Source organism: Hyla sarda, chromosome 10, assembly GCF_029499605.1.
Source record: "Hyla sarda isolate aHylSar1 chromosome 10, aHylSar1.hap1, whole genome shotgun sequence".
In the NCBI taxonomy this organism is placed as follows: Eukaryota; Metazoa; Chordata; class Amphibia; order Anura; family Hylidae; genus Hyla; species Hyla sarda.
In genome coordinates, this window is record NC_079198.1 from 136,415,654 (window position 1) to 136,559,832 (window position 144,179).

The 144,179-nt window shown below is 44.8% G+C and overlaps 4 protein-coding genes and 1 pseudogene across 9 annotated transcripts; 2 read left to right on the forward strand and 3 right to left on the reverse strand.

Annotated features, from left to right (window-relative positions):
- Positions 1 to 23,871: 23,871 nt before the first annotated feature.
- LOC130294513 (heat shock protein 30C-like) lies at positions 23,872 to 26,315 on the reverse strand (annotated as a pseudogene).
- A 216-nt stretch (positions 26,316 to 26,531) lies between these two features.
- LOC130294511 (heat shock protein 30C-like) lies at positions 26,532 to 27,879 on the forward strand. The gene has a single exon (XM_056544429.1). It carries the CDS (start codon positions 27,076 to 27,078, stop codon positions 27,865 to 27,867), a length of 792 nt encoding a protein of 263 aa, XP_056400404.1. The 5' UTR covers positions 26,532 to 27,075; the 3' UTR covers positions 27,868 to 27,879.
- Positions 27,880 to 40,021: 12,142 nt separating this feature from the next.
- On the forward strand, positions 40,022 to 98,446 carry LOC130294516 (nicotinamide N-methyltransferase-like). Of its 5 annotated transcripts, none has more exons than XM_056544439.1 (3): positions 40,022 to 40,190; positions 41,149 to 41,542; positions 97,867 to 98,446. In XM_056544439.1, the coding sequence occupies exons 2-3, from the start codon at positions 41,520 to 41,522 to the stop codon at positions 98,288 to 98,290; spliced, it is 447 nt and encodes a 148-aa protein (XP_056400414.1). In that variant the 5' UTR covers positions 40,022 to 40,190; positions 41,149 to 41,519; the 3' UTR covers positions 98,291 to 98,446. The 5 variants fall into 5 exon arrangements, with proteins under 5 accessions (XP_056400414.1, XP_056400415.1, XP_056400412.1 ...); XM_056544440.1 differs by having other exon boundaries at positions 40,022 to 40,186; XM_056544435.1 differs by lacking the exons at positions 40,022 to 40,190; positions 41,149 to 41,542 and adding exons at positions 59,199 to 59,331; positions 93,609 to 93,732.
- On the reverse strand, positions 59,009 to 62,731 carry LOC130294515 (indolethylamine N-methyltransferase-like). Its single transcript, XM_056544434.1, has 2 exons — positions 62,539 to 62,731; positions 59,009 to 59,432 (listed from the first exon to the last, which is right to left on the reverse strand). Exons 1-2 carry the CDS (start codon positions 62,625 to 62,627, stop codon positions 59,009 to 59,011), a joined length of 513 nt encoding a protein of 170 aa, XP_056400409.1. The 5' UTR covers positions 62,628 to 62,731.
- A 14,368-nt stretch (positions 98,447 to 112,814) lies between the features above and the next one.
- LOC130294512 (nicotinamide N-methyltransferase-like) lies at positions 112,815 to 121,836 on the reverse strand. Of its 2 annotated transcripts, none has more exons than XM_056544431.1 (3): positions 121,686 to 121,836; positions 119,597 to 119,804; positions 112,815 to 113,335 (listed from the first exon to the last, which is right to left on the reverse strand). In XM_056544431.1, exons 1-3 carry the CDS (start codon positions 121,834 to 121,836, stop codon positions 112,921 to 112,923), a joined length of 774 nt encoding a protein of 257 aa, XP_056400406.1. In that variant the 3' UTR covers positions 112,815 to 112,920. The 2 variants fall into 2 exon arrangements, with proteins under 2 accessions (XP_056400406.1, XP_056400407.1); XM_056544432.1 differs by lacking the exon at positions 121,686 to 121,836 and adding an exon at positions 120,954 to 121,062.
- Positions 121,837 to 144,179: the final 22,343 nt, after the last annotated feature.

Genomic DNA, 144,179 nt, shown 5'->3' on the forward strand with positions numbered 1-144,179 from the left:
ATATACACCGCAGGAGAAATGCTAGCACAGGCTTCCAGTATCCGTATACACTGCTATATACTACTATATACACCGCAGGAGAAATGCTAGCGCAGGCTTCCAGTATACACTGCTATATACTACTGTATACACCGCAGGAGAAATGCTAGCACAGGCTTCCAGTATCCGTATACACTGCTATATACTACTATATACACCGCAGGAGAAATGCTAACACAGGCTTCCAGTATCCGTATACACTGCTATATACTACTATGTACACCGCAGGAGAAATGCTAGCACAGGCTTCCAGTATCCGTATGCACTGCTATATGCTACTATATACACCGCAGGAGAAATGCTAGCACAGGCTTCTAGTATCTGTATACACTGCTATATACTACTATATACACCGCAGGAGAAATGCTAGCACAGGCTTCCAGTATCTGTATACACTGCTATATACTACTATATACACCGCAGGAGAAATGCTAGCACAGGCTTCCAGTATCTGTATACACTGCTATATACTACTATATACACCGCAGGAGAAATGCTAGCACAGGCTTCCAGTATCCGTATACACTGCTATATACTACTATATACACCGCAGGAGAAATGCTAGCACAGGCTTCCAGTATCCGTATACACTGCTATATACTACTATATACACCGCAGGAGAAATGCTAGCACAGGCTTCCAGTATCCGTATACACTGCTATATACTACTATATACACCGCAGGAGAAATGCTAGCACAGGCTTCCAGTATCTGTATACACTGCTATATACTACTATATACACCGCAGGAGAAATGCTAGCACAGGCTTCCAGTATCCGTATACACTGCTATATACTACTATATACACCACAGGAGAAATGCTAGCACAGGCTTCCAGTATCCGTATACACTGCTATATACTACTATATACACCGCAGGAGAAATGCTGGCACAGGCTTCCAGTATCCGTAGTTTCAGGTGCTGCACATCTCGTATCTTCACAGCAGAGACAATTGCCTTCAGATGACCCCAAAGATAAAAGTCTAAGGGGGTCAGATCGGGAGACCTTGGGGGACATTCAACTGGCCCACGACAACCAATCCACTTTCCAGGAAACTGTTCATCTAGTAATGCTCGGACCTGACACCCATAATGTGGTGGTCACCATCTTGCTGGAAAAACTCAGGGAACGTTCCAGCTTCAGTGCATAAAGAGGGAAACATCATCATGGAGCAATGTCACATATCCAGCGGCCTTGAGGTTTCCATTGATGAAGAATGGCCCCACTATCTTTGTACCCCATATACCACACCAGACCATCAATGTTCGTGTTCCAACAGTCTTGGAGGGATCTATCCAATGTGGGTTAGTGTCCGACCAATAGCGCTGGTTTTGTTTGTTAACTTCACCATTCACATAAAAGTTTCCTCATCACTGAACAAAATCTTCTGTGTAAACGAAGGGTCCTGTTCACATTTTAGTTTTGCCCATTCTGCAGATTTAGTGCCGATCTGGGTCATCCTCGTTAAGATGCTGCAGTAGTTGGAGTTTGTAAGGCGCCATTTGTGAGTAGCTAATATCCTTATATCCGCCGAAGGGATGTCCGACTAATGCCGCTCTCCAGTGACATGCGGCGAGTGCTACGCTGTGGGCTCTTGCGGAATGAAGCGAGGACAGCCACTGATGTTTCTTCACTAGTGACAGATTTCATGCGTCCACATTTTGGCGAATCCAACACTGAACCAGTTTCATGAAACTTAGCAAGTAGTTTACTAACTGTAGCATGGGAGATGGGTGGTCTCGTAGGGGGTCTTGCATTGAAATCTGCTGCAATGACCCGGTTACTGCGTTCACCAGACATCAACACAATTTCTATCCGCTCCTCAAGTGTTAACCTCAACAACATGTCAATGGCTGTAAACAAAGAGAAACTTGTAAATAACTCATGAAAGAATAACGTTACGTTAAAACCAAGCACATTATTGTTTTTCCTGTGAAATTCCCAATAAGTTTGATGTGTCACATGACCCTCTTCCTATTGAAAAAACAAAAGTTGGATTCAAAATGGCCGACTTCAAAATGGCCACCATGGTCACCAGCCATCTTGAAAAGTTCCCCCCCCCCCCCCCTCACATATACTAATGGGCCACAAACAGGAAGTTAATATCGCCAACCATTCCCATTTTATTAAGGTGTATCCGTATAGATGGAGCCCCCTATAGTATACTAAACCATTATATTTTATTATACTATGTTTTATCTTACAGTATATTAGATGAATACTTTTATGTAATACACAGGCAGTTGTGGGACGCAAGGGCCCTGCGATTCCACACAAGCTAAAACGCTACTGATGTTATATTACATGTTATCTTAATACATTTTAAATACATAACCTAGAGGACTGGAATATTATTTTTATTATCAGGAAGTATTACTTTACTGAGAGAGTAGTGGATGCGTGGAATAGCCTTCCTGCAGAAGTGGTTGCTGCAAATACAGTGATGGAGTTTAAGCATGTATGGGATAGGTATAAGGCTATCCTTCATATAAGATAGAGATAGGTATAAGGCTATCCTTCATATAAGATAGGGATAGGTATAAGGCTATCCTTCATATAAGATAGGGATAGGTATAAGGCTATCCTTCATATAAGATAGGGATAGGTATAAGGCTATCCTTCATATAAGATAGGGATAGGTATAAGGCTATCCTTCATATAAGATAGAGATAGGTATAAGGCTATCCTTCATATAAGATAGAGATAGGTGTAAGGCTATCCTTCATATAAGATAGAGATAGGCATAAGGCTATCCTTCATATAAGATAGGGATAGGCATAAGGCTATCCTTCATATAAGATAATGATAGGCATAAGGCTATCCTTCATATAAGATAGGGATAAGTATAAGGCTATCCTTCATATAAGATAGAGATAGGTATAAGGCTATCCTCCATATAAGATAGAGATAGGTATAAGGCTATCCTTCATATAAGATAGAGATAGGTATAAGGCTATCCTTCATATAAGATAATGATAGGCATAAGGCTATCCTTCGTATAAGATAGAGATAGGTATAAGGCTATCCTTCATATAAGATAGAGATAGGTATAAGGTTATCCTTCATATAAGATAGAGATAGGTATAAGGCTATCCTTCATATAAGATAGAGATAGGTATAAGTCTATCCTTCATATAAGATAGGGATAGGTATAAGGCTATCCTTCATATAAGATAGAGATAGGTATAAGGCTATCCTTCATATAAGATAGAGATAGGCATAAGGATATCCTTCATATAAGATAGGGATAGGTATAAGGTTATACTTCATATAAGATAGAGATAGGCATAAGGCTATCCTTCATATAAGATAGGAATAGGCATAAGGCTATCCTTCATATAAGATAGGGATAGGAATAAGGTTATCCTTCATATAAGATAGAGATAGGCATAAGGCTATCCTTCATATAAGATAGGGATAGGTATAAGGTTATACTGCATATAAGATAGGGATAGGCATAAGGCTATCCTTCATATAAAATAGGAATAGGTATAAGGTTATACTTCATATAAGATAGAGATAAGGCTATCCTTCATATAAGATAGGGATAGGTATGAGGTTATACTGCATATAAGATAGGGATAGGCATAAGGCTATCTTTCATATAAGATAGAGATAGGCATTAGGCTATCCTTTATATAAGATAGGGATATGCATAAGGCTACCCTTCATATAAGATAGAGATAGGTAGAAGGATATCCTTCATATAAGATAGGGATAGACATAAGACTATCCTTAATATAAGATAGGGATAGGCATAAGGTTATCCTTCACATAAGATAGGGATAGCCATAAGGTTATCCTAAATATAAGATAGGTATAGGTATAAGGCTATCCCTTATATAAGATAGGGATAGGCATAAGGTTATCCTTCATATAAGATAGGTTTAGTTATAAGGCTATCCTTCATATAAGATAGAGATAGGTATAAGGCTATCCTTCATATAAGATAGGGATAGGTATAAGGTTATCATTCATATAAGATAGAGATAGGTATAAGGCTATCCTTCATATAAGATAGGGATAGGTATAAGGTTATCATTCATATAAGATAGAGATAGGTACAAGGCTATCCTTCATATAAGATAGGGATAGGTATAAGGCTATCCTTCATATAAGATAGGGATAGGTATAAGGCTATCCTGCATATAAGATAGGGGTAGGTATAAGGCTATCCTTCATATAAGATAGGGATAGACATAAGGCTATCCTTCATATAAGATAGGGATAGGTATAAGGCTATCCTTCATATAAGATAGGGATAGGTATAAGGCTATCCTTCATATAAGATAGGGATAGACATAAGGCTATCCTTCATATAAGATAGGGATAGACATAAGGCTATCCTTCATATAAGATAGGGACAAGGACTATTCATAGTATTCAGGATATTGGGCAGACTAGATGGACCAATTGGCTCTTATCTGCCGACACTTTCTATGTTTCTGTGTTTCTATCTTAATGAGCAGTAAGAAAGGTGCCCCAATAACAGTTACAAACTCAGTGCCCCCCCCCAGTACAATGACAACCAGAGTGTCCCCATAAGCCCCAAACAGTCCTGAAAACCAATGCATGGGCACATTAATGCTGATTTGCCAGAACAAGGGGTAATTCTCTGGCAACCACAATACCCCATCGTAGGGAAACACATTCCACTTCATAATAGTGGCAGCCACAGTACCCCCATAATAGGGACACACTCTCTACTTCATAATAGTGGCAACCACAATACCCCATCGTAGGGACACACATTCTACTTCATAATAGTAGCAGCCACAGTACCCCCATAATAGGGACAATCACAGTACTCCATAATAATGGCAGCCACAGTACCCGCATAATAGGGACAATCACAGTACTCCATAATAGTAGCAGCCACAGTACGCCCATAATAGGGACAATCACAGTACTCCATAATAATGGCAGCCACAGTACCCGCATAATAGGGACAATCACAGTACTCCATAATAATGGCAGCCACAGTACCCGCATAATAGGGACAATCACAGTACTCCATAATAGTAGCAGCCACAGTACGCCCATAATAGGGACAATCACAGTACTCCATAATAATGGCAGCCACAGTACCCGCATAATAGGGACAATCACAGTACTCCATAATAATGGCAGCCACAGTACCCGCATAATAGGGACAATCACAGTACTCCATAATAATGGCAGCCACAGTACCCCCATAATAGGGACAATCACAGTACTCCATAATAGTAGCAGCCACAGTACGCCCATAATAGGGACAATCACAGTACTCCATAATAGTAGCAGCCACAGTACCCCCATAATAGGGACAATCACAGTACTCCATAATAATGGCAGCCACAGTACCCGCATAATAGGGACAATCACAGTACTCCATAATAATGGCAGCCACAGTACCCCCATAATAGGGACAATCACAGTACTCCATAATAATGGCAGCCACAGTACCCCCATAATAGGGACAATCACAGTACTCCATAATAGTAGCAGCCACAGTACCCCCATAATAGGGACAATCACAGTACTCCATAATAATGGCAGGCACAGTACCCCCATAATAGGGACAATCACAGTACTCCATAATAATGGCAGCCACAGTACCCGCATAATAGGGACAATCACAGTACTCCATAATAATGGCAGCCACAGTACCCCCATAATAGGGACAATCACAGTACTCCATAATAATGGCAGGCACAGTACCCCCATAATAGGGACAATCACAGTACTCCATAATAATGGCAGGCACAGTACCCCCATAATAGGGACAATCACAGTACTCCATAATAATGGCAGGCACAGTACCCCCATAATAGGGACAATCACAGTACTCCATAATAATGGCAGGCACAGTACCCCCATAATAGGGACAATCACAGTACTCCATAATAATGACAGGCCCAATACTCTACAATAGGAAAAACCACAATACTGCTTAATAATGGCAGCCACAGCATTGTATAACGGGAAAAACTTGTGGTCCCCATAACAATGGTCGCACTTGTTTATTGGAATATACAAAGGGTTCCTTACAGCCAAAGTATTTGCCCCCCCCCCCCCCCTTACCAAAAGATATAAATACTTGTTATAAAGCCCAAAATACTTGTTGACTTGCAGGCCAAAATACAGCCCAGCATAACGCACAAATCCATACACACATATACACATACATTTACAGTATATATACATACGCATACAGTATACACACACATATACACATACATTTACAGTATATATACATACGCATACAGTATACACACATATACACATACATTTACAGTATATATACATACGCATACAGTATACACACACATATACACATACATTTACAGTATATATACATACGCATACAGTATACACACACATATACACATGCATTTACAGTATATATACATGCACATACAGTATACACACACATATACACATACATTTACAGTATATATACATACGCATACAGTATACACACACATATACACATACATTTACAGTGTATATACATACGCATACAGTATACACACACATATACACATACATTTACAGTATATATACATACGCATACAGTATACACACACATATACACATACATTTACAGTATATATACACACGCATACAGTATACACACACATATACACATACATTTACAGTATATATACATACGCATACAGTATACACACACATATACACATACATTTACAGTATATATACATACGCATACAGTATACACACACATATACACATACATTTGCAATAAATACATGCGCATACTAAAAAGAGGGAGTCCAGCGCCGCAATTTCAAGCAGATGTGCGATTTATTACAACTTGCATACAGCACACACGACAGGCATGGTGGTGACGCGTTTTGGCCGGTGGGACCCGGCATTACTCATACAAGTTTGTTTGTATGAGTAACGAGTCAACGCTGGGTGAGCTGACTCCACCTTCTCTTGCTGCATACATGCACATACTGTATACACACACACAAATACATTTACAGTATATATATATATATATATACATATATACGCATACAGTATACACACACAGACATTTATAGTATATATACATACATGCGCATACTGCATACACACACACAAATACATTTACAGTATATATATACATATATACGCATACAGTATACACACACATACATTTATAGTATATATACATACATGTGCATACAGTACACAAACACACACATGCATTTACAGTATATATACATACGCATACAGTATACACACACATATACACATACATTTACAGTATATATACATACGCATACAGTATACACACATATACACATACATTTACAGTATATATACATACGCATGCAGTATACACACACATATACACATACATTTACAGTATATATACATACGCATACAGTATACACACATATACACATACATTTACAGTATATATACATACGCATACAGTATACACACACTTATACACATACATTTACAGTAAATATACATACGCATACAGTATACACACACATATATACATACATTTACAGTATATATACATACGCATACAGTATACACACACATATACACATACATTTACAGTATATATACATACGCATACAGTATACACACATATACACATACATTTACAGTATATATACATACGCATACAGTATACACACACATATACACATACATTTACAGTATATATACATACGCATACAGTATACACACATATACACATACATTTACAGTATATATACATACGCATACAGTATACACACACATATACACATACATTTACAGTGTATATACATACGCATACAGTATACACACACATATACACATACATTTACAGTATATATACATACGCATACAGTATACACACACATATACACATACATTTACAGTATATATACACACGCATACAGTATACACACACATATACACATACATTTACAGTGTATATACATACGCATACAGTATACACACACTTATACACATACATTTACAGTATATATACACACGCATACAGTATACACACACTTATACACATACATTTACAGTATATATACACACGCATACAGTATACACACACATATACACATACATTTACAGTATATATACATACGCATACAGTATACACACACATATACACATACATTTACAGTATATATACACACGCATACAGTATACACACACATATACACATACATTTACAGTATATATACATACGCATACAGTATACACACACATATACACATACATTTACAGTATATATACATACGCATACAGTATACACACACATATACACATACATTTGCAATAAATACATGCGCATACTAAAAAGAGGGAGTCCAGCGCCGCAATTTCAAGCAGATGTGCGATTTATTACAACTTGCATACAGCACACACGACAGGCATGGTGGTGACGCGTTTTGGCCGGTGGGACCCGGCATTACTCATACAAGTTTGTTTGTATGAGTAACGAGTCAACGCTGGGTGAGCTGACTCCACCTTCTCTTGCTGCATACATGCACATACTGTATACACACACACAAATACATTTACAGTATATATATATATATACATATATACGCATACAGTATACACACACAGACATTTATAGTATATATACATACATGCGCATACTGCATACACACACACAAATACATTTACAGTATATATATACATATATACGCATACAGTATACACACACATACATTTATAGTATATATACATACATGTGCATACAGTACACAAACACACACATGCATTTACAGTATATATACATACGCATACAGTATACACACACATATACACATACATTTACAGTATATATACATACGCATACAGTATACACACATATACACATACATTTACAGTATATATACATACGCATGCAGTATACACACACATATACACATACATTTACAGTATATATACATACGCATACAGTATACACACATATACACATACATTTACAGTATATATACATACGCATACAGTATACACACACTTATACACATACATTTACAGTAAATATACATACGCATACAGTATACACACACATATATACATACATTTACAGTATATATACATACGCATACAGTATACACACACATATACACATACATTTACAGTATATATACATACGCATACAGTATACACACATATACACATACATTTACAGTATATATACATACGCATACAGTATACACACACATATACACATACATTTACAGTATATATACATACGCATACAGTATACACACATATATACACATACATTTACAGTATATATACATACGCATACAGTATACACACACATATACACATACATTTACAGTATATATACATACGCATACAGTATACACACACATATACACATACATTTACAGTATATATACATACGCATACAGTATACACACACATATACACATACATTTACAGTATATATACCTACGCATACAGTATACACACACATATACACATACATTTACAGTAAATATACATACGCATACAGTATACACACACATATACACATACATTTAGAGTATATATACATACGCATACAGTATACACACACATATACACATACATTTACAGTATATATACATACGCATACAGTATACACACACATATACACATACATTTACATACGCATACAGTATACACACATATACACATACATTTACAGTATATATACATACGCATTCAGTATACACACACATATACACATACATTTACAGTATATATACATACGCATACAGTATACACACATATACACATACATTTACAGTATATATACATACGCATTCAGTATACACACACATATACACATACATTTACAGTATATATACATACGCATACAGTATACACACACATATACACATACATTTACAGTATATATACATACGCATACAGTATACACACATATATACACATACATTTACAGTATATATACATACGCATACAGTATACACACACATATACACATACATTTACAGTATATATACATACGCATACAGTATACACACACATATACACATACATTTACAGTATATATACATACGCATACAGTATACACACACATATACACATACATTTACAGTATATATACCTACGCATACAGTATACACACACATATACACATACATTTACAGTAAATATACATACGCATACAGTATACACACACATATACACATACATTTACAGTATATATACATACGCATACAGTATACACACACATATACACATACATTTACAGTATATATACATACGCATACAGTATACACACACATATACACATACATTTACAGTATATATACATGCGCATACAGTATACACACATATACACATACATTTACAGTATATATACATACGCATACAGTATACACACACATATACACATACATTTACAGTATATATACATACGCATACAGTATACACACACATATACACATACATTTACAGTATATATACATACGCATACAGTATACACACACATATACACATACATTTACAGTATATATACCTACGCATACAGTATACACACACATATACACATACATTTACAGTAAATATACATACGCATACAGTATACACACACATATACACATACATTTAGAGTATATATACATACGCATACAGTATACACACACATATACACATACATTTACAGTATATATACATACGCATACAGTATACACACACATATACACATACATTTACATACGCATACAGTATACACACATATACACATACATTTACAGTATATATACATACGCATTCAGTATACACACACATATACACATACATTTACAGTATATATACATACGCATACAGTATACACACATATACACATACATTTACAGTATATATACATACGCATTCAGTATACACACACATATACACATACATTTACAGTATATATACATACGCATACAGTATACACACACATATACACATACATTTACAGTATATATACATACGCATACAGTATACACACATATATACACATACATTTACAGTATATATACATACGCATACAGTATACACACACATATACACATACATTTACAGTATATATACATACGCATACAGTATACACACACATATACACATACATTTACAGTATATATACATACGCATACAGTATACACACACATATACACATACATTTACAGTATATATACCTACGCATACAGTATACACACACATATACACATACATTTACAGTAAATATACATACGCATACAGTATACACACACATATACACATACATTTACAGTATATATACATACGCATACAGTATACACACACATATACACATACATTTACAGTATATATACATACGCATACAGTATACACACACATATACACATACATTTACAGTATATATACATGCGCATACAGTATACACACATATACACATACATTTACAGTATATATACATGCGCATACAGTATACACACATATATACACATACATTTACAGTATATATACATACATACGCATACAGTATACACACACATATACACATACATTTACAGTATATATACATGCGCATACAGTATACACACACATATACACATACATTTACATACGCATACAGTATACACACACATATACACATACATTTACAGTATATATACATACGCATTCAGTATACACACACATATACACATACATTTACAGTATATATACATACGCATACAGTATACACACACATATACACATACATTTACAGTATATATACATACGCATACAGTATACACACACATATACACATACATTTACAGTATATATACATGCGCATACAGTATACACACACATATACACATACATTTACAGTATATTTACATGCGCATACAGTATACACACACATATACACATACATTTACAGTAAATATACATACGCATACAGCATACACACATATATACACATACATTTACAGTATATATACATACGAATACAGTATACACACATATACACATACATTTACAGTAAATATACATACGCATACAGTATACACACATATATACACATACATTAACAGTATATATACATGCGCATACAGTATACACACACATATACACATACATTTACAGTATATATACATACGCATACAGTATACACACACATATACACATAGATTTACAGTATATATACATACGCATTCAGTATACACACACATATACACATACATTTACAGTATATATACATACGCATACAGTATACACACACATATACACATACATTTACAGTATATATACACGCGCATACAGTATACACACACATATACACATACATTTACAGTAAATATACATACGCATACAGTATACACACATATATACACATACATTTACAGTATATATACATACGCATACAGTATACACACACATATACACATACATTTACAGTATATATACATGCGCATACAGTATACACACACATATACACATACATTTACAGTATATATACATACGCATGCAGTATACACACACATATACACATACATTTACAGTATATATACATACGCATACAGTATACACACACATATACACATACATTTACAGTATATATACATACGCATACAGTATACACACACATATACACATACATTTACAGTATATAAACATACGCATACAGTATACACACACATATACACATACATTTACAGTATATATACATACGCATGAAGTATACACACACATATACACATACATTTACAGTATATATACATACGCATACAGTATACACACACATATACACATACATTTACAGTATAAATACATACAGAAACTAAAAGAGTAGGTTGGGCACCGTGTTGGGACTTATAGTCCAATTGAGGATTTGTCATCCAAAGAGGTGTTCTGCTTCAGGACCAGACCCACCGTCCAGAGACTTGGTACAGACACAAGGGGGAAGCAGCACTCCACACGTCCAAATCAGGAACGTGTACTCTATTTACTCATCAGTTACAGAATGCTACGTTTCGGCTCCACTATAGAATGCTTGAGAAGTGCTCTATTGTGGAGCCAAAATGTAGCTTTCTCTCACTGATGGGGGAATAAAGTAGACGTTCCTGATTTGAACGTGTGGAGTGCTGCTTCCTCCTTGTGTACACATACACATACAGGTAGTAGTAAACTATATAAATAGAGTAGCACTCCTGCAGTCACAACGTCCATGCTGTCTCTAGGCTCCCATTGTAGACTTCCCACGGATGGGGGTCCTGTGACCTTCTTTTTGCACTAGTGAAGAGTAGAGATGAGCAGCAGGGGCCATATTGGAATTTGCGATATTTCGCGAATATATTGATGATTATTCGTCCTCTGTTTGCGAAATTCGCATATTCGCTTTGTTCATTCACTTTTTTTTCTATGCGAAAATTTGCATGGGAAATTTGCATAAAAATTAGCATGTAAAAAAAATGTGATAGACCCTCTATTTGCATAAAAAATTTGCACGTGAAAAAAAAAACCAAAAAACACGAATATTCGGCATTACGAATATATAGCACAGCGGTCTTCAAACTGTGGCCCTCCAGATGTTGCAAAACTACAACTCCCAGCATGCCCGGACAGCCAAAGGCTGTCCGGGCATGCTGGGAATTGTAGTTTTGCAACATCTGGAGGGCCACAGTTTGAAGACCCCTGATATAGCACTATATTCTAAATATTTGCGAAATCGTGAAGTGTCGATATTCGCGACTGAACTCGACTTGTCAGCCATATTGGCGTATCCTATGGATATCTAGGCCCCAATTCACAGGTCACAGGGTCCACTCGGACACCTTGAAATGACCATTTGGGAGCATGGACACCTGATACCTTTATATTACATCCATATATGTCCTAATAGAAAGAGGAGAGGACGACTTCTGCTTTGTACATTGATTTGGTCCCGAAAGCTTCACCTCGGGTCCCGCCATTGTATGGAGGACGGTTATATAAGGATCATCTGATCTCATCCTGTAATTATACCCGGTGCCTCCTGTATGATGAGGATGGGTGATGGGTGCGCCCCGGCCGCTGCTTGCACAATCCTATTCTTAGAAGAGAACAGTTTACAGAAAATAAAGATGAATACGATAAATCTGGGTGTGAGACTGAGTTACAGCAGTTGCATCCATGCTGGACAGGAAGAACTGTCATAGGAGACAGATAAAACTGATGCTTCTGAGAGATAGGAAATCATTCCCTCCATTATAATGTGTAAGAGGATCCAAGCTGTGCCGTAAGGTAAATCAAGGCTTCCCTCTTATATCTAATCACACAAAAATTATATACAGCTGTCCCTTGTGTAAATGCTTGAGTTCCTACTACAGCAGTGTTTTCCAATCCGTGTGTCTCCAGCTGTTTAAAAACTACAACTCCCAACATGCCCAGACAACCTGAAAGGTAAATCAAAGCTTCCCTCTTATCCCTAATCTCTCTCTCTCTCACACACACACACACATTATAAATAGCTGCCCCTTGTTTAAATACTTGAGTTCCTACTACAGCAGTGTTTCCTAAACAGTGTGCCTCCAGCTGTTGAAAAAAATACAACTACCAACATGCCTGGACAGCCTGAAAGGTAAATAAAGGCTTCCCTCTTATCTATGATCACACGCTATTTATGGGCAGCTGTCTCTTGTGAAAATACTTGAGTTCATACTCCAGCAGTGTTTTCCAACCAGGGTGCCTCCCGCTGTTGAAAAACTACAACTCCCAACATGCCTGGACAACCTGAAAGATAATTGAAAACTTCCGTCTTATCTCTGATCACGCACATTATGGGCAGCTGTCCCTTGTGTACATACTTGAGTTATTACTACCGCATTGGTTTTCCTTTAGCTGTCCGGGCATGCTGAGAGTTGTGGTTTTGCAGGATACACATAGGTTGAGAAACACTGTACTACAGCATGTACACAGTGCTGCCTCTTGAATCAAATCCTTTCCTTTAGTCAGCAGGTTTGTCATTATAGTCATCAGCAGAAGCAGCAGCAGTTCAGTGCTTAGTGCAGTGATTCCCAATTGGGGTTCCCCAGAACCTTGGAGTTCCGTCGAGAACTGCTGGGGGTTCCGTGGGCTCCAGCAGGAATTTTTTTTAATAAAAAAAAAAAATCGCCCGGCCCGGCCTGCGCACCTGTGAATCACAGCGCAGGGGGGAATGGAAGCCTGCGTGAGCATTGGGTGTATGTGCGCACTGCGCACACAGCGTCCCCCTCCCCCTGCGGCTTCGTGAGTGAGTCACAGTCGCGCAGCCCGGGAAGGGGATGAATGCAATGGGGATAGTGCGCCGGATTGTTGCCGGCCCGCCTGATTCTACCCGGCGCCCCGCAGAAGGACGGCTCAGCTCAGCTTTATTAAGGTAGTGCACCCTCTCCCCTCTGTCACCCATGTATACCCCTCTGTCACCCATGTACACTCCTCTACACCCCCAAAACCCCTCTGTCACCCATGTACACCCCTCTGTCACCCATGTACACTCTTCTACAACCATCTGTCACCCATGTACACTCCTCTACACCCCCAAAACCCCTTTGTCACCCATGTATACCCCTCTGTCACCCATGTACACTCCTCTACACCCCTCTGTCACCCATGTATACCCCTCTGTCACCCATGTATACCCCTCTGTCACCCATGTACACTCCTCTACACCCCTCTGTCACCCATGTACACCCCTGTCCCCCATGTACACTCCTCTACACCCCTCTGTCACCCATGTACACCCCTCTACACCCCTGTACACTCCTTTACACCCCTGTCACTCATGTACACTCCTCTACACCCCTCTGTCACCCATGTACACCCCTCTACACCCCTGTACACTCCTTTACACCCCTGTCACTCATGTACACTCCTCTACACCCCTGTCACCCATGTACACTCCTCTACACCCCTGTCACCCATGTACAATCCTTTACACCCCTGTCACCCATGTACACTCCTTTACACCCCTGTCACCCATGTACACTCCTCTACACCCCTGTCACCCATGTACAATCCTTTACACCCCTGTCACCCATGTACACTCCTCTACACCCCTGTCACCCATGTACAATCCTTTACACCCCTGTCACCCATGTACACTCCGTATACCCCTCTGTCACCCATGTACACTCCTCTACACCCCTCTGTCACCCATGTACACCCCTGTCCCCCATGTACACTCCTCTACACCCCTCTGTCACCCATGTACACCCCTCTGTCACCCATGTACACTCCTTTACACCCCTGTCACCCATGTACACTCCTTTACACCCCTGTCACTCATGTACACTCCTCTACACCCCTGTCACCCATGTACAATCCTTTACACCCTCTGTCACCCATGTACAATCCTTTACACCTCTGTCACCCATGTACAATCCTTTACACCCCTGTCACTCATGTACACTCCTTTATACCCCTGTCACTCATGTACACTCCTCTACACCCCTCTGTCACCCATGTACAATCCTTTACACCCCTGTCACCCATGTACACTCCTTTACACCCCTGTCACCCATGTACACTCCTCTACACCCCTCTGTCACCCATGTACACCCCTCTACACCCCTGTCACCCATGTACACTCCTCTACACCCCTCTGTCACCCATGTACACTCCTCTACACCCCTCTGTCACCCATGTACACCCCTCTACACCCCTGTCACCCATGTACACTCCTCTACACCCCTCTGTCACCCATGTACACTCCTCTACACCCCTCTGTCACCCATGTACACTCCTCTACACCCCTCTGTCACCCATGTACACCCCTCTACACCCCTGTCACCCATGTACACTCCTCTACACCCCTCTGTCACCCATGTACACTCCTCTACACCCCTCTGTCACCCATGTACACCCCTCTACACCCCTGTCACCCATGTACACTCCTCTACACCCCTCTGTCACCCATGTACACTCCTTTACACCCCTGTCACCCATGTACACTCCTTTACACCCCACCCATGTACACCCCTCTGTCACCCATGTACACTCCTTTACACCCCTGTCACCCATGTACACTCCTTTACACCCCACCCATGTACACCCCTCTGTCACCCATGTACACTCCTTTACACCCCTGTCACCCATGTACACTCCTTTACACCCCACCCATGTACACTCCTCTACACCTCTGTCACCCATGTACACTCCTCTACACCCCTTTACACCTATACGCCCCTGTATTCCTCCTCACTTCTAAAAGGGGAATCTGGAGGCTGATGCTTTAATCGTGCGGAGCCTAATAGGTGAAGGAATCGTCATGATGGCGCGGACCAGAGGGAGAAGAGAGGGAACGACGCTGATTAGAGAAGATGTCACTTGTGAGCAGCCGTATAAAGCTGCACCGTAATCTACATACCCACTGATAAATTAATATTGTGCATTGCGGCTGTTCCCCGAAAAAAGGTTGGGAAACACTGACAGTGTAACCCTTTCCTTGCTATGCAGCTGCTGTTTGTTTTCTTTCTGCTTGTATAGCACAGTTTTTTTTTCAAACAGGGAGTCTCCAGCTGTTGCAAAACTACAACTCTAACACCAACTCCTGGGCCGAAGCTCGGAGAAATAACACCCCTAAATAGTGCACCCCCCTATGTAAAATACAACTTTTATTCTTTCAGATAAAACCCAAATAGCAGTGAGTTAAAACAGTCTGTGATAGCACTGTAGGGACAGTATAGTATTTGTTTTGGGATATACCCTTTATCCTTTTGGTTTAGCAATGGTGCTGCAGACACCTTATACTTGTGCTGTTTAAAAGTTGAGCACCTTGAGGTGTTTTATATAGGGGGGTGCACTATTTATTGGTGTTACTTCTCCAGGCTTCGGCCCAGGAGTTGGTGCTATTGTTATCGATGACCCCTTACCCTCTTTTGGGTGTTTTTTGGTTTCCTTAAAACTACAGCTCCCAGCATGCTGGGAGTTTTAGTTTTGCAACAGCTGGAGACGCATTATTTGGAAAACACTGACATAGCACCTTGCAAACCTAGTAACTCCCTTATACTGCAAATCATCCCCCAGCACAATGCTGCCTGTTCAGCTATTTTTGCTGTAACCAAAAAAGTCTCAAAATTTTTTTTACTTTTTTTCGACAGAATAATAAAAAAAGGTTAAAAAAAATGCCCTAAAAAAGTACCAAAAATCAAAAAAGCCAAAGAACTAAACAAAACTCTGAAGTCATAAGATAAGTGAAGTGCCACCTAGTGGCTATATTTGTCTACGTGATTAGGAAAATGCGATTTAAGGCTTTGTTCAGACATATATTTTATATTGTGTGTTTTTTTTTTTGTTTTTTTTTATCCCCACAATTGTATGTCTGAGTTTATACTTTTTTTTTTTTTTTTCAAATGTGCATACATTTACTCGTGGCATTTTCTATGCATTTTGTTCAATGTGAGATTTATAGGAGGAAAAAAAATTTATACAAACTACATGAAAAAAACTGATGGGTTACGGAAATACTAAAACTGATCAAAAAAATGTCATCAACCAGAAAACCTGTGTTTTAAATTTCACTAGTGACTCCCAGCTCACATCTGATGCTGCAATTTTATTTTTTAGCAAAAAATGGTATGATGTATTTTCTGGGGAATTTCTTATTTTATTTTTTTTTTTGGTGTATGTTGTTTTTATTTTTTTATTTTATTTTATTTATTTTTTAAATACCTTAAAGTTCTAAAATTCTTGTTCCAAATGTAAAAGTATTAACATTATAGAGCATTATCTGTTTTGTCATCCTCCATGCTGGTTTGCAGGGTTTGAAAGATTTTGCGCGGGATCCTCTGGAGTCTGTACGCGGTTTTACGTTTTGCTAAATAATGTGTATAATGTATTACTGTGGATATAGATTGAACTAGACTGAAGTAAATACATGGAGCTCCCTCTAGTGAGGAAACTGGGAGTTGCACTTAATGAAAAACAATGACAAAAACAATAAGTAATGCGCCAATAAGGAGATGTTGGAATAGGACGACACTTTCTATGTGACTGTAGTGATGATCTATGGTTCTAATATCCTGTTGGCGCCTCTAGTCCACATACAAGATGAGATACAGTTGGGATACATGGAGGCTCTAGTACCATGTTGGTGCCTCTAGCCTAGATACAAAATTAAATACAGTTAGGAATTTCTGGGCAGAATTTCTGCCGGAGATTGATCAGGCGGCACTAGGACCGCGCGGACTACATTGCCGTCCCCATAGATGGCAATGCATTTCTGAGCAGATCTCCCAAAAGATCCACCCAGAAATGCATTGCAGTCTATGGGGGCAGCAATGCAGTCTGCTCGGTCCTAGTGCCGCCGGCTCGATTTCTGGCCGAAATTCTGCCCAGAAATTCCACACTGTGAACCCAGCCTTAGGATTAGGGTTGTCACCAGGCCGGTATTTTAGCCACCCTGACAGTACTTATCCAACCAATCCTCCAACTCCCAGAATGCTGCACCATAACCGATAACAGTGTTTCCCAACCAGAGCGCCTCCAGCTGTTGCAAAACTGCAACTCCAAGCATGCCCGGACAGCCAACGGCTGTCCGGGCATGCTGGGAGTTGTAGTTTTCCAACAGCTGGAGGCACCCCTAGTTGGGAAACACTGACCTATACTGTATACTACTATATAGTCCAACATGCTGGGAGTTGTAGTTTTGCAACAGCTGGAGGCACCCCTGGTTGGGAAACACTGACCTATATTGTATACTACTATATAGTCCAACATGCTGGGAGCTGTAGTTTTGCAACAGCTGGAGGCACCCCTGGTTGGGAAACACTGACCTATACTATATACTACTATATCGTCCAACATGCTGGGAGTTGTAGTTTTGCAACAGCTGGAGGCACCCCTGGTTGGGAAACACTGACCTATACTGTATACTACTATATGGTCCAACATGCTGGGAGTTGTAGTTTTGCAACAGCTGGAGGCACCCCTGGTTGGGAAACACTGACCTATATTGTATACTACTATATAGTCCAACATGCTGGGAGCTGTAGTTTTGCAACAGCTGGAGGCACCCCTGGTTGGGAAACACTGACCTATACTATATACTACTATATCGTCCAACATGCTGGGAGTTGTAGTTTTGCAACAGCTGGAGGCACCCCTGGTTGGGAAACACTGACCTATACTGTATACTACTATATGGTCCAACATGCTGGGAGTTGTAGTTTTGCAACAGCTGGAGGCTCCCCTGGTTGGGAAACACTGACCTATATTATATACTACTATATCGTCCAACATGCTAGGAGTTGTAGTTTTGCAACAGCTGGAGGCACCCTGGTTGGAAAACACTGACCTATACTATATACTACTATATAGTCCAACATGCTGGGAGTCATAGTTTTGCAACAGCTGGAGCCACCCCTGGTTGGGAAACACTGACCTATACTATATACTATTATATAGTCCAACATGCTGGGAGTTGTAGTTTTCGTTTGGGGCTGCTGAGCCACAGGTTGTATCAGGGCAGTGATGAAAAAGTCCCATCAAAACAAAAATGGAAATGTTAAAAACTACAGATCGGGGCGCAAAAAATGACCCTCATACAGGCCCCGTATACGGAGAAATAAAAAAGTTATAGGGGTCAGAATAGGACAAAATTTCCCCCGCATATGTGTATCCTGTGATGTTGCTCATATATAATTAATTATGCAAATTAGCATGGCCGGCAACCCCAGTTGGGATACATTAAGGCTCAATTACATTTTTTTACATATCAACTGGCTCCAGAAAGTTAAACAGATTTGTAAATTACTTCTATTAAAAAATCTTAATCCTTTCAGTACTTATGAGCTGCTGAAGTTGAGTTTTTCTTTTCTGTCTAAGTGCTCTCTGATGACACCTGTCTCGGGAACTGTCCAGAGTAGAAGCAAATCCCCATAGCAAACCTATTCTACTCTGTGCAGTTCCCGAGACAAGCAGAGATGTCAGCAGAGAGCACTGTTGACAGACAGAAAAGAACAACTCAACTTTAGCAGCTGATAATTATTGGCAGGATTAAGATTTTTTTATAGAAGTAATTTACAAATCTGTTTAGCTTTCTGGATCCAGTTGATATATATATATATATATATATATATATATATATATATATATATATATATATGTAGTTTTTCCCTCAAATACCCCTTTAATGTGGCCCTGGGCAAAATTGAAAGTGGGGCCCCAAAAGCCGAACAAGTCAGTCACTTTTAGTTAATTCAGGATGTAGCATGCCAAGAGTGTTGCAAGTTTATTAATCTCTTAAGGACACAGGGCATACCTGTATGCCCTGCGCCCACCCCTCTGCGGGCTATCAGCTGCCAGGACCCATGTCTAATGCCGTACATCACCAATCGCGGTGATGCCCAGTATTAACCCCTTAGACGTCGTGATCAAAGTTGATTGCTGCGTCTAACATGAAAGTAAAATGTTCCCGGCAGCTCAGTCGGGCTGTTCTAGACCGCTGCGGTGAAATCGGCTTGATCAGCAGAGCGCCGATAACACTGATCTATGCTTTGGCATAGCATTGAATAGTGTATGCTATCAGAAGATTGCATGTAATAGTCCACTATGGGGACTAAAAAATGGTGAGAAAAAAGTTTTTAAAAAAAAGTTAATAAATGTGATTTAACCCTTCCTAACCAAAGTTTAAATTGCCCCCTTTTCCCATAAAAAAATTGCAAACAAAATTAAACATATGTGGTACTGCCTCGTGCGTAAATGTCCGAACTATGAAAATATAATGAAGAAAGGATAAATCCAGCACAGTCCTCGTGCGATTTCAAGAATTTATTCAAGCACCAACAGTAACAGGATAAAAGTCACGCGTTTCAGCCAGGTAACATACTTGTATGAGTAAGGCTAGGTTACCTGGCTGAAACGCGTGACTTTTATCCTGTTACTGTTGGTGCTTGAATAAAGTCTTGGACAGGGGATAAGTTTCAAATTGCGGGGGGGGGGGGATTGCGGGGTCAGACCGCTGATCCCCCCCCCCCCACGCGATCTCCTGTACGGGGCCTCTGTATTTTGCTTCTATTAAAACAATCTTTACCCTTCCAGTACTTAATAGCTGTATGCTACAGAGGAAATTCTTTTCTCGGGGAATTTCTTTTTTGTCTTGTCCACAGTGCTCTCTGCTGACACCTGATGCCCGGTTCAGGAACTGTCCAGAGCAGGATAAAATCCCCATAGTAAACCTATGCTGTTCTGGACAGTTCCTGACACAGACAGAGGTGTCAACAGAGAGCACTGAGGACAAGACAAAAATGAAATTCAAAAAGAATAGAATTTCCTCTATAGCAGACAGCTGCTAATAAGTACTGAAAGGATTAAGATTTTTTATTAGAAGTAATTTACAAATCTGTTTAACTTTCTGGCACAGTTCTTAAAAAAAAAAAAAAAATGTTTTCCACTGGAGTACCCCTGTACCCTGTAGTCCACACTTACTCAATCCTCTGCCTACCACAATTGGTATTGCAGCTCAGTTCCATATAAGTGAATGGATCCGATCTGTAGTACTGTTGAGATTGATTAAAATGATTCTGATTGTTGATCAATATATTAATACTTATATGCCATTGCTAATGCTACAGAAAGATATTTGTTATCCTTAACCTATATATCAGCTTGCTATTTGCTCGTAACTAAGATGGAGACCTTGGGATGAGGCCAAAAAATGCAAGATAAAGAAGAAGTTGGAAGTCAGAGACAAAACAACTGAAGAAATATAGACTGTGCAGAAGGACGAATACATCCAAAATTTTCTGGTAGAATAGGGAAATGGCAACATAAGTGACCTATGGCTAAGAAAGAAATGAATGCTTAAAGGGGTACTCCGCCCCTAGACATCTTATGCCTTTTCGAAAGGATAGGGGATAAGATGTCAGATTGCGGGGGTCCTGCCACTGGAGACCCCGGGATCTCAGCTGCAGCACCCACCTGTTGCGGCTTCCGGCAGCGCTGGAGGCTCTCATCCTAACACCCCACGACCACGGTGACGGGAGATCGTGACGTCACAACTCCTCCCCGTGTGACGTCATGCCCCGCCCCCTCAATGCAAGTCTATGGGAGGGGGCATGATGGCTGTCATGCCCCCTCTCATATACTTGCATTGAGGGGCGGGGTGAGATGTCACACGGGGGTGGAGTCGTGACGTCACAATATCACGTCACCATGGTCGGGACCCCCGCAATCTGACATCTTATCCACTATGCTTTGGATAGGGGATAAGATGTCTAGGGGTGGAGTACCCCTTTAATATGCTAATATATACCAACGCAATACTCAAATAACCAAACAAAATATAACATGATGATTTTGACGTGATAACTAACCTCCCCTTTTTGTCAAATGTAAAAACCAATGTACTTCTGTATAATAAACAGAACTCCTTGGGACAGCTCCTTAGCCAAAATGCTGAGAAGGATATATATACCAACATTTTGTCTGGTGTTTATTTCTTGTGTCGACACTCAGTAGTATACAGCGGCAGTCACTCACATTTTAAGGCCTAACCAGCAGCCAACCTTAACAGTACCACATACAACCTGTAGACAGGGGTGCAGTTGGTTTTGAATGAAAGCAGCCATGTCTTTTTTAATTCTGAATAACACATTGTAAACCTTTGGCTGAGAGATAGTTGCAATATTAATACTGTAGTCACCTAATTTTCCAAGAAACCGAACTGAGAAAAAAACATGGTGTGGAAAACATTATATTTTTAAACATTGTTTTTGCTATTTAACCTTATTATTATTAAAAAAAAGCATACACAGAAAATAAGGTATATAATATAGTTTATTGTAAACAATTTAATACTGAAAAAGATATATTAAACTTATTCATAAAAAATGTATAAACTTTACTATAAACATCTCAAAAGACTTATATTATAAGGGAAGTACAAGGAGGAGTCCAGTAACTTGGTGAAGGACACTATTATGTCCATGAATATGTGGTAGCTCTTGGGGGGTGTATGGTAGGGATGGTATGATGTTGGTATATGAGGGGTTAATATTAACCCAGTCACTCGTGACGCCAGGGTGAGGGCTGGTATGCTGAATTTATGTTCCGGCCTATCGCCGCCCTTCCCAGAAGCGATAGGTGCAATGAAATGACTGAAGGTCCACAAGTAGATTTAACTTGAACTTGAATAACTTTACTGCAGTGCTTGCAATATCTAATACGTAGTAACAGTCTCATATAACAGTTCTTAGGTTGCTTAGCGACTGGCAGAAGTTGCGGACCTTGCATGAAACTTATAGTCTCTGAATTTAGGGAATGATGTGCAGATCCGTCCGTATTTAGGGGAAATATTGGGTCCGGTGATACTGCAGAGTGCTTAGGGGATGACACACTCTATAATTTAGATCATTCAGCTGTTGCCGCAAGGCTCAGGCCTAACTCACTGCGATTACTGAGATATAGGTCTTCTCTCATCCAGAGCCAGGAGAAAGAGAGCGATACGATGGCCGCCGCTCCCTTATATGGGCAGGGGGCGTGGCGATTTTGATTGGTCCGAACATCTACCATTCACTTTACATGGTATTATGGGATTGCTTAACATCACAGGATCTATATACATTGCAAAATCCAAAATGAGGCTAGAGATACCAAAGTGAGGCCTGGAACGCATCCAGAATGAGGCTTGGAGCACATCACATGACCCGAAGGCCCTGCGACACCATGGAAACCAGTAATTAACCATTTATATACACAAATAATACTATTTACGTTATTCTATGAATAAATTAGGAATCTATACACTATAATAGAGGCAACTAGGGGCGGACTGACTAACAGATATTACTGAGTCCTAGGGACTCTGGCTACGGGGACCCATAGATAAATAAGTACCGAATGAAATGCGGTACTGGGATACCACAAATAAGTCATAGTCCATCATCTTCACAGGTAGAACTTAGACCTTCCTCGTGTTCTCCATGAGGTTGGCTGTTTCGGATCTCCGAGGGTTCTGTTGTCCATGAGGTTGGCTGTTCTGGATCTCCGGGGGGTTCTGTTCCCCATTATATTCACTGTTCTGGATCTCCGGGGGGTTCTGTTTTCCATGAGGTGGGCTGTTCTGGATCTCCAGGGGGTTCTGTTCTCCATGAGGTTGGCTGTTCTGGGTCTCTGGGGGTTCCGTTCTCCATGAGGTTGGCTGTTCTGTATCTTTGGGGTTCTGTACTCCATTACATTAGCTCTTCTCGATCTCCGGGGGGTTCTATTCTCCATGAGGTTGGCTGTTCTGGATCTCCGGGAGGTTCTGCTCTCCATTACATTAGCTGTTCTGGATCTCCGAGGGGTTCTGGTCTTCATGAGGTTGGCTGTTCTGGATCTCTGGGGGGTTCCGTTCTCCATGAGGTTGGCTGTTCTGTATCTTTGGGGTTCTGTACTCCATTACATTAGCTGTTCTGGATCTCCGGGGGGTTCTATTCTCCATGAGGTTGGCTGTTCTGGATCTCCGGGAGGTTCTGCTCTCCATTACATTAGCTGTTCTGGATCTCCGGGGGTTCTGGTCTCCATGAGGTTGGCTGTTCTGGATCTCCGGGAGGTTCTGCTCTCCATTACATTAGCTGTTCTGGATCTCCGGGGGGTTCTGTTCTCCATGAGGTTGGCTGTTCTGGAAAATCTCCGGGGGGTTCTGTTCTCCATTATGTTGGTTGTTCTGGATCTCCGGGGGGTTCTGTTGCCCCTCTACAGTGATGGGTATCGGCCTCTCTGGGGCAGGTGGCAGCGCCCCGGCGAGGACCCTGGAAGTGGAGGCGTCCATCCTTGGACAGGGAGCAGAGCAGGTCCTCAGGATTCACGTCCTCCCGGGAGCTCGGCTTCTCTCCTCCACTCTCTGTACTCATGGAAGTAGCCGCCATGCTCATCCTCCTTCTTCTTGTCACGTTTCCCGGACACAATCAGTCTCCTGCCTTCTGTCTTCACCGTCAACTCCTCAGGAGAAAAGCCCCCGATGTCCAGGGTGAGCTCATAGTTTCTCCTTCCCTTCCTTCCTCACAGAGGAGGATTCGCCCTCAGGACGTGGGGCTCAGGGCGGCTCTTCTTCTCATGTCCATGCCAGGAGCTGATATGCCTGGTTGACCTGCTGCATTCTCCTCTCCAGGTCGTTCCTCATATTCCTCATGTCGTCTTCCAGCTGCCCGAAGATGATGTGTGAGGCTGCCGGCCAGAGGGGGAGGGGAGGCTGGACACACAGAGGACTGTGCGAGGACTGGAGGAGGCTGAGAGGAGACATCTCCTGCTGCTTTCTCTTCTGCTCTGGGTTATGCTGTGGACAATGTCCCTGGTTGTCAGTGTCCTTCTCTCTGACTGCTCGGTGCTGCAGGACGTCCCGGCTCCTGTCTCTTATATATTCACTGCTGACTGTTCTGGCAGCTTCCAGACACTTCCACGTGTTCTCTGTATATGACATGTAGGGGCGGAGACTGTATGTAAACACTGAATAATACATGAGGGGCGGAGACTGTATGTAAACACTGAATAATACATGAGGGGCGGGCAGAGGCGGAGATAGAGACTTCCAGCACAGACTGGAGAGCGACACATTGGGGGGGGGGGGTGACTGCTCGAGATCGCCGGATTATTCCTCTGATTTCCTCCCAGTGATATTACATAAAATGTATCCAGAGAATGATCTTCACTGAGGACAGGAGGAACAGAAATGGTTAATAATTCTGTGTGATACATCTCTTTTTGGAAAGCTGTGTGACGTCCATACAGAAGCCATTATGGGGATTATACACAACTTCACAGAGTGTGAAGAATAGATGTGACTAGTTATAGAGCGATACAATGACTGATCCTGGGTTAATGTATTAGAAGACAGATCCGACTCCAGACTAGAATTCTCCAGTGATCTCCAGCCCATTCCTCAGCCCGGCCCATTGTCTGCTCCGGCCTCCTACAAGCTGCAGAGTCTCATGAACTCATCATTCTCTCCTCCAGAAACTTCAGGAAATATCCAGAAAGTGGATGAGTGAATATATAAGAGACAGGAGCCGGGACGTCCTGCAGCACCGAGCAGTCAGAGAGAAGACACTGACAACCAGGGACATTGTCCTCAGCATAACCCAGAGCAGAAGAGAAAGCAGCAGGAGATGTTTCCTCTCAGCCTCCTCCAGTCCTCGCACAGTCCTCTGTGTGTCCAGCCTCCCCTCCCCCTCTGGCCGGCAGCCTCACACATCATCTTCGCACAGCTGGAAGACGACATGAGGAATATGAGGAACGACCTGGAGAGGAGAATGCAGCAGGTCAACCAGGCATATCAGGTCCTGGACATGGACATGAGAAGAAGAGCCGCCCAGAGCCCACGTCCTGAGGGCGAATCCTCCTCTGTGAGGAAGGAAGGGAAGGAGAACTATGAGCTCACCCTGGACATCGGGGGCTTTTCTCCTGAGGAGCTGACGGTGAAGACAGAAGGCAGGAGACTGATTGTGTCCGGGAAACATGACAAGAAGAAGGAGGATGAGCATGGCGGCTACTTCCATGAGTACAGAGAGTGGAGGAGAGAAGCCGAGCTCCCGGAGGACGTCAATCCTGAGGACCTGCTCTGCTCCCTGTCCAAGGACGGACGCCTCCACTTCCAGGGTCCTCGCCGGGCGCTGCCACCTGCCCCAGAGAGGCCGATACCCATCACTGTAGAGGGGCAACAGAACCCCCCGGAGATCCAGAACAGCCAACATAATGGAGAACAGAACCCCCCGGAGATCCAAAACAGCCAACCTTATGGGGAACAGAACCCCCTGGAGATCCAGAACAGCCAACCTTATGGGGAACAGAACCCCCTGGAGATCCAGAACAGCCAACCTCATGGAGAACAGAACCCCCCAGAGATCCAGAACAACCAACGTAATGGAGAACAGAACCCCCCGGAGATCCAGAACAGCTAATGTGATGGGGAACAGAACCCCCCCCCCCAGAGATCCAGAACAGCCAACCTCATGAAGAACAGAACCCCCCAAAGATCCAGAACAGCCAACCTCATGGAGAACAGAACCCCCCCCCCCCCCCCCCCCCCCCGGATATCCAGAACAACCAGCCTCATGGAGAATAAAACCACCCCGAGATCCAGAACAGCCAACCTCATGGAGAACAGAACCCCCTGGAGATCCAGAACAGCCAACCTTATGGAGCACAGCACCCCCTGGAGATCCAGAACACCTAATATAATGGAGAACAGAACCTCCCGAAGAACCTATATAATGGAGAACAAAAGGAAGGTCCAAGTTCTTCATAAGAAGATGATGGACTAGGACTTATTCATGGACTCTCTTTAAAGGAAATCTGTCATCAGAATCACCCGCACTAAACCTGTTACACGGGCTTGTAGTGCGGGTGATCCTGATTAAAACGCTTCTTACCTGGTTAAAAATGGTTCAGCGGTTCTTCAGATATCTATATTTTTCTGTTATTCCCTGGCTTGGGACTCAGTGGGAGGTGTTATTATCTGGGACTCGGCCACACGTCATTATAGCTGGGCGGAGCTGCCGCCCGGCTCATGAATATTCATGAACTTATCCTCGTGGTCTAACTCCTTTTTCTAGGTCTGGTGCATGAGGATAAGTTCATGAATATTCATGAGCCGGGCGGCAGCTCCGCCCAGCTATAATGACGTGTGGCCGAGTCCCAGATAATAACACCTCCCACTGAGTCCCAAGCCAGGGAATAACAGAAAAATATAGATATCTGAAGAACCGCTGAACCATTTTTAACCAGGTAAGAAGCGTTTTAATCAGGATCACCCGCACTACAAGCCCGTGTAACAGGTTTAGTGCGGGTGATTCTGATGACAGATTTCCTTTAATGTACAACATAATATTGTCCTTTACTAAGTTACTAGGCGCCTCCTGGTACTTCCATTGTACACAGATATTGTAATTTGCCTCTTTTAATGTGTTTTCGTTTTTTTTATGGATCTGTGCAATATTATATTTTTCAATAATACTTTTTGTTTCTGTGTTTGTTTTCTGATAGACATTCAGAGATTCAAAAGTTTTAATTAAGGGTTTTTATTTGTGCCAAATTTTAATTGGGTTAATATTCCAATTGTGGTGCAGGGTGACAGTTCAGAGAGGAAACCAAGAAGTGTTTAGATCAATGGGGGAGAAGAACAATACAGGGAAGATGGTGATTTTACCTAAATCGGTACAGTTGTCCTCCTTTACATAGCCGGACCCTGGGCACCTTCCTTGTGGCCAGTGGGTGTCTGCACATGTTGGATCATCTGTGATCCCGAGGCACTCATATAATGGTGGTCTCTTGGTACAATTGGGCCTATGGTGTTAGCAAAATACTGTACCAGAGGCACAACTGCTCCCAGACACCAACATTAAAAGACTTCCCCCGGGTCAGAGACTATCCCATACCTGCAGACCCCCATTAGCCCTTAGAGCAGTCTTTCCCAAACAGGGAGCCTTCAGCTGTTGCAAAACTACAAATCCCAGCATACCCAGACAGCCGATGGCTGGCCAGGCATGCTGGGAATTATAGTTCTGCAACAGCTGGAGGCACCTTGATTGGGAAACACTGTCCTAAAGTATCAATGTAGTGTACAACTAAGAATGCAGAGGTTTTGGACTTAAAGGAGAACTCCAACCAAATTAAATTACCTTTATATAGCTGTACATGATAAAGTTATAATACTTTGCAATGTGAAGTGTAATCTTTGCTGAGCACATACCCTGTTTCTCTTCAGGCAGGAAGTCCAGTAGATCTTATCACACTGATGACTAGCATCTACCCTAGATGACACTTTACACTTCCTCCTCCTCAGTGAGCTGACAGCTTCAGTGTGCCATGTTTGAGTGTCACTGATTGGCTGGAGGGCAACACCCCCCCCCCCCTTCCTGCTCACTATTACAGCAACCTGCAGCTCACACAGGAAACAAGCCCAGTGTGTGGAGTTTTAAAGGATTTTCAAAGGCTGTTTATGGGGGCTTTGGGGGTCTGATATTTAAAGATTAGCTCCCACCATCCTTTTTTTTCTGTCCCTGCCTATTGCCCATCTATCCCTGCCTTAAAATTTTTAACTATATTAAAAAATGCCTTTTTGTCTGCCTGGTAGTGTGCTCACTTATCAGGCAAACTTCCCCAGCAGGCGTGACGTCACTGATGCCTGCTGGGGGGCCTACTTCTGCCCTTAGTTCACCTATACTGGGTGCATCCAGCTGTTTCACCACTACAACTCCCAGCTTGCCCTGAAATCTATTGGCTGTCAGGGCATGCTGGGAGTTGTAGTGGGGAAACAACTGGAGGCACCCTGTGGTGAAAACAGTACGTGTGTCACTGCGATGGTCGCAGCTGCCGCACATCCCGCTCCCCCAAACCCCGCCCTGCAACCCACTCCCCCCTCCCTTTGCCTGCCCGAAAAAAGACTAAAGTGCAGGGTTAATTCTACCTCACACCGGGAGCCGGGACCGGCGTGCGAGGCCAAGGAGCCTGCGCGCATCCTCATAGTTCAAAGCACTCGTTCCCGCCTGTCTGGCAGGGAGTGAGCGCAGCCTGACTGAATTCGGACCGATGCCCGGCCGGAATCGGTCCGAATTCAGCTCGCCACTAGGAGGGAGACCCCTAGTGTCCGGATTTAAAAATTAAAATAAAGTATTTTAATTACAAAAAAAATAATTAAAGTATATTAGAAATATGTTGTAGTGCATCAGTACTACAACATATAAAAAAAAGTTCATGATAGTGCCCATTTAAGCTGTTTTTAGGCTGGATATCTCCTTTTAAAGCTTTACATGGCTCTGACTAAACTCAATGTCAACCATCTGCTAAGAAGGAGACTGTTACGCCGAGCGCTCCGGGTCCCCGCTCCTCCCCGGAGCGCTCGCTTCACTCCCTCCGCTGCAGCGCTCCGGTCACGTCCTCTGACCCGGGGCGCTGCGATCCTGCTGCCAGCCGGGATGCGATTCGCGATGCGGGTAGCGCCCGCTCGCGATGCGCACCCCGGCTCCCCTACCTGACTCGCTCCCCGTCTGTTCTGTCCCGGCGCGCGCGGCCCCGCTCCCTAGGGCGCGCGCGCGCCGGGTCTCTGCGATTTAAAGGGCCACTGCGCCGCTGATTGGCGCAGTGGTTCCAATTAGGGTTTTCACCTGTGCACTTCCCTATATTACCTCACTTCCCTTGCACTCCCTTGCCGGATCTTGTTGCCTTAGTGCCAGTGAAAGCGTTCCTTGTGTGTTCCTTGCCTGTGTTTCCAGACCTTCTGCCGTTGCCCCTGACTACGATCCTTGCTGCCTGCCCCGACCTTCTGCTACGTCCGACCTTGCTTCTGCCTACTCCCTTGTACCGCGCCTATCTTCAGCAGCCAGAGAGGTGAGCCGTTGCTAGTGGATACGACCTGGTCACTACCGCCGCAGCAAGACCATCCCGCTTTGCGGCGGGCTCTGGTGAAAACCAGTAGTGGCTTAGAACCGGTCCACTAGCACGGTCCACGCCAATCCCTCTCTGGCACAGAGGGTCCACTACCTGCCAGCCGGCATCGTGACAGTAGATCCGGCCATGGATCCCGCTGAAGTTCCTCTGCCAGTTGTCGCTGACCTCACCACGGTGGTCGCCCAGCAGTCACAACAGATAGCGCAACAAGGCCAACAGCTGTCTCAACTGACCGTTATGCTACAACAGTTGCTACCACAGCTTCAGCAGTCATCTCCTCCGCCAGCTCCTGCACCTCCTCCGCAGCGAGTGGCCGCTCCTGGGATACGCTTATCCTTGCCGGATAAATTTGATGGGGACTCTAAGTTTTGCCGTGGCTTTCTTTCCCAATGTTCCCTGCATCTGGAGATGATGTCGGACCTGTTTCCCACTGAAAGGTCTAAGGTGGCTTTCGTAGTCAGTCTTCTGTCCGGAAAAGCCCTGTCATGGGCCACACCGCTCTGGGACCGCAATGACCCCGTCACTGCCTCTGTACACTCCTTCTTCTCGGAAATCCGAAGTGTCTTTGAGGAACCTGCCCGAGCCTCTTCTGCTGAGACTGCCCTGTTGAACCTGGTCCAGGGTAATTCTTCCGTTGGCGAGTATGCCGTACAATTCCGTACACTTGCTTCAGAATTGTCCTGGAATAATGAGGCCCTCTGCGCGACCTTCAAAAAAGGCCTATCCAGCAACATTAAAGATGTTCTGGCCGCACGAGAAATTCCTGCTAATCTACATGAACTTATTCACCTAGCCACTCGCATTGACATGCGTTTTTCTGAAAGGCGTCAGGAACTCCGCCAAGATATGGACTCTGTTCGCACGAGGCGTTTCGTCTCCTCGGCTCCTCTCTCCTCTGGTTCCCTGCAATCTGTTCCTGTGCCTCCCGCCGTGGAGGCTATGCAGGTCGACCGGTCTCGCCTGACACCTCAAGAGAGGACACGACGCCGTATGGAGAACCTCTGCCTGTACTGTGCTAGTACCGAACACTTCCTGAGGGATTGTCCTATCCGTCCTCCCCGCCTGGAAAGACGTACGCTGACTCCGCACAAAGGTGAGACAGTCCTTGATGTCTACTCTGCTTCTCCACGTCTTACTGTGCCTGTGCGGATGTCTGCCTCTGCCTTCTCCTTCTCTACAGTGGCCTTCTTGGACTCTGGATCTGCAGGAAATTTTATTTTGGCCTCCCTCGTCAACAGGTTCAACATCCCAGTGACCAGTCTCGCCAGACCCCTCTACATCAATTGTGTAAATAATGAAAGATTGGACTGTACCATACGTTTCCGCACGGAGCCCCTTCTTATGAGCATCGGATCTCATCATGAGAGGATTGAACTTTTGGTCCTCCCCAATTGCACCTCGGAGATTCTCCTTGGACTTCCCTGGCTTCAACTTCATTCCCCAACCCTGGATTGGTCCACTGGGGAGATCAAGAGTTGGGGGTCCTCTTGTTCCAAGAACTGTCTAAAACCGGTTCCCAGTAACCCTTGCCGTAACTCTGTGGTTCCTCCAGTAACCGGTCTCCCTAAGGCCTATATGGACTTCGCGGATGTTTTCTGCAAAAAACAAGCTGAGACTCTACCTCCTCACAGGCCTTATGATTGCCCTATCGACCTCCTCCCGGGTACTACTCCACCCCGGGGCAGAATTTATCCTCTCTCTGCCCCAGAGACTCTTGCCATGTCCGAATACGTCCAGGAGAATCTAAAAAAGGGCTTTATCCGTAAATCCTCCTCTCCTGCCGGAGCCGGATTTTTCTTTGTGTCCAAAAAAGATGGCTCCCTACGTCCTTGCATTGACTACCGCGGTCTTAATAAAATCACGGTTAAGAACCGCTACCCCTTACCCCTCATCTCTGAACTCTTTGATCGCCTCCAAGGTGCCCACATCTTCACTAAATTGGACTTAAGAGGCGCCTATAACCTCATCCGCATCAGAGAGGGGGACGAGTGGAAAACGGCATTTAACACCAGAGATGGACACTTTGAGTATCTGGTCATGCCCTTTGGACTGTGCAATGCCCCTGCCGTCTTCCAAGACTTTGTCAATGAAATTTTTCGTGATCTGTTATACTCCTGTGTTGTGGTATATCTGGACGATATCCTAATTTTTTCTGCCAATCTAGAAGAACACCGCCAGCATGTCCGTATGGTTCTTCAGAGACTTCGTGACAACCAACTCTATGCCAAAATTGAGAAATGTCTGTTTGAATGCCAATCTCTTCCTTTTCTAGGATATTTGGTCTCTGGCCAGGGACTACAGATGGATCCAGACAAACTCTCTGCCGTCTTAAATTGGCCACGCCCCTCCGGACTCCGTGCTATCCAACGCTTTTTGGGGTTCGCCAATTATTACAGGCAATTTATTCCACATTTTTCTACCATTGTGGCTCCTATCGTGGCTTTAACCAAGAAAAATGCTGATCCCAAGTCCTGGCCTCCTCAAGCAGAAGACTCCTTTAAACGACTCAAGTCTGCCTTTTCTTCGGCTCCCGTGCTCTCCAGACCTGACCCTTCCAAACCCTTCCTATTGGAGGTTGATGCCTCCTCAGTAGGAGCTGGAGCTGTTCTTCTACAAAAAAATCCTTCCGGGCATGCTGTCACTTGTGGTTTTTTCTCTAGGACCTTCTCTCCAGCGGAGAGGAACTACTCCATCGGGGATCGAGAGCTTCTAGCCATTAAATTAGCACTTGAGGAATGGAGGCATCTGCTGGAGGGATCAAGATTTCCTGTTATTATCTACACCGACCACAAGAACCTCTCCTACCTCCAGTCGGCCCAACGGCTGAATCCTCGCCAGGCCCGGTGGTCTCTGTTCTTTGCCCGATTTAATTTTGAGATTCACTTTCGTCCTGCCGATAAGAACATTAGGGCCGATGCTCTCTCTCGTTCCTCGGATGCCTCAGAAGTTGATCTCCCTCCGCAACACATCATTCCACCTGACTGCCTGATCTCCACTTCTCCTGCCTCCATCAGGCAGACTCCTCCAGGAAAGACCTTTGTTTCTCCACGCCAACGCCTCGGAATCCTCAAATGGGGTCACTCCTCCCATCTCGCAGGTCATGCGGGCATCAAGAAATCTGTGCAACTCATCTCCCGCTTCTATTGGTGGCCGACTCTGGAGACGGATGTTGGGGACTTTGTGCGAGCCTGCACTATCTGTGCCCGGGATAAGACTCCTCGCCAGAAGCCCGCTGGTTTTCTTCATCCTCTGCCTGTCCCCGAACAGCCTTGGTCTCTGATTGGTATGGATTTTATTACTGATTTACCCCCTTCCCGTGGCAACACCGTTATTTGGGTGGTCGTTGATCGATTCTCCAAAATGGCACATTTCATCCCTCTTCCTGGTCTTCCTTCTGCGCCTCAGTTGGCTAAACAATTTTTTGTACACATTTTTCGTCTTCACGGGTTGCCTACGCAGATTGTCTCGGATAGAGGGGTCCAATTCGTGTCTAAATTCTGGAGGGCTCTCTGTAAACAACTCAAGATTAAATTAAATTTTTCCTCTGCATATCATCCCCAGTCCAATGGACAAGTAGAAAGAATTAACCAGATCCTGGGTGATTATTTGCGACATTTTGTTTCCTCCCGCCAGGATGACTGGGCAGATCTCCTTCCATGGGCCGAATTCTCGTATAACTTCAGGGTCTCTGAATCTTCCTCCAAATCCCCATTTTTCGTGGTGTACGGCCGTCACCCTCTTCCCCCCCTCCCTACCCCCTTGCCCTCTGGTCTGCCCGCTGTGGATGAAATTTCTCGTGACCTTTCCATTATATGGAGAGAGACCCAAAATTCTCTCTTACAGGCTTCTTCACGCATGAAGAGGTTCGCGGATAAGAAAAGAAGAGCTCCCCCCGTTTTTTCCCCTGGAGACAAGGTATGGCTCTCCGCTAAATATGTCCGCTTCCGTGTCCCTAGCTACAAGTTGGGACCACGCTATCTTGGTCCTTTCAAAATTTTGTGTCAAATTAATCCTGTCTCTTATAAACTTCTTCTTCCTCCTTCTCTTCGTATCCCTAATGCCTTTCACGTCTCTCTTCTCAAACCACTCATCCTCAACCGTTTTTCTCCCAAATCTGTTCCTCCCACTCCTGTTTCCGGCTCCTCGGACGTCTTCTCGGTCAAGGAAATTTTGGCTGCCAAAAAGGTCAGAGGGAAAAATTTTTTTTTTAGTAGACTGGGAGGGTTGTGGTCCTGAAGAGAGATCCTGGGAACCTGAGGACAACATCCTTGACAAAAGTCTGCTCCTCAGGTTCTCAGGCTCCAAGAAGAGGGGGAGACCCAAGGGGGGGGGTACTGTTACGCCGAGCGCTCCGGGTCCCCGCTCCTCCCCGGAGCGCTCGCTTCACTCCCTCCGCTGCAGCGCTCCGGTCACGTCCTCTGACCCGGGGCGCTGCGATCCTGCTGCCAGCCGGGATGCGATTCGCGATGCGGGTAGCGCCCGCTCGCGATGCGCACCCCGGCTCCCCTACCTGACTCGCTCCCCGTCTGTTCTGTCCCGGCGCGCGCGGCCCCGCTCCCTAGGGCGCGCGCGCGCCGGGTCTCTGCGATTTAAAGGGCCACTGCGCCGCTGATTGGCGCAGTGGTTCCAATTAGGGTTTTCACCTGTGCACTTCCCTATATTACCTCACTTCCCTTGCACTCCCTTGCCGGATCTTGTTGCCTTAGTGCCAGTGAAAGCGTTCCTTGTGTGTTCCTTGCCTGTGTTTCCAGACCTTCTGCCGTTGCCCCTGACTACGATCCTTGCTGCCTGCCCCGACCTTCTGCTACGTCCGACCTTGCTTCTGCCTACTCCCTTGTACCGCGCCTATCTTCAGCAGCCAGAGAGGTGAGCCGTTGCTAGTGGATACGACCTGGTCACTACCGCCGCAGCAAGACCATCCCGCTTTGCGGCGGGCTCTGGTGAAAACCAGTAGTGGCTTAGAACCGGTCCACTAGCACGGTCCACGCCAATCCCTCTCTGGCACAGAGGGTCCACTACCTGCCAGCCGGCATCGTGACAGAGACATCACCCACAGGTTCTATAAGTTCTACCTAAATAGAATAGACTAATTAAAGGGGTACATTTATTTATTTATTTTTTTATATCTGGGCCAAAAAAACTTTTTTCTTACTATTGAACACAATAGTAAAACATACCACAATTTTTTTTTTCACAACCCGAATTGTTACAGCTGTAAATCAACCTATTTTCCAATAACCAAAGTGACACACAGTATAGGAAATGGCTATGCATCCCACACATAATATAACCCTTTAGGCCTCAAATGACAGACAGTACTAAAATGATAGAAAGTGTAATCAGGGACACGCCAGAGATTTTGGGGGGACAGGGGCTGATCTGGAAAAAAACGGGCATTTCCCAGAATTATTTATATAAATGTCCACATAATGGTGGCAGATGGCCCAGCACGGTCATGGGCACTTTTTGGAGTAACGCCAAAAGGGCAGGGGCTCAAGACCCTTTCTAGCCAACCTGTGCACGTCCCTGCGTGTGATAGTACTAAACTATAGAACACAGGCTAGAACAATCCAAACGTACAAACAAAGTAAGCCATGGAGCACAGTGCATACCGCTAACGCTACAATCTGCCGAGGAGCCACGGGAACACCAGCCCCAACATAGGTTTTGGTAAATATGACCTTCGTCCAATACATATGTTGGGGCAGGGGCTCCCGTGGCTCTTCGGCAGATTTTACTCTTAAGGAAAGGGTCACACGTCAAATACGCCGCGGATCCACCATATGCCGGACCCTACATCTGTGCCTGCTCGCTCATATCGGCAATACGCCACTACAAGCAGACAAACAGTGGTCTGCGAGTCGTCGCGTGAATGCGCAGTGTACTTGCAGACATTGCGGCCGCTCCCCCTTTTCCCTGAGCTCGGCCGAGAGCAGCTGCGATGTGTACGAGTACATGGCGCATTCATGCAGCGACCCGCAGAACAATGTGTGTCTGCTCATAGAAGTCGATTGCCACTACGAGCAGGCACAGCTGGAGGCACACTGTAGGGTCCGTCATCAGCGAATCTATAGCGCCAAATGCGCTGCGGATCCGTTCCGTGTGATCCTACCCTAAAACTGGGTTAATTTATGAGATTCATTCTTATCACTCGCAGGGAATGCACTTATATATCAACATATAAGCACATCCTTTGCGGAAGGAAGGTTCGCACACGGCTGTTATATAAAGGGGTGATCCAGGAATAGAAAGACACAGCTAATTTCTTTCAAAAACAGCTCCCCGTCTGTCTCCAGATTGGGTGTGGTTTTACAACTTGGCTCCATTTACTTCAATGGAACTGAGCTGCAGAACCACACCCAACCCGGAGACAGACAGGGAGCTGTTTTTGAAAGAAAGTAGCTGTGTTTTTCTATTCCTGGAAAATCCCTTTAAGTTAATAAACTGACTGCATCTTACAGAGACCAGTGATCTGTCACCATCTGTTCATAGACAATTATGTTATTATCGAAATCGCAATCGAGAGTCACAAGAAATTCTATGACAATGCTGTTATCTAGTGTTGAGCACGAATATTTGTAATGTGAATTTCTTAATATTTAGAATACAGTGCTATATATTCGTAATGACGAATATTTTTTTTGTTTGTTTGTTTTTCACATGCAAATTTTTCATGCTAATTTTTCATGCTAATTTTCACATGGAAAAAAAGTGAACGAACATAGCGAATATGCAAATTTCGCAAACATAGGACGAATAATCGTCAATATATTCGCCAAATATCAAGAATTCAAATATGGCCGCTGCCGCTCGTCACTACTGTTATCTGCCAGAGCCTTCCTAAGAAAGTGTGCATCAAAAGACAAAGGCGGAGAGTTATCAAAACCTGTGTAGGTGTGGGACCACCCATGTCCTTCTGGAGAAAGACCCCGCCCCAAAAAACTAAAAATAGTAGACCCCTTTATTTATGAAAGACAATAACTTTCTGATGTTTTTACAGACGTCTTTAGCTATATGTGGACCGGATCCGGAAATCGGGTGCTCCGGTATCCCAGTCGGACCCGGACCCCCTCTCATTCACTGAATGAGCCAACCGGAGTCAAACAGTGACTCCGGTCGGCTCATTTTTGCCCCGTATTTGGCTTTCTGACCGGACTGAAAACAGCGGCATGCCGCGGTTTTCAGTCCGGTCAGAAAGCCAGATACGGGGCAAAAATGAGCCGACCGGAGTCACTGTTTGACCTCACCCACAGGTTCTATAAGTTCTACCTAAATAGAATAGACTAATTAAAGGGGTACATTTTTTTTTATACATATATATATCTGGGCCAAAACAATTTTTTTTTTTTTACTATTGAACACAATAGTAAAACATGCCCCAAATTTTTTTTTTTCACAACCCAAATTGTTACAGCTGTAAATCAACCTATTTTCCAATAACCAAAGTGACACACAGTATACGAAATGGCTATGCATCCCACACATAATATAACCCTTTAGGCCTCAAATGACAGACAAAGTTCTGTCCCCATGTAGCAATAGCAAACACCCAAATCTGAAAAACAAAGTTTACACGGGACCACATTATTCATAAAAATGTAACTGATGATGAGAGCCTACGTGGTAGTCTCGGGAAGTATAAACATTACATTAGTATCCAAAAATGAATGAAGCAAAAGGCTATGTATAAAAACCCCATGAAAGTACTAAAATGATAGAAAGTGTAATCAGGGACACGTCAGACATTTTTTGGGGGGGGGCAGGGGCTGATCTGGAAAAAAAAGGGCATCTCCCAGAATTATTTATATAAATGTCCACATAATGGTGGCAGATGGCCCAGCACGGTCCAGGTCACTTTTTGGAGTAACGCCAAAAGGGCAGGGGCTCAAGACCCTTTCTAGCCAACCTGTGCACGTCCCTGCGTGTGATAGTACTAAACTATAGAACACAGGCTAGAACAATCCAAAAGTACAAACAAAGTAAGCCATGGAGCACAGTGCATACCGCTAACGCTACAATCTGCCGTGGAGCCACGGGAACACCAGCCCCAACATAGGTTTTGGTAAATATGACCTTCGTCCAATACATATGTTGGGGCAGGGGCTCCCGTGGCTCTTCGGCAGATTTTACTCTTAAGGAAAGGGTCACACGTCAAATACGCCGCGGATCCACCATATAACGGACCCTACATCTGTGCCTGCTCGCTCATATCGGCAATACACCACTACGAGCAGACAAACAGTGATCTGCGAGTCGTCGCGTGAATGCGCAGTGTACTTGCAGACATTGCGGCCGCTCCTCCTTTCCCCTGAGCTCGGCCGAGAGCAGCTGCGATGTGTACGAGTACATGGCGCATTCAGGCGGCGACCCGCAGAACAACGTGTGTCTGCTCATAGAGGTGGATTGCCACTACGAGCAGGCACAGCTGGAGGCGCACTGTAGGGTCCGTCATCAGCGAATCTATAGCGCCAAATGCGCTGCGGATCCGCTCCGTGTGATCCTACCCTATAAAATTTGTAATGTGAATTTCTTAATATTTAGAATACAGTGCTATATATTCGTAATGACGAATATTTTTTTTGTTTGTTTGTTTTTCACATGCAAATTTTTAATGCTAATTTTTAATGCTAATTTTCACATGGAAAAAAAGTGAACGAACATAGCGAATATGCAAATTTCGCAAACATAGGACGAAAAATCGTCAATATATTCGCCAAATATCAAGAATTCAAATATGGCCGCTGCCGCTCGTCACTACTGTTATCTGCCAGAGCCTTCCTAAGAAAGTGTGCATCAAAACAAAGACAAAGGCGGAGAGTTATCAAAACCTGTGTAGGTGTGGGACCACCCTTGTCCTCCTGGAGAAAGACCCCTCCAAAAAACTAAAAATAGTAGACCCCTTTATTTATGAAAGACAATAACTTTCTGATGTTTTTACAGACGTCTTTAGCTATATGTGGACCGGATCCAGTAATCGAGTGCTCCGGTATCCCAGTCTTACGCGGCCCCCTTCTCATTCACTGAATGAGCCAACTGGAGTCAAACAGTGACTCCGGTCGGCTCATTTTTGCCCCGTATCTGGCTTTCTGACCGGACTAAAAACCGCGGCATGCCGCGGTTTTCAGTCCGGTCAGAAAGCCAGATACAGGACAAAAATGAGCCGACCGGAGTCACTGTTTGACTCCGGTTGGCTCATTCAGTGAATGAGAAGGGGGTCGGCTGGGACACGGGAGAGGCCAGTTTCCCCTCCCTTAGCTGGATCTGGTCCCTATATATCTAAAATGTGGTGTGAACTCACCCTTAAAGGCGTACTCTAGTCCAGAGTATTCCTGCTCCGTTCTGCCCGGGCTGCAAAATAAATGAAAATGATCCATCACTCACCTCCCTGGGTTCCCGCGGAGCGCCACTACAGCTGTTCGGTCCTCCGGTCCATCCTCTTCATACTTCCGCATGTAACGAAGCGTCACATGGCGCTCAGCCTATCGCCTGCCGAGGCTGAACATCGCGGTGGCCGGCGATAGGCTGAGCGCCATGTGACGCTTCGTTACACCCGGAAGTATGAAGAGGATGGACCGGAGGACCGAACAGCTGTAGTGGCGCTCCGCGGGAACCCAGGGAGGTGAGTGAGGGTTCATTTTCATTTATTTTGCAGCCCGGGCCGGACGGAGCAGGAATACTCTGCACTAGAGTACTCCTTTAAATGACGTAAAACCGTACAGAACCTACCTGAAGTTACCAGCCGCTGAAAAGTCTTCACTGTGATATGTTCTCAAATATTGTTTTATCAAAACCAGGAGCATAAAAAGAAGAAAGAGGACAATTTGGATCAAAGTCATCTGAATGGTAGAACTTGCAGGAGTCGGGGTTCTTCTTCTATCCACCAACTGGTTTATGTTCTTGTGACCTTAATATAAATCAGCAACGTGAGTCTCTGCGTGATCTTCAATGCAAATATTGATCTTATTGTCTTCAAGCCACATGATGTCTTATGTCATCTTCTTACCCGCAAATATGAATAAAAATAAAGTGAACCTTGTCAGCTTGGGAAAACATGAGAAAATGCCTGCCTACGCAGGAAACAGCTGTCACTGAGTTTTTACTCCTATCTCTGTCTCCTGTCTGTCGCTCCCTGCTGCATGTTTGTACACTCTGAATATTGAATAAAATGGATGAACATTGCCACAAGGGGTGAGTACCATTTTTTTTTATTTTACTTTTCATACTCAAAGGGGTACTCCAGTGGAAAATATATATATTTTTTTTACATCAACTGGTGCCAGAAAGTTAAACAGATTTCTAAATGACTTCTATATAAACATCTTAATCCTTCTAGTACTTATTAGCTGCTGTATGCTCCACAGGAAGTTCTTTTCTTTTTTGAATTTCTTTTCTGTCTGACCACAGTGCTCTCTGCTGACACCTCTGTCTATGTCAGGAACTGTCAAGAGTAGGAGCAAATCCCCATAGCAAACCTCTCCTGCTCTGGACAGTTCCTGACATGGACAGTGGTGTCAGCAGAGAACACTGGGGTCAGACAGAAAGGAAATTCAAAAAGAAAAGAACTTCCTGTGGAGCATACAGCAGCTGATAAGTACTGGAAGGGTTAAGATTTTTAAATAGAAGTTTAACTTTCCGGCACCAGTTGTTTTGAAAAAAATTATATATATATAAATACATGATGAGTATTTATCTCAGGGCGAGTTCACCACTCCTGGTGTGACGGAGCTTTCAAGGGCCACTAAGCACTCTGCAGGCATTCTGGGTAGGAGAATGTGCAAATCAGCTTATTACATCACCTTCTCAGGCGATGTTCCCTGGTATCAGCTTAGCTCCAGTTACGGAATATAAAAAGCTTATCGGGATTAATGCCAAGCCAGAACTCTCTCTCCAGAAGGAAAGAGGACCCATCTGCATTAATCCCAATTAGCTTTTTATATTCCGTAACTGCAGCTAAGCTGATACCAGGGAACATCGCCTGAGAAGGTGATGTAATGAGCTGATTTGCATATTCCCCTATATATATATATATATATATATATATATATGTATATTTATTTATTATTATTTTTATTTTTTTTCCCCCACTGGAGTACCCCTTCAAGTCTAGATTTCCTGTGTATCACTATTGATACGGTTTTGATGAAATTCAGATTACCTCTTGATAATTTACTCAGACTTTCGTTTATGTTGGACCAGTTTTTGTTGAAGGAAACTGCAGTCACTTTTGGGCTTGCTTATTTTTACTACTCGTGTCATCCCTATGGGGCCAATAGACGTCAAGACATTTGTACATGACTGCTAGAGGTCTTAAGTATCCATTTTGTCATATATCTATATGACATGCTACTTAATAGTGCAGCGACCACTTTAGAACAGTGAGTCCGCAGCCGGCCTGGGTCTGATGAGGAACGTCGCGCAAAGTGATGTTCCTTCTCAGACCCGCTCAGAAGGACGTCAGTGATGCAACTCGTCAGGCCGCCACCGGAGAGAAGAAGCGCTGCACAGGCCAAGTGAATGAGTCTGTGTGTGTGTGCTTTGTTACCTATTGTAGGAAAACTGCTACCTAATGTGGGGAATCCATGCTACCTAATGTGGGGAAAGTATGCTACCTAATGTGGGGAAAGTATGCTACCTAATGTGGGGAACATATGCTACCTAATGTGGGGAAACTATGCTACCTAATGTGGGGAAACTATGCTACCTAATGTGGGGAATCTATGCTACCTAATGTGGGGAAGTATGCTACCTAATGTGGGGAAACTATGCTACCTAATGTGGGGAAACTATGCTAGCTAATGTTGGGAAACTATGCTACCTAATGTGGGGAAACTAAACTATGCTACCTAATGTGGGGAACCTATGCTACCTAATATGAGGAAACTGCTCCCTTATGTGGAGAAACTATGCTACCTAATTTGGTGAAACTATGCTACCTAATATGGGGAAACTGCTACTTAATGTGGGGAAACTATGCTGCCTAATGTCCGGAAACTGCTACTTAATGTGGGGAAACTATGCTGCCTAATGTGGGGAAACTATGCTGCCTATTTAATGTGGGGAAACTATGCTGCCTATCTAGTGTGGGGAGACTATGCTGCTTACCTAATGTGGGGGAACGATGCTGCCTATCTAATGTGGGGAAACTATTCTGCTTACCTAATGTGGGGGAATTGCTGGCTACCTAATGTGGGGGAACTATGCTGCCTACCTAATGCTGCAGATTAATGTGAGCTGCATTTCTGTGGAGCTCTTGAATATGCAGCGCAAGCTTATGGCATTGTGTTTTTTTTTTTTTGGAGGGGGGGGGGGGTTTGGGGAAATTAAACAAGAAAAGAACTTCCTGTGCAGCATACAGCAGCTGATAAGTACTGGAAGGATTAAGATTTTTTATAGAAGTAATTTACAAATCTGTTTAACTTTCTGTCATCAGTTGATTTAAAAAAAAAATTCCAGTGGAGTACCCCTTTATTGAGTATTGCTGTGTACCAAGAGACACAGTAAAGTTGTCAAGCTGCTGACCTGAATTATTTACCTTTTCACCCACGTGCATTCACCCCCTGTCATGAACCCTACATGGCACATGCCCCTTTATACATGTGTCATTTGGTTTGAGAGAACAAATTGCATCTTAGGAGTTAACTTTTATATGGTAAACATCAAAGTATTGTGCATTTTATACAGTAATTTGTACTGAAAGGCAGGAGGCTTCATATCTATATCTCCATTTATATATGTTAAGTATAAATCATTATGACTTGTTTGATATAAGCCACAAGGGTCCGGATGACGGTCATGTGCCGTATGCTGCATAGACGCGCATGGATCGTGTGACCGCTGCTATTGGTGAGAAGATAAGATCAAGTTACTAATCCTTTATAGCTACATGTAATGCAACCGAGCCGCTAGTACAGTGGTCTCCAACCTGCGGACCTCCAGATGTTGCAAAACTACAACTCCCAGCATGCCCAAACAGCCGTTGGCTGTGCCGGTAAGTTTGCATGGCCGGTATTTTTCATTTACTGTCATCACACTAACCTAAAAAAAAAAAACTACTGCTCTGTTTGGTGCCGGTGCCGCTGAGCGGGGATGCGGGCCGCACGCCCGCACCATGCCGCTCAGCACAGCACCCTGTCTGACTCTGAGGCTGTCCCTGTCTCCCAGTCCCAGTCTAAAACTTTACCTGGCACTGTGCAATGCTGTGCGGCCGGGCGGCTGGATCTGCGGAGGGACGTTGCGGAAGTGACGTCACTCCGCAGACCCGCGCACGACGTCACGTCACTCGCCGAGACTGAGGAGACTGGAGAGGTGCTGCGGTAGTAGGTAAGTGTGTCTGTTACTATGTGTGTGTCAGTGTTTGTGTGTCTGTCGGCCAGTGTGTGTGTGTGTCTCTGAATTCCACCCCACCCACCCCAATTCCCCTGTGGCAATTCCCCCCCCCACCCACCCCAATTCCATGGGGAAGAGAGAGGGGGGGGGTAACTGCCTACACCTATGGTGAAGAGAGGGGGGGGTAACTGCCTATACCTATGGGTAAGAGAGAGGGGGGGGTAACTGCCCATACCTATGGTGAAGAGAGAGGGGGGGGGGGGGTAACTGCCTATACCTATGGTGAAGAGGGGGGGGGGGGTAACTGCCTATACCTATGGTGAAGAGAGAGGGGGGGGGGGTAACTGCCTATACCTATGGTGAAGAGGGGGGGGTAACTGCCTATACCTATGGGGAAGAGAGGGGGGGGGGTAACTGCCTATACCTATGGGGAAGAGGGGGGGGGTAACTGCCTATTCCAATGGGGAAGAAAGGGGGGTGGGGGTAACTGCCTATACCTATGGAGAAGAGAGGGGGGGTAACTGCCTATACCTATGGAGAAGAGAGGGGGGGGGTAACTGCCTATACCAATCGGGAAGAGAGGGGGGGGGGGTAACTGCCTATACCTATGGGGAAGAGAGGGGACGTAACTGCCTATACCTATGGGGAAGAGAGGGGGGGTAACTGCCTATACCTATGGAGAAGAGAGGGGGGGGGTAACTGCCTATACCTATGGAGAAGAGAGGGGGGGGTTAACTGCCTATACCTATGGAGAAGAGAGGGGGGGTAACTGCCTATACCTATGGGGAAGAGAGGGGGGGTAACTGCCTATACCTATGGAGAAGAGAGGGGGGGGGGTAACTGCCTATACCTATGGAGAAGAGAGGGGGGGGGTTAACTGCCTATACCTATGGAGAAGAGAGGGGGGGTAACTGCCTATACCTATGGTGAAGAGGGGGGGGGGTAACTGCCTATACCTATGGGGAAGAGAGGGGGGGGGGTAACTGCCTATACCTATGGGAAAGAGGGGGGGGTAACTGCCTATACCTATGGTAAAGAGGGGGGGGGGTAACTGCCTATACCTATGGGGAAGAGAGGGAGGGGGGTAACTGCCTATACCTATGGGGAAGAGAGGGGGTGACTCTGCCTATAGGGAACGGGGGGGGGGGGTGTAACTGCCTATACTTATTGGGGGGGCTACCTAACTTTATACCTGGATGCCTAACTACTTACCTACATACCAGGCTATCTAACTATGTACCTGGCCTTCATACATGGCTGCCTAACTACCTAGCTAGCCCCCTACCTACCTGGCTTGTCACCTACCTACATATCTGGTTACCTGTTTACCTGACTACCTACCTACCTGCCCTTTTACTGTGCAGGACACCAAGGAGGGAATTATTACAGTTTGTGGGCCTATAGATGGAAAGATTGTGTAGAGGAGGGCACTGAATATATGCAGAGTCTGACATGTTTTTCCTGCAGATGTTAAGAGACCCACATAGCGGTCTTATCCGGACGGAGAAGAAAAGGAAAGAGGCCGCCGCTGATCAGAAAAGACGTAATTGTGAGTCCCAAAATTTAACTGTAATCACTTATATGGTATACAGATCCTGTGTACAGCTGTTATCTACGGCCATATGGTCCTGTATCAGGGGCGGACATATCACTTGTTCAGCCGGTTCTGCTGCACAGGGGCCCAGCGTGTTAGGGGGCCCACCTAGTAGCCCAGGTCACAGCCTGGGCCTCACAGACTGGGCCCCTGCAGGGCCCCCTGCCAGTACTTCATACTCTATGCTGCAGCAACAGGTCCCGGACCTGCCGCTGACAGCAGTAATTTACCTCGGCCGGAAGAGACGGACAGGCCAGGGGCTGATGGGAACAGACGTGCAGGGGCTGATGGGAACAGATGTGCCCCGCGCAGACACGCACGTCTGTTCCAAGCCCCTGATGTCACGTGTCATGGCCTCTGACCCCGGCAGAAGCGACAGGAGCAGCAAACCCTCCCGCCTCACACGGCCGCATCGCTGAGCAGATAAGGTGAGGAGAGCGATGGTCGGGTGCAGGGCGGTGGGGGGTGGGGGGAGGGGATTGTAATGATGATGAAGAGGACAGGACGGGTGTTGAAGAGGTTGGTGGTGTAATGATAAGGAGTATTGGGGGTCTGGGAGAGCGTAGTGTTGATAAGGAGGACCAGAGGGGGGGGGGGGGGGGTCAGGGGTGTAGTGATTAGGGGGTTTAATGTTGATGAGAAGGACTGGGGGGTGTCAGCTGTGTAATATTGATGAGGTGCTTAAGGTATATGAGGTGATGAGGAGACTGAGGATGGAGTGCATGGGGTGTATGGGGTGAAGAGGATGGAGTGCATGGGGTGTATGGGGTGAAGAGGATGGAGTGCATGGGGTGTATGGGGTGAAGAGGATGGAGTGCATGGGGTGTATGGGGTGAAGAGGATGGAGTGCATGGGGTGTATGGGGTGAAGAGGATGGAGTGCATGGGGTGTATGGGGTGAAGAGGATGGAGTGCATGGGGTGTATGGGGTGAAGAGGAGACTGAGGATGGAGTGCATGGGGTGATGAGGAGACTGAGGATGGAGTGCATGGGGTGAAGAGGATGGAGTGCATGGGGTGTATGGGGTGAAGAGGATGGAGTGCATGGGGTGTATGGGGTGAAGAGGAGACTGAGGATGGAGTGCATGGGGTGATGAGGAGACTGAGGATGGAGTGCATGGGGTGTATGGGGTGAAGAGGATGGAGTGCATGGGGTGTATGGGGTGAAGAGGATGGAGTGCATGGGGTGCATGGGGTGATGAGGAGACTGAGGATGGAGTGCATGGGGTGTATGGGGTGAAGAGGATGGAGTGCATGGGGTGTATGGGGTGAAGAGGATGGAGTGCATGGGGTGTATGGGGTGAAGAGGATGGAGTGCATGGGGTGAATGGGGTGAAGAGGATGGAGTGCATGGGGTGTATGGGGTGAAGAGGATGGAGTGCATGGGGTGTATGGGGTGAAGAGGATGGAGTGCATGGGGTGTATGGGGTGAAGAGGAGACTGAGGATGGAGTGCATGGGGTGATGAGGAGACTGAGGATGGAGTGCATGGGGTGAAGAGGATGGAGTGCATGGGGTGTATGGGGTGAAGAGGATGGAGTGCATGGGGTGTATGGGGTGAAGAGGAGACTGAGGATGGAGTGCATGGGGTGATGAGGAGACTGAGGATGGAGTGCATGGGGTGTATGGGGTGAAGAGGATGGAGTGCATGGGGTGTATGGGGTGAAGAGGATGGAGTGCATGGGGTGCATGGGGTGATGAGGAGACTGAGGATGGAGTGCATGGGGTGTATGGGGTGATGAGGATGGAGTGCATGGGGTGATGAGGAGACTGAGGATGGAGTGCATGGGGTGATGAGGAGACTGAGGATGGAGTGCATGGGGTGTATGTGGTGATTAGGAGACTGAGGATGGAGTGCGTGGGGTGTATGGGGTGATTAGGAGACTGAGGATGGAGTGCATGGGGTGATGAGGAGACTGAGGATGGAGTGCATGGGGTGATGAGGAGACTGAGGATGGAGTGCATGGGGTGATGAGGAGACTGAGGATGGAGTGCGTGGGGTGATGAGGAGACTGAGGATGGAGTGCGTGGGGTGTATGGGGTGATGAGGAGACTGAGGATGGAGTGCGTGGGGTGTATGGGGTGATGAGGAGACTGAGGATGGAGTGCGTGGGGTGATGAGGAGACTGAGGATGGAGTGCGTGGGGTGATGAGGAGACTGAGGATGGAGTGCTTGGGGTGTATGGGGTGATGAGGAGACTGAGGATGGAGTGCATGGGGTGATGAGGAGACTGAGGATGGAGTGCATGGATTGTATGGGGTGATGAGGATGGAGTGCATGGGGTGTATGGGGTGATGAGGAGACTGAGGGTGGAATGCATGGGGTGATGAGGAGATGAGGAGACTGAGGATGGAGTGCATGGGGTGATGAGGAGACTGAGGATGGAGTGCATGGGGTGATGAGGAGACTGAGGATGGAGTGCGTGGGGTGATGAGGAGACTGAGGATGGAGTGCGTGGGGTGTATGGGGTGATGAGGAGACTGAGGATGGAGTGCGTGGGGTGTATGGGGTGATGAGGAGACTGAGGATGGAGTGCGTGGGGTGATGAGGAGACTGAGGATGGAGTGCGTGGGGTGATGAGGAGACTGAGGATGGAGTGCATGGGGTGTATGGGGTGATGAGGAGACTGAGGATGGGGTGCATGGGGTGTATGTGGTGATGAGGAGACTGAGGATGGAGTGCATGGGGTGTGTGGGGTGATGAGGATGGAGTGCATGGGGTGATGAGGAGACTGAGGATGGAGTGTATGGGGTGATGAGGAGACTGAGGATGGAGTGCATGGGGTGTATGTGGTGATGAGGAGACTGAGGATGGGGTGCGTGGGGTGTATGGGGTGATGAGGAGACTGAAGATGGGGTGTGTGGGGTGTATGGGGTGATGAGGAGACAGAGGATGGGTTGTGTGGGGTGTATGGGGTGATGAGGAGACTGAAGATGGGGTGTGTGGGGTGAATGGGGTGATGAGACTGAAGATGGGGTGTGTGGGGTGTATGGGGTGATGAGGAGACTGAAGATGGGGTGTGTGGGGTGTATGGTGTGATGAGACTGAGGATGGGGTGCGTGGGGTGTATGGGGTGATGAGGAGACTGAGTATGGGGTATATGGGGGTGATGAGGAGACTGAGGATAGAGTGCATGGGGTGATGAGGAGACCGAGGATGGAGTGTGTGGGGTGTATGGGGTGATGAGACTGAGGATGGGGTGCGTGGGGTGTATGGGGGTGATGATTAGACTGAGGATGGGTTGTGTGGGGTGTATGGGGGGATGAGACTGAGGATGGGGTGCGTGGGGTGTATGGGGTGATGAGGAGACTGAGGATGGAGTGCGTGGGGTGTATGGGGTGATTCAGTGGTGTATAGTGGTTGGCAGTATTATATTAATAGAGTACAGTGGTTGGCAGTATTATATTCAGGGGTACAGTATTTGTCAGTATTATATTCGGGGGTACAGTGGTCGGCAGTATTATATTCAGGGGTACAGTGGTTGGCAGTATTATATTCAGGGGTACAGTGGTTGGCAGTATTATATTCAGGGGTACAGTGGTTGGCAGTATTATATTCAGGGTACAGTGGTTGGCAGTATCATATTCAGGGGTACAGTGGTTGGCAGTATTATATTCAGGGTACAGTGGTTGGCAGTATTATATTCAGGGTACAGTGGTTGGCAGTATTATATTCAGGGGTACAGTGGTTGGCAGTATTATATTCAGGGGTACAGTGGTTGGCAGTATTATATTCAGGGTACAGTGGTTGGCAGTATTATATTAATAGAGTACAGTGGTTGGCAGTATTATATTCAGGGTACAGTGGTTGGCAGTATTATATTCAGGGTACAGTGGTTGGCAGTATTATATTCAGGGTACAGTGGTTGGCAGTATTATATTCAGGGTACAGTGGTTGGCAGTATTATATTCAGGGGTACAGTATTTGGCAGTACTATATTCGGGGGTACAGTGGTTGGCAGTATTATATTCAGGGGTACAGTGGTTGGCAGTATTATATTCAGGGGGTACAGTGGTTGGCAGTATTATATTCAGGGGGTACAGTATTTGGCAAGGTTATAATGATTATTGTCATCATACAGAGGATGAGGATCTACTGACAAATTAAGGAACCAATGATGTCCAGGTGTCAGACTCTGCAGAGAAGATGGAAGAAATCCTGGTGTCTGGACCAGATGAAGAAGAAAAGTAAAGACAACAGAGAAGACGTCACTCAGGTCAGTGATATCATTGTGTATTTTCCTAACTGTCCCATCAGAGCTGTAGTCACTGATATCATTGTGTATTTTCCTAACTGTCCCATCAGAGCTGTAGTCACTTCAGACATGATGGGAGTTGCAGCTTTCCAACATCTGGGGAGCCACTTGAACCAAGGTGATTGGTGGGGTCCCATGAGTCAGACCCCCACCATAAAAATGGGCTGTTTATTTTAAAATGCCTTGGCCTATTTTTGGTCCCAGTCTGGCCCTGCCTGTAAGTCACTTCTATCACTAAGGATAAGAAGCCAAGGAACCAGGGGGTGCCAAGGGGTGTCGTGCTAAGTCCAGGGGTGTGAATGTAAAGGGGAGCACTGCCCTCTGCCTCCCAGCTAGATACGGGTCAGGCTGACCCATGGGAGTACTCACTTTGCCGCACACTGAGAGGGACAGGGGCCACCCGGAGCCCACCTCAGGAGCCGTTCCATCCACCTGTGGTGGAATTGGCAAGTGGCGACACTACACGCGCGGGGTAAGTGGAGGCCCTCCGGTGGGGTCTAGGTACATGAGGGGGCACAGTGCTGGGGGGGGGGGGGGGCCCAGGCACACTCTTTGCACAGGGGCCCTCTGCTGTCTGTGTCCGCCCCTGTCCTGTATATAATCACCTATACAGATCCTTTATAGTATACTGGTCTGTGTATAGGGGTTTTATTCAGTATAACATTTTCAGTTTTCCACCTACAGAGCTATATGAGGGCCATTTCTTTACCCCCCACCCATCCCCCATGCCATTTCTTAAACCCCTGATCCCTCGTCCTCTGTGCAATCGGCCCCTCCCCTTTTTTTTAGCTCCACCCCCACATAGCCACACCCACGACCGGTATTTTTCTGAGGGAAAGGTGGCAACCCTACCCATAAGAGACCAGGATTTTAATTGGCATATGGGGCCCTGTTGCAGATTTACCATTGGGGCCCAGAAGCTACAAGCAGGGCCAGTATTAGACCCTGGGCAAAATAAAAAATGGGGCCCCTGAATTGCATGACCATAGATTTTCCTGGTTTCCTCTGTTGTGAGATAGAGATTACACAGCACTAGGTTACTGATCACGCACCATGTGATTACAGCGGTCCCTCAACATACGATGGTAATCCGTTCCAAATGGACCATCGTTTGTTGAAACCATCGCATGTTGAGGGATCCGTGCAATGTAAAGTATAGGACAGTGGTCTACAACCTGCGGACCTCCAGATGTTGCAAAACTACAGCACACAGCATGCCCGGACAGCCAACGGCTGTCCGGGCATGCTGGGAGTTGTAGTTTTGCAACATCTGGAGGTCAGCAGGTTGAAGACCATTGTTATTGGAGGTTATACTCACCTGTCCCCGCCGCTCCGGACCATCACCGCTCGTCACCGCTGCCCTGGATGTCACCTTCCATTGCTGTCGCCGCGTCCCCGGGGTGTCCCCGACGCTCCAGCAAGGCCTCTGCTTCCCCGGCATCCTCGCTCTCCGTCGCCGCCATCACATCGCTCCTATTGGATGACGGGACGGCGTGCGCAGCGACATGATGATGATGATGGAGAGCGCGGACGATGCAGGGGATCCCGAAGAGGACGCGCCGGAGCCCCGAGGACAGGTAAGTGATCGTCAGTGGACCACACGGGGCACCGTAAACAGCTATCCGGTGGCAGCTGAAGCAGTCTGTGCTGGAGGATAGCCGTTTATGCGATGGCCCCGACATACAAAAGCATCGTATGTTGATGCTGCCTCTGAGAGGCCATCGTATGTTGAAATGATCGTAGGTCGGGGGTCACTGTACGGCCTGAGATCCCAATGAGGGGAAAAGCATGAAAGGCCATAAAACAAACGTATCAGGGTCCAAATATAAGATCTATAGTAAATATTTTCTGTGCTTAAGAGAACGTTCACACGTTTGTAAACAGTAGTAGGTTTCCACTGCGAGTTACGCTACCAGGCACTTGTTTGGGTATACGGACAGTCCACAATAGTGGCAGATTTGTTTGGGTATACGGACAGTCCACAATAGTGGCAGATTTGTTTGGGTATACGGACAGTCCACAATAGTGGCAGATTTGTTTGGGTATACGGACAGTCCACAATAGTGGCAGATTTGTTTGGGTATACGGACAGTCCACAATAGTGGCAGATTTGTTTGGGTATACGGACAGTCCACAATAGTGGCAGATTTGTTTGGGTATACGGACAGTCCACAATAGTGGCAGATTTGTTTGGGTATACGGACAGTCCACAATAGTGGCAGATTTGTTTGGGTATACGGACAGTCCACAATAGTGGCAGATTTGTTTGGGTATACGGACAGTCCACAATAGTGGCAGATTTGTTTGGGTATACGGACAGTCCACAATAGTGGCAGATTTGTTTGGGTATACGGACAGTCCACAATAGTGGCAGATTTGTTTGGGTATACGGACAGTCCACAATAGTGGCAGATTTGTTTGGGTATACGGACAGTCCACAATAGTGGCAGATTTGTTTGGGTATACGGACAGTCCACAATAGTGGCAGATTTGTTTGGGTATACGGACAGTCCACAATAGTGGCAGATTTGTTTGGGTATACGGACAGTCCACAATAGTGGCAGATTTGTTTGGGTATACGGACAGTCCACAATAGTGGCAGATTTGTTTGGGTATACGGACAGTCCACAATAGTGGCAGATTTGTTTGGGTATACGGACAGTCCACAATAGTGGCAGATTTGTTTGGGTATACGGACAGTCCACAATAGTGGCAGATTTGTTTGGGTATACGGACAGTCCACAATAGTGGCAGATTTGTTTGGGTATACGGACAGTCCACAATAGTGGCAGATTTGTTTGGGTATACGGACAGTCCACAATAGTGGCAGATTTGTTTGGGTATACGGACAGTCCACAATAGTGGCAGATTTGTTTGGGTATACGGACAGTCCACAATAGTGGCAGATTTGTTTGGGTATACGGACAGTCCACAATAGTGGCAGATTTGTTTGGGTATACGGACAGTCCACAATAGTGGCAGATTTGTTTGGGTATACGGACAGTCCACAATAGTGGCAGATTTGTTTGGGTATACGGACAGTCCACAATAGTGGCAGATTTGTTTGGGTATACGGACAGTCCACAATAGTGGCAGATTTGTTTGGGTATACGGACAGTCCACAATAGTGGCAGATTTGTTTGGGTATACAGACAGTCCACAATAGTGGCAGATTTGTTTGGGTATACGGACAGTCCACAATAGTGGCAGATTTGTTTGGGTATATGGACAGTCCACAATAGTGGCAGATTTGTTTGGGTATACGGACAGTCCACAATAGTGGCAGATTTGTTTGGGTATACAGACAGTCCACAATAGTGGCAGATTTGTTTGGGTATATGGACAGTCCACAATAGTGGCAGATTTGTAGACCCATTGAAATGAATGGTAGCGTAACCCGCAGCGTTTTCTCTGCAGTTGGAAACCGGCTGCTAGTTACGAACGTGTGAACGTACCCTGAAGAAAGAACATCAGTAAGGGTACGTTCACAAGCGCGGATTTTTTAGCGGATTTTCTGCTGCGTATTTGAAAGTGGGTGGGCTCTTCTCGGCTGTCCGCAGCTGATTTTCCGCCGCGGAATGTACACTGTGGAAAATCCGCCGCATGCCCCATTGAAGTCAGTAGGGACTGTGGCGGATTTTCCGCAGTGTAAATTCCGCCACGGAAAATCTGCTGCGGACAGCCGAGAAGAGCCCGCCCTCTTTCAAATACGCAGCAAAAAAATCTGCGCGTGGGAGCGTACCCTAAAAAAATGTATCCACTATGTCCGGGCTGCCAGAATAAAAATAATACATTTTAACTAACCTTTCACCGCCCCCCTGGTGCCGCCAATATCGCAGTTCCGTCCCCCGGCCCCGGTCTTCCTCTGGCTTTTGGTGCCCGATTAAACAATATATAATGTTAATGATCCCGTACAGTGAACAGCGAATACGTAGAGAAACAACCTCAAATTGCTGCTTTTTGGTTACATGATTTATTTCAGAAAATGAAATAAAAATGTATCAAAAAGTCACACAAAAGTCAAACCAATAAAAACTATAGATAAATAGTGCAAAAAAACAACCCTCATACATCTTCATATATGGAAATGTTATAAAGTTATAGAGGGCAGAATAGGGCAATCTTACATACTGATTTTGTTAAAAAGTCAGAGTTTTTTTTAAAACCAGTCGAATAATAGTAAAGCATGTACCCACGGGGATCATTTTAATCGTATTGACCTACAGAATGAAGAAAATATGGACTTTTTAACATAAAGTATACTGCTTAAAAATTATACCGCCCAAAACTGCAAAATTGTGGGTTTTTTTTTATTTCCCCACAACATAAAAAAATTTTGGGTTCGCTTTACAGTTTATGGTAAAATGAGTGATGTCATTACAAAGTACAATTGGTCACACAAAAAATCAAGTCTCATATGGGTCTGTGGATGAAAATATAAGAGTTATGAGGAAAAAACGAAAATACAAAAATAAAACCTGGCTGTGTCCTTAAATCACACTATTGGCCTGCTATATATATATTTCTAAGGTGTAAATATACACGGCTCCCTATGGCACCCCCTTCCCCTCCCATCCTTTCCCCTTTTACTCTCCTATGTTTGTTAAGCCCATAGAAAGCAAACACAGACTTAGTATGTATCTTCCAAGATCTGGGATGACTCCTATTGGCTTGTAGTCCTGATGATAGTCCTAGAAGATCAAAAGGAAGTGCAGCCCCGACAGCTTTTGGGCTATATTCTCACCAGTGGCATTGCTGGGATCGGTGTCACCCGGGGCGGTAGAAAATGGTGTCGCCCCCTCCTCCAAAACTGTGAGCACAATTACAACCTAAAAGTAAAAAAAGAAGTGATATCTCTCTCGATCCCCCACAGCTGCTGTGCTGACCCTCCTATTTTGTTTTACGTGTGGATTTTCATCCATAATCTGAAAAAAAATCAGGCGCAAAAAAAATAAAAAAAGTGAGTCTGTTTTTTTTTTTGCAGATTATAGCCAATAATCCGTGCATAAAATACGTTGGCTAATTTTCCTATGTATGAATCCAGTCAGTGTGTAAAAAGAAATTTATTTTAGGGGGTTTGGGTATTTATTTATTTTTTTAATTATTATTACTTTAATATTTATTTTAGCAGAACACCAGGTTCCCTGACACACATGGCAGTCCTGAGGGCCTTCACAAGGCCCCTTGCTGCCAAATTCTAGCCTGCCATGTTTTCATAGGGCAGCACAGTCACCCACTGTAACTACCAGAAGCCGGAAAATCAGTCTTCCTCCGCTCCTGCTAGATTAACCCCTTACATAAAGGAAATTTATGTGGACCATTCATCAGCTTCCTGGCAACATGATCACCAGCGCTGATGGGTGTCATCAGCGCTGGTGATCATGTTGCCAGGAAGCTGATGAATGGTCCACATAAATTTCCTTTATGTAAGGGGTTAATCTAGCAGGAGCGGAGGAAGACTGATTTTCCGGCTTCTGGTAGTTACAGTGGGTGACTGTGCTGCCCTATGAAAACATGGCAGGCTAGAATTTGTACCCTTTATGACCTGCTTAAAAAGGTGTATTGGTGGTCATTAACCCCTTAAGGACCCAGGGCGTACCTGTACATCCGTGGGAATTCCGGTCCCCTCCGTATGCCGTGCGGGGACCAGACCGGGAGGCCTGCTGAAATCATTCAGCAAGCACCCCATGTAAACCCCTGGGGGGGGGGGGGGATCCTGAGGGTAAATCCAGATCGGCGATTTGCGGCGATTCCGGGTCAATTCATGGACCGGGGTCCCAGAAAATAGGGTGAAAGGTGCCATCCGACACGGCACCTATCACTCTTTAGCAGCAGGAGTGAGGTGGCATGCCTGCTGTGGGGGTGAAAATGAAAAATTCGATTTTTTTTCACTAAAATGCTGGTGTTACCCCAAATTTTTCATTTTCACTAGGGGTAATAGGAAAAAAGACCCACAAAATTTGTAACACCATTTCTTCTGAGTATATAAATGCCCCATATGTGGATGTAAAGTGTTCTGGGGGCGCACTACAATGCTCAGAAGAGAAGGAGCGACATTGGACTTTTAGAGAGAAAATTTGTTTGTAACGGAAGTCGGGGGCCATGTGCGTTTACAAAGCCCCCATGGTGCCAGAACAGAGGACCCCCACATGTGACCCCATTTTGGAAACTACACTCCTCAAGAAATGTAACAAGGGGTGTAGTGAGCATTTACGCCCCACAGGTGTCTGACAGATTTTTTTTGGAACAGTGGTACATGAAAATGAAAAATTAGATTTTTCATTTGCACAGCCCACTGTTCCAAAGATCTGTCATACGCCAGTGGGATGTAAATACTCACTGCACCCCTTATTAAATTCTGTGAGGGGTTTAGTTTCCGAAATAGGGTCACATGTGGGAGGGTCCACTGTTCTGGCACCATGGGGGCTTTGTAAACGCACATGGCCCCCGACTTGCAAACAAATTCTCTCTCCAAATGCCCAATGGCGCTCTTTCTCTTCTGAGCATTGTAGTTCGCCCGCAGAACACTTTACACCCACATATGGGGTATTTGCATACTCAGAAGAAATGGGGTTAAACATTTTGGGAGGCTTTTTCTCCTATTACCCCTTGTGAAAATGAAAAATTTGGGGTAACACCAGCATTTTAGTGAAAAAAAAATAAAATTTTTCATTTTCACGTCCAACTTTAGCAGAAATTTGTCAAACATCTATGGGGTGTAAAGGCTCACTGTACGCCTTGTTACATTCCTTGACGGGTGTTGTTTTCCAAATAGTGTGCCATGTTGGGCTTTTTTTTTTATTTATTTTTTGCTGTTCTGGCACCACAGGGGCTTTCTAAATACGACATGCCCCCCAAAAACAATTTCAGCAAAATTTTCTTTAAAAAAAGTGCACTTGGAAACAGTCCGGTGCCACGAGATTGTTCCACTGAATTTACCAGCTGTACTATGTTTGCTTTTACTGAATAAAGTTCTTCAAGCAAGTTATTTACGGGTGAGTGCAATCTATTCATCTTCTAGAGTTCGCGTCCAGTTCTATTACAATTGGGCATCAAACTGATGACAAACTAAGATACCGCAGCTTCTTCATGGATGAATCCAGGACTAGCCTTTGTTCATATCTTGTTTGGGGTATATGTAGAAGATACAAATTGGAAGGGTTCCTGCATTTATACCTACAACATATACCTTCAATGTATACCACTCGATGACCATGCAGTGACATACTCCAGACATTGTCCAATGGTCAGAATGACATATACCAGGTGACATACAATTTATTGCAGAACCCACTGTAAAGGAAAGCGCAACCCTCTGCCTATATACCATGCCAATGGATGCCAAAATGTTGGCATAAGATGTGAATAGAGCCTAAAGATGCATCCTGATAGATTCAGACACTGATACCATGATGAGTCTCAAGTCCAAAAGGGTCTCACGTCCCACTGGGGTATGTTTGAGTATGGAAGGAGGGCGGATTCCCATTCTCATATTCTTGGGTGTTGATAAGGAAGTCAACAATTTTTGGATCATATAGAGCGCAGCCTATTTACATGTGGTTGTGCCTAGTACTGCAGGATAAGGATAAGTGTATATATCAGTGTAAATTCATGTTTAGTAGGTTTTGTCTAATACAGTAGAAGTGACAGAAGTCTGATCCATGCTCCAAGCTACATAAAGTACATGTTTAGTATAGATATAGTACAGGAACATATATAAGCTTTCTAGTCTAGGACTACATGATCAATACTATATTGTTAGTCAGGGGAAATGCTTGACTGTGCTGCAACTTTGAAGTAAAAAAAAACACAACATTTTCAAGTCATAGTCCGATTTTACTATTTTAAAAAGTTAAAGGGATAGTGAACATGTTTATAAACACTGGAATATCTCTTTGCGGTTAAAGAGTACCTGTCATGTTCTAGTTACATTTTCTAATCCTCCCAGGTCACTTCCCCATCATTATAAACCACCCCCTGCCTTTATTTTTATTATTTTTTAGTTTTCCACCTTGATATTGCTATGTATTTTCTGCTCAGTCTCAGTCAGATTCACAGACTGGGAAGGGGTGTTCCCCAGCAGGCGTGACATCATCTGAAGCCATACAGGGGAGAACTTCCTCCCTCACTCTTCTACACATAGCCCAGAGCAGATCAGTGTGAGATGAGCTATGACTGGCTAAGGCTGCACCCCCCCCCCCTTCAGCACTCCAGACTGCATTTCCTGATTTTGAACTTCTGCCAGGCCAGCAGGAGTCCAAAGTCTGTGCAAGAGATGGGGGGAAATGTGCTCTGGACAAGTAGGGAGACACCTTTTTTAAACACAAATAAAACATAGAAAACTTCATTATTTTTTTTTTAAACAACGTACATTAGAAAGATTTTTTATTTACCATGAGACATAAGAGTGCAATAGCAAAAATGAGTTTTAATGACAGTGCCCATTTAAGCACATTAGCGGGAAGAATATTTTTCCTAGATCTACTTGCCCTTGTGAGCGGCTATGAATATGATGGCTTCATAATCGGAAAGCTCGCTCTTTCCCTTCCTGTCATTGACCTCACAATAATCAATAGAAAGACCTTCGCCAATAAGAGCTTCCTTCACAAACTTCTCATCATACTTAAAGGCATGGAACTTCTCCTCCCCCACTATACAATATGTCGTGTTTAAAACCCCAAATAATATCAGGTGTCCTCCAGGCTTCAGCAGCTTCACAATCTTCTTCAGATTCCTCTTATAGTCACCTTCATCTTTACTGGTGTAGTCCAGGAGGCATACGGTGATCACACATTCCACTTGGGGTAAGATCTCGGGATCGGTAAGATTTTCTTTATTAAGGTCACATAACAAGATGGGCTTCATAGTAGCCTTCAGCTTTATGTCTGGATCCTGACTCTGATCACTGATCCAAAAATACAATAAGAGTCAATTAGTAAAGTACAATGGGGTGGGTCCTAAATGGTGATGGCCATTGTCTATTTGCAATGGAATTATGGCCAAAATGTGGAGGTAAGTGCACGTTGTGAGGATCAGGGATCAGGAGAGTATAGTGAAGACCTGCATCCTGAGAAAAAAACTTCGGGGGGGAATAAATACAAATTGTCTAAGAGAAAAACTGTCTTAGTTTCTTATATCAACCAATCAGGGGTTAACTTTCTTTGCTTAAACTGCTCTGGTAAAGTTATCGCTGAGCTGTGATTGGTTCCTTTGAGCAACTGAGACAGTTTTTCTGTTAGACATTTTTTATTTATTCCCCAATTTATGTAGACGTAAGAAGGAAGTGCAAAAAGGTGGGGGCGCTCTCTCGTGTATAGGAAGGTGGATGACCACTGCACCCAAAGGGACGTGGTGTCACGCTGAGGTTATCAACGACAACAGCACATTACCTTGAGGGAGGGTGAAGAGGGGGCGGTCGGGGCAGTTGTGCAGCTTGATACCTCTATCCATGACCACAATGGGGATGGAAATAGTGGAGATGGAAAAGAACAAAAAGAAAAAAGGGGGTTATATACGAGCGCTACTGCTGATAGGGAAAAGAATTCAGGACGCCACTGTAGCACAGGACAGTTTATTGAGATTCAAAGCAATAGGACAACGCATTTCATCACTAGCATGAGCCTTCCTCAGGTCCACAAAACAGTTAATGTCTGTTGTCCTGTAGCCTGTGTTGTGCTTAGGTGGCGTGGTCGCGTTGTCGTATTGCTTTGAAACTCAATAAACTGCCCTGTGCTACAGTGGCGTCCTGAATCCTTTTCCCTATCAGCAGTAGCGCTCGTATATAACCCCCCCCCCCCCCCTTCTTTTTTTTTTCCGTCTCCAATTTATGTAGGGAGAACATGTGCATACAGTAGTATTAAGTTCAGTCAAGGTCCATGGGGGTTGGTAATAGCACAATACTAATAACAGAAGTTCTGTGTCATGCTCCGCCCCCCAGGATCTGCACCAGACAATGTATCAGTGTCAAGCAGTGTATCAGATTGCTAGGGCATGGCAAGAAGATGGAATCAGGCCTGGGGGCCTATTAAAAGGTTAGACCACCATGAGATCTTGGTTTACTGCTTCTTTTATGAACTTTTAACCATTAACCCTACAGTTGTTCCTTATCTTGGTCTTGTTTCTGGATACAATCCTGCATGCCCTTTAAATTGTTTGTCTGGTTTCTGTTGTTCTACTCTTGGTACTGACTCCAAAGGATGATTGAACCTCCTGAAAGACATTTTGGGAGGATCCACTGTACATCAGCCACTGATTAGATGAGGATTTGAAGGTCTGTTTAGAGATGTCTACTACATTCGCTGGGTACAGGGCACCTAGTTCATTAAGTGTACTGAGTAGTGTAGCTGGTGATCCATAGAGTATTTTTGCTGACCTCTGGGCACTTGTTGGGACATCTGCTTTTAACAGAAGTCCTTGCTCGTGAATGCACTTTCCATGGAGCCCAATGCTGTTAGTGTAGGCACCATGAAAAGTATGTACTAGAGCAGGGACTTCTGTCAAAGACAGGAGTCCCTGCTCATGTTCAAACTAATTGGATAGACATACACTATATGTATTGCTCCTCAGCCCCTTTCAGAATAATGTGGTATATAGTAAACAGGCTTTCTGCTCCAATCTGTCAGATGTGCTGGAGTAGCAATCCCGTGAACACATCAGCGATGATGTCAAAACCTGTGCCTCACCAGGGGCATCATGGCATGGTTGTTCAAGGCCGAGCAGCTATATTAAAGCCTTACATCACCAAGCACAATGTCATGCATTGGATAGATTGGTGTTTGGCTGCCGCCACTGGACTCTGGAGCAGATCACACTTCTCTTTCTGACGAGTCTGGGTTTGGGGAATGCCAGGAGAATTTTACCTGCCTGACTGCATCATGCCAGCAGATGTGGTGGACAAGGGATAATGCTATGAGGTGATTTTTCAGGGGTTCACATTGGCTTCATAGTTCCAGTTTAGATAAATCCTAATGCTTTAGCTAACAAACACATTTTGAACAATTCTGCGCATGCGCAGTGAAACGCGTTGCATCTTGGCTGAATAAAGCTTTTTATACCTGAACCTACCTACCTGAAGCCTCTTTGTTCCTGTCAGCACCTGAGAATCCCTACTCTTTACGAGGTTCAGTGGATCATACAAGCTTTTATGGGAAGGCTGCAGACAAACACAATAATCTTTGCTTCCACACGTGCTGACCATTGTTGTGTACGTCGGTACACAACCGGAGCGGGTAAGAGACCATCTGTATCCCCATCTTTGTCCGGCATTAGCACATGTGATCCTCCACAGGACGCGCCTCTGCTTTGTATTTTTTGGCCAGCATGACTGTGTCCCAGTGCATAAAGCAAGATCCATAAAGGCATGGCTGGGTGAGTTTGGTGTTGAAAAACTTGACTGACCTCAATCCCATTAAACATTGTTGAAATTAACCAGAATGGCGATTGTGAGCCAAGTCCTCTCCTTCAACACCAGTGTCTGACCTCACAAATGCTCTTCTGGGTGAGTGGGCAAAAATTTCTACAGACACCCCCCCCCCTAAATCAGTGATGTCCATCATAACAATTCTCCTTTCTGGCACAAATAAGAGAGTGAAGTTGGGGGAGAAGGAGAGACAAGGAGAGACAATCAATGCTTCTGCGCCCTAGGGCAAAATATGTAATGCCCCCACCACAACCACCACCCAACTATCATTGCTTTTAACATTGATTGAACATGTTCTTATTGCCATATACATCAATGAATCAAACATTTGACCCAATGGCCTAGATTTATCAATGTTCATGAGGCAGAAATGCATTTGCTTTCCAATAACCACCAATCAGAGCTCAGGGTCCATTTTACCAGAGCAATTTGAGAAGTTAAAGCTGAGCTCTGATTGGTTGTTATGGATACAGCAGACAAATTCTTGTCTTGTGCAGATCGATAAATCTGGGACACTATTGACATTAGATTAATAATGGCAAATACTTCATGTTTTTTTAATCCACCAATTCCATCTGAATAAATACTCAACCTGTTTCCTGAGATCTCGGTAAGCATTTGTGCTGTGTGGGCAAAATCGAAGGCTCCGGTACGTGTGTTGTGCCATTTATTCAGCTCCATGACACATCTCTCAGACACTCGCAGTAAAGTGATCTCTTTGAAAAAATCAACAATGGGATAAAGATGGTGAATAAAGCAGCCGGCGCTGATATCAATCAAATTGTCCCCTGTAATATGACCTGAAAGAGAAAGACAAATGTCTCATTAAATGTTTAATAAACTGCAATCTGTGTCTTGCTTAGAGTTACAGTACTCACTAAAGCTGAGCTACAGTTTCCTATCAGTGGATGCAGGACTGAACAGAGACACAGTGTGGCAGCCTCAAGTACTTGTCCCCACCAGGGGCCTGTGCAGGTATCATGAGAAGCTACAAGGTCCGGTTATACTAACAGACTAGGGTGACTGCTGGTCCTTTCCCTCAAAGGCTGCAAAAGAGATGCTAGTCCTCTGGATGCAGAGGCAGCAAAGTTGAAGAGTAAAATCATAACACTATGTGAATTCAAATAGAAAAAACAGACATGGTCGCACATCCACAACATGCACAGTGTCTAATGCTTCTCAGCAACATTTATTAAATTAACAGGTCATTAGTGTACTTTATGATCATGAAGAGCAGGCCCGCTAGCCACGTCACAGTCACCTGTAAGTAGCGGGTAAGTAGCATTAGATCAAGGTGCATGTTGCGGATGTGCGACCATGTCTGTTTTTTCTCTATTTGAATTCCCATAAAATCCTAACATTAGTGTTGTGATTTTATTTAGCAGCTCTGTGTGTATCCCATAATCCAGACGTACTGCAGGCCACTGAATAACCGTACACACCTAGGGTGTATGCCCAGGATATAACGGATCTATGTGTATTACAGGACACAGAGTTTACCAGTTTACTAGCTTCAGTTTTATTAATAAGCTCAATAAAAAATTGGTTTGAGGGTTGGGAATTCATAATAAAGGGTTTTATGGGTCTTGGCCTTGTGCCCCAAATGAGCAAATGTTCTAAAATGAGCTTCCAGCAAAGAAAGGTATTTATGGACAGCCAAATATTCTGTCCAACCCAATATTGTGCCCAACCTCCTGCAATGTTCTAGAACCTATTACTTTACACCATCCCTAGTCTGCAGCAAAGTGTAACCTACACTGTGTGAGTAAATGTGTGGTGTCAAAGGGGTATTCCGCTGCTCAGCGTTTGGAACAAACTGTTCCAAACGCTGGAGCCGGTGCCAGGAGCTCGTGATGTAATAGCCCCGCCCCCTCAAGATGTCACACCCTGCCCCCTCTATGCAAGTCTATGGGAGGGAGCGTGATAGCTGTCATGTCCCCTCCCATAGACTTGCATTGAGGGGGCGGGGCGTAACACCATAAGGGGGCAGGGCTATGACATCACAAGCTCCTGGCCCAGGCTCCAGCGTTTGGAACAGTTTGTTCTACATGCTGAGCACCCCTTTAATCAGGTTTTATCCTGTGGATTGTTGTGTTTTATTCTCCTAATTTAACACAAATGAAAAAAATCGATTTGCCCTAAAATAGTATAAATAAAAACTACAGCTCACAAAAATTAGCCTTCATACAGCTCCATAGAGAAAGAAATATATAGGGACAAAACATAGCCATACAAAGCAATAAAAAAGCCTTTTTTTATTTTTTATTAAAGCAATAAAAACTCTATAAATTAGGTTTTGCTGTTATTGTACTGAACCACAGTAGAACGGTAACATATGAACAGTAGCTAAAAAATATAAAAATAAAATCCTCCAAAAGTTGCCGCATTGCTCTGATTTTTAATCTCCGCACCATTAAAAAGTGTCGTTTATCCCACAAATTGGTAAAAAAAAAAAAAAATGGTTATGGATATTCTAAGACAAAGGAAAAACAACAGCAAATATAAAATTACCCAGTCTTTAAGGGGTTAAAGAGGTTTTTGTCTCTGTTTCACTGTTTCTGTTACAGTCCGTTTATTTTTTTCTGTATACAAAAACGTTAATCAACCACACTATTCTGTACACAAAAAATATTGGATATATTACGATAGTTTTTCTATAAGGTAAGTCAATGTGGAATGGATTATGCTATATGGTATACGATTGTATCTGGTTTTAGCATCTATTGTCATGTACAATTTTTATAAAACGTATATGTTGGACAGTATTAATGTGGTCTGAATGTACTCTACTGATTATACATGTTACCGGTATCTCCTGTATATAATTATATATGTACAGCTGGTATAAGTTATATATCTCCTGTATATAGTGATATGGACCATGCTGGTATAACCTGGTATATACTGTATATAATTATATATGTACAGCTGGTATAAGTTATATATCTCCTGTATATAGTGATATGGACCATGCTGGTATAACCTGGTATATACTGTATATAATATATATGTACAGCTGGTATAAGTTATATATATCCTGTATATTGTGATATGGACCATGCTGGTATATCCTGGGTATATACTGTATATAATTATATATGTACAGCTGGTATAAGTTATATATCTCCTGTATATAGTGATATGGACCATGCTGGTATAACCTGGTATATACTGTATATAGTATATTTGCACAGCTGGTATAAGTTATATATCTCCTGTATATAGTAATATGGACCACACTGGTATAACCTGGTATATACTGTATATAATTATATATGTACAGCTGGTATAAGTTATATATCTCCTGTATATAGTGATATGGACCATGCTGGTATAACCTGGGTATGTACTGTATATAATATATGAACAGCTGGTATAAGTTATATATCTCCTGTATATAGTGATATGGACCATGCTGGTATAACCTGGTATATACTGTATATAATATATATGTACAGCTGGTATAAGTTATATATCTCCTGTATATAGTGATATGGACCATGCTGGTATAACCTGGGTATATACTGCATATAATTATATATGTACAGCTGGTATATAGATAAGTTGCTTTAGAATTGTATCAAATTAAAATATACAAACCCTGAATAAAAGTAGAGTGAATCTTTTTCATGGGAAGTTTCAAAGCATCTTCTATAAATGGCATATCTTCCTTGTCAGACAGGTAAGTGTCAAGAAGTGTCCTTGAGTCAAAGCCGTGGACATGATAAAGCTTGTGGTCACCACGATCCATCTTGTACCCTGTAGAAGCAGGAGTAGGCTGTGAGTCTGTATCTCTACGTTTCCATACATATATATATATATATATATATATATATATTAGAAATAAACCAATAGGAGGTGTATATATATATACACAGTATGTTAAGAATAAACCAGTAGGAGGTGTGTGATGCTCTTGTGTGTAAGTCACATTGACTGCAATAAGCACAAACCCCTGGGGCTCATGTGACGGCTGCAAGTGGTGCGAAAACACAGTAATAAGATGAAGATTCTATAACCAGCAAATATTATATATGATACAACTTAGCCAGTAGGAAATACAGGGAAGGAAAAAAGTAATTGATTTTGTACATTTGCAAAAAAAAATTATCAGTCTATAATTTTAATGGTCGTTTTATTTGAACAGTGAGAGACAAAAGAAAATAACGCAAAAATCCAGAAAAATAAATTTCATATAATGTATAGATTGATTGATTGATTGATTGAATGTATGTATTTAATCCCATATTAATCAGTAAAGATTTCTGGCTCCCAGGTGTCTTTTATATAGGTAAGTAGCTGAGATTAGGAGCACTCTGTTTAAAAAAAACACTTATCTCAGATTGGTACCTGTATAAAAGACACCTGTGCACAGAAACAATCATTCAGATTCCAAACTCTCCCCCATGTCCAAGTTTCTTGAAAGAGCTTTGAGTCGTCATTACAAGTCATACAATAAATCACAACCATACATAGCAGGTTCCCTATGCTGTACACTGTACCACATGCTACACTAACATTACGTTCCATCACTCATTATCGAAGAAACAAAGTTGAAAAAAAAAAAACACATTACAATCTGTGATCGGGGAGGGGTGTGGGATCTATGGGGGGTAGGAAGGGACGGATCACAGGGCCAAACTACTCAGCAAACATGTGGGGAGGTGGGGAATTAAAGGGGTGTTAGTTCTCTTCTTCATCGACGTCCAGACTGTCCAGGATTTGCCCTCAATAGAGAGCTGTCTGGCACTCCAAAGTGCAATCTTTGAGTTCATCTTAGCCAGGACTTGAGGGCCGCGCCTTCCTTCCTGAACCAGAGTCTGAAATTTGGATGAAGTCTGGTTTAAGTCTGTGAAGGGGTAGGGGGCAGAAGAAGCCAGGTGCCATTCCTCGAAGATCATAGCTTTCAACTTCCCGCAGTTGACCTTTTCCCCTGAAGTTCTGCCGAAGTCCTCGCACATCTGGATGAGTGCAGTCACCGAACGTCGATCAGCGCAGAAGACGGTCAAGTTGTGCATGTAGAGCGCGCACTTAACTTCACTGGATAGACTCTGCGAAGAGCTCGGTAACACAAACAAAAAGAAATGGTGAAAGAGGGCAGCCTTGTTTGACCTCAAAAAGGATAGGAAAGGGGTCAGTCTTCCAGCCGTTCACCAGCACCGTGCTGCAAATGTCAAGATACATAACATTAACATACGAGCAAAACATCTTCCACAGACCCAGCTTGTGCAAAACCCTGCCCATGAATTTGTGATAGACATGGTCAAACGCCTTCTCCTGATCCATACTGACTAGGGCTGCACAGGTATTGTGGTCCTGGATGTAATGGACCGTGTTTCTTAGGTATGAGCGAATCGAATCTGACGAATCCGAATTCCTTACGAATTTCAGGAAAAAAGTCCATTCGCAATAAATGCGAATATTGTCGCGATTCGATCGCGCAAATCGCTTCATTAAACTCTATTTAGTGCGGTCCAGGCTCCAGGGGCCCGGCATCTAAAATGGCGGATCCACATGTGAGGACATGGGGCAAGGAATCCTGGGAAGGAGGGAAGGCTGGACCCAGAATCACATGCAGCATGCAGCCTATCTGAAGCCAGCCAGCCGTGTGATGTCACAGCCCTATATAATCGGCAGCCATCTTGCAGCCAGTCACATCACAGAGAAAGGGACATACAGCAGTGTGTGTTGTACAGAAAAGCATTTTTACAGCAGCGATTCACCTCCTAGTCACATCAGCATTCTATTGCAGAGAGAGAGGGACAGACAGCAGTGTGTTGCACAGAAAAGCTTTTTTACAGCAGCGATTCACCTCAAGCCCAAATCCAGCCTAGAAGCACTGATAGGGAAGGGAGTGAGATTGAGAGAGAAAGTGCAATTTTGGGTGTAGTACACAGCGATTGTGTGCTGCAGCACTGGTGTGTACAACAACTGAAAATCTAATAGTAGCCAGCCAGTTAGGGTGAGCAGAGCACTAAAAGAATATTGTTCGCTATTAAGTGTAACCTGTGCGTACATCGAAGTGGCGTACCATTTTGTTCATGTTGAAGTCTTAAGGGCCTAGATACTGTGAAAGGCCAGCCAAAAGTACACAACTGCTGGTATTGTAGACAAATACTGTTTGAAGCATATTGTACTCCCCTCATATACGCACTAAGTATGTCAAGCACAGAAGTGCCAGGACGTGCACAGAGGAGTGTCAGAGGCCTAAATTCATCAGGCAGAGGTCGCAGCAGACTAGGGGTGAGTGGCAGCAGGAGTCGCAGCGAGAGGCCTGAGCTCCCAGTATCAGCTAGGGGTCGTGTCTCGACCAGCAACCCATGTACCGTCATCGATTGGTTAACACGGTCATCCACTTCATCACAAGTGACATCTGACACCCCCAGTCAACCGTCGGTGGGTTCCTCAGACACAACCCTCAGCTGTCATGGCCCGGGTGCAGTCCCTGTCTTCCCACTGCCTCTGTCCTATGCTGTTCCCTCCCCTACAGAAGTATCTTATGCTGTAGGGTTTAGCTCCACTATTCAGTGAGGACGATCTATTAGAGGACAGTCAGCAGCTACTGCCCAGCCAAGAAGGGGAGGAGACATGCCCTGCGTCCTCCGCGAGGCGGGCAAGTAGTGATTAGGAGAGTGGCGTGGGATGTGGTGTTGCCAGTGTTCAGGCTCCTGAAGCAGACACTGTTCAGGAACCTGAGGAGGACATCAGTGACATGCAGACACAACTCGATGATGATGAAGACGATCGCACTTGGGAGCTGCGTGCAGAAGGGGCTTCATCATCATCAGGAGAAGAGGGTTGCAGGTTGCCCGTGAGGCAGCAGCTGAGCCAGCAAGGTGGTAGAATGGTTGGCAGTCAGCATGGTGGCAGAAGTGGAAAGTCTGAAGCCAAAAGTGCCCGGGGTAGTTAGTGAAACAGTTCCCGGAGTTGGCGGAAGTAGCAGTCAATTAGTGCAGACTGTTGGTTGGAAAATCAGCTACTCGGAGGTGTGGCAGTTTTTCATCAAGCATCCAGAGGATGTTAACCTGGCCACATGCAAGTTGTGTCGGCAGAAGGTGAAGCGTGGCCAGGATCCCAATGTTGGCACCACGGCCCGGCTTCAACATATGCAGCATCACCATAAAGCGGCCTGGGAGAACCGTGGCTCCGATGGGGTGGTCCAGCCTGCTGCATCACCCAGTGCCACGCCGCTCCCTTTTTCAGCCAGCCAAGGCTCCATCACCTCAGCCGAAGGGAGCTGTGTGTCATACCTATCTTCTGTCGCTCCAGATGCTCCTGCTCCTCCTACTTCAAGTCAGTCATTCCGCCAGCAATCTATCGGCAAAGCCATGTCCAAGAGACAACAGTATGTGCCCACTCATCCAAAGGCGCAGAAGCTGAATGTGCTCCTGTCCAAGTGGCTGGTGCTGAAGTCCCTCCCTTTTCAAGTGGTGGACTCTGCACCTTTCAGAGATTTGATGGCTTGTGCCGAGCCGAGGTGAAGAGTCCTAAGCCGTCATTTCTTTGCGAAGAAGGCAGGACCAGCCCTGCAAAAATTAGTGGAACAGAAGGTGGGCCAGTCCTTGAGCCTGTCGGTGTGTACCAAAGTGCAAGGCAGTGCCGACGTGTGGAGTTGTAACTACAGTCAGGGACAATACATGTCATTTATGGCCCACTGGGTGAATGTAGTTCCTGCATAGCCACAATAGCAGCTTGGACAGGTTGTGCCGCTTTCGCCTCCACGCTCTCAGGCCGTTGCGACTCTGTCTCCTCATCCTCCACCATGTCCTCAGCCTCCACTGCACGTATAAATCTCAGTGGCCCTTCATCGTACCATGTGTGCCGGGCATGGTGGTGTCACACTGTTCTTCACATGGTTTGCCTTGGCGAATGGAGTCACACAGGGGAGGAACTGCTAAAAGTCAGTCATCAAGAAATCGAATCATGGCTTACTCCACGAAAACTGGAAATGGGAACCATGGTGACTGACAATGGGAAGAACATCTTGTCTGTGCTGCGACAAGGAATCCTGAGCCATGCGCCCTGCATGGCACACATGTTCAAACTGGTTGTCAAGTGGTTCCTGAAGTTTTCCCCCCATCTGCAAGACATTCTAACAATGGGAAGGAAAATTTGTATGCACTTCAGCCACTCGTACACCGCAAAGCGCACCCTCCTTGAGCTACAGCATCAGAACGGTATCCCCCAACATAGTCTGATTTGCGACATTTCCACACATTCGAATTCCACCCTCCATATGTTGGACCGGAGGAGAGGGAGCAGCCAGAGGGTTATGAGGAAGGTGAGACAGAGGACCCAGACACACCGTGGCAGTATGCAGTGGAGATGAAGGCAGAGAGTTCCTCCGAGTCACTTGCACAAATGGCACAATGCATGCTCACTTGCTTGCGTAGTGACCGCTGAATTGTCGCCATTCGGCAGCGGGATGACTTCTGGCTCTCCACCTTATTGGACTCTCACTACCGCTACAAAATGGGGGCCTTTTTTTTACACCTACTGAGAGGGAGGACAAACTGACCTACTACAGAGACATCCTACGTAGTCAGTTGGCCGATGCCAATCTGCGCCATCGTCCATCCTCTCGCAGGTTGACTCGTGGGGCCCACTGCGCTCACCTTCCACTGCAATGGCTGCTGGGGAGAGGTGGGGTGGCAGGAGCAGAACCAGCCTGAATCTACAGTCGCTGATGAGTACCTTTCTTCACCCGCATAGTGAAGCAACTCATCAGCAGCAGGAAGACCTGGAGCAGGACCTAAACCAGTAGGTGGTGGCATACCTTGACATGCCCATGCCAACACACCTTGAAGATCCGCTGGACTTTTGGGCAGCCAAACTTGATTTGTGGCCGCAACTAGCAGAGTTTGCCCTGTAAAAGCTCGGCCAGTAGTGTGCCATCAGAGCCGGTGTTTAGTGCGGCGGGGGCCATAGTCACCCCAAGGAGAACTCGTCTGTCCACAGAAAATGTGGAGAGACTGACCTTAGTGAGGATGAATCAGGCATGGATCAGCCAGGATTTCCACCCACCAATGCCTGATGCATCAGAGTAGATTGACCATGCTGCCACACCAACACTTCACAAAAATGGATAGTGCCAAACAGATTTAAGGTGCTGCTCCCCAGTTACAGACATTCCTCCATGTCAGATCACAAGTAAGTATTCAGGATATGCATTAGCTAAAACTTAACTTTTCTTAGGATAAAATATATATGTACCCCAAATTCTTTTGAAATCAAACAAAAGGAAAGGTGTGCAAAAACACAATGTGCCATCTACACCACCAAGTATTGATGTGATACAAAGACCTCTAAAAGGTGGAAGGGAACAACATATGGTCCACTGTTGTCACGATGCCGGCTGGCAGGTAGTGGATCCTCTGTGCCAGAGAGGGATTGGCGTGGACCGTGCTAGTGGACCGGTTCTAAGCCACTACTGGTTTTCACCAGAGCCCGCCGCAAAGCGGGATGGTCTTGCTGCGGCGGTAGTGACCAGGTCGTATCCACTAGCAACGGCTCACCTCTCTGGCTGCTGAAGATAGGCGCGGTACAAGGGAGTAGGCAGAAGCAAGGTCGGACGTAGCAGAAGGTCGGGGCAGGCAGCAAGGATCGTAGTCAGGGGCAACGGCAGAAGGTCTGGAACACAGGCTAGGAACACACAAGGAACGCTTTCACTGGCACAATGGCAACAAGATCCGGCAAGGGAGTGCAGGGGAAGTGAGGTGATATAGGGAAGTGCACAGGTGAACACACTAATTGGAACCACTGCGCCAATCAGCGGCGCAGTGGCCCTTTAAATCGCAGAGACCCGGCGCGCGCGCGCCCTAGGGAGCGGGGCCGCGCGCGCCGGGACAGAACAGACGGAGAGCGAGTCAGGTAGGGGAGCCGGGGTGCGCATCGCGAGCGGGCGCTACCCGCATCGCGAATCGCATCCCGGCTGGCAGCGGAATCGCAGCGCCCCGGGTCAGAGGACGTGACCGGAGCGCTGCAGCGGGGGGAGTGAAGCGAGCGCTCCGGGGAGGAGCGGGGACCCGGAGCGCTCGGCGTAACAGTACCCCCCCCCTTGGGTCTCCCCCTCTTCTTAGAGCCTGAGAACCTGAGGAGCAGACTTTTGTCTAGGATGTTGTCCTCAGGTTCCCAGGATCTCTCTTCAGGACCACAACCCTCCCAGTCCACTAAAAAAAAATTTTTCCCTCTGACCTTTTTGGCAGCTAAGATTTCTTTGACCGAGAAGATGTCCGAGGAGCCGGAAACAGGAGTGGGAGGAACAGATTTGGGAGAAAAACGGTTGAGGATGAGTGGTTTGAGAAGAGAGACGTGAAAGGCATTAGGGATACGAAGAGAAGGAGGAAGAAGAAGTTTATAAGAGACAGGATTAATTTGACACAAAATTTTGAAAGGACCAAGATAGCGTGGTCCCAACTTGTAGCTAGGGACACGGAAGCGGACATATTTAGCGGAGAGCCATACCTTGTCTCCAGGGGAAAAAACGGGAGGGGCTCTTCTTTTCTTATCCGCGAACTTCTTCATGCGTGATGAAGCCTGTAAGAGAGAATTTTGGGTCTCTCTCCATATGATGGAAAGGTCACGAGAAATTTCATCCACAGCGGGCAGACCAGAGGGCAAGGGAGTAGGGAGGGGGGGAAGAGGGTGACGGCCGTACACCACGAAAAATGGGGATTTGGAGGAAGACTCAGAGACCCTGAAGTTATACGAGAATTCGGCCCATGGGAGGAGATCTGCCCAGTCATCCTGGCGGGAGGAAACAAAATGTCGCAAATAATCACCCAAGATCTGGTTAATTCTTTCTACTTGTCCATTGGACTGGGGATGATATGCAGAAGAAAAATTTAATTTAATCTTGAGTTGTTTACAGAGAGCCCTCCAGAATTTAGACACGAATTGGACGCCTCTATCCGAGACAATCTGCGTAGGCAACCCGTGAAGACGAAAAATGTGTACAAAAAATTGTTTAGCCAACTGAGGCGCAGAAGGAAGACCAGGAAGAGGGATGAAATGTGCCATTTTGGAGAATCGATCAACGACCACCCAAATAACAGTGTTGCCACGGGAAGGGGGTAAATCAGTAATAAAATCCATACCAATCAGAGACCAAGGCTGTTCGGGGACAGGCAGAGGATGAAGAAAACCAGCGGGCTTCTGGCGAGGAGTCTTATCCCGGGCACAGATAGTGCAGGCTCGCACAAAGTCCACAACATCCGTCTCCAGAGTCGGCCACCAATAGAAGCGGGAGATGAGTTGCACAGATTTCTTGATACCCGCATGACCTGCGAGATGGGAGGAGTGACCCCATTTGAGGATTCCGAGGCGTTGGCGAGGAGAAACAAAGGTCTTTCCTGGAGGAGTCTGCCTGATGGAGGCAGGAGAAGTGGAGATCAGGCAGTCAGGTGGAATGATGTGTTGCGGAGAGAGTTCAACTTCTGAGGCATCCGAGGAACGAGAGAGAGCATCGGCCCTAATGTTCTTATCGGCAGGACGAAAGTGAATCTCAAAATTAAATCGGGCAAAGAACAGAGACCACCGGGCCTGGCGAGGATTCAGCCGTTGGGCAGACTGGAGGTAGGAGAGGTTCTTGTGGTCGGTGTAGATAATAACAGGAGAACTTGATCCCTCCAACAGATGCCTCCATTCCTCAAGTGCTAATTTAATGGCTAGAAGCTCTCGATCCCCGATGGAGTAGTTCCTCTCCGCTGGAGAGAAGGTCCTAGAGAAAAAACCACAAGTGACAGCATGCCCGGAAGAATTTTTTTGTAGAAGAACAGCTCCAGCTCCCACTGAGGAGGCATCAACCTCCAATAGGAAGGGTTTGGAAGGGTCAGGTCTGGAGAGGACGGGAGCCGAAGAAAAGGCAGACTTGAGTCGTTTAAAGGCGTCTTCTGCTTGAGGAGGCCAGGACTTGGGATCAGCATTTTTTTTGGTTAAAGCCACGATAGGAGCCACAATGGTAGAAAAATGTGGAATAAATTGCCTGTAATAATTGGCGAACCCCAAAAAGCGTTGGATAGCACGGAGTCCGGAGGGGCGTGGCCAATCTAAGACGGCAGAAAGTTTGTCTGGATCCATCTGTAGTCCCTGGCCAGAGACCAAATATCCTAGAAAAGGAAGAGATTGGCATTCAAACAGACATTTCTCAATTTTGGCATAGAGTTGGTTGTCACGAAGTCTCTGAAGAACCATACGGACATGCTGGCGGTGTTCTTCTAGATTGGCAGAAAAAATTAGGATATCGTCCAGATATACAACAACACAAGAGTATAACAGATCACGAAAAATTTCATTGACAAAGTCTTGGAAGACGGCAGGGGCGTTGCACAGGCCAAAGGGCATGACCAGATACTCAAAGTGTCCATCTCTGGTGTTAAATGCCGTTTTCCACTCGTCCCCCTCTCTGATGCGGATGAGGTTATAGGCGCCTCTTAAGTCCAATTTAGTAAAGATGTGGGCACCTTGGAGGCGATCAAAGAGTTCAGAGATGAGGGGTAAGGGGTAGCGGTTCTTAACCGTGATTTTATTAAGACCGCGGTAGTCAATGCAAGGACGTAGGGAGCCATCTTTTTTGGACACAAAGAAAAATCCGGCTCCGGCAGGAGAGGAGGATTTACGGATAAAGCCCTTTTTAAGATTCTCCTGGACGTATTCGGACATGGCAAGAGTCTCTGGGGCAGAGAGAGGATAAATTCTGCCCCGGGGTGGAGTAGTGCCCGGGAGGAGGTCGATAGGGCAATCATAAGGCCTGTGAGGAGGTAGAATCTCAGCTTGTTTTTTGCAGAAAACATCCGCGAAGTCCATATAGGCCTTAGGGAGACCGGTTACTGGAGGAACCACAGAGTTACGGCAAGGGTTACTGGGAACCGGTTTTAGACAGTTCTTGGAACAAGAGGACCCCCAACTCTTGATCTCCCCAGTGGACCAATCCAGGGTTGGGGAATGAAGTTGAAGCCAGGGAAGTCCAAGGAGAATTTCCGAGGTGCAATTGGGGAGGACCAAAAGTTCAATCCTCTCATGATGAGATCCGATGCTCATAAGAAGGGGCTCCGTGCGGAAACGTATGGTACAGTCCAATCTTTCATTATTTACACAATTGATGTAGAGGGGTCTGGCGAGACTGGTCACGGGGATGTTGAACCTGTTGACGAGAGAGGCCAAAATAAAATTTCCTGCAGATCCAGAGTCCAAGAAGGCCACTGTAGAGAAGGAGAAGGCAGAGGCAGACATCCGCACAGGCACAGTAAGACGTGGAGAAGCAGAGTAGACATCAAGGACTGTCTCACCTTTGTGCGGAGTCAGCGTACGTCTTTCCAGGCGGGGAGGACGGATAGGACAATCCCTCAGGAAGTGTTCGGTACTAGCACAGTACAGGCAGAGGTTCTCCATACGGCGTCGTGTCCTCTCTTGAGGTGTCAGGCGAGACCGGTCGACCTGCATAGCCTCCACGGCGGGAGGCACAGGAACAGATTGCAGGGGACCAGAGGAGAGAGGAGCCGAGGAGAAGAAACGCCTCGTGCGAACAGAGTCCATATCTTGGCGGAGTTCCTGACGCCTTTCGGAAAAACGCATGTCAATGCGAGTGGCTAGGTGAATAAGTTCATGTAGATTAGCAGGAATTTCTCGTGCGGCCAGAACATCTTTAATGTTGCTGGATAGGCCTTTTTTGAAGGTCGCGCAGAGGGCCTCATTATTCCAGGACAATTCTGAAGCAAGAGTACGGAATTGTACGGCATACTCGCCAACGGAAGAATTACCCTGGACCAGGTTCAACAGGGCAGTCTCAGCAGAAGAGGCTCGGGCAGGTTCCTCAAAGACACTTCGGATTTCCGAGAAGAAGGAGTGTACAGAGGCAGTGACGGGGTCATTGCGGTCCCAGAGCGGTGTGGCCCATGACAGGGCTTTTCCGGACAGAAGGCTGACTACGAAAGCCACCTTAGACCTTTCAGTGGGAAACAGGTCCGACATCATCTCCAGATGCAGGGAACATTGGGAGAGAAAGCCACGGCAAAACTTAGAGTCCCCATCAAATTTATCCGGCAAGGATAAGCGTATCCCAGGAGCGGCCACTCGCTGCGGAGGAGGTGCAGGAGCTGGCGGAGGAGATGACTGCTGAAGCTGTGGTAGTAACTGTTGTAGCATAACGGTCAGTTGAGACAGCTGTTGGCCTTGTTGCGCTATCTGTTGTGACTGCTGGGCGACCACCGTGGTGAGGTCAGCGACAACTGGCAGAGGAACTTCAGCGGGATCCATGGCCGGATCTACTGTCACGATGCCGGCTGGCAGGTAGTGGATCCTCTGTGCCAGAGAGGGATTGGCGTGGACCGTGCTAGTGGACCGGTTCTAAGCCACTACTGGTTTTCACCAGAGCCCGCCGCAAAGCGGGATGGTCTTGCTGCGGCGGTAGTGACCAGGTCGTATCCACTAGCAACGGCTCACCTCTCTGGCTGCTGAAGATAGGCGCGGTACAAGGGAGTAGGCAGAAGCAAGGTCGGACGTAGCAGAAGGTCGGGGCAGGCAGCAAGGATCGTAGTCAGGGGCAACGGCAGAAGGTCTGGAACACAGGCTAGGAACACACAAGGAACGCTTTCACTGGCACAATGGCAACAAGATCCGGCAAGGGAGTGCAGGGGAAGTGAGGTGATATAGGGAAGTGCACAGGTGAACACACTAATTGGAACCACTGCGCCAATCAGCGGCGCAGTGGCCCTTTAAATCGCAGAGACCCGGCGCGCGCGCGCCCTAGGGAGCGGGGCCGCGCGCGCCGGGACAGAACAGACGGAGAGCGAGTCAGGTAGGGGAGCCGGGGTGCGCATCGCGAGCGGGCGCTACCCGCATCGCGAATCGCATCCCGGCTGGCAGCGGAATCGCAGCGCCCCGGGTCAGAGGACGTGACCGGAGCGCTGCAGCGGGGGGAGTGAAGCGAGCGCTCCGGGGAGGAGCGGGGACCCGGAGCGCTCGGCGTAACAACTGTAACCGGTGGGGGATAAAAATTTCCCCTGTAATGCTCGCATTATTAATTCCCTTCTTGGCAAGTGTTACTCGCCCTAAAAAGGGCGGCCCCACACAGGAACCTCTCCCTATTTCCACCTACAAGCACTGCCATTTCACAGGGTTTTTAGGTGGAAATAGGGAGAGGTTCCTGTGTGGGGCTGCCCATTTTAGGGCGAGTACACTTGCCAAGAAGGCAATTAATAATGCGAGCGTAGGGCCTTAGAGGGGAAGTTTTTACCCCCACCGGTTACAATGGACTATATGTTGTTCCCTTCCACTTTTTAGAGGTCTTTGCATCACATCAGTACTTGGTGGTGTAGGTGGCACATGGTGTTTTTTGGCCACCTTTCCTTTTGTTTGATTTCAAAAAAATTTGGGGTACTTATATTTTATCCTAAGAATATTAATAAAAAAATAAGTTTTACATAATGCATATCCTCAATACTTGTGAACACTATCACTTTTACAAAAGAGACCGTTTTCTTCTGCCTAATTGCCTCAGCTACTATTCTGATCCTGCCACCGGCCTGATGCCACACATCTGATGCCAAGTTCTTTTTCCCCCCACCTTCATCACCGGGTACTGGTATTGCCACCCACCGCCCCTCTATGTCACCTGGTCACTTTCAGGATTCCTGATGCTGCTGATACCACCTCCAGGCTGTCTCATTCTGCCACCAAAAGTTCTCCTCATGCTGCTGCCACCTCCAGGCTGTCTCATTCTGCAACTATATGGTCTCCTCATGCATCCACCACCTCCAGGCTGTGTCATTCAGCCCCTATATGGTCTCCTCATGCTGCCGCCAACTCCAGGATGTGTCATTCAGCCACTATATGGTCTCCTCATGTTGCTGTCAACTCTAGGCTGTGTCATTCAGCCACTATATGGTCTGCTCTTGCTGCCGCCAACTACAGGCTGTGTCATTCAGCCACTATATGGTCTCCTCATGCTTCCGCCACCTCCAGGCTGTGTAACTGTACCGCCATGTGGTCTCCTCATGCTGCTGGCACATTAAATAAAACTTTTTAGGTTCATCTATTTGAAATCTTCAATTTAAATGTTAAAAAATATCTTTAATCTTTTCAATATTGAGGCCCTATGGTCTCGTCAGGCTGTTGCCACCTCCAGGCTGGGTCATTCAGCCACTTTATGGTCTCTTCATGCTGCTGCCACTTCCACACTGTGTCATTCAGCCACTATATGGTCTCCTCATGCTCCAGCCACCTCCATGCTGTGTCATTCAGGCACTATATGGGGATAAAATGTCAGATCACCGGAGTACCCCTTTAAGGACCAAGGGTGTACCAGTACGCCCTCAGCGTTTCCGTTCACAGCCGGTAACTGGGTGGTGAACGGAACGGGATGCCTGCTGAAATCGTTTGGCAGGCATTCCATGCCAACGTCTGGGAAGGCCCCCCATGTCAGTGATCGCCGCAAATTGCCGGTCAATTCCGGTGACCCGGAAAATAAGGAGGATTGGGGCTGTCCAGAAGGGATAAGAGTGAGGTGGGAGCTATTGGTCCCATTGCTATTGATCCCATTTTGGAAACTACACCCCTCAAGTAATGTAATAAGGGGTGCAGTGAGCATTTACACCCCACAGGTGTCTGACAGATTTTTGGAACAGTGGTTCGTGAAAATAAAAAATTAAATTTTTCATTTGCAAGCCCATTGTTCCAAAAATCTGTCAAACGCCAGTGGGGTGTAAATGCTTACTGCACCCCCTTATTACATTCTGTGAGGGTGTAGTTTCCAAAATGGGGTCACATGTGGGGGGTACACTGTTCTGGCACCATGGGGGCTTTCACTTGGTCCCCGATCCCATTCCAAACAAATTCTCTCTCCAAAAGCCCAATGGCGCTCCTTTTCTTCTAAACATTGTAGTGCGCCTGCAAAGCACTTTGCATCCACACATGGGGTATTTCCATGGGGTTACAAGTTTTGGGGGGCATTTTCTCCTATTACCCCTTGTAAAAATGTAAAATTTGGGGAGAAACCAGCATTTTAGTGAAAATAAAAAAAATTTATTTACACATCCGACTTTAACGAAAAATCGTCAAACACCTGTGGGTGTTAAGGCCCACTGTACCCCTTGTTACATTCCTTGAGGGGTGTAGTTTCCAAAATAGTATGCCATGTGGGTATTTATTTTTATTTTTGCTGTTCTGGCACTATAGGGGCTTCCTAAATGCGACATGCCCCCCAAAAACCATTTCAGCTAATTTTACTTTCCAAAAGCCAAATGTGACTCTCTTCTGAGCATTGTAGTGCACCAGCAGAGCACTTGACATCCGCACATGGGGTATTTCAAAACTTGATAAAAAGTCCCGTAATGAGCTAAGAGCGGAGTGCCCTAGGCCTACTCTTCCCGCTAATGATGCAGCAACTCCTGAACTTCATCCCATTTTAATCAAGTATCTTCAAAAATCTGGGAAAAACCCTAAGAAGGGTATAGATCGTGCTTTCAGGACATTTCAGGATAAGGTCCTTGACCTCCTGGGTCCCCTTACAAAAATTTTAGAACAATCTGAAGAGGCCTCTGTGTCGGGCACTCCTATTGATGTTAACACCCTAAAGGGTTCATCTCAAAGAACTATATGCCTTTTAGGCAATGCAAATGAATCCATCTCTATTGAACGGAGACGGGCAAATTTAATGAAATTAGATCCTCAATTGGCCCAGCTGGCCACTTCGGAATCCTCCACACCTACTGAGGGTCTCCTTTTTGGGGACAATTTCGTAAAAGAGATATCCAAATACGTTGGCCTCTTTTCGTCTTTGGGTAAGGCGCAGGCCTCACTAAAAAAGGTCTTCTCAAATAACATTTTTGGGAAGGCTGGGAAAAACTGGGGCTGTTTTCCCAGCTGAGCCCCACAGTTCAGATCGAAGTATCGAGGCCCCTCTCAACATGATAGGCAATCCTACAGTGTCCCCGTCCCTCAACCCCAACCATTCTTTCCCTACCGAGGATGGCCCTGGAGGGCAAGAGGTCAAAGAGTTGCTAACTGATCAAGACCTTCTTCAGGCAAGTCTTCATGATCCTTCTTTCCAATTTCCAGTGGGTGGAAGGATCATACATTTTTACCACAATTGGGAAATGATCTCCTCCGACCAGTGGATTGTCAACACTGTACTGGGTTACCAGATAGAATTCCTATCCAATCCTTTTCAGAATCTCTTACCAAATCTAAAAAAAATTCCAAAACAGACCAAATGTTGGTACAATCAGAGATCAGAGATCTATATGCAAAAAACGCTATCACTCAAGTACCTCTAAACTCTTCAGGTTTTGTAAGCAATCTCTTTCTAGTGAAAAAGAAAGACGGCAGTCACAGACCAGTCTTAAACTTGAAATATACCGTCATTTCAAGATGGAGGGTATGCATCTACTGAGAGATGTCTAATTGAGTGAAGACTAGTTGATAAAAATCGACCTCAATTACACATATCTTACAGTCCCTATTCATCCTGTCTCTCAAGCTTACCTCCAATTAATTTGGAACAAGCAAAAATGGTAATTTACTTGTTTCCCTTTCGGTCTCTCCTCTGCCCCATGGTGTTTCACGAAGCTAATGAAACCTGTAGTAGCTTTTCTACGATCCAGGGTACTTCGTCTAATAATTTAGTTAGATGACATTCTCATCATGGCCGCTTCTCGTCATTTGGTCTCCCCATACATGGAATGGACTTTATCTCTTTTATCCATTCTCAGATTCATAATCAATTATGAGAAATCTATTCTAATTCCCTTGAAGGAGGTGAAGTTTCTCAAATTTTCTGTACACACCCATACTGCCCTTCTCAGTCTTCCTTCAAAGAAGTTGAAGACCATTCGGAAAGAAATTCGGCCCATCCTCAACAAGGACAAAACTTCTCTTCGCTTTATAGCTTGAATTGTGGGTCTCTTGTCCGCCTCCATCCAAGCTAACTTTCCAGCCCAATTACATTACAGGGCTCCGTCATCTGAGAGAAGGTCTAGGATACTTAGAAGAAGTTTGTCTGTCTTCAGAAGCCAAAGAAGAACTGCTATGGAGGAATGGAATGGCAAAGCCATCATCAATTCCAAAACATGATCTAATTCTAGAATCAGATGCGTGCCTCAATGGTTGGGGAATTATCTATATCAAGAAAAAGCAAGCTGCAGACAGTGCACACCCAAAAATGAGTATAAATACAAGGAACTTTATTAGTAGAAACCATAATAGGAGACACATACATCTAAAAACATTTAAAAAGGCTCCCAAGTGAGCCTAAAAACATCACTGGGTAAGGGGACATGACCCCCCAACCCCTACCCTGCCCTGATATCAATATAGAAATATAACTAATGCTCCAAAGTGGTATGTGCGAAATAACAGAAAGTCATCAGATAAATATATATATAATACAAATCAGGCAATAATACAATATAAGTGCAAAAAAGGCAAACCACAGACGGAGGAGCAGTATTATAATACCAAAAGGGCAGGGAGAGCAAAGCCCCACGCGTTCCGTCTCTCACAGGTGACTTCCTCAGGGGTACGACATACCCCTGAGGAAGTCACCTGGGAGTGACGGAACGCGTGGGGCTTTGCTCTCCCTGTCCTTTTGGTATTATAATACTGCTCCTCCGTCTGTGGTTTGCCTTTTTTGCACTTATATTGTATTATTGCCTGATTTGCATTATATATATATTTATCTGATGACTTTCTGTTATTTCGCACATACCACTTTGGAGCATTAGTTATATTTCTATATTGATATCAGGGCAGGGTAGGGGTTGGGGGGTCATGTCCCCTTCCCCAGTGATGTTTTTAGGCTCACTTGGGAGCCTTTTTAAATGTTTTTAGATGTATGTGTCTCCTATTATGGTTTCTACTAATAAAGTTCCTTGTATTTATACTCATTTTTGGGTGTGCACTGTCTGCAGCTTGCTTTTTCTTGGTATAGATAATGGTCTTTTTTTGCTGCTAGAAGCACCCCAACTTTATTGTTGTAATCTATTGGTTGAGCCCTTCCTCCTTTGTTGTATCAAAGGTTGGGGAACGCGTTATGGTTCTTTTTCAACAGGGGGCAAGTGCTCCCCTCGGAGTCCCAAATGCACATCAATTGTCTAGAACTTTTAGCCAGCTTTTTTGCGCTAAAAAGTTTTGCAAAAGATTTATCCCACACTTGTATTTTGATCCGCATGGACAATTTCAGCGGTTCAGTACATCAATCATCTTGGTGGAAGGAAATCGGAATCCCTCGCCAATATCGCAAAAATTTTTGGCATTTCTGCATGGACAGAAACATTACTCTAAAAGCTGAGTATCTTCCAGGCCTTTCCAATACTGTAGCAGATTGGAATTCACGATATCTGGTCGACTCCAGCATCTGGAAACTACATTCCTCAGTTTTTCATCAAATCAACCTTCTATGAGGCCCTCTTCATCTGGACTTGTTTGCCTCTCGGCTCAATCGCCAACTACCTCTGTTCTTCAGTTGGCGCCCCGAGCCGGAAGCTTTAGGAGTGGATGCACTTCTACAAGTATGGCCTCCAAAGACTTTTTATGCATCCCATCACTTTACTCTCATTCCAGGAGTTCTTCTCCAAGTATCCGTTCAGAAATCGACTTTAGTCTTGATCACCCCTTGGTGGCCGACACAGTCTTGGTTACCACAGATCCTGGGAATGTTATTGGACTATCCGAGTCTCTGGCCAAAATGCGTCACCTCCATGCCTACCTGCTGTACTGCGTGCTACTATTCACAATAAATGCACGTTTTTGCTTTGAGCTGCTGGGTTGGACTGCTATTTCTTCTCTTCTGCATATTATTGGTGAGGTCCACACCTGTCCTTGACGCGGCGGGCCAAGCTGGCAGAGCTTACTTTTCCTTTCTTCTCGTAGTTAGGAAATTGGTCTTTCATCTGAAGCCCTACAAAGATAAACCATCACACCTCCACGAACTGATCATCTGTCTGTGCAATTGAAAAAAATTAAAGATATGCCTGGCAAACACCTGAAAGAAGTCATGAAATCTCTGAAGAAAGGTGTAACCATCAATGCAGAAAGTAAAAAAAAAAAAAAAAAAAGTGAAGATATTTATCTTTTGGAGGAAGGAGGAAATCTTGGGTGAGTTCCCACCCTTGTGTTGTCCCCTTCCTGACAACATTCATGTGTGGGGTGGCTTTTCATCCAGGAGAGTGGGCTTGCTCTCAATTTTGCCAAGAAGTGTGGCCATAAATAACAAATGGTGTCAAAACACCCTCCAAGAGCAACTTCTCCCAACCATCTAGGAGATTTGGAGATGAACAAGGCTTATTCCAGCATGATGGAGACCAAGTCACATGGCAGAAGGGACTCCATGAGCAAAACATTGACATTTTGGGTACATGGCCAGAAAATTCCCCAGAATTCAATCCCATTAGGAACTGTGATCAATCTTTAAATGCAAGTAAACAAACAGAAACTCAAAAAATTTGATAAACTGGCCGAACTTTTGGAAAGTGTTAGAACCGGCAATTAAAGAGTTAAGTTGCGCTGCTGTGCAATGCAACTTAATGCATATTATTGTGATCATTAATGACAGGCCAGGGAAGCTGTTGGCATTGCGCTTAGCTCCCCAGCCGACAGAGAGTTCTATAATTTTTCTGCACAGAAGTCTATGACCCTTTACGATCAACAACTTTTGACATGTCTGATTGAAAGAAGAAGAGCCTCAGACAAAGAAAAAGGTTTGTATGGATTTGTAAGTTTTAGCATGCCTTTGTGTTTTAAAAAGGAATGTTAAAAATGTATAATGTAAACAGACCCTTTCTGCCAGTGCATTTCAAACAGGGAGCCTCCAGCTGTTGCTTAATTACAACTCCCATCATTCCCAGACACCCTTTGACTGTCTAAGAATGATGGAGGTTGACGTGTAGTAACAGCTGAAGGCTCCCTGCTTTGGAACGCACTGGTCTCCCTGGGGGAGAGCGCTCTTAATCCACTAACCCATTTTTTGTGTTTTTCTTTTCTTCTGGTATCAGATCAGTATATGCAGAGAACTACTTAGGATTCGGTGGACTTCCTCGATGACCAGCATTTTTTTTTAAATTCAAATAAAATGGTTAACAAGGGCTTGTGTGGGAGTGTTTTTTGTAATAACATTTTTTTAAACGTGCAGTTTAAAAAAAATGATTTTACAGGCTTAGTAGTGGAAGCCGTCTGGAATCCATTACTAAGTCAGGGCTTTATTACTACAAGGGTACTGGCCTTATTTAGACTGGGGAGAGCCAGTAACAATGGTCCTAGCTGTTTATGGGGCTTAGTAATGGATTACGTGATGAGACAGCTTCCACTAATAAGCCTGTAAAATCAATAAAAAAATATATTAAAAAACACTCCCTCATAAGCCGTCGTTAACCATTTAATGAAATTTTTTAAAGAAAAACAATGGTCATTGACAGAGTCCATCGAATCCAGAGTAGTCCTCTGCATACACGGATCTGAAATGAGAAGAGCACACAAAAAATGTATTAGTACATTTAAGGCGCTCTTCCCTGGGGAAGAGTGACCATAAACCAGTACGTTCACAAACAGGGAGTCTCCAGCTGTTGCTCAACTACAGCCCCCATCATTTCTAGACAGCCAAAGGATGCCTGGGAATGATAAGAGTTGCAGTTCAGCAACAGCGAGCCTCCAGCCTCCAGTTTTATTTTTGTAATAAAAAAGGACTAATAAAGCCTGTCTTCACGCTTGGACAAGACTGGTGAGTGCAGGAAGTTCTTTTTGCCTTTCTGTATTTGGTTCTTTATGTGAAAACTAAAATTTGTGTAAGTTTCAAAACTTCTGCCCAGGGCTGTGTCACGTATGGGCAGGGAAGGAGTGAAACACTATTCTCACTGACTCCCCATATCCCTGCCTACTTGCCTATCCACCGTAGGCAGCGGATCGTCAACCACGTTGACGGACCGGGTCAACAAAACAAACTATAATACAGTCAATGTCAGGATATTGTAAGGGAGCACACAGACTGACAGTAATAATATCTAAACAAACACACAATATGTGACAGTCCACAAGCCGAGTCAGTACCAAGAGATCAGAGAAGTGCCAAGTCGCACAAACAGGAGAAGGGTCAGAGAGAGGAGCCAATGGGTCAGATATGCAAGAAATACAGAATACAATATACATGCTATCTAGAAGAGGAAGCTCTTTCGCAGGCAGGGTGGGAGAGCAGACTGACAGCTTATATAGGAGCCAGAACAGGTGCTCCAATAAAGCAGACCAGTCCAGACAGCCGAGCGTAAACCAGCAACAAAAGGTAAACAAAAGAAATTGTCAAAACCTTTTAACCCTATGGGTTCTGACAGGCTGAACTGATTATAGTATCCAGATCTATTATTTTCTCACTAGTCACTGGAGCCCCAGGGGTGTATTTTATAATAGTCAATGTGACTTTCATATGAGACAATCACACGATTTTTATTGGTTTATTCAAAACATGAAGAAATAAAAACTGAGAAAAACAAATGTAAAGCCTCCTACTTCTACAGTCCAGGATACAAGATGGATCGTGGTGAACACAAGCTTTATCATGTCCACAGCTTTGACTCAAGGGCACTTCTTGACACTTACATGTCTGACAAGGAAGATATGCCATTTATAGAAGATAGTTTGAAATTTCCCATGAAGAAGATTTACTCTACGATTAACCAGGGTTTGTATATTGTAATCTAATCCAATTCTACACCCACAAGTATAATTTATCTATCAATCTAATATGTATCTATCTACATATTTAATATCTATCTCAAATCTATCTATCCATTTATTACCTCATATATACTTGTCATTCTATCTATGATATACCCGATGATGCCCAAGTTATACCAGCATGGTCCATATCACTATATACAGGAGATATATAACTTATACCAGCTGTAAATATATATTATATACAGTATATACCGAGGTTATACCAGCATGGTCCATATCACAATATACAGGAGATGTATAACTTATACCAGCTGTACATATATAATTATATACAGTATATACCAGGTTATACCAGTATGGTCCATATCACTATATACAGGAGATATATAACTTATACCAGCTGTACATATATAAATATATACAGTATATACCAGGTTATACCAGCATGGTCCATATCACTATATACAGGAGATATATAACTTATACCAGCTGTACATATATATTATATACAGTATATACCAGGTTATACCAGTATGGTCCATATCACTATATACAGGAGATATATAACTTATACCAGCTGTACATATATAAATATATACAGTATATACCAGGTTATACCAGCATGGTCCATATCACTATATATAGGAGATATATAACTTATACCAGCTTTACAAATATATTATATACAGTATATACCAGGTTATACCAGCATGGTCCATATCACTATATACAGGAGATATATAACTTATACCAGCTGTACATATAAATTATATACAGTATATACCAGGTTATATCAGCATGGTCCATATCACTATATACAGGAGATATATAACTTATACCAGCTGTACATATATAATTATATACAGTATATACCAGGTTATACCAGCATGGTCCATATCACTATATACAGGAGATATATAACTTATACCAGCTGTACATATAGAATTATATACAGTATATACCCAGGTTATACCAGCATGGTCCATATCACTATATACAGGAGATATATAACTTATACCAGCTGTACATATATATTATATACAGTATATACCCAGGTTATACCAGCATGGTCCATATCACTATATACAGGAGATATATAACTTATACCAGCTGTACATATATATTATATACAGTATATACCCAGGTTATACCAGCATGGTCCATATCACTATATACAGGAGATATATAACTTATACCAGCTGTACATATATAATTATATACAGTATATACCCAGGTTATATCAGCATGGTCCATATCACTATATACAGGAGATATATAACTTATACCAGCTGTACATATATAATTATATACAGTATATACCAGGTTATACCAGCATGGTCCATATCACTATATACAGGAGATATATAACTTATACCAGCTGTACATATAGAATTATATACAGTATATACCCAGGTTATACCAGCATGGTCCATATCACTATATACAGGAGATATATAACTTATACCAGCTGTACATATATATTATATACAGTATATACCCAGGTTATACCAGCATGGTCCATATCACTATATACAGGAGATATATAACTTATACCAGCTGTACATATATATTATATACAGTATATACCCAGGTTATACCAGCATGGTCCATATCACTATATACAGGAGATATATAACTTATACCAGCTGTACATATATAATTATATACAGTATATACCCAGGTTATATCAGCATGGTCCATAACACCAATAATAATGTTTAGTCGTAATATATGGTGGATTGTTAATATATTCCATTGTCCTTTCCAGACTACATAATAAAACCTGATATACTTTGGGGTTTTCAGTAAAATCTATGGTGAGACACATTAGTGATCTTATATGTAGTCAGATATAGACCTTGAAATTGATACAACCCTGATCTCTGCTGGATCCTCCACCATTAATGGGATTGTTCAAGACAGGAATAACATAAAACTTTCTTCTAAAAACACCACCAAACCTGTCCACCTGTGGACAATTCCTTTATGAAGTTCCGGCTTTTATATGTTTGTGCATTTAGCATAAAAAATACTTGTGGCATTGTGGTTGCGTTGCTGTTGGCCATATAGAGTAAGTACTGAAATGCTGTTGGTAACCTATGTTTTTCAAAACTTTTCAGTTTTGTCTATTTTGCAATTAGGTTGTAATTGCTAAAAGTGGTAAGTTTTGAGAAAACAAAAAACAGGTTAACCGCAGCATTTTAGGCTGTGTATGCAGAGCCCCCTCCTCCCTACTCTCCTTTCTTCTCCGAACCAGAACAGTGATGTCAAGGGGGGAGCTGGTATTACTGCTCAATAGATATATGATTTATTAGATAAGGCAACAGGCAGGGCTGGTGGAAGGATTGTTGCTGCCCCTTGGCTCGCCCCTTAGGTCCTTCCCATTGGTCGCACCCTTTTTTTTGCACTTTACTGTTACTGAATAAAATCTACTATACAGATATCAATATTCCCACATACAGTGACCATATAGTGGTAGATATAAGCCCTACACAGGCTCTGCAGACAGTATAAGTGACATGTAGTGACAGGTGATGTCTTCTCTGATTGGAGTCGCTTTTCTTTTTCTTCTTCATCCAGTCTGGATCATCATAAAGACTTTTCTAGCCATGACTTATCTTTGCAAAATTTGTGTACCAAACATTTAAGACTCCTTCTAACACAATTCTTACCTCTGTATGAACTATTCATGTGTACTGCTCCAAACAGTAATAGTGCCCACTTTGTACCCCCATATAGAAGGCCCTCTCACATTACCCCATCCATAGCCCTCACACATTGTCCCCAGCCATAGCCCCTCACATTGCCCCCATCCATAGCCCTCTCACATTACCCCATCCATAGCCCTCTCACATTGTCCCCAGCCATAGCCCCTCACATTGCCCCCATCCATAGCCCTCTCACATTGTCCCCAGCCATAGCCCCTCACATTGCCCCCATCCATAGCCCCTCACATTGCCCCCATCCATAGCCCTCTCACATTGTCCCCAGCCATAGCCCCTCACTTGGCCCCATCCATAGCCCCTCACATTGCCCTCATCCATAGCCCTCTCACATTGCCCCCATCCATAGCCCTCTCACATTGCCCCCATCCATAGCCCTCTCACATTGCCCCCATCCATAGCCCTCTCACATTGCCCCCATCCATAGCCCTCTCACATTGCCCCCATCCATAGCCCTCTCACATTGTCCCCATCCATAGCCCTCTCACATTGCCCCCAGCCATAGCCCCTCACATTGCCCCCATCCATAGCCCTCTCACATTGCCCCCATCCATAGCCCTCTCACATTGCCCCCATCCATAGCCCTCTCACATTGCCCCCATCCATAGCCCTACACAATGCCCCCAGCCATAGCCCCCTTACATTGAGCCCATACTGCAGGCACCAATGAAAAATAAAAAAACACCACTCACCTCTCCATAGTACCCCCAAATATCCAGGCACTCCTCTCTCTCGGTGACTTCTATTCTTTCTGTGTACGCAATGTCTGTATGACGCTGCACACATAGGAAGCCTATTCTGCAGTGACAGGACAGAACAGCGCGGCTCCATCCTGTTACTGCAGCAACATGCTTTAAACTTTTAAGGTTTATGGAGAACTTCTCTGTCGGATACAGGCTCTACCGTAGGGATGGGCTGCACCTCAATGGGGAGGGGGCGCTGTGCTAGGAGATAAGATGGCCAGAAGGATGGAGGAGTATTTAAAGAGTACCTGTCACCAAATAAAACTTTTAATATAGTGTTCTTTGTGTAATTAGCAGACAATTTCCCATGCACTTGCTTTTAAAATTATCAACATAAATATCTTTAAAATGTAATAGAAAAAACAGCCACTAGGTGGCTCTGTTCTAGTACCTGCCAGTTTGATCTCCTCCTGGCCTGGTGTTTCTTTGCACTGAGCTTGATTGACAGCTGCACAGAGCCTCACTGAAAGCTGCAATGAGCCTCACTGAAAGCTGGAAAGAGCCTCAATGAAAGCTGCACAGAGTGAAAGCTGCATAGAGCCTCACTGAAAGCTGCACAGACTGAAAGAGTCATAGAGCCTCACTGAAAGCTGCACATACTGAAAGCGGCATAGAGCCTCACTGAAAGCTGCACATACTGAAAGCTGCATAGAGCCTCACTGAAAGCTGCAAAGAGCCTCATTGAAAGCTACAAAGAGCCTCACTGAAACATGCATAAAGCCTCACTGAAAGCTGCACAGAGCCTCACTGAAAGATGCACAGAGCTTGAGGCCTTCTATTCATCACAACACTGCAACAATATGAGGTAAGAAGTGGTCCCCCAGCAGGCTTCAGTGATATCATGCCTGCTGGGAAACACCCACTTTCTCCTGCTGGGAGATTACACTATGTGAGCAAGAATAAAGGTAAGATACACAGCTTATTAAAGCTCTGAAATGTTTATTAAAGGTGGGAGGAGTGTAAAGAGTAGTTGGGGAACATAGCCTGAGGTAGTTTAGAACAGTTTGTTTGGTGACAGGTACTTTTTAAACTAGGGACTGTGGGGGAGGGAAACTACAATATAGAAGGGGAAGATAGTGTAGATAGAGAACTGGGGATAGGTAATAACACTGGGGTGGAGCAGAGGGAGGGGTTAGAACCGTCATAAGTGATCAGAGGAAAGATAATAGGAAGGATTACATGAAGTGCATGTATACTAATGCCAGAAGCCTCAATAATAAAATGGAGGAGCTGGAACTATTAATGTTGGAGGAAAACTATGATATAGTGGGGATAAGTGAGACCTGGCTGGATGCAAGCTATGACTGGGCGGTTAACGTACAGGGATAAATTCTGTTTAGGAATGACCGTGCAAGTAAGAAATGGGGAGGGGTTTACTTATACATAAAATTCTGTCTTAGGCCCTTTCTGCATGAGGACATTGGTGAGGGAAATGATCATGAGGAGTCTCTGTGGGTGGAAATAACGGGAGGTGGTAAGAACAAGTGTGGTGTCCCGGTACCGTATTGCATACCGTACCTAGTATGGTGGTCCCCAAAGTGAGAGTTACTATGCTCAGGTAGGGTCCCCCAGGTGGGATAACCCCTAATCGCCTCCTATATTCTAATTCTATAATGTTTATATGTACATATTTAATAATGAATATTTAATATAATGTATAGTATACTTACCTTTTTAGCGTCGCAGGACCTTCGGTCATGTGACCATGTAAATTCCTCTATGGTATGTTGGAGGACCTTTGGAGGTCCTTGGGTCACATGTTTACCCACAATTCTATGTAAAGGTGATTGACAGAAGTATTGTACCAATTAGCTCTAGTCCAGCCCCTGCCCATATAAGGGAGCTGTAGCCAATGATCGCTCTCTTGGGTTGCTGCTCTCGCGGATGTTGGACTAGCAGGATGAATCTGCGCAACTTTCAAAGACAAGCTAGGCCAGAAAAACTACCGGCCTCAGCCTAAACTAAACCGTGAGTTCTAATCTAATCCCCACTAAAGCTAGCGTGACTACAGGACCGCAACTAAATCCCCTAAATCCAGTGGAACAGCGCATATCAGTCTACGGACTCTAAAATGCTTAAGGTCCCAACCACTGTCAATCTCTAAGAGACTTTTCATGTATAGAGACTGTTCCGGTTATGAAGCTTGCATAAAACCTTCAGTAAAGTTCCAACTGTTTCCAGCAAACTCTCCGGTTGTGGACATTCCATTATTCTAAACCTCCCTATCGCTCTTGGGAAGTGTGGAAGTAGGACAAGCATTACAGAGGAGCCCTCACCCTGGCGTCACGAATAGAAAGGGTTAACCAGACACCCTTTAGTAACTGCACAGCTACACTTCCTTCACCCAACTCCCCGTGGCTATCACACAAGAAATTACTGATAGGGGATTGTTATAAGACACCAAGTATAAACCTACTTATAGGACAAATAGATGGGGAAGTAAAGAAGGGGGAAGTCATTATTATGGGGGACTTTAACTACCCTAATATAGACTGGGGAGCTGAAACCTGTAGGTACTGCAAGGTAAACAGATTTATTGCAATAATAAAGGACAATTACGTTTCCCAACTAGTGCAGGACCCAACAAGAGAGGGGGGGGGGGGGGGGGGGTCGCTTCTGGACCTTATACTAACAAATAGACCAGACAAAGTATCTGAAGAAGAGGTTGGGGGTCATCTTGGTAATAGTGACCACAACATAATATGTTTTAATTTATACCATAGCAGGATGTCTACTAATAGGGCTACAAAAAACATTGAACTTCAGGAAGGCCAATTTTCACCAACTAAGAAAGGACCTCAGTGACATAGATTGGGACCGTACCCTCGGTAATAAAAGTGCACAGACTAAAAGAGACACTATTAAGAGCATCCTATGTGAACGACATATACCCTATGGAAACAAACGTGTTATAAATAGGAGAAGACCAATGTGGTAAACCAAAGTAGTCAGGGAAGCGATAAATGATAAGAGGAAAGCGTTTAAACTACTAAAACAAGAAGGTAGTGGGGAAACATGAAAAATTATAAGGAGAGGAATAAAGTCTGAAAAAAAGAAATAAAACTAGCAAAAGTTGCTACAGAAAGAAATATTGCCATAGAAAGTATAAAGAACCTCAAAATATTCTTCCCCTATATAAATTATATGAAATGTAAAACTGAAAATAGGGGACTGGGGGATTATATATGGGTTATAATTGGCTCAGTGACAGGAAGCAGAGGGTGGGGATCAATGGAACTTACTCTGGTTGGGTGACAGTTACTAGTGGGGACCACAGGGGGCAGTACTGGGTCCACTTCTTTCCAATATCTTTATTAATGACTTTGTAGTGTAATAACAGAGTAGAATCTTTAGATTCACCAAACTGGGTAGGGTGATTACCACAGAGGAGGATAACATAATATTACAGAGGGATCTGGGGAAGCTGGAGGCTTGAGCACGTCGTTACAATCAGTCCCCGGAGCATGTTCGCTCCGGGGCTGATTACTGGCGATCACGGGACCGGAGCATTGTGACGTCATGGCCCCGCCCCCATGTGATGTCACGATCCGCCCACTCAATGCAAGCCTATGGGAGGGGGCGTGACCGTGGCCCGCCCCTGTGTGACATCACGCTCCGCCCCCTCAATGCAAGCCTATGGGAGGGGGCGTGACCACAGTAATGCCCCCTCCCATAGGCTTGCATTGAGGTGGCAGAGCATCACATCACACGGGGCAGGCCGCGGTCACGCCCCCTCCCATAGGCTTGCATTGAGGGGGCGGAGCATGACGTCACACGGGGCGGGGCCATGACGTCACAATGCTCCGGCCCCGTGATCGCCAGTCATCAGACCCGGATCGAACATGCTCCGGGGACTGATTGTAACGGGGTGCTGCGTGCAAGATCATGGGGGTCCCCAGTGGCGGGACCCCTGCGATCAGGCATCTTATCCCCTATCCTTTGGATAGGGGATAAGATGTCTTTTAACGCGGGAGTACCCCTTTAAGTAAAACTTCTACCGAAAAAGACTTGAGGGCACAGGTGGACAGTAAACTCTACTTTAGTGATCAGTGTCAGGCAGTGGCCGCCAAGGCTGATAAAGTCATGAGACGTATAGAGAGGCATAGAGGCGCATGACAGGGACATAGTTACCTCTGTATAAATCCCTGGCAGCAGGAAGTCTTTCTCAGCCAGTAGTTTCGTTCAGAACAGGCTCACTGCTCTCTTATCTGAGAAAGACTTCCTGCTGCCTTAAAATCTCCCCCTACACTCTGTATAAGACTCAGTTCATGCATGTAATACATAGGAACACAGAAAATACATTTGTGAGGTAATAAACATTCTTTTGACAAACTTTGGACTCACCAGAAGACTTTGTAAGTCTACAGCCGCCCCAACTAGATTCAACTGGGCCACAAGAACATCACAGTATTGTACCAGTGTATGAGCCATTGCACTTTCTCTTTCTCTTTCAGGTCATATTATAGGACACAGTTTGATTGACATCAGTCTCGGCTGCTTTATTCACCATCTTTATCCTGTTGTTGTTTTTTTCAAAGAAATCACTTTACTGCGAGTCTCTGAGAGATGCGTCATGGAGCTGAATAAATGGCACAACACACGTACCGGAGCCTTCGAGTGGGCCCACACAGCACAACTGCTAACTGAGATCACAGGGGACAGGTTAAGGGTTTATATCATTTATTATTTAGGGTCAAATGTTTTTATATACCGGTGTATTTGGCAACAAGTACATGTGTCATATATGAACAACTTATACAGTCATGGCCGTAAATATCGTCACCCCTGAAATTTTTCCAGAAAATGAAGTATTTCTCACAGAAAAGGATTGCAGTAACACATGTTTTGCTATATAGATGTTTATTCCCTTTGTGTGTATTGGAACTAAACCAAAAAAGGAGGAAAAAAAGCAAGTTGGACATAATGTCACCAAACTCCAAAAATGGTCTGCACAAAATTATTGGCCCCTTAACTTAATATTTGGTTGCGCACCCTTTGGAAAAAATAACTGAAATCAGTGTCTTCCTATAACCATCAATAATCTTCTTACACCTCTCAGCCGGAATGTTGGACCACTCTTCCTATAACCATCAATAAGCTTCTTACACCTCTCAGCCGGAATGTTGGACCACTCTTCCTATAACCATCAATAAGCTTCTTACACATTCTCAGCCGGAATGTTGGACCACTCTTCCTATAACCATTAATAAGCTTCTTACACCTCTCAGCCGGAATGTTGGACTCTTCCTTTACAAACTGCTCCAGGTCTCTTATTGGACGGCGCCTTTTCCCAACAGTAATTATAAGATCTCTCCACAGGGGATCAATGAGATTTAGATCTGGACTCATTGCTGCCACTTCAGAACTCTCCAGCGCTTTGTTGCCATCCATTTCTGGGGCTTTTTGATGTATGTTTGGGGTCATTGTCCTGCTGGAAGACCCAAGATCTCAGACGCAAACCCAGCTTTCTGACGCTGGGCTGTACAGTGTGACCCAAAATCCATTGGTAATCCTCAGATTTCATGATTTCTTGTACACATTCAAGGCCCCCAGTGCCAGAGGCAGCAGAACAACCCAAAACATCACTGACCTCCCCCATATGTCACTGTAGGTACTGTGTTCTTTTCTTTGAAGGCCACATTCCATTTTCGGTAAACAGTACAATGATGGGCTTTACCAAAAAGCTCTATCTTGGTCTCATCTGTCCACAAGACATTTTCCCAGAAGGATTTTGGTTTCTCAAGTTCATTTTGGCAAAGTGTAGTCTTGCTTTTTTATGTCTCTGTGTCAGCAGTGGGGTCCTCCTGGGTCTCCTCCATAGTGAGGTCCTCCCAGGTCTCCTCCATAGTGGGGTCCTCCTGGGTCTCCTCCATAGTGGGGTCCTCCTGGGTCTCCTCCATAGCGTTTCATTTCATTTAAATGTTGATGAATAGTTTGCGCTGACACTGATGCTCCCTGAGCCTGCAGGACAGCTTGAATATCTTTGGAACTTGTTTGGGGCTGCTTATCCACTATCCGGACTATCCTGCGGTGACACCTTTCATCAATTTTTCTCTTCCATCCATGCCCAGGGAGATTATCTACAGTGCCATGGGTTGCAAACTTCTTGATAATGTTGCGCACTGTGGACAAAGGCAAATCTAGATTTCTGGAGATGGACTTGTAACCTGGAGATTGTTGATATTTTTCCACAATTTTGATTCTCAAGTCCTCAGACAGTTCTTTTCTCCTCTTTCTGTTGTCCATGCTTAGTGTGGCACACAGAGACACACAATGCAAAGACTAAGTGAACTTCTCTCCTTTTTATCTGCTTTCAGGTGTGATTTTTATATTGCGCACACCTGTTACTTGCCCCAGGTGAGTTTAAAGGAGCATCACATGCTTGAAACAATCTCCACAATTTTGAAAGGGTGCCAACAATTTTGTCCAGCCCATTTTTGGAGTTTGGTGACATTATGTCCAATTTGCTTTTTTTCCTCCTTTTTTGGTTTAGTTCCAAAACACACAAAGGGAATAAACATGTGTATAGCAAAACCTGTGTTACTGCAATCCTTTTCTGTGAGAAATACTTCGTTTTCCAGAAAAATGTCAGGGGTGCCAACATTTACGGCCATGGCTGTATGTATTGTCTCACTGTACACTGAAATGTAACTATAGAGAATGTAACTACCCACTAATAATACTTCTTCCCTATCCACAGGTTTAGGAATCTCTGGCCAGACGAAATCTGGGTGTGGGCAGCGCCGACCAGCGCTGATTGAATCAGTCAGTGCTGGGACTGCGCAGACAGTGCCGTCCCTATAGACGGCAATGTCTGTGGAGCGGAGATCCACCAGAACATTGAACGATTTTTCAGGTGTCAGACTCCCTAGTGATCAGACACTTATCCCCATCCTCTGGATAGGAAATAAGTATTATACTTTGGAATGTCCCTTTAAGGCATCTTTGACACTTATGAGGTCACGAAATTTAAACATGGGACATGATGTTGGGAAGGCTCCTATATATTTATTGATACATTAATTAATATTCATCTTAGTTTATGATTTTCAAGTTGTCAGCCCCCAAAAGAAGATAGAAGCTGTGATGTTATTGCTAAGGGTGCATTCACACCATGTTGTAGTAACATGGCTGCCAGACCCACGCCAAATCTCATTCATTTAAATGCATCGACCGGAATCAGATATGGACTCATATGGAGCCGTTTTGTGTCCGGACTGAAAACCGTGGTATGTCGTGGTTGTAAGTCTGGCAATAAAACTGATGCGATGCAAAAATGAGCCGATCGTAGTCACTATCTGACTCCGGTCAGCGCATTTAAATTAATAAGATTCGGCGTGGGTCTGGCAGGGATACGGCAGCGGCCATTTTTGAAATTTCTTTCTGCCTAAAACTTGGTGGGAATTGGTGTGAACCCTTACTGATAATTCACCAAAACCTTTGGTGCTTAGTTTGGTTGTCTGAGTCAGTCTTGAGTAATAGGTTGATGCAGTTGATAAAGGCTATCAGTAACGCGTACTACTTGCTTTGTTATTCAGTATTAAATGCAAATAAAAACCTTTTGGATGAATATTTAGAGTGCCAGGATTCCTTCACATATACCGTATTTTTCGCCTTATAAGACGCACCGGCATATAAGACGCACCCAATTTTAAAGGTGCATAATCTAGAAAAAAAAGATTCTGAACCCAACAGTGATCTTCAACCTGAGGACCTCCAGATGTTGCAAAACTACAACTCTGGGCATGCTGGGAGTTGTAGTTTTGCAACATCTGGAGGTCCGCAGGTTGAAGACCACTGGATAGGAGGTAATACTCACGTGTCCCCGCCGCTCCGGACCCGTCACCGCTGCCCTGGATGTTGCTCCATCGCTGTCGCCGCGTCCCCGTGGTGTCCCCGACGCTCTGGACGTCTTCTTCCCCGGGATCCACGCTCTCCATTGCTGTCATCACGTCGCTACGCACGCCGCTCCTATTGGATGACGGGACGGCGTGCGCGACGACGTCGAAGGAGAGCGCCGGCCATGCAGGGGATCCCGGCATGGAGCAGACACCGAAGAGGCAGGTAATGTCCCTCCCGGGGTCTTGTAAGCTGTTCGGGATGCCGCGATTTCACCGCGGCGGTCCCGAACAGCCCGACTGAGCAGCCGGGTTAGTGTCACTTTCCCTTCAGACGTGGCGGTCAGCTTTGATCGCTGCGGCTGAAGGGTTAATACAGGGCATCACCGCGATCGGTGATGTCCTGTATTAGCCGCGGGTCCCGGCCGTTGATGGCAACAGGGACCGCTGCGATAGGTGTGTGTATTCGGCATATAAGACGCACCGACTTTTCCCCCACAGTTTTGGGGAAGAAAAAGTGCGTCTTATACGGCGAAAAAAAGCGGTACTTGGATTGACCCGATCCTCGTGCAACCGAGCTACAGTGCCGACCGCTTACTTCAAAGCTTGAGTAATAGGCTGGCTGTACACAAAAGGTAAAGGTCAACTGAACCCACACATTTCGGTGGATTGGCAAATGGTCTTTTGTAAGTGGTGCCTCCCAATGGCAGAAGTAGGAGAGCATGCTGAATTTCATTAAGCCAGATCCTATGTTCCTATCGGAGATAAACCCCTGATGTAGATTAGTGATGATATTGGCTTTACGGGAAATAGATATCACTTTATATCAAATTTATGACCGGCTTTACACAGGTAGACAAGACATTTATGCATCGCATACTGTCCAAGTTATGTTCCTCTTTCATAAATAAGACATTTGTATTGTTCTTGCGTTGACCTTTCCTTATTCTATCTGCAGTGACCAGAGTCTGGACAAGGACATAAGACTTAAGGCTGCCATAAAGCGGATTATGCAGTGTGATCTTCAGAAGGAAGATCTAATGGATCCAGCGATCTTTGCCCAGGCTGACTGTGTGATCACTGCCTGCTTCTTGGAATTCACCAGTGAAAACCTCAAGGAATATAACCAGAATGTCAAGAAAATGTCAAACTTGCTGAAACCTGGAGGACACCTGATATTAATCGGGATTCTAAATGCAACATATATGATGGTTGGGGAGGAGAAGATCCATGTCTTGAAACATGATGAATCCCATGCGAGGAAAGCTCTTACTGAAGGAGGCTTCACTATCGACCAATGTGAGATCCACAACAGGAAGGCAGAAAGTGATCTTATTAACTACGAGAAGATCATATTTATCACAGCTCACAAGATAAAGTAGAGATCAACAACAAAGAAGTCAACGTGGAACTGTCCAACCTCCATAAAGCAGTTCGATATTTGGTGGTTGGACCTTCTTAGAGATTGTCTCAGTTTTTTTGTTTTGTTTCAGAGCTTCTTATAGTTATTACATTCCTCTCTTCATAATAAACTCATATTGTTCCTCATATTTCCATCATTTCTCTGTGACTTGTTTGTTTCTCAGGTTACCTTCCTTAAAGGGGTAGTCCAGTTAAGTAAAATATAATTAATTTAATTCCCTCATGTACTGATAAATATATCTTCCCAAACAAGTAATTATAAGTAATGCACCTTTGCAGAGCTTTATAAAGCACTAATCAGGCAAAATGGTCTATCCTGCGTTCACTCTGTCTCGGCTTTCTTCCCCTAACTGCCTCTGGCCCCCACCCTTGGAGACAGAGACCATGTTGTCATGAAACGGGGGGGGGGGGGGGGTAGGACAGGGAGAGTGAGCCCTAAGCTGTCCATAGAAGCTCTGTTCCTGTCTACTTGCCCATCTGCCCTAAACAGTGGATCGACAACCACGGTGCCGGTCCCTACCTGAGCTAAAGTGCAGTGGGCCTAAAAATAACAATGAACACAGCCTAAGACAGATATGAAACATAACTGAATAACTACCAAAACCAGACATAATATAAATACACAAACAGGGCAGAATATAGAGTACTAATAAACAGTTCAGAAACCGGAATCCAGATAAACGGCAGATATGAATAAATGAACAAGACTAGGTATGGAATAAGTATACAGCAGAAACCAGGAGATAAGGAGAATAAACAGAACAACTGAATGCTAAACATCAAACTGTTCAGGAAGATAGAACACTGTTCACACTGGACTCAGATAACTAACACAAACAGATTAAGTTCAGAGAACACAGATCAGTGTGTAAGCAAAGAGGACACTATAGACCAGTGGTTCTCAACCTTTTTCGTGACTGTACCACCAAAGGGTGAAAGTATGTCTGTGAGTACCCCGGGGTATAAATTTGCGCAGGACCCTGCGCCCCCCCCCTATGATCAGACATCTTGGATAGGGGATAAAATGTCTAACAGCGGAGTATTCCTTTAAGATTTTTATATACAAGTAATTCACAAATTTGTTTAAAGAGGCACTGTCATTGTTAAAAAGTTTTCATATATTGCAGGACTCATTATAATATGACATTTCACAATATACACCTGTTAAAAAAAAAATAATTTTCACCTGAAATTCAAGCTCAAAATAGCCATCACTAGGGGTGGCCTGCATTTTAGCCAGACAGACTAGTCTAGATTTTACAGCATACTGGATACCGGCCATAAAGCATACCGGTATCCAGTATAGGAGATTTCTATTGTGTATGCAAAACTACAGATAAAGGATGTGTGGACATGCTGGGAGCTGTAGTTTTACAACAGCTGGAGGCAACACTGATCTAACACAGTTATTTACAAACAATGCAGCTTCAGTTGTTACTACACTACAACTCCCAGCATGCTGAAATAGTCAAAGCTTTCTCGGACTCCTGAATGACAAAGAAGTTGATCAGACATTCAGGAGTCTGTGAAAGATGAATGACACACATAGTGACAGCTATGCTGATTAGCATCCAGCTTTACTAGGAGAAGATAAAACGGATAGAACATGTATTCATAAAAATACTGTACTTTTATCTAAAAAAATCCTTGCACTAATTTTATAAAGATCTATTCTTATATTTATACATTTTATCCTGTTATGAATTCACCATAATGTCTTCTGATTACTGCAGGCAAGCTCCAAGTATCTTCCTCTGACACATGACACAGCATAAAACCAGAGAGGAAAGGGTTACAGAGTAGAGAGTACTGATTGGCTGACTGCCCAGGCTTGCTCCTGTGAGGGAGACAGACTGACACGCCCCCTCCAGCCTGCACAATGATAAAGTAACTCACCAGCAGATAAATGCTTATATCTCTGGATATATAGGTCCGAGACACATAAAAATTATATGCACATGATCAGGATTGGGTCCTGAGTAACATATCACTTTTTTTTCCTTTTTTTGCACTATGACAGGTACGCTTTAACTTTCTGGCACCAGTTGGTTTGAAAAAAGTTGGTTTCCACCGGAGTACTCCTTTAAGTTTTAAGGTAGTCAGTCCTTTTTGGGACCTTAGTACCCCAGACTTTTGTCTAGGGGCAATTGTAAATATATAGATGTTGTGGTCTTAGGTCTACCTGGGTTCTATTGTGTTTAGTTTTCTGATATGTGAGCGCTCTCCAGGTCTCTCTTTGAAAAGTAGTAAAGCTAAAGTCCCCAATCCAATCCTCAAAGCCGACCAACAGTCCAGGATATGAATTCTTCCCTGTTATATTCTAATGGCGTAACTGGAAAACCCTTAGTATTGATGGGCCTTGGGGACTGGGTTAGGGACCCAAATATATGAGAAAAAATCCCAGTGAAGTCGATAAAACACCTTAAATTGAGTTCTTAGGCAATGTTCCCATTTTGGAATGTCTGCACCGATCTACATGCGGACATTCAGTAAACTGCGGGTGCGGGCATAATATGCTAACGCTAGGACCACACGGCTATGCATTCTGTGCGGAGTCCACAGAAAGAATGGACAGGTTCATTCTTTCTGTGGACACAGAATTTGGAATTTCTGTGCCAGAAACCTCTGGCACGGAAACTTCCCCGTGTGCACAGCACAGCAGAATCCCATTGAATTGAACTGGACTGTGCTGCAGCAGAATCTCTGTGCAGAATTCCAAGCAGAATTTCACACAGAAATTCCGACGTGTGAACACAGCCTCAATGTCAAGCAACATGGTCCAAGTGATGGAGCGTCCAGTTGATGTTGAGTCCCCTGGATAGTGTATAGGTCATAGTCACCCATGGTCATATCACCCAGTCCTTGACCTTTAGGGATGGTCACTGTACACTTTAGTTGATATGGTCCTATAAAGTTCTAGTGACCATGCGGCATATTGTCCCATCTCTGGAGATGAAGTGCACAATGTCAGTTATATAGTATGAAGTTAAAGAGGTACTACACCCCAGACATCTTATCCCGTAGGTCCCCCCGCTGGGGACCCCCGCCATCTCCCTGCTGCACCCACCCATGTCTTATTCAGATTAAAGGACAACATGTAAAAAAAAAAAAGTATCCCCTAAGTTTTAGATTGTGGGTGGTCCGAGTGCTGGGGCCCCCGTGATCTCCTGTTTTGGGCCCCGGCTCTCGTATAAAGCCATGCATTATGACCCCCACTCAAAGTGGTGGCCACCACACCCCCTCCATATAGCTCTATGGGAGAGCCATTCAGCAATCTTCAGCTCTCCCAGAGAGCTATATGGAGGGGGCTTTAACATGATACTTGTCCTTTAATGCATTAACATATCGCATATAGCTTAGTCTATGGGATCTTTCTCTGCTCCACCACGTAATATAATAATTACCATGAGGAAATTTAGTTTAAGTATTCATAAGTCTTAGAGCACTACAGAGTAGATTTTTAGTACTGTATCGTAATACCATAGTTAGTTGTTGTGTTAGTTAGAACCGGGCGGAATGTTTACTCCTCACTCCCATTTTATATAACTAGGGATTAGATGCCCATTCGATATAATTTGATGTGAGGTTCTCTTTTCAGAGTAATACCAATATGATATCTAAATGAACTAACTTCTGTGATTAAGTTTGATGTTGGTATACTAAAATGTAGTTACTAACAAAACATATTTATATGTCATTGATTTTATAAATAAATATATATATATATATATATATTTATATCAGACATTGTGTAATTGATATTCTTTAAATATACTCATATATATCATGGTGTGTTCATATACTCTTTTATTTTATCAATTATAACCAATAAACCTGTATATTTGTATAATAAATGTGTTATTTTGTTATATTGAAAAAGTTACTTACTAACACTACTGATACTATAGAACTCATATCCGGGTAAATATTTGGGCCCAGATATGATAAATTGCATTGTTTGTATATTTTTGGCAGTTCATAAAAGTCATAATTATTTTTTATAATTTTTGTTAACCATAAATAATAATTCATAATTGAGTTATGCTATTATTATTCTGACATAATGGACACCTTATCGAGATGATGTCCTCTACCTAATTTGGCCCCAGTGTCGAAGATATTGACTGACAATATATAACCCTATTAGCTTCATTTTACTAGTTACATACCTCTATTTTTCCCAGATTTTCCCTGTCAGTTATATTTCTGCTGTGCCCTTGAATAATTACTGCCATTACAACAATGAATCTTGGGGGTTATACTTCACCTTTTCCCTTCAAGCTGTTTGACAAGGTTTGCTGTGTGTGACCAGTCAAAGGCTCTGGTTCGGTTGTGCCGCCACTAGTTAAGTTCCATAATGCATTTCTCTGTGAACTTCAGGACAATTATATCTTTGAAACATTCACAGATCGTATAAAGGTGGTGAATGAGTAAGTAGACCAATGCTGAGATCAGTGAGAATGTTTCCCTTAATGTGGCCTGAAAGGAAAATTCTTATTAAAATAAACAACCAAAAGGTAGTCATCCATGCACCCAAAGGGAACACCCCAGTGCTGTATTTTGGTTTTCTGCTCCCTGAAGTCTGAGTCTGCCAACACCAAAGCAGATCACGGCATCTATAATAAGCAAAAATAGGGGCTGGTACGTTGTCACTGCTCATTGCACGATCGCAGGGGTCCAATAAATCCCCTCACCAGCCTCCTGCCACCTGATCGCCACTTCAATGAGTCCACCTGGCAGGCTATATCAATGGAGCGCCGGTCACATTGTACAGTTCTAGCATAGTGTTGTATAATAAATGCAATCTAATGGTTACATATAATAGTCCCCTAGGGGAACTTCCAAAATGTAAAGTAAAAAATAATTTTTTTTAAATGATATAAAAGTCCCTCCTCTAATAAAAAATCAAATCCCCCCCCCCCTCTCCTTTCCTATTTACAAGAAAAAAAAAGTAATAATAATAAAAAAGTCCCCAATGAAGGCTTAAAGGAAACTGTCATCAGTGTCATTGCACTAACCTGTTGGTACAGGCTTGTAGTGCGGGTGATAATGATGATAACCATACTTACCTGTCCCGGATCTGTGGTCCCATTGTCCCGCTTTCTTAATCCGTGTCTTCCATTCTGGCAACCAGTTTGGAACATTGACGAAGCTTCCTGATGTCAGAGAAACAGCAGCAGTAACATCAGAAAGCACCACCCATGCCCCAAGCCCAGATATGGAGAAAGATAGCGGGACAACAGGACCACGGATCGGGGACAGGCAAGTAAGTTTATCATCAATATCACCCGCACTACACAACTGTACCACCAGGTTAGTGCAGGTGACACTGATGACAGTTTTCCTTTAAAAAGTGTAAAATAAAAAGTAAAAAAAAGATTTTTAAAATGATACCTTTTAAAAATTTACATCACTCGCCCCCTTTCCATATTTAAAAATAAACAGATTTGGCATCACTGCGAGCATGATTTGTCTGAACTGTTAAAATATCATATTTATCACCCTGCAAAGTGATCAGCATAAACACAAAAAAAGTTGCAAATATCAGGATTCTTGGTTTTGGTCACTTTATATATCCGAAAAATGTATAAAAAGTGATCAAAAAGTCCCTTCAAAATAAAAATGGAACCAATAAAAACTACAGATTATGGCGCAAAAAATGGAACACCATACTGCCGGAAAGATGATAGGGGTCAGAAGAGGACAATTTTAAACATACACATTTTGTTATATAAAGTTTGATTTTTTTTTTTAAGTAGTACAATAATTGAAAAACTAAATAAATAGCAATTTACAAGCAGGATAACATGTCACTTTTACCATAACGTGTACTGCATAAAAATAAAAAATAAATTAAAAATTGCAATTTTCTTTTCAATTTCCCGCTACAAATAATATAATGGTTTTGCCGTACATTTGATGGTAAAATGTAAGGTGTCATTACAATTAGTCGCCCAAAAAACAATATGGAAACAAAAATGAGAATTGGCTGTGTTCTCAAGGGGTTAAATATGTTAAAGAGTTAAACAGGGTTGGAGGCAAAGTATTTTTGATTAGAATCTAAACATAAGAATAAGCAGGCAAAATCTGAGGTTAGTTGGGGGTGGGGGGAGAACAGAAGCAACATGAGAAGAGACTATTTTACTTAGTTGTGCTGTGAATATAAATCTAACTGAGATAAACATATCTGTCATATAAACAATCAAAAATGTATTTAAAAATTAATGAATAAATAAATAGATAAATAAATAAATGAATGAATGAATGAATGAATAAATAAATGGTTAGATAAATAAATATATAAATAAATGAATGAATGAATGAATAAATAAATAAATGGCTAGAAAAATAAATATATAAATGAATGAATAAATAAATGGCTAGAAAAATAAATATATAAATGAATGAATAAATAAATGGCTAGATAAATAAATATATAAATGAATGAATAAATAAATAAATGGCTAGATAAATAAATATAGAAATGAATGAATAAATAAATAAATAAATAAATGGCTAGATAAATAAATATATAAATAAATAAATGAATAAATAAATGGCTAGATAAATAAATATAGAAATGAATGAATAAATAAATAAATGGCTAGATAAATAAACATATAAATAAATAAATGAATGAATGAATAAATAAATGGCTAAAATAAATAAATATATAAATAAATGAATGAATAAATAAATAAATGGCTAGATAAATAAATATATAAATAAATAAATGAATTAATAAATAAATGGCTAGATAAATAAATATATATATAAATTAATGAATGAATAAATAAATAAATAAATAAATAAATAAATGGCTAGATAAATAAATATATAAATAAATAAATGAATGAATAAATAAATGGCTAGATACATATATATATATATATATATATAAATTAATGAATGAATAAATAAATAAATAAATATCTGCTCTTGAGCTTCTAAGCAAAGCAGTAACAAACAAGCGAGTCATCTCTAACACTAATAACTCTTATAAAGTACACAAAACCACAAGTGTTTCACCTACTAAAAACCTGAAAAGTCATATGATATATGGTTATGAGCCTTCTGCTTGCCCTTAATTCTTGGGACTGTACATTAAATGCTATTTATTCATTTACATCAGCATGAATATTGTCATTTCACACTCTATCTCTCATGTGGCTTTGTTTCGAAACCTTGTGACAATCCGGTGACTTTAATTAATTGCTGGGGGGGAAAAATAATTTATTTTATGGATGTAAATGTGTTGTAGAGATCAAAACAAACGTTTTGATTGGTTGGGCGGTGAGTGCTCAGATTATTGTTACATTAGCTACATGGAAACAGTGAAAAGGTTAATTCTCCTGGACTGTTGTTGCAATAAACAAGTTGTAATCTAGTGTTGCTCGCGAATATTCGCAACACAAATTTTATCCGCGAATATCGCAATTACGAATATTTTTGTTTTTTCACAGTACACATCACAGTGATCATCCCTCTCTGCTTCCAGCTTGTGTGATGTAAAGAAGGCTCCAATACTACTGTGTGAGGCGTACGAATTTTCGCACATTCGAACATTATGTTAATTTTCACATATGCTAATTTTCGCGTATGCTAATTTTTGCATGTGCGAATTTTTGCTTATGCTAATTTTTGCATATGCTAATTTTCGCATATGCGAATTTACGCATATGCGAATATACGCATATGCGAAAATAAAACACAAATATTACGAATATGCGAATTTAGCGAATATATGAGGAATATTCGTCCATATATTCGCGAAATATCGTGAATTCGAATATGGCCTATGCCGCTCAACACTATTGTAATCAACTACATGCTTCAAAACTGAAGCGACATCACCGGATATTAGTATTATAGGTTACATAAGGTGTTGTCACAAATAGTGTCAACCAGATAGGAAATGCCTATATACTGCATATTGGGGTAATTAGCAGCACAAGTGGCACTTACCGTATTTTTCGCCGTATAAGACGCACTTTTTCTTCCCGTAATCTGGGGGGGGAAAGTTGGTGCGTCTTATACGGCAAATACACACCTATCACGGCGGTCCCTGCGGCCATCAACGGCCGGGACCTGCGGCTAATACAGGACATCACCGATCGCGGTGATGCCCTGTATTAACCCTTCAGATGCGGCGATCAAAGCTGACCGCGGCGTCTGAAGCGAAAGTGACACTAACCCGGCTGCACCGGGAGGGACCTTACCTGCCTCCTCGGTGTCTGCTCCGTGCCAGGATCCCCTGCATGGCCGGTGCTCTCCTTCGACGCCATCACACCGTCCCATCATCCAATAGGAGCGGCGTGCGTGGTGACGTGATGACAGCGACGGAGAGCGTGGATCCCGGGGAAGAAGACGTCCAGAGCATCGGGGACATCTTGGGGACGCGGCGACAGCGATGGAGCGACATCCAGGACAGCAGTGACGAGCGGTGACTGGTCCGGAGCGGCGGGGACACGTGAGTATTACCTCCTATACCAGTGGTCTTCAACCTTCGGACCTCCAGATGTTGCAAAACTACAACTCCCAGCATGCCCGGACAGCTGTCCGGGCATGCTGGGAGTTGTAGTTTTGCAACATCTGGAGGTCCGCAGTTTGAAGATCACTGTTGGGTTCCGAATTTTTTTTTTCCCTAGATTTTGCACCTTTAAAATTGGGTGCGTCTTATAGGCCGGTGCGTCCTATAGGGCGAAAAATACAGTATATGTGCAAATAAGGAAGAAAAAAAATATTTAAAGTGCATAAACAGCTACTAGTGTCATAAAGTACCTTGTGCAGTGCATGTCGAAAGCATGCAGAATGGTAAAGAGTAACCAAAGAAGGTCATACAGACCCTAAACAGAAATGCGGAGGGGGTGCAGGATCCACTCTAACGCACGTTTCGGCACCTATAACCTTCGTCCAGGAGATTTAAAAAAATGTATATATATGTTTAATTTTTATTAATGTAAGCACGTTCTGCATGCTGGAAGTTGTAGTTTTGCAACAGTTGGAGGCACCCTGGTGGTGAAACACTGGCATAGACAGTGATGAAGTTATTTGTTTGTTTATTTATCTATTTATTTGTTTGTTTATTCTTTCCACTGACGATGATGAAGCTCTGAGTTGCATTTTCTCTTTCCCTGTTGGCTTCAGGCGGTGTCACACTATACTTACTGTTAATCAATGAAAAATTATCTTGAGCAAAGTGAATAAATGATCTATCGATTTTCTATAAAATAAATGAAAATTAATAATAAATTTATGATTAGTAAGTGAATTATTAGTAGCCACTGAAAAAGAGCATCCAGCCTGTAGCTTACACTGACAGAAGACGTACATACCCGGCTACCTACCCTTCCTACATACCAGGCTACCTAACCTTCCTACATACCAGGCTACCTAACCTTCCAACATACCTGTATACTAAACTACTTACTTATATGACTGACTAGTTAGCTGCCACAGTGCCTACATTTACCTTTCTAGCTAACTACCTAGCTAGCTACCTACACACCTAGCTACCAAACTACTTACTACATACGTGGATACCAACTACCTACATACCTGGCTACTTAACAACCTAGCTAGCTATCTACATACTTAACTACCTACCTACATACCTGGCTACCAACCTACATATTCAACTGCCTAATAACTTAACTACATACCATGCTACCTAACTCTCTAGCTACTTAACTATTTACATATCTGGCTACCTAATTACCTACCTAGCTACCTATCTAACTACCTGGCTACCCCAGCTAGCCACTTCCTACATACCTGGCTACCTAACTACCTACCTACAAAATCCAGGAAAAAACAGTACACCCATAAATAAATTTAAAAGCGCTGTTGGTGCCCACAGGTATGCAAGTCTTGGTAAGAGGCTCTGCATCCATAAAAATGTAGAAACCCACTGCACACAAAAGGTAAGGTGCAAAAATAACTTGATATTTATTCCATGTCCAGTGCAAAGAATAGTGCTGTTTCAGCAGCCCTTCACCTCCATTTTCTAGCAACTACCTACCTAGCTATCTGTCTAACTACCCGGATAGTTACCTACTTACATACCTGGCTACCTAACTAGCTAGTTAGCTATGTACCTGGCTACCTACCTACCTGCCTTTTTACTGTGTGGGACACCAAGGAGAGCATTATTACAGTTCGAGGCCTATAGATGGGGAGATTGTGTAGAGGAGGGGAGGGCATTGGAAAAATGTGGAGTCTAACATATTTGTCCTGCAGATGTTAATCACTTTTGACTGGAAGAAGTCATCATGGCGGTCTGAGACGGATGGAGAAGAAAAGGAAAGAGGACATCTGCAATCAAAGAATATATCACCTGTGTGTCACTAGATGTGATTGTAATCACTTATATGGTATACAGATGCTGTGAACAACTGGTATCTACCTCTAGATGGTCCTGTATATAATCACTTATATGGTATTCAGGTCCTGTGTACAGCTGGTATCTACCTCTATATGGTGCTGTATATAATAATGTATATGGTATACAGATCCTGTGTCCAACTGGTATATACCTCTATATAGTCATTGTATGTGAAAATATTTTTCTTTTATTGTCTTTTGTATAGTGGATCTTATTCAGTAACAATATTGCTGTCACATGACGGCAGGAAAATAGTGCACTCTTGAACTCACTCAGAACCCCTGTCCCTGCCTATTGTGTAATCGCCCTAAATAGCAATTCCACAAATGGAAGAAGATCCCTGACTAAGTGCAGGGACGTCTTAGGTCAAAACAACAAACAATGCACAATACAGTAAAGGTCAGGGAGGAACAGTCTGGATACAATGGGTTAACAGGCAAAAGATACTAAACTCAGGGAAGACAAACAAACAACAATGGGACAGTCAGCAAAAAGCCAAGAGAATAACAGAAGTACTGAATTGTATAGCAAAGGGTTACCCAAATGTCAGAGCCAAAGTGCCAGATGCAAGATATAACTAGCTTCAGAGTAGAACACTCTTTAACAGGCAAAGTCTGAGAGAAAATGCAGAGCTTGAATAGCCAAGCTGTAGGGTGTGGACTCAAAGAGCATTGGCCAGTTGTCCACAACTCTTGATTGGCTAGGGTGTAGCAATGGCTACGTATGATGCTGCAGCCAGACACTAAAAAGGTGAACCCTTCGAGCCAAAGCAGGTTAAGTCATTACAATAGCGGTATGAGTCAGTGGTCAAGGTGTGGAGGTATTATTTATCCCTTACTGGGAACGTGTGCAAGTACTGGTATTATTAATATTGTGGGTATTATTAGTATGATGGTAATATGTATGGGGATAATATTCCTCTTTGTTTACTGGTATTATTGGTGATATTAGTCTCAGTATACAGGATTTGATCAGTAACATTATGATGGTAATATGTATGGTGATAATATTCCTCCCTGTATACTGGTATTATTGGTAATATTGGTCAGTATACAGGATTTAGTGAGTAACAGTATGATGGTAATATGTATGGTGATAATATTCCTCCTTGTATACTAGTATTATTGGTAATTTTGGTCTCAGTATACAGGATTTGGTCAGTAACAGTATGATGGTAATAGGTATGGTGATAATATTCTTCCTTGTATACTGGTATTATTGAAACATAGAATGTGTCAGCAGATAAGAAGCATTTGGCCCATCTAGTCTGCCCAATAATCTGAATCTTATGAATAGTCCCTGGCCCTATCTAAATTAGTCCCAGTACAGATCCCTGAGGTCCCCACTGGTAACAAGACCTTGCTTTGAATATTCTCCATTGACTACAACCCTCTGTTGTCTGTCACTCAGCCACTGCCTAATCCACTCAACAATATGGGAGTCCAAGCTCAATGACTACAGTTTATTGATAAGTCTTCTATGTGGGACAGTGTCAAAAGCCTTACTAATATCTAGATATACGATGTTTACTGCCCCTCCGCCATCTATTATTTTAGTCACCCAGTCAAAAAATCAATAAGATTTGTTTGACATGATCTCCCTGAAGTAAACCCATGTTGTTTTTCATCTTGCAATCCATGGGATTTTAGATGTTCCACAATCCTATCTTTTAGTAGGGTTTCCATTAATTTCCCCACTATTGATGTCAGACTTACTGGCCTATAGTTGCTTGATTCCTCCCTACTACCTTTCTTGTGAATGGGCACAACATTTGCTAATTTCCAATCTTCCGGGACAACTCATGTTACCAGTGATTGGTTAAATAAATCTGTTAACGGTTTTGGTAGCTCACCACTAAGCTGTTTTAATAATTTTGGGTGTATCCCATCAGGCCCCTGTGACTTATTTGTCTTCACTTTAGACAGCAAACGTAGAACCTCTTCCTCTGTAAAGACACATGCATCAAACGATTCCTTAGTTTTTCTCTCTAATGGAGGTCCTTTTCCTTCTTTTTCTTCTGTAAAAACTGAACAGAAGTCATCATTAAGGCAGTCGGCTAGACCCTTATTCTCTTCTACATTCCTTCCTTCCTTTGTTTTTAATTTAGTTATTCCTTGTTTTCCTTTTTTCATTTATATATCTGAAGAATGTCTTATCCCCTTTTTTCACAGACTGAGCTAGTTTTTCTTCTGTCTGTGCTTTAGAAGTTCTTATAACTTTCTTGGCCTCTTTCTGCCTAATCTTGTAGATTTCCCTATCTTCATTGCTCTGGGTTGTTTTATAATCCCTAAATGCTAGTTTTTAGTTTTTTATGATTTTGGCCACTTTTGCTGAGTACCACAGTGGTCTCTTCCTTTTCTGCTTTTACTGACAAGTCTAATGCAATTTTCTGTTGCCTTCAATAGAGCATCTTTTAAGTAGTCCCATTTTTCCTGAACTCCATGTAATTTGTTCCAGTCTGATAGGGACTCATTTATGACTAATCTCATTTTTGAAAAGTCTGTTTTTCTAAAATCTAAAACTTTTGTATTTGTGTGGTTTAACTCCTTCACTGTTCTTATATTAAATCACACTGATTGGTGATCACTAGATCCCAAGCTTTCACCTACAATAACATCATATACCAAATCCCCATTTGTGAATACCAAATCCAAAATGGCCTCCTGCCGGGTTGGCTCCTCAACCATTTGTTGTAGAGATAATTCCAGTAGGGAATTTAGAATATCTGTACTCCTGGCAGAACTAGCTGTTTTGGTTTTCCAGTTTATATCTGGAAGATTGAAGTCTCCCATAATGATAACTTCTCCTTTCGTTGTCATTTTAGATATTTCTTCAACTAGTAGATCATCTACTTCTTTATCTTGGCCAGGTGGTCTATATATCACACCTACACGAGTTACTGCATGATTACCAAACTGCAACGTAACCCAAACTGACTCTATGTATGCCTCACTAACTTGCATTAGGTTAGATTTTATGCTATCTTTCACATATAGGGCCACTCCTCCTCCTTTCTTGCCTTCACTGTCTCTTCTGTATAAAGAGTTCCCTGGTATGGATATGTCCCAGTCATTCCTTTCATTAAACCATGTCTCAGTAACAGCCACTAAATCTACAATCTCAGATGCCATTATTGACCCAGGTTAATTGATTTTATTACCTAAACTGAGGGAATTTGTAGACAGGACTCTGAGCTTGTCATTTCTTAACCTCTGTGCTACTGACATGTTCTGGCATTGTTTCGAGGGGCAATTGGACTCATGGATTTTGACTCTTTTGCCCCCACTTCCTAGTTTAAATACTCCTTAGCAAATTCTTGGAATTGTTCACTGAGTACATTTGGTCCTTTGAGAGAAAGATGCAAACCATCTTTTTTGTGCAGTTCCTTTCTATTCCAAGTAGAGCTATCATGAGACACCAAGCCAAATCCTTGCTCTTGACACAATTTACTAAGCCATAAGTTGAACTCCTTAATGCGCCTCTGCCTATTCTTCTGAAGTTATGCACAGGCAGAACTTCAGAAAATGAAACAGTGGATGCAAAATCCTGTATCTCATTACCAAGTGTGATAAAAGATTCCTTCACCTCTGAAACTTCATTGCAAGCCAGGTCATTTGTCCCTAGATGGACAAGAACATCCACTTCCCCCTTCCTGCTTTGCTTGCTTAACAATATTAAGAATATGTCTTCTATCTCTACTAGCAGTAGCTCCCAGGAGACATCTCACAAAACCATGTTCCTTAAGCTCCACACTTCTTATGATTGAATCACCCAGCAACAGCTGCTTCCTTTAAGATTTTACTTTATCTTTTTTGTCCTTGGCTGCAGTCTTGTACACATTAGACATATGAGTCAATGGTACCTGTTCTCAAGCAGTGGTCAGCAGAAACATTGGTAATATTGTGGAGTAAAATAACAATAGAAAAAACCCAAGAGCCAGCGCTCAATGAAAAGTGCAATAATGATCTAGTTGGTTACCATATATAGCCAGACAGGTCCCACCATGGAACTTACTTACTTGATTGAGGATAAGAGGATCTTTAGAATTTCTATGAAATAAATAATTAATAAGTAAATTATTATTAGACACTGAATCTGAGCACTGATATGTTTATTGAGCCATAGGAATGTGACAATCTCTTATCTAACAATGATGACTGTCTACAGGCTGATACGAGACTCTGGATGTCTCTCTGCTCAGATCTGCTAATCTTTATGAGCGATAAGGATCATGGTTGAGGTGTAGTCAGTCATATCGCTCTCTGCTGTCCTCGGGAGGACTTCACAGTCGTCTATAGTGAATCCTTCTCCAGTCAGGGTCTCTTTGGCAAAGATCTCATCATATGTCAAGAGATGGAACGTCTCCTCACCCACAGTATAATATGTTCCGTTCAAAGCGCCAAGTAGTATCAGGTGACCTCCAGGCTTTAGGAACTTTACAACCTTCTTCAGGTTCTTGATGTACTCTTCCTTGTCTTTGCTGACACATTCGAGCAGCCATGCGCTGATCAGGCAGTCGGCTTGTGGTAGATCCAATGGATGGATGAGATTTTCTTTCTCAAGGTTACATCTCACTACCTGTTTTATTGTCGTCTTCAGCGTCAGTTCTTTCTCCTCATCACTGAAAAATTGGGAAATAATTACATTATATGCTAGTTCATTGCAAAAACTGGTGACCCTGACAGAAACGTAGAAAGTGTCGCCAGATGAGAAACATTTGGCCCATCTAGTCTGCCCAATATCCTGAATACTTATGAATAGTCCTTGTCCCTATCTTATATATAGGATAGCCTTATACCTATCCCATATAAAGGATAGCCTTATGCCTATTCCTATCTCATATGAAGAATAGCCTTATAACTATCCCTATCTTATATGAAGGATAGCCTTATACCTATCCCTATCTTATATGAAGGATAGCGTTATGCCTATCTCTATCTTATCTGAAGGATAGTCTTCTGTCTATCTCTATCTTATATGAAGGATAACATTATGCCTATCCCTATCTTATATAAAGGATAACATTATTCCTATCTTATATAAAGGATAACCTTATGCCTATCCTTATCTTTTATGAAGGATAGCCTTATGCCTATCTATATGTTATATGAAGGATAGCCTTCTGCCTATATCTATCTTATATGAAGAATAGCCCTATGCCCATCCCTATCTTATATGAAGAATATCCTTATGCCTATCCCTATCTTATATGAAGGATAGCCTTATCCCTATCCCTATATTATATGAAGGATAACCTTATGCCTATCCCTATATTATATGAAGGATAACCTTATGGCTATCCCTATCTTATATGAAGGATAACCTTATGCCTATTTCTATATTATATGAAGGATATCCTTATGCCTATCCCTATCTTATGTGAAGGATAGTCTTCTGCCTATCTCTATCTTATATGAAGGATAGCCTTATGCCTATCCCTATCTTATATGAAGGATAGCCTTATACCTATCCCTATCTTATATGAAGGATACCTTTATGCCTATCCCTATCTTATATGAAGGAGTCTTATACCTATCCCATACATGCTTAAACTCATTCACTGTATTTGCAGCAACCACTACTGCAGGAAGGCTATTCCACGCATCCACTACTCTCTCAGTAAAAAAAATATTTCCTGATATTACTGCATAAACTTCCTCTCCAATATAAAACTACTAATACCTCTCCTTATACACCCCTGAGCACTTGCCTCTACCTACTGCTACCACCTCCCCATACACCAACATGAGCGTACCCGTCAGATCCAACAAAACATTTTTTTAATATATCACTCAGTACCTAATCCTGACCATGTACATCTAATTTTTATGTGTCTAGCACCTTTATTTATTTTTTGATTACATTTTTAATTTAGCTGACTAGTCTGAATTCTTTTTCAAATGGAGAGGGCGTGGCCTCAGTGTGTAGGTCTCCGCCCCCTCCCTCAGTATGCTGTCTGCTCACATCTCCCCTAGCATTAGCAAAACTACAACTCCCAGCTTGTCCTCACTGACAGTAGCGGGACACAAGCTGACAATGGGAGGACTTTTCCTGCACTCACAGCTGTCAATCAAGGAAGTGTGTCCATGATGTAGGTGATGACTCATGGACACAGCAGGACTAGTATGTGTCCCAGCAGGCAGGGGGAGCAGTTGTTTGACTGGATTTTTCAGTATGAAATACTTAAAATGTTCTAATGAAAGCAATTGCAAAACCTGTCTTGGTTATACATGCTTTACAACATATCAGAAGATTTTGTATGTGACAGCGCCCATTTAAGTCTTCTAAAATAATGACCCCTAAATCCTTTTCCACAGATACTGAGGTTAGGACTGTATCACATAGTCTATACTCTGCCCGAGGGTTTTTACATCCCAGGGGTTCTGACCATTCCTCCAGATTACCCAAATCCTTTTCCATTTGGTGGATCCCTCCAGGAACATCAAACCTGTTACAAATTTTTGTGTCATCAGCCAAAAGACCAAGACCGAACCATCGAGACCTTCTGCAATATCACTGCAATATTTAAAGATATTAAACAAAATGGGTCCCGAAACAAAGCCCTGAGGTCCCCACTGATAACAAGACCTTGCTCTGCATAAACTCCATTGACTACAAGAGAGATGTCTGCTTCACTTCCTTTGGCTTCAAAATGCAAGAAGAAATTAAGACGGAGCAGAGAGTTCTGAAATGTTCACACAAATGTCACGATTCAGCAGTATTTGTTGCCTTGTAATTTTTGCCCTTGATAAGGTATTGTATGTGTTACTCTGCCTTGTATTCATAGTGCAGCAGTTCTGTGTTCATGTTGTAATAGCTCCACCTAGTGGCTGATTGTATACACTATAGCAGAGCATTCCAAGCTGGGTGTCGAAACACATTTGTGTATCTGCGGCAGAACCCAGGGGTGACCTGTACTGAAGCAGCCGCAGCTGGTCCCTGTTAATGGCCACAGCCCGTGCTGCTTATCCTGAACTGGCAGCCGGTGCCAAGGCCACTTTAATCAGTGAGCAGCGGTTGCTCGTAAGACCGTCGACACTGCACCCGATGCTGCACCTGACCGCACTGAGAGACACAGGCCAGGGGAGAATAGGGGGAATTAAGGGGGGGGGCAAGAAATTGCAGAGGGGTGATAAAGGGGAGGTGATGAAATGGTATGGGGGGGTGATAAAGGGGAGGTGATGAAATGGCACGAGAGGGGTGATTAAGGGGAGGGGATGAAATGGCACAGGGGGTGTTAAAGGGGAGGTGATGAAATGGCACAGGGGTAATAAAGGGGAGGTGATGAAATGGCACAGGGGGTGATAAAGGGGGGTGATGAAATGGCACAGGGGGTAATAAAGGGGAGGTGATGAAATGGCACAGGGGGTGATAAAAGGGGAGGTTATGAAATGGCACAGGGGGTGATAAAGGGGAGGTGATGAAATGGCACGGGGGAGGGGGGGTGATAAAGGGGAGGTGATGAAATGGCACGGGGGGGTGATAAAGGGGAGGTGATGAAATGGCACAGGGGGTGATAAAGGGGAAGTGATGAAATGGCACAGGGGGTGATAAAGGGGAGGTGATGAAATGGCACAGGGGGTGTTAAAGGGGAGGTGATGAAATGGCACAGGGGGTGTTAAAGGGGAGGTGATGAAATGGCACGGGGGGGTGATAAAGGGGAGGTGATGAAATGGCACGGGGGGGTGATAAAGGGGAGGTGATGGGTGATAAAGGGGAGGTGATGAAATGGCACAGGGGGTGATAAAGGGGAGGTGATGAAATGGCATGGAGGGTGATAAAGGGGAGGTGATAAAATGGCACAGGGGGTGATAAAGGGGAGGTGATGAAATGGCACAGGGGGTGATAAAGGGGAGGTAATGAAATGGCACGGGGGAGGGGGGGTGATAAAGGGGAGGTGATGAAATGGCACAGGGGGTGATAAAGGGGAGGTGATGAAATGGCACATGGGGTGATAAAGGGGAGGTGATGAAATGGCACAGGGGGTGATAAAGGGGAGGTGATGAAATGGCACAGGGGGTGATAAAGGGGAGGTGATGAAATGGCACGGGGGGTGATAAAGGGGAGGTGATGAAATGGCACAGGGGGTGATAAAGGGGAGGTGATGAAATGGCACAGGGGGTGATAAAGGGGAGGTGATGAAATGGCACAGGGGGTGTTAAAGGGGAGGTGATGAAATGGCACAGGGGGGAACAGTCCCATTGTAAATCTAAAAATGGATATTGGTATTTTATCCCTTACAATTTGATACATGCAATTTGCAGTATGGGGTGGAGTGTATCACCAAACTATTCATGCCTAAAAGGGTGTCACCAAAATGAACAGTTTGGAAAGCTCGGCACTATAGGTCTGCACATTAAACCCTTTTTGACTCATTTCAGTTACTATATCTGTGGCCTATGACTGTGATGACATCATCATCTCTGGCCACAGCAGCCATAATTCTGCAGAGCCAGCGGCATCCAAAATCATCCTCTACATCCAAGCTAATTGTAGCATCGCCCACCCAGCATTAAAGGGGTACTCCACTGGCCAGCGTTCCCACTAAATGTTCCGAACGCTGTTTTGGCGCTGCAGGGGTCGGCCACGCCCCTTGTGACATCGCGGCCACGTCCCCTCAATGCAAGTCTATGTGAACCATAGACTTCCATTGAGGGGGCGTGACTGTTACATCACGAGGGGCGTGGCTGACCCCCGCAGCACGAAAACAGCATTCGGAACATTTAGTTCCGAGCGCTGGCCAGTGGAGTACCCCTTTAATGCTTTGTATCTCAATGCATATTGATGTGTTTTTTCCAATTTTCATCTATTTATATACAGTTTATAATAAGCAGCTAGGGGGCCATGTATGTGTGTGTGTATATATATATATATATATATATATATATATATATATATATATATCTCTTTCAGTTTAACCTTATCCTTTCAATAAAAATTGAAGTTGAATGTTCCTCCTTTGTCAATGAATTGCTGGGCGGGAGTTTAGCTGCCTGTTAAATTATGTCCTCTGGATGGCGCCTTCCCAGATAGAAAATTTGCCACAGTTGATTTAAACGGCCATTTTAAATCAACTGTGGCAAATTTTCGATCTGGGAAGGCGCCATCCGGGAAGTCCTATATTTTCCACTTTATTCCTACTTATCATACAGGACCTGGAGGTCACGGTCAAGGACGCCGAGGCTGCCACCCTGGATACACCTCCCAGCGAGTTTACATGTCTACTCCCTATGGTACGGTGCATTATCCGGCACACATCACTCCAGTTATCGCAGTATTTCACTAGGAGCGCACCTCTTTTTTCCACTTTTCCTTTTAAACTTATGTCCTCCTTATGACACTAATAGGGGTACTCCACTGCCCAGCTTGGAACTAAATGTTCCGAATGCTGTTTTCGCTCTGCAGGGGTCACCCGTGCCCTTTTGTGCCATCAAAGCCACTCCCCCCTCAATGCAATCCTATGGGAGGGGGCGTGACGCATGTCACACCCCCTCCCATAGAATTGCATTGAGGGGGTGTGGCTGTGATGTCACGAATGGGGGTGTGGCCAATCCCCGCAGTGCGAGAACAGCATTCTGAACATTTAGTTCCATGCTGGCCAGTGGAGTACCCTGCATGTTCCGAATGCTGTTTTCACACTGCAGGGGTCAGCCATGCCCTTTTGTGCCATCACAGCCACTCCCCCCTAATGCAATTCTATGGGAGGGGGCGTGACGACAGCCCAGCTTGGAACGAGTAGGGGTACTCCACTGCCCAGCTTGGAACGAAATGTTCTGAATGCTGTTTTCACTCTGCAGGGGTCAGCCGTGCCCTTTTGTGCCATCACGGCTACTCCCCCCTCAATGCAATCCTATGGGAGGGGGCGTGACGCATGTAACGCCCCCTCCCATAGAATTGCATTGAGGGGGTGTGGCTGTGATGTCACGAATGGGGGCATGGCCAACCCCCGCAGTGCGAGAACAGCATTCATAACATTTAGTTCCATGCTGACCAGTGGAGTACCCTGCATGTTCCGAACGCTGTTTTCACGCTGCAGGGGTCAGCCATGCCCTTTTGTGCCATCACGGCCACTCCCCCCTCAATGGAATCCTATGGGAGGGGGCGTGACGCATGCGTCACGTCCCCTCCCATAGAATTGCATTGAGGGGGTGTGGCCGTGATGTCACAAATGGGGGCGGGGCCAACCCCGCAGTGCAAGAACAGCATACTGAACATTTAATTCCACGCTGGGCTGTGGAGTACCCCGCATGTTCCCCCGCAGCACGAAAACCGTGTTCGCAACATTTAGTTCCACGCTGGGCAGTGGAGTACCCCTTTAAGGAGGACAGAACAACAAATTGGGGTGAAGTGTAAGAAGGGGGTGGAAAGAGCATGGAGTCTGTGAGTTATAGCTTCAGCCAATAGCTGCAGATCAGGAAGTGATGTCAGAGAAGGGAGGGCTATTACAGAAAGTTCTCCTATACAGTCCAGTACAATGAACCCAAGTGCGGTCTTAGAGACCTATAATATTACTAGGAAGCTGCATTTGAGGGACCATATTGACCTATAGATGTGACACCAATGTATAGAGAAGACATTAGGAGTTCAGCCTCCCCTCCCTGTGAAATTACTTTTGCAAAGGTCACAGAGCATGCCTAGTAATGTTTCCGATTCATGTGACTATAACAGCTATTGTCTGTTATTACCTATGTCGAGGGGGCTGTAAAGCATATCTCTAAATGCTGTTAAAAGCTGCTCCCATAATAATGTACAAAAAAAAATTAATAAAAAATGACAATCATAAAATAAAAAGAGATTAGAAAAAAAAGAACATGCTGTAGTATCTGTGCCCTCGAAAAGTTACTGTCAATTACAGAGAAGAATATTGGGGGTTATACTTCACCATTTTCCTTCGAGCTGTGTGATATGGTTTGTTGCATGGGACCAATCATACGCTCCGGTTCGGTTGTGCCGCCATTTATTCAGTTCCATAATGCATCTCTCTGTCAACCGCATGACAATGATGTCATTGAATAATCCGCAGAACGAATAAAGATGGTGGATGACGGGACCCATGCTGAGATCAGCGAGAATGTTTCCTTTTATATGACCTGAAAGGAAAATTCACATTCATTTAACCCCTTAGGACATCAGGATTTATATCAGGAATTTTTCACTGTCGTTTATTCCTTTTTAAAGGGGTTATGCAGGAAAAAACTTTTATACATACATATATATCAATTGGCTTCAGAAAGTTAAACAGATTTGTAAATTACTTCTATTAAAAAATCTTAATCCTTTGAGTACTTATGAGCTGCTGAAGTTGAGTTGTTCTTTTCTGTCTAAGTGCTCTCTGATGACACCTGATGTCTCGGGAACTGTCCAGAGTAGAAGTAGGACGTATGTCACGCCCCCTCCCATAGACTTTCATTGAGGGGGCATGGTCGTGAGATCACAAGCGGGCGTGACCGTGACATCACAAGCCTCCGGCACTGCACCCGACGCTCTAAACGAATGCCGGGTGCAGCAGGGAGATTGCGGTGGTCCCCAGCAGCGGTACCCCGACCATCAGACATCTTATCCCCTATTATTTGGATAGGGGATAAGATGTCAAGGGCGGAGAACCCCTTTAAGTGGTGGAGTAATGTGATAGGAGAAATATCTTCTCTTGATCCCTTAAAGGGGCACTCCGGTGGAATACATTTTTTTTTAAACCAACTGGTGCCAAAAAAGTTAAACAAATTTGTAAATTACTTCTATTAAAAAAATCTTAATCCTTCCAGTACTTATTAGTTGCTGAATACTACAGTAATTTACAAATCTGTTTAACTTTCTGGCACCAGTTGATTTAAAAAAAAAAAAAAAAAAGTGGTCTATTTCTAAGACCAACAACTATTACCGTATATACTCGAGTATAAGCCGACCCGACTATAAGCCAAGGCCCCTAATTTCACCCCAAAAACCAAAGAAAAGTTATTGACTCGACTATAAGCCTAGGGTGGGAAATACATCATCCCCCCATGTCATCATCCAGACCAGTGTCATTAACACCCTGTCATTTTCACCCTGTCATCATCCAGACCCCGTCATCATTCCCCCCCCCCCTTCATCATCACCGCTTGTCAATCCCTTCTCAGCGGTCTTCAACCTGCGGACCTCCAGATGTTGCAAAACTACAACTCCCAGCATGCCCGGACAGCCCGGAAGACCACTGCGGCCTTCGTCATCATCCAGACCCCCCCTTTAAGTTTTCTACTCACCTCCCCTCGGTGGGAAGGAAGGGTGAGCTGGTCCGGGCCATCTATGCTGCAGGGACCGTTCGGTGGGGAGGGTTAGCCGTACCGGGCTGTCCATTTTCACCGGGAGGCCCTCTTCTCCGCTCCGGGCCAGCCCCAGACTAGTGACGTTGCCTTGATGACGACGCACAGGGACGTCTGTGCACAGCAGACATACCTGCACATGAACATCCCTGTGCGTCGTCGTCAAGGCAACGTCACTAGTCCGGGGCTGGCCCGGAATGGAGAAGAGGGCCTCCCGGTGAAAATGGACAGCCCGGAACGACTAACCCTCCCCACCGAACGGTCCCTGCAGCATAGATGGCCCGGACCAGCTCACCCTTTCTTCCCACCGAGGGGAGTAGAAAACTTAAAGGGGGGGTCTGGATGATGACAAAGGCCGCAATGGTCTTCAACCTGCGGACCTACAGAAGTTTCAAAACTACAACTCCCAGCATGCCCGGATAGCCGATGGCAGATTGAAGACCACTGATGAAGGGATTGACAGGCGGAGAGTTAACTCGAGTATAAGCCGAGGGGGGGGGGGAGTCATTTCAGCACGGAAAATCGTCCTGAAAAACTCGGCTTATACTCGAGTATATATGGTATAAAGTAGACACAAAACATGACTCTCCCACCTACGAAGAACCTGAAAAGTCCCAATTATGTATATATATATATATATATATATATATATATATATATATATATATATACCTCTGATTAATGTTTGGTGAAGTTTCTCCATGGGATTTTGTAGTGAATCCTTCACGAAGGCCATATCAGGCTTATTGGAAAAATAAGTATCGAGAAGTCTTCTTGTATCAACGCCTTGGACATGATAGAGGTTCTTAGAGCTGGACGTCATCTTCTAAGAGGTTACGAGACGTCTCCTCGTCCTTAGTTATCGCCTCAATACAGTAAATGCTGCAAGAGGTCTATTTATCCAATTCCCCAAACACATCATACGTCAGTATAAATATTGTCCCCTTATACTCTATCCCTCGGGGGGGTCTGGTCATGAGACCTTGTGACAGATCTGGTGACTGTATCATATGGAGGTAAATAAGGAGATGTGTACTGAGGGAATTCAAAGTAAACCCCTAACCTTATTGACAATCTACAGCCTTAAAGGGGTACTCCGCCCCTAGACATCTTATCCCCTATTCTCCAAAGGATCTGTCGGATCTGACGGGTACGCTTTAAAGGGGTACTCCGCCCCTAGACATCTTATCCCCTATCCAAAAGGATAGGGGATAAGATGTCAGATCCCTGCAGTCCCGCTGCTGGGGACCCCCGGGATCCCCGCTGTGGCACCCCGCTATCCAGGGGCGGACACAGACAGCAGAGGGCCCCTGTGCTAAGAATGTGCCTGGGCCCCCCCCCCCCCCCACACACAGCACTGTGTCCCCTCATGTACCTAGACCCCACCGGAGGGCCTCCACTTACCCCGCGTGTGTAGTGTCGCCACTTGCCTTGTCCACCACAGGTGGATGGAACGGCTCCTGAGGTGGGCTCCGGGTGGCCTCTGTCCCTCTCAGTGTGCGGCCCAGTGAGTACTCCCCCGGGTCAGCCTGACCCGTATCTAGCTGGGAGGCAGAGGGCAGTGCTCCCCTTTACACTCGCACCCCTGGACTTAGCACAACACCCCTTGGCACCCCCTGGTTCCTTGGCTTCTTATCCTTAGTGATAGAAGTGACTTACAGGCAGGGCCAGACTGGGACCAAAAATAGGCTCAGGCATTTTAAAATAAACAGCCCATTTTTATGGTGGGGGTCTGACTCATGGGACCCCACCAATCACCTTGGTTCAAGTGGCTCCCGAGATGTTGGAAAGCTGCAACTCCCATCATGTCTGAAGTGACTACAGCTGATGGGACAGTCAGGAGACTACACAATGATATCAGTGACTACAGCTCTGATGGGACAGTTAGGAAAATACACAATGATATCACTGACCTGAGTGACGTCTTCTCTGTTGTCTTTACTTTTCTTCTTCATCTGGTCCAGACACCAGGACTTCTTCCATCTTCTCTGCAGAGTCTGACACCTGGACATCATTGGTTCCTTAATTTGTCAGTAGATCCTCATCCTCTGTATGATGACAATAATCATTATAACCTTGCCAAATACTGTACCCCCTGAATATAATACTGCCAACCACTGTACCCCCTGAATACTGCCAACCACTGTACCCCTGAATATAATACTGCCAACCACTGTACCCCCAGAATACTGCCAACCACTGTACCCCCAGAATACTGCCAACCACTGTACCCCTGAATATAATACTGCCAAATACTGTACCAACCACTGACTCACCCCATACACCCCACGCACTCCATCCTCAGTCTCCTCATCACCCCATACACCCCATCCTCAGTCTCATCACCCCCATACACCCCACGCACCCCATCTTCAGTCTCATCACCCCATACACCCCACACAACCCATCCTCAGTCTCCTCATCACCCCACACACCCCATCCTCAGTCTCCTCATCTCCCCCATACACCCCACACACCCCATCCTCAGTCTCCTCCCCCCATACACCCCACACAACCCATTCTCAGTCTAATCATCACCCCACGCACCCCATCCTCAGTCTCCTCATCACCCCATACACCCCACATACTCCATCCTCAGTCTCCTCATCACCCCACACACCCCATCCTCAGTCTCCTCATCACCCCATACACCCCACATACTCCATCCTCAGTCTCCTCATCACCCCCATACACCCCATGCACTCCATCCTCAGTCTCCTCATCACCCCCATACACCCCATGCACTCCATCCTCAGTCTCCTCATCACCCCCATACACCCCATGCACTCCATCCTCAGTCTCCTCATCACCCCATACACCCCATGCACTCCATCCTCAGTCTCCTCATCACCCCCATACACCCCATGCACTCCATCCTCAGTCTCCTTATCACCCCATGCACTCCATCCTCAGTCTCCTCATCACCCCCATACACCCCATGCACTCCATCCTCAGTCTCCTCATCACCCCATACACCCCATGCACTTCATCCTCAGTCTCCTCATCACCCCATACACCCCATGCACTCCATCCTCATCACCCCATACACCCCATGCACTCCATCCTCAGTCTCCTCATCACCCCCATACACCCCATGCACTCCATCCTCAGTCTCCTCATCACCCCATGCACTCCATCCTCATCACCCCATACACCCCATGCACTCCATCCTCAGTCTCCTCATCACCCCCATACACCCCATGCACTCCATCCTCAGTCTCCTCATCACCCCATATACCTTAAGCACCTCATCATTATTACACAGCTGACACCCCCCCCCCCCCCAGTCCTTCTCATCAATATTAAACCCCCTAATCACTACACCCCTGACCCCCTTTCTGGTCCTCCTTATCAACACTACGCTCTCCCAGACCCCCAATCCTTCTTATCATTACACCACCAACCTCTTCAACACCCCTCCTGTCCTCTTCATCATCATTACAATCCCCTCCCCCCACCGCCCTGCACCCGACCGTCGCTCTCCTCACCTTATCTGCTCAGCGATGCGGCCGTGTGAGGCGGGAGGGTTTGCTGCTCCTGTCGCTTCTGCTGGGATCAGAGGCCATGACACGTGACGTCAGGGGCTTGGAACAGACGTGCGTGCCTGCGCGGGGCACGTCTGTTCCCATCAGCCCCTGGCCTGTCCTCTCACCCGGCCGGTTTAAAGGTAAACTACTGCTGTCAGCGGCAGGTCCGGGACCTGTTGCTGCAGCATTTAGTATGAAGTACTGGCAGGGGGCCCTACAGGGGCCCAAACTGTGAGGCCCAGGCTGGGACCTGGGCTACTAGGTGGGCCCCCTAACACGCTGGGCCCCTGTGCAGCCGAACCGGCTGAACAAGTGATATGTCCGCCCCTGCCGCTATCATTACAGCACAGAGCGAGTTCTCTCTGCACGTAATGACGCAGAATACAGGGGCCGGAGCAGCGTGACGTCACGGCTCCGCCCCTCTTGATGTCACGGTCCGCCCCTTTCAATACAAGTCTATGGGAGGGGGCGCGGCGGTCGTCACGCCCCCTGCCATAGACTTGCATTTAGGGGACGGGCCGTGATGTCACGAGGAGCGGAGCCGTAACGTCACGCGGCTCCGTCCCCTGTATCGCCCGTCATTACGCACAGAGCGAACTAACTCTGTGCTGTAATGATAGCGGGGTGCCGAAGCGGGGATCCCGGGGGTCCCAAGCAGCGGGACTGCGGGGATCTGACATCTTATCCCCTATCCTTTGGATAGGGGATAAGATGTCTAGGGGCGGAGTACCCCTTTAAAGCATACCCGTCAGATCCGCCAAAAAAAAACATTTTTTTAATATACAGTAGTCCCTCAAGTTACAATATTGAGGCTAGGTTCAGACTGCGGAATCTCCGGGCAGAAAATTTCCGCCCGTAGATTCCGAGTTCCGCCTGCGTCGACTGAATTAGTCGGCGCTAGGACCGCGCGGACACTGCAGTCTCCTATAGACTGCTATGTGTTCCGCTAGGATTTGCGCCCGAAGAAAGAGCAACCCCTTCTTTCCGCTTCACAAATTCCGAAGTGTGAATTTGTGAACGGAAAACCATTCACTACACTATGCATTATAGTAAGCGGAATTTCTGCCGGAAATTTCAAAGCGAAAATTCCGGCGGAAATTCCGTAGTCTGAACCTAGCCTAATTGGTTCCAGGACGACCATTGTATGTTGAAACCATTGTATGTTGAGACCAGAACTCTATGGAAGCCTGGTCATTGGTTCTGAAGCCCCAAAATCTCATCCAAAAATAGGAAAAAGTGAGGATTAAATAAAAAAAGTAGATAACTAATATAGATAAAGCAAATCCTTATATATAAAAGTAAGAAAGATCTGCTGGGAGCTGTAAATCAAAGTCTATGTCAGTGTTTCCCAACCAGGGTGCCTCCAGCTGTTGCAAAACTACAACTCCCAGCATGCCCGGACAGCCGTTGGCTGTCCGGGCATGCTGGGAGTTGTAGTTTTGCAACAGCTGGAGGCACCCTGGTTGGGAAACAATGGTTTATGTAAAGGACAGGAGCTTCTTCAGGGTCCTATACAGTACACACAGTGTCCCAAATGGAGCCGCCCTTACTTGGTGTCTAAAGGAGCAGCTAACCTTGACACAGGTAAAGAGTAGTACAGAACTTGTAGTTCCTCCCTGTACTGTAGGGGGCGCTACCAGACACCAGTCAGTGCATGCACTTCAGTAATAGAGGTGATTTACCAGTAAAATGCCCATTCTGATTGGTCAGTTCCTCCAGCTGGGACATGTTTTGCAGATCTGGACTTTCTGTAGCATTGTATGTTGAGTCTGGTTTCAAGTTACGATGGTCCAGAAAAGACCATTGTATGTTGAGGCCATTGTAAGTTGAGGGATCACTGTATCACTCAGCACCTAATCCTGACCATGTACATCTAATTTTTATGTGTCCAGCACCTTTATTTATTTATTTATTTTTTATTACACTTTTAATTAAGCTCACTAGTCTGAATTCCTCTCAAAGGGAGGGGGCGTGGCCTCCGTGTGCAGGTCTCCGCCCCCTCCCTCAGTATGCTGTCTGCTCACATCTCCCCTAGAATTAGCAAAACTACAACTCCCAGCTTGTCCTCACTGACAGTAGAGGGACACAAGCTGACAGTGGGAGGATTTTTCCAGCACTCACAGCTGTCAATCAAGGAAGTGTGTCCATGACATAGGTGATGACTCATGGACACAGCAGGACTAGTATGTGTCCAAGCAGGCAGGGGGGGGGCAGTTGATTGACTGGCTTTTTCAGAATGAAATACTGAAAATTTTCTAATGTAAGCAATTGCAAAACCTATTGGTTATACATGCTTTACAACATATCAGAAGTTTTTGTATCTGACAGTGCCCATTTAAAGGGGTACTCCCCTGGAAAACTTTGTTTTTTAAATCAACTGGTGCCAGAAAGTTAAACAGATTTGTAAATTACTTCTATTAAAAAATCTTAATCCTTCCAGTACTTTTTAGGGGCTATATACTACAGAGGAAATGCTTTACTTTTTAGATTTCTCTGATGTCATGACCACAGTGCTCTCTGCTGACCTCTGCTGTCCATTTTAGGAACTTTCCAGAGCAGCATATGTTTGCTATGGGGATTTTCTCCTCTGGACAGTTCCTAAAATGGACAGCAGAGGTCAGCAGAGAGAACTATGGTCATGACATCAGAGAAATCTAAAAAGTAAAGCATTTCCTCTGTAGTATACAGCCCCTAAAAAGTACTGGAAGGATTAAGATTTTTTAATAGAAGTAATTTATAAATCTGTTTAACTTTCTGGCACCAGTTTATTAAAAAAAAAAAAAAAAGTTTTCCATGGGAGTACCCCTTTAAGGTGTTTGTTTCCAAGTCTGGGACCTCAAAGGCTTCTCAAATATGGAGCACAATTAGGAAATTTAAACCAAATTCCTCTGAATGAAGGTGCTGGTCCCACAAGTATACTCATAAGGTTTATTTGCAACGCGTTTCAATACTGAAACCAGCCTGAAGATCCCAGTTCGAGATTGAAATGCGTTGCTAACAAACTTTATGAGTATACTTGTGGGACCAGCACCGTCATTCAGAGGAACTTGCTTTTACATTTCCATATTGTGTTCCAACCGGTTAGACTGACGTCACTCCGGGAAGTTCCTCGTGGCAGCGGTCTGGCTACTTTTTTTCCAGACGCCACTGTAGGTGTTGTGTCCTGAGTGCAACACCCAAGGGTAAGGACCCCACTTTGTCTTAGCTCTAGTTCACTTCCAAAATGGTCCTCACTAGGGGCGCACCCCATGGGGATCGTAGTCAGTCCACAACTAGGTAGAACATCTCCTAGGAGTAGGGAATTGATAGGGAGGGGTAGGAGGTTCCCAAGTGGGACCGGCCTTTTTAGGGTGGCCACCCCGCCTAGGGTTCAGGCCCTAGGGTAGATCGGAATAGGGGTAGTATTAGGCCCCTTCTAGGCCCCCGCATCAACCACCATCCCACTAACTACTATGGAATTTGTTCCCCATTACTGCCTAGACCCAGTTAATAGTTGAGCTCACAAGGTATAACTAGGACCCATGTAAATTGTCCAGGATTTAGTCTGTGGGTCCCATTTTACCCAAGCTGCCTTCCTATCGGAAACTTTTCCTGAGACCTTACTTACTACTTTAATATGGTGATCGGGGGTCTGTCATTGTATCTATTCCAGTATACCTTACATATTTGTGGGTATCATTTAGCTTGGTCTAATGATATTGCTTTTGCCCTGGTGGGAAAAGGAGAATTATTATTATTATTATTATTCATTCTTTCCTATATGGTGATAGGCGATGGCGACTGGTATTACGCCTTGCTAATCAATAAAGACTTGCGGGGGGGCGTGGCCGTGATGTCACAAGCGTGGTGTGGCCGTGACATCACAAGTTTCTGGCGCTGAACCCAACGCTGCCTCTAAACGAATGCCGGGTGCAGCACGGAGATCGCCGGGGTCCCTAGCGGTGGGATCCCCACAATCAGACATCTTACTGGATACTTACCTGAGATTGATCTCGTTTGCATATATATTTGTATTTTTGTGACTTTAATACCTGGTTGTAGGTTTTGATGTGAATTGTAATAAGAAGTTTTTTAGCCAGTTTTTTGTGAGTTTTTTTGTTGATCTTACTATTTGGATGGGGTCATCCTTTTTGTCAGTGATAGTTGGATTGAGAAACACAGGGCTTAGCCAAAGGTAAAGGGGTCGTCCGACAGACTGGGTCAAATCCAGACAAATACAACAATGACAGAATGACCCGAATCTTATAAACATCCTGGATTACTGAAGTTCAGTCTGAGACAAGATGCCAAGAGCAAGAAATACATTTACATCACAAACAGAATTGAAATATCACGATCATCACTCCTGTCACATGGCAGGAAAGGTCTTTACTCTTCTGCCACCTCAGATAAATATTTTGTATAACCAAGGTAAATATGAGAAAGTGCTGTCTAGACTGTAGCAAAATGTTCAAATTGTCAGGAACTGTCCAGAGCAGGAGAGGTTTGCTATGGGGATTTGTTCTACTCTGGACAGTTCCTGACATGGACAGAGGTGTCAGCAGAGAGCACTGTGGTCAGACTGGAAAGAACTACACAACTTCCTCTGCTTTGTGTCTGTGGTGACCCTGTAGGGCAGCACCAGCATTGTTACGAGGGCCAGATGGTACATGCCGCCCCACATAAAGTCGGAAGCTTTGATCACAGTGGCTACAGTAGATGACAGGGCCTGGTTACCACCAGGGGGGGGGGGGGGGGGGGCAAATAATTCTACCACAAACCAAACTCCAGAGAAATTGTTTCTAGGTTGTTCTTTACGTTCCAGATTAGATCTTCTTAGACCAGATCTCAGGAGAACTATGCAACAAAATCAACTCCAACAAATGGACAGATCTGCCCATAGAAGAACGTGTCAGATTGAGGTGGGGCAAAGTGTTCTGGCCAGAAATTACACTGGTGACCAAAATGGCGCAAACAGGCCCACTCACACAATGGAGGACTCTACAGGCGTTATCTTGGGACGTCATATCAATCAACTATAGGAATTGAATCCAGCTGCTGTAGACACGCAAAGTTCTGTGCCCCCTGCCTCATCTTCGGAGCCCCCCTCACTCATAGATGAGTTGTCCTTAAACCTGCACTTCTGTAATATATATATATATGTTAATACAAACATACACCCTGTTACAAATTATTATGCAAATTCTATTTATGTTTAAGCAGACACCATTTTCAAGCAATATGGGGAAGATAAAGGATCTCTCTGCTGCCGAAAAGAGTGAAATAGTTCAATGCCTTGGACGAGGTATGAAAACATTAGATATTTCATGTATCTGCCTCATCTTTTGTTCCACTAAATGTACCATCTACCTTGCCTCTGCCTGTTGTATCAGGTAATGAATCACCTTCTAAACCTCTATCATCTCAGATGATAGAGTCAGGGTCACCACCACCAACCTCCAATCAGTGCACCACTCCCACTGTTAAAGGGGTATTCCCTGCTGCACCCCAAAGGATAGGGGATAAGATGTATGATAGCAGGGGGCCAGGGGGCCCTCCGCTGTGACCCCTGCGATCTCGGTGCAGCCCTCGGTATTCTGTGCCAGGCGCTGCCTCCGAGTCCGAGAGATGATGTCACGGCCACGCCCCCTAATGACGTCACGCCATGCCCCCTCCATTCATGTCTAGAATGGAAGGGGTTTGGCATGACATCATGAGGGGGCGTGGCCGTGATGCACAGATAGACAGGGGCTGCATCATACATCTTATCTTTTATCCTGTGGATAGGAGATAAGATGTACAATGCCGGAATACCCCTTTAACACTAAGAGATGATACACACAAGAGTGAGGAATCCACCAGATTGTTGGGATTTATAAAAGAAAAAAAAGTGGGGAAGAGTATTATGTACAGTGTGTATATATATATATATATATATATATATATATATATATATATGTAATGTATACATTTTGTACCATTTTAAATATTCGTGCTGTGATTGATTTAGAATCCTGATCCACACTTCCCTCTGCTGTTGATTATTATGCCTTATTGTGTAATTTATTCCCCCTCCCCCTCTTCCACCATTGTAGTCCATTGTACCATCATGTAATTTTATGAAATAATGGAGGATAATGGAACCTAAATTTTTGAGGCAAGTCTACGGAGAAAAAAGGAAAGATGGAGGTTTTTATGAATAAGAAAACCTTAGATCTTCACAAATACACTTTTTGCCTTTCTCTCGAGAACCTCATCGATCCTGAACCCTTCTCTAGTAAGAACCTCTCGAACAAAGATCTCATCACACGTGAATACACGGGAACTCTCTTCACCAACCGTGAGGTATGAACCATTTACAACCCCTAACAGCAGCAGGAGACCTCCGGGTTTTAAACTTTAGGATCTTTCTCAGATTCTTGATGTAATCTTCCTCATCTTTGCTGATGCATTCAACCAAAGAGAAAGAAATCAGACAGTCGGCCTGTGGTACAACCAATGAATCTGTGAGACGTTCCTTGTTGGGGTCACATTCTGTGACATGTGTAATCGCCTTCTTCGGTTTTACTTCTCTCTCAGAGGTGACAAAGTCAAATATGAGGCCCTCACTGACACTCATAATGAAGATATAAGCCCCAGTGGTTAGGTAGGAAACCCACATTAGATAGAAGCCACCAGAATAAGGTTGACAGGGAATCCCTCTATTAGGTGGAAGCCCCGTGTAGGTAGGTAGGGAATCCCCCCTATTAGGTAGAAGCCCCCAGTAGGGAAGTAGGGAATCCCCACTATTAGGTAGACGTCCCCAGTAGGTAAGCAGGGAATCTCCACTATTAGGTAGACGTCCCCAGTAGGTAGGTAGATAAGGAATCCACCCCAGAAGATAGATAAGTAGGAAATACCCCAATAATGTTGATGCCCACAGCAGTCAGGTAGGTAGGTAAATGCCCCCATTACGTAATTTCCTACAGTAAGTTCCCTCCAACAGAAAATTATAAAAATCCCACTCACCCTCCTAGCCTCCTGCACAGAGACCTCTACATTCTCCTCTCTGTAAGTGGTACGAATGATAAAGAAGCAAAGGGAAGGTGATTTATTCTCCTGGTCTGCAGGTATCGGGATCGGTATAGTACTCAAATCCATATTGATGTAGTTGAATATCTTTGGGTAAGCTAGATCAATAAAAGGAATACAAATGTGGTAGCCCTTGTGGGGTGTATGGTAGTGGTGGTATGGTATAGGTATAGAAGGGGTTAATGTTAACCCTAGAGTTCGTGACGCCAGGCTGAGGGCTGGTATGCTGAATCAATGTTCCGGCCTATCGCCGCCCTTCCCAGTAACGATAGGTGCATAAAATAACTGAAGGTCCACATGGAGATTTGGACTTGAACTTGAATAACTTTTACTGAAGTGCTTGTAATAACCACGGCACAGTAACAGTCTCATACAAACAGTCCTTAGGTTGCTTAGTGACTGGCAGTAGTTGCGGACCTTGAGTTGGACATAAAGTCTCTGAATTTAGGAAGAGATTTGCAGATCCGTCCGGATTTAGGAGAGTTATTAGGTCCGGTGATGCTGCAGAGTGTTTGGGAATTGATACACTCTATAGTTATAATTGTTCAGCCGTCGCCGCAAGGCTCAGGCCTAACTCACTGCGTTAGCTGCTGCGCAGATCCTTCTCTCATGACAGCCCACGAGGTAAGAGAGCTGTTGCTAGCTCAGTAACCCGGGAACAAGAGAGAGAGAAGATGGCCGCCGCTCCCTTATATGGGCAGGGGGCGTGGCGAATCTGATTGGTCCGAACTTCTGCTATTCACCATTACATGGTGAGATGGGATTGCTTACGTCACAGGGCCTCCAAAGGTCCTTAAGCTAAATACCATAGAGTTCACCTCGTCACATGACCCGCAGGTCCTGCAACACTAATGGAAACAAATAATTAACCATTTATTTACACATGTTATTCTATTTATCTTAACCTATGAATAAATTAGAGATCTATACACTAGAATAGAGGCGACCAGGGGTAGACTGGCTAACAGGGATCCCTAAGTCCTAGGGACTCTGGCTATGGGGACCCATAAATAAACAAGTACCGTATAGAATGCGGTACTGGGACACCACACAAATATCACAGAATCTGGAAGAGAATCGGAAAATAAGCCTCAACTGACTGAAAAGAGCAGAAATGACTTCACTGCAGGAGACCGAATATATGATGAAGTTGTTGTATCTTCTCGTCAGACTTTCCATGATGTTTTACCATAATACTATGAATCAGGAGATGGAACATTCACATACTGTATCACTATTATTACCTTGTCTATGTAAATCAGTTATGATACATTCATCTCGGACTATAGCTAAAACAAAACAGCAATCGCCAATGGCAACCGATCATACGCTACGAAGTATAAATACAGCGAAATAAGCGTAGAACATTTTTTATTTGACATGAATGCACACAAACAATTAAAAAGACATTCAAATTCCAGACATGAAACAAGATAAGAAGAGTACATAAATGTCTAATGTATAAGGCATATATAACCAGGGAAAACCAAAGGAAAACGAGGGAAAAGGAGGTCTAGACAATGTCCAGTAGCAAAGTCATTGCCAAAAAACAAGGTAAATGCATATGTAAACATTTAACTATTAGGTGCATAAAAAATATGTAAACACCCTAGTAGGTTACCCTATGCTAGGTAAGTAGCAATAGGGACACAGCAGCTAACTGACATTGAGAATGGTTAAGTAAAGAATCATAACTTGCCTAGTGGTTAACAGTAATGGAGCTCCTGCACCCAACGTTTCGTCACCCCGGAAGAAGTCTGGTGAAACTAACCCCTTTCTTAAATATATAAAAGCAAAAAGGTCAAAAATGAAAGTATAGGCCCTTTAAAAAATGATGAGGAAGAAATTATAGATGTGGATCAGAAAAAGCAAATATATTAAACTAATTCTTCTCCACTGTATTCACTGAGGAAAATGAAATGCCAGGTGAAATACAGCGAGATGAGGTAAACTCCCCTGTACAGGTCACCTGTCTAACCCAGGAAGAGGTACAGGTCACCTGTCTAACCCAGGAAGAGGTGCAGGTCACCTGTCTAACCCAGGAAGAAGTACAGTGCCACCTACAAAAAATTTAAATAGACAAATCACCAGACCCAGATGGCTTTCACCCCCGTGTTCTAAAGGAATTAACCTGTTAACGACCATGGAAGTCTATACTCTTCTATGTGCCGTTAAGAGGGTATGGTGCGGGCTACCGACTAGAGTCCGCGTCATACCGACCGGCCCCGAGCTGATTCCTGTAGCTGAGGGCCGGCGTTAATAGCCGACATGCGGCGATCACCGTGGCCGGCTATTAACCCTTTAGATCCCCGCTGTCAAAGCTGACAGCAGCATCTAAAGGTGCTTTATCCCATCCCTGGTGGTCCAGTGGGGCGGAAATTTAGAAATGTGACTGGGAGTGCGAATCCCATAGAAGTCTAAATGGTTCAAGCGTCATTCTAATTACACATTGATCTTTCCTTGAAATTCCAATTCTGGGCTTTTCATATCTTGTTGAAAAGTTACTTAAAGCTTCTGTAAGTATAAATATCTATAACTGCATCGTACAGAATCGGTTCCCAGTTTTTAATGTTATACAGTGACCCCTCGACCTACGATGGCCCCGACATACGAAAATTTCAGCATACGATCACTCTCAGATGCAGCATCAACATACGATGCTTTTGTATGTTGGGGCCATCGCATAAACCGCTATCCGGCAGCGCAGACTGCTTCAGCTGCCACCGGATAACCGTTTACGGTGCCCCGTGTGGTCCGCTGATGATCACTTACCTGTCCTCGGGGCTCCGGGGCGTCCTCTTCGGGATCCCCTGCATTGTCGGCGCTCTCCATTGTCGTCATCACGTCGCTGCGCACGCTGTACCGTACTCCAATAGGAGCGGCGTGCATAACGACGTGATGGCGGCGACGGAGAGCGAGGATGCCGGGGAAGCAGAGGCCTTGCCGGAGCGTCGGGGACACCTCGGGGATGCGGCGATAGCGATGGACGGCGACATCCCGGGCAGCGGTGACAGTCCGGAGCGGCGAGGACAGGTGAGTACAACTTCCTCTAACAGTGGTCTTCAACCTGCGGACCTCCAGATGTTGCAAAACTACAACTCCCAGCATGCCCGGACAGCCGTTGGCTGTCCGGGCATGCTGGGTGTTGTAGTTTTGCAACATCTGGAGGTCCGCAGGTTGTAGACCACTTGTCACGATGCCGGCTGGCAGGAGGTGGATCCTCTGTGCCAGAGAGGGATTGGCGTGGACCGTGCTAGTGGACCGGTTCTAAGTCACTACTGGTGTTCACCAGAGCCAGCCGCAAAGCGGGATGGTCTTGCTGCGGCGGTAGTGACCAGGTCGTATCCACTAGCAACGGCTCAACCTCTCTGGCTGCTGAAGATAGGCGCGGTACAAGGGAGTAGACAGAAGCAAGGTCGGACGTAGCAGAAGGTCGGGGCAGGCAGCAAGGATCGTAGTCAGGGGCAACGGCAGGAGGTCTGGAACACAGGCTAGGAACACACAAGGAAACGCTTTCACTAGGCACGATGGCAACAAGATCCGGCGAGGGAGTGCAGGGAAAGTGAGGTATACATAGGGAGTGCACAGGTGAACACACTGATTAGAACCACTGCGCCAATCAGCGGCGCAGTGGCCCTTTAAATCGCAGAGACCCGGCGCGCGCGCGCCCTAGGGAGCGGGGCCGCGCGCGCCGGGACAGGACCGACGGAGAGCGAGTCAGGTACGGGAGCCGGGGTGCGCATCGCGAGCGGGCGCTACCCGCATCGCGAATCGCATCCCGGCTGGAGGCGGTATCGCAGCGCACCCGGTCAGTGGATCTGACCGGGGCGCTGCGGGAGCGAGAGTGTAGCGAGCGCTCCGGGGAGGAGCGGGGACCCGGAGCGCTCGGCGTAACAGTACCCCCCCCCCCCCCTTGGGTCTCCCCCTCTTCTTGGAGCCTGAGAACCTGAGGACCAGACTTTTATCTAGGATATTGTCCTCAGGTTCCCAGGATCTCTCTTCAGGGCCACAGCCCTCCCAGTCAACCAAAAAGAAGGTTTTTCCTCTGACCTTTTTGGAGGCCAGTATCTCCTTTACAGGAAAGATGTCCGAAGAACCGGAGACAGGAGTGGGAGAGATAAGTTTAGGAGAGAAACGGTTGATGATGAGTGGTTTAAGAAGAGAAATGTGAAAGGCATTAGGAATACGAAGAGAAGGAGGGAGAAGAAGTTTATAAGAGACAGGATTAATCTGGCACAAAATTTTGAAAGGACCAAGATAGCGTGGTCCCAATTTGTAGCTGGGAACACGGAAGCGGACATATTTAGCGGAGAGCCATACCTTGTCTCCGGGAGAAAAAATGGGGGGAGCTCTTCTTTTCTTATCAGCAAACTTCTTCATGCGTGATGAAGCCTGTAAGAGAGAATTTTGGGTCTCTTTCCATATGGTGGAAAGATCACGAGTTATTTCATCCACAGCGGGCAAACCAGAGGGCAAGGGAGTAGGGAGGGGGGGAAGAGGGTGACGGCCGTACACCATGAAAAATGGGGATTTGGAAGAAGATTCAGAGACTCTGAAGTTGTACGAGAATTCGGCCCATGGTAGAAGGTCTGCCCAGTCATCCTGGCGGGAAGAAACAAAATGACGTAAATAATCACCCAGGACTTGGTTAATTCTTTCTACTTGCCCATTGGATTGAGGATGATAAGCAGAAGAAAAGTTCAATTTAATCTTGAGTTGTTTACAGAGAGCCCTCCAGAATTTTGACACGAATTGGATGCCTCTATCCGAGACGATCTGCATGGGCAACCCGTGAAGACGAAAAATGTGTACAAAAAATTGTTTTGCCAACTGAGGCGCTGAAGGAAGACCAGGAAGAGGAATAAAATGTGCCATCTTGGAAAATCGATCAACGACCACCCAAACAACAGTGTTGCCACGGGATGGGGGTAAGTCTGTAATAAAGTCCATACCAATCAGAGACCAAGGCTGTTCGGGAACAGGCAGAGGATGAAGAAGACCAGCGGGCTTCTGGCGAGGAGTCTTATCCCGGGCACAGACAGTGCAGGCCCGCACAAAATCAACAACATCCGTCTCCAGAGTCGGCCACCAATAGAAACGAGAGATGAGTTGCACAGATTTCTTGATGCCCGCATGGCCTGCGAGATGGGAGGAGTGACCCCATTTGAGGATTCCGAGGCGTTGGCGTGGAGAGACGAAGGTCTTCCCTGGAGGAGTTTGCCTGATGGAGGCTGGAGAAGTGGAGATCAGGCAATCCGGAGGAATAATGTGTTGCGGAGAGAGCTCTACTTCCGAGGCCTCCGAGGAACGAGAGAGAGCATCGGCCCTAATGTTCTTATCGGCAGGGCGAAAGTGAATTTCAAAATTAAACCGGGCAAAGAACAGAGACCACCTGGCCTGGCGAGGATTCAGCCGTTGGGCAGACTGGAGATAGGAGAGATTCTTGTGATCGGTGTAAATAATAATTGGAAATTTTGATCCCTCCAGCAGATGCCTCCATTCCTCAAGTGCTAATTTAATGGCCAGAAGCTCTCGATCCCCGATGGAGTAGTTCCTCTCCGCCGGAGAGAAGGTCCTAGAAAAAAAAACACAAGTAACAGCATGCCCGGAAGAATTTTTTTGTAGAAGGACCGCTCCAGCTCCTACTGAGGAGGCATCAACCTCCAATAGGAAGGGTTTAGATGGGTCAGGTCTGGAGAGCACGGGAGCAGAAGAAAAGGCAGACTTGAGCCGTTTAAAGGCGTCTTCCGCTTGAGGAGGCCATGACTTAGGATTGGCATTCTTCTTGGTTAAAGCCACGATAGGAGCCACAATGGTGGAAAAATGTGGAATAAGTTGTCTGTAATAATTGGCGAACCCCAAAAAACGTTGGATAGCACGGAGTCCGGAGGGGCGTGGCCAATCTAAGACGGCAGAGAGTTTGTCTGGATCCATTTGTAGTCCCTGGCCAGAGACCAAATATCCTAGGAAAGGAAGAAATTGACATTCAAACAGACATTTCTCCATTTTGGCATAAAGTTGATTGTCACGAAGTCTCTGAAGAACCATGCGGACATGCTGGCGGTGTTCTTCTAGGTTGGCAGAAAAAAATCAGAATATCGTCCAGATACACAACAACACAGGAATATAAGAGATCACGAAAAATTTCATTAACAAAGTCTTGGAAGACGGCAGGGGCGTTGCACAGGCCAAAGGGCATGACCAGATACTCAAAGTGTCCATCTCTAGTGTTAAATGCCGTTTTCCATTCATCCCCCCTCCCTGATGCGGATGAGATTATAAGCACCTCTTAAGTCCAGTTTGGTAAAGATGTGGGCACCTTGGAGGCGATCAAAGAGTTCAGAGATAAGAGGTAGAGGGTAGCGGTTCTTTACCGTGATTTTATTAAGACCGCGGTAGTCAATGCAAGGACGTAGGGAGCCATCTTTTTTGGACACAAAGAAAAATCCAGCTCCGGCAGGAGAGGAGGATTTGCGGATAAAGCCTCTTTTTAAATTTTCCTGGATGTACTCAGACATAGCAAGAGTCTCTGGGGCGGACAGAGGATAAATTCTGCCCCGGGGTGGAGTAGTGCCCGGGAGGAGGTCAATAGGACAGTCATAAGGCCTGTGAGGAGGTAGAGTCTCAGCTTGTTTTTTGCAAAACACATCAGCAAAGTCCATATAGGCCTTAGGGAGACCGGTTACAGGGGGAACCACAGGGTCACGGCAGGGAGTACTGGTAACCGGTTTAAGGCAGTCCTTGAAACAAGAGGTACCCCAACTCTTGATCTCCCCTGTGGACCAATCCAGGGTTGGGGAATGGTGTTGAAGCCAGGGTAGTCCAAGGAGAATTTCGGAAGTGCAATTGGAGAGGACCAAGAACTCAATTTTTTCGTGATGAGGTCCGATGCACATTAGGAGGGGTTCCGTGCGGTAACGCACGGCACAGTCCAATCTTTCATTGTTAACGCAATTGATGTAGAGAGGTCTGGCGAGACTGGTCACTGGGATGTTGAACCTGTTGATGAGAGAGGCCAAAATAAAGTTTCCTGCAGATCCGGAATCCAAGAAGGCCTTAGTGGAGAAGGAGAAGGTAGAGGCAGATATCCGCACAGGCACAGTAAGACGTGGAGAAGCAGAGTTGACATCAAGGACAGTTTCACCTTTGTGCGGAGTCAGCGTACGTCTTTCCAGGCGGGGAGGACGGATAGGACAATCCTTCAGGAAGTGTTCGGTACCGGCACAGTACAGGCAGAGATTCTCCATGCGGCGTCGTGTCCTCTCTTGAGGTGTCAGGCGAGACCGGTCAACTTGCATAGCCTCCACGGCGGGAGGCACAGGAACGGATTGCAGAGGACCAGAGGAGAGAGGAGCCGGGGAGAAAACGCCTCGTGCGAACAAAGTCCATATCCTGGCGGAGCTCCTGACGCCTTTCGGAAAAACGCATGTCAATGCGAGTGGCTAGATGAATGAGTTCATGTAGGTTAGCAGGAATTTCTCGTGCGGCCAGAACATCTTTAATGTTGCTGGATAGGCCTTTTTTAAAGGTCGCGCAGAGGGCCTCATTATTCCAGGAAAGTTCTGAAGCAAGAGTACGGAATTGCACGGCGTACTCGCCAACGGAAGAATTACCCTGGACCAGGTTCAGCAGGGCAGTCTCAGCAGAAGAGGCTCGGGCAGGTTCCTCAAAGACACTTCGAATTTCCGAGAAGAAGGAGTGTACAGAGGCAGTTACGGGGTCATTGCGGTCCCAGAGCGGTGTGGCCCATGACAGAGCTTTTCCAGACAGAAGGCTGACTACGAAAGCCACCTTAGACCTTTCAGTAGGAAACTGGTCCGACATCATCTCCAAGTGCAGGGAACATTGTGAAAGAAAGCCACGGCAAAACTTAGAGTCCCCATCAAATTTATCCGGCAAGGATAGTCGTAGGTCTGAGGCGGCCACTCGCTGCGGAGGAGGTGCAGGAGCTGGCGGAGGAGATGATTGCTGAAGCTGTGGTAGTAGCTGCTGTAGCATCACGGTCAGTTGAGACAGCTGGTGGCCTTGTTGCGCTATCTGTTGTGACTGCTGGGCGACCACCGTGGTGAGGTCGGCGACAACTGGCAGAGGAACTTCAGCGGGATCCATGGCCGGATCTACTGTCACGATGCCGGCTGGCAGGAGGTGGATCCTCTGTGCCAGAGAGGGATTGGCGTGGACCGTGCTAGTGGACCGGTTCTAAGTCACTACTGGTGTTCACCAGAGCCCGCCGCAAAGCGGGATGGTCTTGCTGCGGCGGTAGTGACCAGGTCGTATCCACTAGCAACGGCTCAACCTCTCTGGCTGCTGAAGATAGGCGCGGTACAAGGGAGTAGACAAAAGCAAGGTCGGACGTAGCAGAAGGTCGGGGCAGGCAGCAAGGATCGTAGTCAGGGGCAACGGCAGGAGGTCTGGAACACAGGCTAGGAACACACAAGGGAACGCTTTCACTAGGCACGATGGCAACAAGATCCGGCGAGGGAGTGCAGGGAAAGTGAGGTATTCATAGGGAGTGCACAGGTGAACACACTGATTAGAACCACTGCGACAATCAGCGGCGCAGTGGCCCTTTAAATCGCAGAGACCCGGCGCGCGCGCGCCCTAGGGAGCGGGGCCGCGCGCGCCGGGACAGGACCGACGGAGAGCGAGTCAGGTACGGGAGCCGGGGTGCGCATCGCGAGCGGGCGCTACCCGCATCGCGAATCGCATCCCGGCTGGAGGCGGTATCGCAGCGCACCCGGTCAGTGGATCTGACCGGGGCGCTGCGGGAGCGAGAGTGTAGCGAGCGCTCCGGGGAGGAGCGGGGACCCGGAGCGCTCGGCGTAACACCACTGTCCTATACTTTACATTGCACAGATCCCTCAACATGCGATGGTTTCAACAAACGATGGTCCATTTGGAATGGACTACACCCAAGAGTTCTTAGAGAGGTAAGTTCAGTAATATCTGTACCCCTGTTCATGATATTTAGAGATTCTCTGGTGTCTGGTATTGTGCCAAGGGACTGGCGCAAGGCGAATGTGGTGCCAATCTTCAAAAAGGGCTCTAGGTCTTCCCCAGGAAACTATAGACCGGTAAGTTTAACGTGCATTGTGGGTAAATTGTTTGAAGGACTTATAAGGGATTACATACAGGAATACATAGGGGATAATTGTATTATAAGTGATAGCCAGCAGGGGTTTACTAAGGATAGAAGTTGTCACCAATCTAATTTGCTTTTATGAAGAGGTGAGTAGAAGCCTTGACAGAGGAATGGCTGTGGATATAGAGGGGGGCTCTGTATATAGAGGGGGGCTCTGTATATAGAGGGGGGCTGTGTATATAGAGGAATGGCTGTGTATATAGAGGAATGGCTGTGTATATAGAGGAATGGCTGTGTATATAGAGGAATGGCTGTGTATATAGAGGGGGGCTGTGGATATAGAGGGGGGCTGTGGATATAGAGGGGGGCTGTGGATATAGAGGGGGGGCTGTGGATATAGAGGGGGGGCTGTGTATATAGAGGGGGGCTGTGGATATAGAGGGGGGGCTGTGGATATAGAGGGGGGGCTGTGGATATAGAGGGGGGGCTGTGGATATAGAGGGGGGCTGTGTATATAGAGGGGGGCTGTGTATATAGAGGGGGGGCTGTGTATATAGAGGGGGGGCTGTGTATATAGAGGGGGGGCTGGGTATATAGAGGAATGGCTGTGTATATAGAGGGGGGGCTGTGTATATATAGAGGGGGGCTGTGTATATAGAGGGGGGCTGTGTATATAGAGGGGGGGCTGTGGATATAGAGGGGGACTGTGTATATAGAGGGGGGCTGTGGATATAGAGGGGGGCTGTGTATATAGAGGGGGGCTGTGTATATAGAGGGGGCTGTGTATATAGAGGGGGGCTGTGTATATAGAGGGGGGGCTGTGTATATAGAGGGGGGGCTGTGTATATAGAGGGGGGGCTGTGTATATAGAGGGGGGCTGTGTATATAGAGAAATGGCTGTGTATATAGAGGGGGGCTCTGTATATAGAGGGGGGCTCTGTATATAGAGGGGGGCTGTGGATATAGAGGGGGGCTGTGGATATAGAGGGGGGGCTGTGGATATAGAGGGGGGGCTGTGGATATAGAGGGGGGGCTGTGGATATAGAGGGGGGGCTGTGGATATAGAGGGGGGCTCTGTATATAGAGGGGGGGCTGTGTATATAGAGGGGGGGCTGTGTATATAGAGGAATGGCTGTGGATATAGAGGAATGGCTGTGGATATAGTGCTTCTGGATTTTGCTAAAGCGTTTGATACTGTCCCTCACAGACGTCTGACAGGTAAGTTAAGGTCTTTGGGTTTGGAAACTTTAGTTTGTAACTGGATTGAACACTGATCATGGATCGTACCCAGAGAGTGGTGGTCAATGATTCGTACTCTGATTGGTCCCCGGTTATTAGTGGTGTACCCCAAGGTTCAGTACTGGGCCCGCTGCTGTTTAATTTATTTATCAATGATATAGAGGATGGTAATAACAGCTCTGTATATATAGAGGGGGGGGGGGGCTGTGTGTATATATAGAGGATGGTAATAACAGCTCTGTTTCTATCTTTGCAGATAACACCAAGCTTTGTAGCATGGTACAGTCTATAGAGGATGTGTATATAGAGGGGGGCTGTGTATATAGAGGGGGGCTGTGTATATAGAGGGGGGGCTGTGTATATAGAGGGGGGCTGTGTCTATAGAGGGGGGGCTGTGTCTATAGAGGGGGGGCTGTGTATATAGAGGGGGGGCTGTGTATATAGAGGGGGGGCTGTGTATATAGAGGGGGGCTGTGTATATAGAGGGGGGCTGTGTATATAGAGGGGGGCTGTGTATAAAGAGGAATAGCTGTGGATATAGAGGGGGGGCTCTGCATATAGAGGGGGGGCTGTGTATATAGAGGGGGGCTCTGTATATAGAGGGGGGCTGTGTATATAGAGGAATGGCTGTGGATATAGTGTTTCTGGATTTCCCTAAAGCATTTGATACTGTCCCTCATAGACGTCTGACAGGTAAGTTAAGGTCTTTGGGTTTGGAAACTTTAGTTTGTAACTGGATTGAACACTGGCTCATGGATCGTACCCAGAGAGTGGGGGTCAATGATTCGTACTCTGATTGGTCCCCGGTTATTAGTGGTGTACCCCAAGGTTCAGTACTGGGCCCGCTGTTGTTTAATTTATTTATCAATGATATAGAGGATGGTAATAACAGCTCTGTATATAGAGGGGGCTGTGTATATAGAGGGGGGGGGCTGTGTATATAGAGGATGGTAATAACAGCTCTGTATATATAGAGGGGGGGGGGCTGTGTATATATAGAGGATGGTGATAACAGCTCTGTTTCTATCTTTGCAGATAACACCAAGCTTTGTAGCATGGTACAGTCTATAGAGGAGGTGTATATAGAGGGGGGCTGTGTATATAGAGGGGGGCTGTGTATATAGAGGGGGGCTGTGTATATAGAGGGGGGCTGTGTATATAGAGGGGGGGTACAGTCTATAGAGGATGTGCATAAGTTACAAGATGACTTGGATAGACTAAGTGTCTGGGCCTCCACTTGGCAAATGAGGTTCAATGTGGATAAATGTAAAGTTCTGCATCTGGGTACTAATAACCTGCAGCGTCGTATGTCTTAGGGGGGCTGTGTATATAGAGGGGGGGCTGTGTATATAGAGGGGGGCTGTGTATATAGAGGGGGGCTGTGTATATAGAGGGGGGGCTGTGTATATAGAGGGGGGGCTGTGTATATAGAGGGGGGGCTGTGTATATAGAGGGGGGGCTGTGTATATAGAGGGGGGGCTGTGTATATAGAGGGGGGGCTGTGTATATAGAGGGGGGGCTGTGTATATAGAGGGGGGCTGTGTATATAGAGGGGGCTGTGTATATAGAGGGGGGGCTGTGTATATAGAGGGGGCTGTGTATATAGAGGGGGCTGTGTATATAGAGGGGGGGCTGTGTATACTAATAACCTGCAGCATCGTATGTCTTAGGGGGGATTAAACTGTCAGAGTCACTGGTAGAGAAGGATCTGGGTGACTTGTAGATCACAGACTACAGAATAGCACAATGTCAGGCTGCTGCTTCCAAAGCCGGCAGGATATTGTCATGTATAAAAAGAGGCCTGGACTCAAGGGACAGGGACATAATACTCCCCCTTTATAAAGCATTGGTACGGCCTTACCTGGAATATGCTGGTCAGTTTTGGGCACCTGTCCATAAAAGGGACACTGCGGAGTTGGAAAGGGTGCAGAGACGCGCGACTAAACTAATATGGGGCATGGAACATCTAAGCTATGAGGAGCGATTAAAGGAGTTACAATTGTTTAGTCTTGAGAAGAGACGTTTAAGGGGGGATATGATAAACGTATATAAGTATATAAATGGCCCATACAAAAAATATGGAGAAAAACTGTTCCAGGTTAAACCCCCCCAAAGGACGAGGGGGCACTCCCTCCGTCTGGAGAAGAAAAGGTTTAGTCTCAAGGGGCGACACGCCTTCTTTACCGTGAGGACTGTGAATTTATGGAACAGTCTACCTCAGGAACTGGTCACAGCAGGAACAATTAACAGCTTTAAAACAGGATTAGA

Bases quoted from the DNA above. Each gene is read 5' to 3' on its own strand.
- LOC130294511 (XM_056544429.1), top strand. From the start codon at position 27,076: ATGTTTCCTCTCAGCCTCCTCCAGTCCTCGCACAGTCCTCTGTGTGTC.
- LOC130294515 (XM_056544434.1), bottom strand. From the start codon at position 62,627: ATGGAGCTGAATAAATGGCACAACACACGTACCGGAGCCTTCGATTTT. The intron at 59,433-62,538 runs GTTGAGTATTTA...TTTTTGGATCAG, and splicing joins ACCGAGATCTCAGGAAACAG to TGATCAGAGTCAGGATCCAG.
- LOC130294516 (XM_056544435.1), top strand. From the start codon at position 93,644: ATGGAGCTGAATAAATGGCACAACACACGTACCGGAGCCTTCGAGTGG. The intron at 93,733-97,866 runs GTTAAGGGTTTA...TTCTATCTGCAG, and splicing joins ACTGAGATCACAGGGGACAG to TGACCAGAGTCTGGACAAGG.
- LOC130294512 (XM_056544431.1), bottom strand. From the start codon at position 121,836: ATGACGTCCAGCTCTAAGAACCTCTATCATGTCCAAGGCGTTGATACA. The intron at 119,805-121,685 runs GTATATATATAT...TTTTCCTTTCAG, and splicing joins TCACCAAACATTAATCAGAG to GTCATATAAAAGGAAACATT. The intron at 113,336-119,596 runs GTGAAGTATAAC...CCAATTTTTCAG, and splicing joins ACACAGCTCGAAGGAAAATG to TGATGAGGAGAAAGAACTGA.